Here is a 121,896-nt window from a genome sequence, read left to right as displayed (position 1 = left end):
ATCCTTTCCTCCCTGATTCAGGTTCAGACACTAGGCGCCGGTGCTCGAGGCTGGGGATGTGCCTGCCTCTGGAGATGTCTAAGCAAGGTGCGATGAACTTGGCATAGTTGGCCGGGGTGGTTCCTGGCAGTTGGAGGTGAAGGGAAAGGGCGAGGCAGGTGATGCAGGAAGGAAGTTGGAACTTGTAGATGGAATGAGGAGGACTTTTTTTTTTTTTTTTGGTGTGGCTGAGGGTAAATCAGAGGGGAGGAGGCTGAGGTAAGAAGCAGCAGAAATAGGATGAAAACTGGATACAAAACGGGGTGGAGGGAAGCGTGTGCGAAACGGGACGCTCCAGACTGAGCTCGAGGAAGGGGCTGGCTCTCCCGCTTCTTGGCTCCCCCTCTCAACCCCCACTTCTTTCCCAGCAGCCGGGCCGAGCTGCGGGCGCGCCTCCTCCCCCTGCTTGGGACTGTCCTATTCCTCGTCCCCGGGCCGCGTGCCCGTGAGTGCTCGCGCTCCGCCGTGGGTGCCTCCGCGCCGGGGCTGAGCCGCTGGGAGGCGGCTGCGGGCTGCCTGCCTGCGTGCCCCCCGCGCCCCTCGGGAGCGGAGGACGAGGACAGGGAAGAGAGGAGGAGGAGGAAGAAGAGGAGAAGGAGGAGGAGTTGGACTGGAGGAGGAGAAGAAGGAAGAGAAGGAGAAGGAGGAGGAAGGAGGGAGGAGAGCAGCAGCAGCGCCAGCGCCGGAGCGCGGAGCTTAAGCGGGAGGAGGCGGCGGAGGGAGCCGGGCGCCGGAGCCGGGCCCCGCTGCAGGGTAAGTGTCCTCCTCCTTCTTCGAAGAGCTGCGGTGGGAGGGGAGGAGAGAGGAGGCTTAGCTCCTTCCCGAGTCCGCTGGGACACTCGCCGTGGGGAAGGCTGGAGGGACTGGAAGTCGGGGAGCCTGTCTGCGGGATCGGGGGAGCTCAGGAGCGGCGGGGCCCTTCCACGCCGGGACTTAGGCGCGTGCCCCGGGTCGGGGCCCCGAGCTTCGGCCCTGTCCCGGGGAGCCGGGGCGGCGGTGGCCGCCCGGCTGAGTGCGGCCTGGTGCTGGCGGCGCTTCCGCTGTTTGTTTGGGTTTCTCCTCCTCCCTGCCGGGCTCCCTCCGAGGCCGCCCGCGAGGCTCGGCCCGCCGCCGCCTTTGTGGCCGGCGTGTGTGGGTCTGCGTGTGGCCCGCAGGCCACTAAGAGAGGCCGGGGCCTCGGTGAGGCCTCTGGGCCGGAGCGGGCAGGGAGCCCCGGGCTGCGGTGCCGGGCCCGAGCGGGTAGGCTCCGAGGAAGGAGGAGGAGGAGGAGGAGGAACAGGAACAAACTCTGGGGTTGGAGACTCACCGTGGTCTCCTGCTCCTCATCTTGTTCGTGGGGGTACACGAGCTAGAAAAGAGCTCCTGAGTGGACGGCTCAGAAGTGGACTTAGTGCAGTGAAAAACTAGGGAGGACTCCATGCACCTTCCCCCCCCCCCCCAGCTGCTCCTCAAATGTCTGCACCCCCGCCCCCCTGCTTCCCCCCCCCCCGCCTGTTACTGCACTGCTCCCCACCCCCCATCTCCCCTGTCTTCTTGGTGACCAACCACCCTCCCCCACTACATACATACTTTGTAGCCACTTTGTAGATAATGTTTAAAGTGCCCAAGTCAAACTGGCTGGGGAGGCGTCCTTGATAAAATGGAACACTTTCTTTGTAATGTAAACTGCTTCCAGTATGTGATTGGACGGGACAGGGACTAGGGTCTAGAGGTGGGTTAGTTACTAGGAGCAACACCGCTTTTCGCTATTCTGGGAACTGAGGCAGGCTTTCCTTATTAGTGGGTCTCCTGGGTGGTTGTGGAGTTCGCATCGATACCCAAAATATGTACCTGGACTCTTGAAATTTTGATGAAGGACCTGGCAACTAGTTGTATGCCAACTTAACATTTTAAGGCCTGTGTCAAATCGGTGTTCATCTCCACCCTCTGATAGGATCTAAGAAAAGAGGAAGCCCAAGTTGGAGAAGAGTGGTAAAAAAAAAAAGTTGTATGATAGTCCACCAAAGCAGAGTGTCCTACATATCCATATCCACCTATGAAATTAGGGACTTTTTTTTAAAATTTAGCTATTCTCACAAAGGGAGAATCCATTTACCTTGCTAGTTGAGTTGTATTCATCTTTTAGGGTGCTACTTCTTGGTTGTCCTAGCTTCTTTTAAAGCCATAAGTGATACTAGAACAGTACCAGTTTAAAAAAATATTTACAATTAAAAAAAAACACCAGTCTCCTAGCTTCACCTGCAGTTTTAGCTTTCAGCTACTGGTATTAGATTCAATCACATTGCCAGACCTGGCATTTTGCCTTCACTCTTTCCTATCAGTACTTCTTCCTAATCATTTCTTTGTCACTCACGCTAGAACCTCATTGTTGGACTAGTCGTCAGAGCTGGTCATGCTGGATAGTCAAAACATGTTTTGATCGTAAGGAGAGAGTTGATAAAGTTGATACATTGGTGTGATTCCTTTCCATTTAAGTGTTTATTTTTTGTTATTCATTCATAAACCATAGAACTGATAAGACATAGTTACCTATATTCCAGCATGTGTGGGAAAGGTGTCTGTCAGACAAATAAGACTTGAACAGGCTGTTAGAAGAGGTGAGTGATTCCTGGCAGATCCTATCTGTTATGATGAGCCTGAGGCAGAGGAGCTAAGGATATCTAGAAATTGCTTTCCATAGTATCAGCTGGTGTAGGGGTGAGCTTTTTCAGTCACCTGGAACTGCCCCCATGCCCAAGAAGCAAATACATAGCTAGACTGCTGTTGATTGAAACTCTAAAAGAAGTATAGGGTGCGTATTGCAGGAATCCCTAACTTTTCTGTCCTGAGGAGCAACTGAAGTCTTTAAGGAAGGAGGAATATTGATAACATAGGAGGAAGTGCTGCCTACATCTCAGTAAGTAAGGAATGAGGAAGGAAGAATAGATAGAAACTATTCTCTGTCCCTCTTGTGAGTTGATGACATTTCTGATGGCACAGTGTGCCACCAGGGTCACCCTTCCCACTGCCAGAGTTCTAGGCGGGGGTGGGAGAGGGAGTCTTACAGTACTTGCTCAAGATTGACCAAGTGGAGATAACCAGCTTTATAACTGTATGCAGGTTATTCCTCCCCCCCCCCCCATCCCCTTTTCTCTGTGCTATAAAACAGTGCTTTTAGAATTTGAGGAGATATTTTCATGAATTGGCCTTTTTAATATAACAGTGCTAAGGTGCTTGACTTACATAATGCCAGCTATGCATACATTATCTCACTGGATCCTTTTAACAGCCCTTTGAGGTAATTAGAGAGAATATTATTTCCAAGACAGACTGAAACTAAGAGGTTAGGTGGCTTATCCAAGTTGATGTGTCTAGGCAGCTGGTGGTGCAGTGTATAAGAGTTGCATCTTGCATAAGGTCTTGGAATCCTGAAGACCAGAGTTCAAATCTTGGCCTCGGACACTTACTAGGTGCATGCCCTTTTTTGTTTTTTGTTTTGTTTTTGTTTTGCAGGGCAGTGAGGGTTAAGTGACTTGCCCAGGGTCACACAGCTAGTAAGTGGGTGCATATCTTTTTGCAAAATCACTTGAACTGTCTTAGTTTCTTCAACTATAAAATAGGGATAATAATACTACCTACCTCCCAGGGTTTTTGTGAGACTCATTTTTGTTGTTTTTCAGTTCATCTTACTCTTTGTGACCCCATTTGGGATTTTCTTGGCAAAGATACTGGAGTGGTTTGTCATTTCCTTCTCATTTTATAATTAAGGAAACTGAGACAAACAGGGTTAAGTGACTTACCCAGGGTCACACAGCTAGTAAGTGTCTGAGGCTAGATTTGAACTCTAGGAAATGAGTATTCCTAATTCCAGGCCCAGCACTTATCTGGATCATATGAGGTAGCAATTATATGGCTCTTAGCACAGTATCTGGCACTTTGTAAGCACTATATAAATGCTGGCTATTATCAATAGTTGTAGTAGTACTACTACTAGTACTACTAAGTGTAAGAGTCAGGATTTGAATTGAGGTCTTATGATGACTAAATCTGGTCCTTTTTCCACTGTGCTGGGCCGCCTATGTTTTATGGAAGATTAAATTAGAACTTCAAGACTCTTCAGTAATTCTTCCTTTTCAAAATCTTCTTTTAGTATTTCCTTCCCAGAGAAAAGTAAAGTGATGTAGTACTATGCTACTTATCAGAAAACTAGTTTTTTCATAAATGTTTATATTCAAGGTGGCATGTTTGTTTTTCTCAGCTCAACTTTACTTCATCAAAGTCGTTACATGGTAAATAATACTATATACATGTAAATTCTTTGGGGAAAAAATGTTTTAGTTAGGAGTTTGGGAAAATTTTTCCTTAGTGTTCATTTAGGAACATTTTAAATTGAGATAACATTTGAAAAAAATAATTAGTATAGTGCCAGGCACAACATATGCACTTAATAAATACTGGTTCCCTTCCCTCCTTCCCATTTAGGAATTGGTAATATTCTTGCTCTATTGATCCCATTTGTAACAAGTACTTTATAAATAATAATAAGGAATGTGACTGGACTAAGTAGGCAAAGGAAGATCCACAAGCTTCACTATTTTATAACAGTGAACATTTATATAGCTTTTTTATAGTTTATAGAATGCTTTCCTCACAATGTAATACAGATCAAGGTAGCCAATTGACCTGCCACTAATTCTTTAACCTCCATTTTGCTGCCTCTGACTGGGGAGGAGAGGTTATGTGGGGCAGCTTATCTATTTCAGATTGCCCATCTCTCTCTATTCTCCTAATCCCTCCCCCATAAATACATATGTTGTTGTTCAGTCATTTCAGGTGTGTCTGACTCTTTATGACTCCATTTGGGGTTTTCTTGTCAAAGATACTGGTGTGGTTTGCCATTTCCTTCTCCAGCTCATTTATAGATGAGGAAACAGAGACAAGCAGGATTAAGTGACTTTCCCAGGATCACACAGCTAGTAAGTGTTTGAGCCCTGATTTGAACTCAGGTCTTCTTGACTCTAGGCCTTGTGCTCTATCTACTATACCACCAAACTTCCCCACATACATATATACCCCTACTCACATTTTCTGGTGGTCTTAACATCCTTTAAGCACCTCAGTGTTTCTGATGTCTGTGGACATTTTTCAGAACACACACACACATATACACATACACACATATATGTTTAAGGGGACCTAGGTTGGGTTGGCTTTTTTGCAATTAACATAAGGGACACATTCTTATATTAACAATTGATTATAGTTATTTCCTTTGAATTATAAGAGAACCAGGGATGGGTAATGTTTTGGTATGTGGTCAAAAGTGGAATTGTCATGAACAGTTTGAAGGAAGTTTATTATGGCTATTTAACACATTAGATTATTTCTGAGGACATAAAGGTCTAAAAAGACACATTTTACTTTGAACTGATTTCATGTTCTGCATTAGTGGATGAGCAAACACAAGTTGGGACAATTTTACAGTAAGTAGCTTTTATAATGAGGGTATTTGTATTCTCCAGAATTTACCTGTTAGGTATTTCATAAGACCTGAGTCTTTTTATTGTATTGTATTTCCATGTAAAATATGTTATAGATTTTCATACAGAGTTGACCTGATCAGTTTGGGTAGTTTTGATTTTGTTTATCTGAGTCTGAGTCCAGCAGAACATAAAGGGGCATATAACCTCAGTTACTTAGAACACACCCATTCTGCAGCCTATAGTATCTAGGACAGCCATGAACCCATTAACAAGAAACAAACAAAACACCCCAAAATCTTTTATAGCTACAGAAAAACAATTGACCACAGAGCTTCAAGAAAGTAGCCAAGAAAAGCCTGGAGACTGGAAATGGGCACTTTAGCTGATGGTACCAATAACAATCTGTTCTCAGAAGTCACAGGATAAGAGATAAGGAAATCAGGGAAGTCAGGATACAGCTACAAAGAGCAAGAAAGTAGTGGTAAAAGCAGCATAGGCAGCTTATAAACACGACTTTTTGGGCCATTTCCAATAGCAAAGAAGACAGCAAGTGACAAAGAAGTTAGGAGAATTCTGAGGTTTGAGGATGGAAGTTAGATTTGCCCAATATAACCTCCTGTACTTAGTCCTGAGGGCATAGCTGTCAGGCTGAAGGCAAACTAGCCTGTACAATTTAGCTATGAGAAGAGGTTTTTATTGTATACTATAATTTAGTGACAAACTCGGTAATTATCTTTTGTTTGTATTGTTTATGTTCAGTATACTATAGGAAGACAGGAAAATGTGTGATATATTTAAAAGGTTTACATTAAAAAAATTAAGAATGAATTGATTTAGACTGTACAAGATAATGCCCCAATCTACACAATTGCGCATTCCTTCATGACTTTCTAATAGGAGTATAACTAGTACCATTTTTGTATAAAGTTGAAGAACAGTTCATTTAATTATTCTAGTTTTCTCTTGATATTACCTGGACTACTTCTAGAAACTCATGATTTAGAGCAGTATTGCTTAGCTGGTGAACCAGAATTTTTACCAGTCCTTTTTTGTTATTTTTGTTTTTTGCCATCAAGGGTACTGTGCTTCTTAAAACTGCTACTCTCAGTTGATCGGAGTGCTGGAGGATAAAAAACAAACAAAAAAACCCCAACATACTTCCATATCCTTTCTTTATAGAGGGTTCAAAGTACCAGCTAGGTCTTCATTTGCTACCATCCACTCTGCTTGGTTTTGACTCCACCATCATTTTCATCATATCTCTGACAGTGGCATTGCTTCTCCCCACACCCTCAAGCTTCCTTTTATGTAGTGTCATCACCATTATATTGTAAGCTTCTTAAGGTCAGGGACTATCTTTCTTATTTGTATCCCCAGCACTTAGTACAGTGCCTGGCACATAGCAGTTACGTAATAAATATTTATCATAGGGCAGCTAGGTGGTGCATTGGATAAAGCACTGCCCCTGGATTCAGGAGGACCTGAGTTCAAATCCAGCCTCAGACACTTGACACTAGCTGTGTGACCCTGGGCAAGTCACTTAACCCTCATTGCCCTGCAAATGTGTGTGTATTTATCATATTTGTATCCCAGATTCAAGACCCTTGACCCTTCAGTAAGAGAGGAGACATGGAGTAGATAATTTTGATATTTCACCATTCTACAGTGTAATCAGGGCTGGGAAATGAATAGCACCTAACCCTGCCCTTAGTATATTTTCATTCAAGAAATGTAGAATTGCATTAAATAGTGTACATTGAAAAGAATGCTGGCTCTAGCACAAGTGTTTTAATCCTGCTTCCAACAACCTACTACCTTTGTGACTTCAAGCAAGTTATTAAATCTCTCTGGATCACAGTTCCCTCATCTGTGAAATGAGTGTGTTGACTCCAGATCTGTAATCTATATAAATGTATCTTTGATGCAGTAAATCTCAGATTATGAAGTTCTTGAAAGTATAGAATGTCTCTTGTGTGTGGTGAGGGAAGGCAACCTATCACTATAGTCCCCTAAGAGAATACTACAGTGAAGTTACATAAGAGAGTATGGACAAAGGTAGGGGTAAAATTCAGTTCTTTGGCTGAAGCATTTTAATGACAAGCTAAAAGGATATACTGCCTTTTTAGGAAGACTTCCATGAATACAGTTTCATTCATTCAGTAAGCATTGTTATAAGCACTTGCCATGGGCTAGTGCTGAGGATACAAATATAAAAGAGAAACAGCTCTTTTAAAGAGCTTATATTTTATGGGGGTAGGGGGTGGGAATGTTTAAAAAAAAAGTTGAGTCATGGTCACAGAGACTAGTCCTCAGAGATCCCCTCTTATCCATGAATTCTTAACCTGACATTCCATGAACTTACTTAATTAAAAAAAAAATTTTGATAAATGCAATTCAATATAATGGGTTTCCTTTGTAATTTTACATATTTTGTGCCTTTAAAAACATTACTTCTGAGAAAGGATCCATAAACTTCCAGATTGCCAAAGGGTTCCATGTTACAAAACAAATTAAGAAGTCCTGTTTTAGTCCATCCCCATCATTTTACAAAAGAAAATGAGTCCTAGAGAAGGGAAACCACCTGTTTAACTTAAATAGTGAATTTGTAGTAGAGGCAGGCTTAGAAGCCAATCTTTAGAATCCAGCCTTAGAACTCCTACCTTAGAACTCCCTGATTCCTAGTGTTTTCTCTACTATACTGCAATCCCTCTGCACTTATATTCTATTTTTTATTAATAATTTAATTAATTCATTAAAAAACATTTTAGTGTCTCCTGTTTGAAGAACACTTTGTCAGCTGTTTAGATTATTGAATCACAGCTTTAGAGCTGGAATGGATTGTAGATATCACCTAGTCCCCTTATTTTACATTTTAATTCTAGTAGTTGTGAGGAAGTGCAATATACTGGACTAATAATCCACCTTGAAGTGAAGACTTGGGTTCAAGTCCTACTTTTGACACATGAGCTTTGTGAGTTTGAGCAAGTCACTTAGTTTCTTGTTTTTGTACATAATTTAAGGGCTTAAATTTCAGAACAGTTGCAGATCTGCATTAGTAGGAGTTTCCTCAGGAGGAATTACCTAAAGAAGTAGTTGTCAAAGATTGGTCCTGAAACCCTGGGAGTCCCTAAAATTCTTTCAGGGGGTCCATGAGGTTGAAACTATCTTTGCCTATTAAAAAACTAAGATGTTTAATTTCTAAGGTTAAATATTAATCTTTATTAGTTTTGGGGAGAGGGTTCCTCAGTTTTTAAGAGTAGAAAGGGGTTCTGAGACCAAAAAGTTTGAAGCTGCCCTAAAGGAATGAAATTACAGGTCCAAACTACTAACCCTTAGCTGTCTGGAAAATTCATTTTCCATGGTTTTATTCTAAGAAACTTTTTTCTTTCTAATTCCTAAAGTTGTACATGTAGTTATGGTGTAATGTGCTATCAGACTACTGTAATAAAATGCTGTACAACTTCAGCATTGGGAAAGAATTTGTACACTTCCTTTAGAAGGAAAACATAATAATACTTAGAAGTTCTTGCATAATTTCCCCTTTTTATTTTTATTTTTAGTTTCCTTAACAGAGTTTTCACTCTAGGAATTCCCTGCACTGTTCAGACTATCCTTCCTAACACTTACCCCACCCCTCTGATTTATTTTTCTTAAGGCAAATTAAAGTAAGAAAGTTAACCTAAGCAACTTTGTTTTGCCTAATTCACAAGTACTGAAGACACTTCTTCCATATATCTCTGTGTATGTGGGCACACATGTGCACATGTGTATACTAGCACATAATTCTATAGGAGAATTTTGTTTTAGACCAGAAAGAATTTTATAAGATTATCTTATTTGTTAATCTGCCCCTCCTACTGACACCCCTCCCCCAAGTTTAGCCAAAAAAAAAAAAAAAAGCTTGAAAATAAAATTTAATACAGAGCTGCATAGTCTGAAAAAACAAATTTCCACATTGTTCATGGCCAAGTATATATGTCTCTTTGTATGTTGTATTTTTTTTTTTGCGGGGCAATGGGGGTTAAGTGACTTGCCCAGGGTCACACAGCTAGTAAGTGTCAAGTGTCTGAGGCTGGATTTGAACTCAGGAACTCCCGAATCCAGGGCCGGTGCTTTATCCACTGTGCCACCTAGCCGCCCCCTGTATGTTGTATTTTAAGTTCATCACTTCTCTATTAGACAGTGTTTCATTCTCATTCTTTTGAGAATTATCATTGTCAATCAGGGTTCTTAAGTCTTTTGCTTTTTTCTATACCATAATTATTGTGTAAATTATTTTCCTGGTATTGCTTACTTTGCTTTGCATCAATTCACAAGTCTTCCCAATTTTCTCTTAAACTGCCTATTTCATTATTTATTATGCTACAATAATATTTTCCCCTAGTTTGCAGTTTTGGCTACAATGAAAAGAGATGCTAGAAATACTACATTTTTGTACACATAGATCCTTTTCCTTTTTTTTTTTTTTTTGTTTGGGTGATAGGCCTAGTAGTGGTATAGCTGGATCAAAGAATATGAACATCATAGTTAATTTTTAGATATAGTTTCAGATCTCTTTCTAGAATGACTCTACCATTTCATAGCTCCACCATGACTGCATTGCTGTAACATGTTTTCTTAGAATCCCCTCAAAATTTGTAACTTTCATCTTTTGTCTTTGGCAATCTGATAGGTGTGAGGTAGAACCTCAAAGTTGTTTTAATTTCCATTTCTCTAGTAGTGATTTAGTACATTTTTTCATATGATTTTTGATAGCTTAGATTACTTCCTTTGAAAATTGTCTTTATCCCTTAGCCATTTATATTTTGGGAAATGGGGTGAGACTGAGGCACAGAGAGATTAAGTGATTTTTTTTTAAGGTCACACAACTAGCTGGGGATTGATCCAAAACTAAATTTGGATCTCTTGACTTTTAGTTGATTGCTTTTCCCTAGGTGTTTTCCTCCTTTGAATGGATGAATGAGTAAGTGAATTAAAAAGCATTTATAGAGTATTTTTTAAGGTTTATAAATGTTTTACATGTCATCTTATTTGATTCTGACAACAGTCATGTAAAGTAGGTGCTATTATTGTCCCCATTTTATATATGAGGGAACTGAGACTGAGAGGTTAAGTGATTTGCCTACGAACACACAACTAGCAGGTATCTGAGTTGGGATTTGAGCTCAGGTCTTCCTTATTCCAAATTCAACATGCTAGCCACTACACCACTTAGCTCCCTCATATTAAATGCTTATTGTGTGCCAAACATTGTGCTAAGCCCTGAGGATATAAATAGAAAAAGAAAACAGTCTCTACTCCAAGGAGCTTACATTCTAATTAGAGTTGTTGTACATATAAGAGAGTTCATCATCAGGACAAATGGAAGGCCTCCAGAGGTCCTAAGGATAGATATAAAGGGCAAATGGTAAGGAATTCTTAAGATGCATTGAGGTGCCTGCCTTACAGGAGCAGTAAGATGGTGGCCCAAGGGTTAGTGTGGAGAGGGGATTCTCTGGTTCCTCCAACCCGGATGGATGGAATTTATTACTTAAGTGGACCTGTCATCTTATCGGTATGTGTACTCCCTCTAGTGGTGAAGATCATATGTAACCCATGGAGCCTTATATTGCATGATTTTTGTCCCTGCCTTTTTTGTAGTTCTATTGATTCTTTTAATATTTTGTGACAGACTTCAACACTTAGGCAACCCTTGATTCTCTCTCTCTGTCTCTCTGTCTCTGTCTCTGTCTCTCTCTCTCTTTTTTTTTGTGGGGCAATGAGGGTTAAGTGATTTGCCCAGAGTCACATAGCTAGTAAGTGTCAAGTATCTGAGGCCAGGTTTGAACTCAGGTCCTCCTGAATCCAGGGCTGGTGCTTTATCCACTGCACCACCTAGCTGCCCCGATTCTCACTACATGATCAGATCACCTACTTTTGCAGGTCTTATGTGTCCTTAGTGATGTTTCTTAAACTATTTCTTTAGTTTATGAAGAACATGATTTGTGTCAAATATTCATAAAACTATTGGAAATTGTTGTGGTTATAATAGTACCTAGTATTTATATAAATACTTCAAGGTTTTCAAAGTGCCTTTCAGGGGGGTGGCTAGGTGGCGCAGTGGATTAAGCACCGACCCTGGATTTAGGAGTACCTGAGTTCAAATTCGGCCTCAGACACTTGACACTTACTAGCTGTGTGACCCTGGGCAAGTCGCTTAACCCCCCCATTGCCCCGCAAAAACAAACAAACAAACAAAGTGCCTTTCAAATATTATATCATTTTTATCCTTACAACAACCCTGAGAGGTAGGTATTAATATTATTCCTACATTACAGATGAAAAACCAAGATATCACATCGCACAGAGTGTTTAAGTGACTTTTCCAGAGTCTCACAGCTAGTAAATGGCTGAGACTGAATTTGAACTCAGGACTTTCTGACTCTAATTTCAACAATCCATTTTGCCACCAAGCTTTCTACTGATTATTATTATGTGATATTGTAAAAATATCACAGATAAATCTTTTTGTTACTCTAAATGTAGAAAAGCAGTCCAGCAGTTAAATTATCTGATATATCCAGTCTTAAATAAATGACGATAACTATAATGAAAGTAACCAGAAGATAAATAGGGCTAAAGAATAGAACCTATAGCCCCACTCATAATAAAAGTTGGTTTTATTTATTATTGTTATTTTTATTGTTATTCAGGTTCAGAAGACTTAACAGTTCTTTGACTAGTACAGATATACTTTCATTTACCGGTGCCAGAAAATAAGGAACTGATTAATTTGACCCCTAAGTGTGTAGCAATTTATTATTGCCGTATTTATCACTTATTAAATACAGTGTATTTGGAACATAACAATAGTCATGGATTTTACTTTTTAAAATAAAAACCTAACAATTCATAAATTTCAATTGTATACCCACAATTTACAGAAAGAATTGCAATCATTTTAGCTCTTTCAGATATCACCTTAGAAAACATAACTTTAGACTTAAGGTCTTAGAATTCTTTTGGTTAAGTTTCCCAGCCAATCTAAGAATTGTATTAACAGTATTCTTGATTAGTAGACATAACCCTTCTCATTGAGTATTTTGATAGGACCTCCCTGCCTAACTAACACTGCCTAACAAAGCAGTCAACCCCTTCCATTTTGAGCAGAATTAACAGAAAGTTTTTCTTTTATACAGAAATCTATGTTATAACTTTCTTCCAAGCAACTAACTAATTGGCACAGTGGTATAGGGGCCAAATTTTAATTGGAGAGTGTTAGTTAGGCGGCTCTCCGCAATATTGGGGCAAGGAATGAGATTAACAACTTCTTTCAAAAACAGAACAGGGTTTATTAACAAGAACAAACTTAAAAACACAGGTAAGATAAGTAGATTTAAGGGAAAGGAAAAAAAAAGGAATGGAGGAAGGGAAACAATACAACCTGAATCACACCACCGTTCAGGGCTCAGCCGAACACATGGCCGCATCCTGTCTTCTTCCAGCTCCTCGCCAGAATGGCGAAACTCCTCCCTTCTCCTTCCCAGCAGACCCCAGGCTGTCTACACACAGCCCCAAGCTAATAGGCTGGCAGCCCTGACTACCCTCACTGGGCTTCCAATCATAATTTTGCCAGGCCCATGTACGAGTCGGCAGGTGGTGATAACATGAGGTGCCAGTGCCATGGTGACGGCTACAACCAGTTAGTGGAGCACTGCGCCGTTGCAGAGGCAGTGCACATGCCGGGGTTTTTAAAATTTCAGCCAAAAGACTGGGTCTTAAAAACCTCAAATCACAATTAATTCTTTACAGTGGATAGAGTGCTGGACCTGGAGTTAGGAAGATAAGTCAAAAAAAGTTTAAAAGCGGTGTGTATTTGACTCTGGGAAAGTCACTTAATCCTGCTTGCCTCAGTTTTCTCATCTGTAAAATGAGCTAGAGAAGGAATGGCAAACTATTCCAGTATCTTTGTCAAAAAAACACCAAATAGGGTCATGAAGAGTTGAACACAACTGAAACAACAGCCCAATGAAAACTTCCTTGCATTGCAGCTAGTTGATAGGATCATTCATAGATTTAGAGCTGGAAGGGTCCTTTCAGGCAGGCCCTCAAGTTGAGGCAGGTACATAATTTTAAACATTAGAGAATTGAGGCACAGAGAGATGAAGTAATTTGACAAGGATCACAGACAGTAAGCATCTGAGGTAGGATTTAGTTCTAGGGTTTGCTGACTGGGCAAGTCCTGTGCCCTATCCACTTTGTTCTTGTGCACCCTTGGGGTTATTTGGAAATTTTTAAGGGAATCAGCAAATAGACTCAAGACACTAGCTTTAGCAAAACTGTATTCTACAAAATAAATCTTCAAAAATTAACTGAATTTCAAAAAAAAATTTACTGCATTTTTATATACTACTACTACTACTACTACTAAACTAGGCAGTAATAGAAAGGGAAATCCTATTCCAAATAATTACAAAATACATAAAGTATTTCAGGATCCATTAACCAAAGCACACAAAAGAACTGTATAGATTGAAGTACAATATGCTTCTTAAACAAAGAACAATTTAAATAGCTGAAGGAATATTCAGTGCTCATGGCTAGGCCATGCCAATATAATAACGATAATGTTACTAAAATTAATTTATGCATTTAATGCTATCCAATCAAATTGTGAAAGGAATACTATATAGAACTAGATAAAATTTAAAAAAAATTTGGAAAATTGTTATGTCTACTAATCAAGATCTAGACTATCAAGGGAAATGATGAAAAGATGTAGGGAAGAAGGATAGCTCTTTCTCACTAAAAACTATATTATGAGGCAGAACCAAGATGGCAGAGGAAAGGCAGTGGACTCACATGAACTCTCCCCAAAACCTTTCCAGATACCTTTAAATAATGCTGTAAGACAATTCCTGGAGCAGCAAAACCCATAAAACGATAAGGTGAAATAATTTTCAGGCTAAAAAAACCTTAGAAGGTCAGCAGGAAAGGTCTGTCCCACGTGCATGAGAGTGGAGCACAGTAGGCCGAGCAAGCCTTGGGAACCACTACATCAGCAGTGGTAGTAATTGCTTCTGGAACACAGCTCACAGAGATTATGGGGTTGAACAACTGGCCAGAAGGAGATTACAGAGATCGCTTTGCTAGCACTGAGGCAGGACTCTGTTGTTTTGCCCATACTCGGATTCAGGTGGCAGTCTTGGGTGGCAATCCAAGAGCTTGCAGCCACAGTAGAGCAGGAAGCTCTGCATAGTTCTAGGGAAGAAAAGTAGGCTTGTGGTTGTTTGCAGACCAGAACACAGCACTCTCTCTAAATCATACTACCTTGGAAGAACTAAAAACTTACAAATCTCTAGAAGTGTTTCTGAAAAGAGCTGCACAAACCACTTGAAACTTGGGACACCTTCTACCTTGGAAGCAGAGCCCCACTTTAACAAAGAGTTAAAAGTCAAGAAATAGTTTGGGAAAATGAGAAAACAGCAGAAAAAATTTCTGACCTTAGAAAGTTACTATGGCGACAAGGAATATCAAAATATACCCTCAGAAGAAGATAACAAAGTCAAAGCTCCTACATTCAAAGCTTCCAAGAAAAATATGACTTGGTCTCAGGCCATGGAAGGGCTCAAAAAGGACTTTGAAAATAAAGAGAGATAGAGGAAAAATGGGGAAACTGTAATATAAGGCAGCAGTAATGAAAATCATGTTTTTAGTTAAAAGACAGATAAGAGATGGGTATGGAGGGGAGATAGCATTTCTTGACTTCAAACTATATTATAAAGCCACCATAACCATTCAGTATTAGTTAAAAAATAGAGAGATCAGTGGGACAAATGAGACAAGGGAGAATCAGAAACAATGTAACTCAATAACCTAATGTTTGATAAATCAGAAAACAGAAATTACTTAGGAAAATATCATCTATTCGAGAAAAACTGGAAAGCAGTCTGGTAAAAATTAGGCATAGACCAACACCAAACACCATATTCCACAATAAATTTCAAATGGGTACATAACGTTAATATTAAAGATTATTCTGTTAAAAAATTAGAAGAGGAACAGATAACATATACCTTTCACACCTGTCAGTCAGAAATGTATTCTTTTTGCCAAGTCAGGAATAGAGGCATTCATAATTTTATCTCATTTCTCTGATAAGTGTTTGGTATTTAAGATACATAAACAACACATATATGTATGTGTGTGTGTATATACATTTATGTATGTGATCAATAGCCATACCCTAATAGATCAGTGGTCAAAAGATATGAACAAACAATTCTCCAAAGAAAGATTAAAAAGTATTAAGAACCACATGAGAGAATGCTGCAAAAATCATTATTAATAAGAGAAATTAAAATTAATCCAATTAATCTTATATCCTGTAAATTGGCAAAAATGACAAAAAAATTATAGTAGTCAATGTTGGAAGAGTTGTGCAAAGGTATACTTGGTACATTTTGGTGAAGCTGTGATTTAGGAAAACCATTTTGGAAAGCAATTTGGAATTCTGCAAATAACATGAATAAAATATCCATACTATTTGACACTACAATTACCTTATGGGGCTTAACCCAAGGAATTCATAGAACAGAAGGAAGTCCCGGATATGCACCAAAACAGTAATTGCAGCACATTTTGTGATAGCAAAGAATTAGAAAGAGAGTAAATGCCTATTGATTGGGTAATGGCTAAACAAATTCTAGGACTTGAATATAATAGTGGAATATTAAGAAATGATGAATTTGATGAATTCAGAGAAATAGGGAAAAGTATGAGACACATAGTGGGAGGTCCATAGGCAATGTACATTGCATGTTTTTAGACTTTTCAATATATCGATTGGTAGTGCTGGGTTTGTTTGGGTTTTTTAATCTTTTTCTTTTTTGTCTTCTAAAAATACTATTTGCTATTTGGGATACCTCTCTTGCAGAGAGGGGGAAAGTTTCTGGGGAAACTTACGATGAAGTAAAAAACAAAAGACCAATAAGAATGTATTAAAAAAAGTAGTGGTGAGGTTTAACAAGTGATATCTTTTTGGAGTCTGAAGACTTGGATTCAAATTTTGGTTTTACAACTTTATGGCCATGCAATCTTGGGCAGGTGATTTAAACTTGGGAGCCTCTGTTTCTTTCTCTTTAAAATAGGGACAATAATACATGCCCTGTTCTATGTCATAAGGTATCCAATATGTGAGAGAACTTAATGTGAAGAACTACATAAATGTCAGCTTTTATTATTTTAGAGGCAAATTGCTCTAGATTTTTTACTTTAAAGTGTAAACTATAGTTAAAAGTTAAGAATTTTGTTTTAATGTTTAACTTGATAGGGACTCTAGGTTGCTCAGTTTCCAAGGTATGACCCTCTATAAAAATGTGGGGAGAAGTCCAACTTTGTTTATGAGAGTGTTTAGTAAACTGTTTCTATTATTATAGGACTTCCCTCTCCTTCAAATTATCTAATTTATCTCTATTCTTCACCTTGTCTTATAGCCATTTCATTAACTTGCTGCTATACTGTAAGTAGGCAAGAACATAAATTGTCATAAGTTTTAATATTTTCTCCATCTTAAATAGCAGCTTTTTCATTGTTTCCTTTTCTCTATCCATACCATTCTTTAATACTCCAAGTGAGCTGTGATCTCGTCAATTCTTGAGTTCCTTCCAAAGATGCAGATACTGTGATACAAAGATACTGTGTTCAAGTTCTTGCTCACTTTTTTCACATATTGCAAGAGAATCACTGTAATGCTTTAGCTTTTTGTCTGTCATTCCACTTACTTTCTACTTTGTCATCTCTTCCTGGCTCCTTGAATTGTTTTTCTTTTGTAAAGAATTAATTGTTATTTGAGGTTTTTATGCCTCGGTGCACACTGGCCTGGGGCTCCGCAAACCACACGGTGCTCCGCCCACTGGTTGTAGCCATTGCCAGGGCTCTGGCACCTCATGTCATCACCACTCACTGACGCCTACATGAGCCTGGCAAAATTATGATTGGAAGCCTAGTGAGGGCAGTCATGTGACTGTCATAGCGGCCATCCCATTGGCTGGGGCTGTGTGGGGTGTTTCTAGGTTTGAGGGAGGAGAATTGGGCATTCTAGATCCACCTGAGGCCTAGCACAATTATTAGATGTCTTTGCACCACGAGATGTGGTATGGTAACCTTTCCATAACATTTTCAGGTGTCATCATGGACACATAACTAAATTTGGCCTTGATCCAGACATATAGTGGTAAAAAGTGTTAGTAATGTCATAACCATCTCAATTTTGTATTGCGTATGGATGTAAGTATCCTTCAAAGGGGGGACTCCAATATGCTGTATATATATCAAGTTTAAACTTGTTTTGTATATCTTGAAGAACTTTCATTGTTTAATTTGAACATTTTTGGACAATGCTATGCTAAAGATTAATGAAAATCCAGCAGTTCCAGAGACAACCAGAATCCAAAGACAGCTAGAATCCAGACCGGAGTCCAGTTCCGCTGATGACATCTCAACCCTCCTTCGAAGACAAGATTTTAAGGACTTTAAATGGACATTTTTGTTTTTCCTTCTGTTACTATATATATCATCTGTAATATGTATTTTCCCTTTCCTATATTGTTATTAGTATATTGTTTGTTAGCATTGGTTATGATATTCTGTTATTTTAAAAATTTTATTTATTGTTTATTTATTGTTCCATCAAGGAAACACCCCGTGTTTCTTGACGAAACAAAGGGGGGGAGTGTAAAGAATTAATTGTTATTTGAGGTTTTTATGCCTCAGCTTGCACTGGCCTGGGGCTCTGCAAACCACACGGTGCCCCACCCAGTGGTTGTAGCCGTTGCCAGGGCTCTGGCACCTCACATCATCACCACTCGCCAATGCTTACATGGGCCTGGCAAAATTATAATGATTGGAAGCCTAGTGAGGGCAGTCATGTGACTGTCAGAGCGACCATCCCATTGGCTGGGGCTGTGTGGGGTGTTTCTAGGTTTGGGGGAGGAGAATTGGGCATTCTGGGTGGAAGCTGGAAAGCAACAGGCGTTCTGCGTATTTTCAGCTGATTCCTGGGCGGTGGTATTTTTTCAGTTATTATAATTAACCTTTCCCCATCTTATTTCCTTTCCCTTGATCCTACTGATCCTGTTTGTGGTTTTTGTTTTTTTTTTTAAGTTCGTTCTTGTTAAAATAAATCTTGGGGCAGCTAGGTGGCACAGTGGATAGAGCACTGGCCCTGGATTCAGGAGTACCTGAGTTCAAATCCGGCCTCAGACACTTAACACTTACTAGCTGTGTGACCCTGGGCAAGTCACTTAACCCCAATTGTCTCACCAATCAATCAATCAATCAATAAACAAACAAACATAAAATATTTAAAAAGGGGGGGGGCAGCTAGATGGCACAGTGGTTAAAGTGCTGGCCCTGGATTCAGGAGTACCTGAGTTCAAATCCGGCCTCAGACACTTAACACTTACTAGCTGTGTGACCCTGGGCAAGTCACTTAACCCCCATTGCCCCGCAAAAAAACAAAATAATAAAATAAAATAAATCTTGTTCTGTTTAGAGGGAGGCTGCCGGTCTCCTTCCTTGCCCCCCAATATTGTGGCGAGCTGCTTAGCTAGCACTCCCCAATTAAAAATTAGTCCCCACACTTTAAACCATGTATAACACTCTTTAGTATACTGGTATATCTTATTAAAGCACACCTGCTGTAATAAAAACCTTGTTTCACAAGACAAATAAATTAGAGGATGATAATTCCACTTATAAGTGGACTTTTCACAGTATTCTTTTAACTTTCTAGTCATCTTTATAGGAATACTTATATTGTGAGACTAGGTCTAACTCTGTCAGTATTCAGTGGATCTGTGATTTATCAGTGGGTATCCTCTCTAGTAATTTATATCATATACAACTCTATCCTATGGGACTCTCATCTATGTCCTCACATAAATTTGCCATAGAGAATCTCCCCGGGGAGATTATTGCTCTGGGTATGTGATCAGCCCATCTTTTTTTATTATGTGTTTTGGGGTTGAAACTTTTTATAGCTGGCTTGGCATCTGAAAGCTTTTATCTGCCTATCTGAAAGCTATTTGCTATCCGTAAGCTTTTAGCTGCCTAAGCCAGTCTGTGAACTGACTGGCTGCAGCTTCCAATCTGTAAGGGCTTACCCCTTCCCCAACTGTTTCTCCCAGACCAACAAGAAACGAAATTTAAAAGTCTCCTTTCAATAAAAGCAAAAAACAGGGTTTATTGCTAAGAATAAACTTAAAGATAAGGACAAAGAAAAGTAGGCCATATGACCTGTCTGCGTTTAATTTTCTTGCCTGCTGCCGTGAAATCTCCTCCTTTGTCTCTTGCCCCCTCTGCTCCCTTCCTTCTACCAACCCTCCAACTGCTTTACATCTCGTCCTTAAAATACCCTTCTCTCCCAGGAAGCCCAGGGCTGAGCACCCACACTCCCCAAGCTAATTCACTGGCACCCCCAGGGGAAGTCCCCAAGGCTGGCTAGGGCATGGAGCCTCCATGCAGGCATGCCTGAGGCTTGTGTGCCCCGGGGTGGAGGGAGCTGGGCAGGATGCGCCTGAAGTTTTCTAATTTTAGCCAAAGATGGGGGGTCCCCAAATCAACTCTTACAGGGTGGAATCCTTTATTTCACTTCTCCAGATTACTTCCTTGTTTTTAATATGCTATTGTCCTTGCCAAACATGTGCCTTTTCATTGCCTTAAATTTGAAGTCTTTGAAGGTTGTAGTTTTGTATGACTAAGTTATATGACATTTCTGGAAGAGTACCATGAAGAATATTATTTGTTTCAAGGAGAAGACTGGAGTCACAAAAATTTTTTTGCAAATTTCACAAGGCAAAATTCCATTTCTTGGTTTCTTTTGGAAGAGGTATAACATTATAGAAACCCTTTGAAAATCTCATATAAAGTTTGCCTCCCTTAAATTCAGCGTTCAGGTCTGAATTCTTAATATTCTTCAATTACAAACTGTTAGAGTTGGATGGGACCTTTGAAATCATATATCTCATTTTTATGGAAGAAGAAACAAAGGCTCAAGAAAAAAAAATAAATTATTTGCCCAGCTTCACACAGGTAATTGTGAAACTAGAACTCAAAATTTCTAACTCTTAGTCAATTGCTTTTTCCTCCTGTATTGTGCTCCTTTTATAATATTTTCCTGTTATCAAACATTTTTACTCCTAGAATGTTTGGAGGGTTCTACTGCCATATTTTTAAGCACATTTTGTAGACCATCCAGCAAAATTTAAAGACCGTTTAACTTTATCACCTTTATTTAGTTTCATTATCCTTCCTTTATCTCAGCTAATTATTTATATTTTATAAATTTACGGTTCTTTAGAGTCCCCTCCTCAGTGGGGAGGACAATTTCTCCTCCTGTTGGAAGTACCTTTAATGAAAAGACTACTCAATTACCATCTTAAATCCCAATGGATGTTTTTTTGTTTTTTTGGTTTTTTTTTTTGCAGGGCAATGGGGGTTAAGTGACTTGTCCAGGGCCACACAGCTAGTAAGTGTCAAGTGTCTGAGGCTGGATTTGAACTCAGATACTCCTGAATCCAGGGCGGGTGCTTTATCCACTGCACCACCTCGCCGCCCCTCCAATGGATGGTTTTAACCAGATGTAAGATATAGAAATAGGACAGCAGGACTTATTTCTGAAAAGTGTTGTCCTTCACTAATCTGGATTGAGAATCAAGAAAATATACATAGTGAAGAACTTCTGTTTGTTAGTCACTTACAGTATGACCTTTTTTGGAGGGAATAAGGAAAAGAAAAATAATTTTCTAGAAGGACATTCATGTTGAAATGTAAATACAAAAATAAATTTACAAGTCAAGTACAAATAATTTTTAGATTATGTTACTACTCTTGTAATGGAAAGAACATTGGATTTCTTTTTTTTTTTTCAGGGTTTTTATAAGGTGAGCCTGTTGTAAAGAATATGTTTGTTCACACATTAGTAATTATGATGGTGATAATACTTATGAACTCACGTCTATTTTGCTAAAGGTTTGAAAGCCAGAGAGCTTTTAGAAACTTGCTGGTCTTTCATTCTAATGAAGTGATTAAGGTTCAAGGGAATACTTGGCTTCACTTTCTTTCCCTAGAAAAGCAAAATATCAGCAGTAATAATAGTAATAAAAACTTAACACTTTACAGTTGCAAAGCATTTTGCATGTATAATTTCATTTTATTCCTACAATTACCATCTGAAATAGGTAATAGTCATCATTATCATTTTACATATAAGAGAAATGAAACACAAAGAAGTTTAAATGATATGCTATAGTCTTAACAGCTAGTAACTCAGTTGGGCCAAGTCTTTTGACTTTATATCCCCTTCACTTAATATGTTAGGGAGGCACAGCCTCTCCACAGAGAGGTTTTATTTTGTTTTGTTTTATTTTATTTGTGAGACTGAGTCTTCCTGTCTTGCCCTGGTTGAAAGAGCACCATCTAGTCACTCTCTAATCTCACTGTTTTGACCTGTACTGTTTCCTACTGTTTCCTCTTGTGAGGGTAAAAATGATATGTAAAGTTCTTCTCAAATCTTAAAAGTGCTGTATAAATGTGAGGTATTATTCTTTTGGTTTCTAGATGTAAAGACCAAATGATCATTTTCTCAGAGAGTCAGTAAGTGCCAGGCACTGTGCAAAGCTCTGGGCAGAAAAAAAAGGCAAAAGACCTTCCCTGGTCTCAGGCATTTCAGTCTAAAGGGGGAAGATAACATATAAACAATTATGTACAAACAGTATATAAACAGGTTAAATAGGAAGTAATCAACAGAGGGAAGGCACTGGAATTAAGAGGGATTGGGAAAGGCTTCCCGTAGAAAGTAGGATCTTATCTGGGACTTTCTAGGGAATCGAGGAAGTAGAGATAAGGCAGGAGAACAGGTATGGGGGATAGCCAGTGAAAATGCCCAGAGTTGGGCAATGGAGTGTCTTATGAGGAATAGCAAGGAGGCCAGTATCACTGGATTGCAGAGTATGTGGGGGAAGAAAGGGGAAGAAATGAGGGAGGTGTAATAAGACTAGAAAGTTAGGGAAATAAGGTTATGAAGGAATTTAAATACCAAACAGAGGATTATATATTTGATTCTGGAGGTGATAAGGAGCTACTGGAATATGTTGAGTGGCACTAGTGGTTGTGGTAACATGGTCAGACTCTAGTTTTAGGATCACTTTGACACCAGACTGGATCACCTGATAAACCTGACTAGAGGATGGAATGAAGTTGGGAGAGCCTTGTGGCAAGCTGACTGACCAGCAAGCTATTTTGGTAGTCCAGGAGGTAGTGGCAGTGTCAAAAGAGAGAAGGGGGTATTTTTTAGGGAGGCAAAATTGACAGGCCTTGTTAACAGATTGTATATGGGAGGGTGAGAGAAAGTGAAGATAATAACTAGGTCGTGTTGTGTTATTTTTAGATAAAGACTTATAGTTACCTTCTTACAGATTTACAATCAGTAATTCATATTTTTATATACTTGGTTCTTTCTGAGTGCATAGGTTTTTTTTGTGTTTGTTTGTTTTTGGTGAGGCAGTTGGGGTGTTAAGTGAGTTGCCCAGTGTCACACAGCTAGTAAGTGTCAAGTGTCTGAGGTCAGATTTGAACTAAGGTCCTCCAGACTCCAGAGCTAGTGCTCTATCCACTGCGCCACAAAGCTGCTCCCATAACTAGGTTATAAACCTGGTTGACTGGCTGTATGGTGGTACTCTCAACATTAATAGAGAAGTTAGAGGGGAATATTTTTGGGGGTAAATATTGAGTTTGGTTTTGGACATGTTGAGTTTAATATGTCTACTAGACATTCACTTTGCGATGTCCAGTAGGCAGTTGTAGATCCAAGACGTGAGTTTGGTACAGAGGTTAGGACTGGATAAGTAGATCTGAGAATCATCAGTTTAGAGGAAATAATTGAATCCATGGGAGCTGATGAGATCACCAAGTAAAATAGAGGAAGAAAAGTATCCAGGACAGTGTTTTGCAGGACACATTTGGTTAGTGGCTAATACCTGGATGAAGATTCAACAAAGGAGACAGAGAAGGAGATGCCAGAAAGGTAGGAGGAGCTGAACCAGGAGAAAGTAGTGTCATGACAACCAAGGGAGAAGAGAAAATGAAGGAAAAGAGGATGATTGGCAGTGTCAAAAGCTGCAGAGAGCTCCAGAAAGATGAGGTTTGAGAAAAATGCATTAGATTGGGCAGTTTAGAGATCATTAAAGATTTTAGAGAGAGAATTTCAGTTGAATGAGGTTGATATTAATTTCTGTTCATATTAGAAATAAATTTACATTAAGGTCTTTAATGTTTCATAGCATTTTCTCATCATCACCATACTTTATTCTCTCAACAACACTGTCAAAATTGAGGCATAAATTAGGTTAAGCGACTTGGCCTAAGGTCCCAAATTACATTGAGTAGAGCTGGAACTAGAATTCATATTCTGTCTCTGGTAAAAGAAAGTTGATATATTTCAGAAATGCTGATTATCTTTACTTTTCAAAGTGAAATGGGTGCTTGACTTACTCCTGTAACATGCATGAATATATTCCATAAAAATTTTTATTCATTTTTTATCTTTTTGATCTACAACTTCTATTATTCTCTACTTGCTTTCTTTATTTCTCCACATCCATACATGCTCTATAACTTACAGGTTTAAAATGTAAAGTGGAGAGAATTAATTCCAAATTTCTCTCCAAAATGATTGGATCTTTTCACAACTCTACCAACGGTGGATTAGCTCCCAACACTAAGCCTAATCTTAACCTTATTATGACTTCTGATTCCCTTGGTATAGGGCTATTCTCCTAGTCAGTCTCCCCTATTTTGGCTTTTCTTGCCTCCATACTCAACCTTGACCCAGTGGACATTCACGTTTAATATTTCATCTTTGACCATCTGACCTGCTGCCATTCTTGACCTACTAGTTGGATGATACAACCCTCTAGTTTCTCTCTTCTTGCTACCTAGCTATGATGTCTCCTCAGTTTAAAAAAAAAAAAAAGACCTTCCTTTTACCTCTAACTACTTCCCAATCACTCTTCTGTCACTGTGATACTTCTCTGATGCCACTATTTCCTCTATTTGTTTCACAGTATTGTGATTTGTATCCCTCCTCCAAGTTTAAGAATAAAACAATTTTTGAGGTTGTCAATCACTTAACAGTTTCTAATTCAGTGGCCTTTTAAAAAGTCTTCCATATATTTGACATCTTTGTAACATTTGTACTCTCTCACTTCCTTCCCACCATATGTTATTCTCCCTTTGTTTGGAGTCGCATTCCTTTGGTTCTCTTCTTCTGACTCCTTTGCTGGCTTCTCATCTTCTTCTGACCTCCAAATGGGGATGTTCTCCCTTTTCTCTCTGTATTCTCTCCTTTGGTAATTTTTCTCACTGATTGATTCAGCTACAACCTGTATGTAGGTAAACTTCCCTAATAGATCTCCTGAGCCCCAGGATTTCTATCTATATCTTTCCCTTTTCATTTTTTTTTCCATATCACTCTTTTCACACAGCATACTTCAGGCAAACTGTATTACTTTCTGTCCCTGAACACTTTTCTGCTTCTTTGCCTGTGTTTACAGTGTTTTCCTAAGACTTATATTCTGCCCTCCCTCTGTAATGAATTAGTACTATTCTTTAAAGCCCAACTCAGATATTCCCTTTAAAAAAACTGATTTCCAATAACCTCCCTCTTTCCTCCTATCTAAACTTTGTGCTTCACAGTGTATAACTTTGTATAACAGTGCTTTGAGGACAATTGGTACTTAATACATGTTTATTGAATGAAAGAAAAAGCACTTAGGAAGTATTTACTATTTGTAAAACATGAGGATAAGCAGTAAGGATACAAAAAGAAAAAGGGGCTGGCCCCGGACCCCCCCTCCCCCACCTTGAGAATGGGGGAGAAATACAGATAGTATAACAAACATGAAATAACTGAACTAAACTAATATGCTGGAGCAGAAAGATAATGCAGTGGATAGAGTACTGGGCTTGGAGTCAGGAAGACTGAGTCAAATCTGGCCTCATACACTTACTTAGCTGGGCAAGTCACTTAACCCTGTTAGCCTCAGTTCCTCATCTGTAAAATGAGCTGAAGAAAGGAAATGGCAAACCACTCCAATATCTTTGCCAAGAAAACCCATAACGGGACTATGAAGAGTCAGACAGGACTGAAAAACAACTGAACAACTGGTGAAAAGACCAAGTATGTTATTATTTTCAGAAGAAACTGGTGAATTCTGGTTTGCTATAGAGGTATTACTTGAATTAAATTTAGAAATCAGTTCCTGACTCTTGTGCTCAAGCCATATTACACATTTTTCTTCTTGCTTTTTAATGAAAAAAATTCACAAACTGAATATCATGACTTTATATCTACTAAGAAAAAGTATCATTATTAAAGTTTATCTAAAAAACTAAAGTGGGCATGACATTTTCTTTTTTGTTATCAAATATTTTCACATTTGGGTAATGAAATGTAGAATTAGATCTGGTACTTGATATGATTCTAACAGAACTCTGAAACTTATATGAAGTATCCTACAAGTCTTAGTGCAATATATGTAATTACTGATACTACTGAAAGAAGTGTTGGGATATTAAGATGTCCCTTCAATAGCTGATTTGAATGACATTATTCCAAGTGACCAAAAGGGGTAAGAACTCTCCCCAAGGGAGGGGCCAGTTTCTTAAATCTTTGCCATTAGGATCTAGCTAGAACAGTGCCTTTCATATAATAGTCATTAAACAAATAACTATTTAATTAAACAACCATTAAATGCAAGGACCTGAGATACAGAAATGAAAAATGCACAATCCTTGATATTAAGGGAGATAGATTTTGCTTTGTTATAGATAGAGGAGTAAGAGGAATTCATTTGAAGTATGAGTTAGAAAGGAACCAAATTGTGAAGGACCTTAAATGTCAATTGAAAAAGTTGTATCTTATTTGGCAGTTAGTGGAAAGCCACTGAAGATTTCTGGTACTAAATTTTTCATACCTGTACATTAAGAATATTTGATAGTGAGCAATGTGAAGGCCAAATTGAAGAGGTGAGAGACTATTAAGAGGGAGAAGTTAGGAGGCTATTATTATAGTCATAGTGAATAGTAGTGAATGAGCACCTGAACTGGAGCATTATCAGTGGAAGTAGAAAAGAGAGGGACAGTCTATGAAGGTACAATAGATGAAAGATGAAAGGTATAAACTGTTTCAGTCTTTGTGCTAAGACCTGTGGTTGCACAGCAATATTGTACAATATTATACAATGATAACTGTGAATAAATTAGCTATACTCGGCAATACAATGATCCAAGACAATTCTGAAGGACTTATGATGAAAAATGCTACCTATCTCCAGAGAAAGAAAGAATTGAGTTTGAATGCAGAGTGAAGCCTACTTTTTTTTTTTTTTTTTGGTGAGGCAATTGGGGTTAAGTGACTTGCCCAGGGTCACACAGCTAGTAAGTATTAAGCATCTGAGGCCGGATTTGAACTCAGGCATTCCTGAATCCAGGGCTGGTGCCTTATCCACTGCGCCATCTAGCTGCCCCTGAAGCCTACTTTAAAAAAAAAAAAACATGTTATTTTTCCAGGAGGTTTTGTTTGTTTGTTTGTTTTGGTCTGCATTTTCCTTTGCAACATGGCTAATGTAGAAATGTTTTGTATGACTACACATGTATAATCTACTTCAAATTGCTTGCCTTCTCAAGGAAGAAATAGGGGAGGGTGTAAGAATTTGGGACTCAAAATATTTTTAAAATGCAAAAAAATTTGTTTACATGTAATTGAGAAAAAATAAAATAAAATAATTTTTAAAAGACCTGTGATTATAGATATAAGCAAATTATTTTCGCCAAGGAGTTTATATTCTAATAGGGGAAGACAACACATAAAGGGGAGCCAGAGTTGGAAGCAGGTCAGAGTTCAAGTTGCAGTGGGTTGGAGGAGGAGGCTGGTCAGATTACAAATAAAATGGTTTGGAAAAGGTTGGAAATGGCTTTTGTGACAGGGAGATTGGATCTGCCACCCACAGAAATATGAAGTTAGTTCTGAATGAAGGAAAATGTTAAGTTCAGTTTGAGGTGTGTTTTATTTAGAATTCGAAATGACCAGAATGCAGTTGCAAATGTGAATGGGAGGAGAGAGCTGTGAAAAGCTGTATAGAGTGGTAGTAATCACATGGAGTCTGTGATTATGAAGACTTGAATGTGGTTCTCTTTTAAACTTGGGGAGGTTTTATGTTTTAGACACTAAAATAATCTTAGGCTAGTGTAGTGTGGAACAAAGATTGAAAACAGGGTTTTTTTCAGCTTTGGAAAATTGTCCCTTTTCAGTTAGTCACAAGAAAAAGGAGTTTTGATCTTAGCCAAATTCCACATGTATTCTGGGACATACATTAAAAGCATCATACTATTAAAAGTGATTAGTAATGACTTTGAGATTACAGTTGGACTTTGGAGTATATTGCAAGCATAAATCAAGATGTTGTACAGAGATATGTCAAGAAATCTTAAGAATGATTATTCATATTATCTTTGGTTGGGTTCGGCAAAACCAAGAAAAGGAATAACCTGTGGTTTAGTATTTGACTGTGTATATGACTGAAGATGTGAAAGTATCTGGATGAAAAGTATTATAAAGTCTACTATTTTCATACTACTAAAGTCTGCATATTTGCAGAATTGAAAGGTAGCCCAGTAACCATTTGCAAAGGAATGCATAAATACATGTGTCCAAGATGATTTCTCTGAAGGAATACTCATTTTCCACCACAATATAATGATAAATGAGGAGAAACCCTATATTGTAGTACTTATCTTGAAACAAACAAACAAAAAATGGATAGAAGACTGGCCTTGGAGTCTTGAAGATATGATTTCAAATTCTGTCTCTATGACATATTAGGTATGTGATCATGTGGGCAAATCTCTTAAACTCTCTGGGCCCTAGATAACTTTCTAAAACTGTAAGTGACAGATAAACTATTGATCTATATTCCTGGAAGGTATTTTCATTTTGTTTTGTTTTTGGCAGGGCAATGAGGGTTAAGTGACTTGCCCAGGGTCACACAGCTAGTGTCAGGGTCTGAGGTTGAATTTGAACTCAGGTCCTCCTGAATCCAGGGCCTCTGCTTCATCCGCTGCTCCACCTAGCTGCCCCCTCCTGGAAGGTATTTTCATACATAGTGCCCCACATTGATGAAATCCCAGGTTTCTAACCTCTCTACTCCCTCATATACACATTCCTCATAGAAATGTCCATGTTTATTTTTCAAATATATGTATTATTTTAGTATATTTAGAATAGTTGAATTTTTTTCTATACTCTGTATAGATACACCTTTTAGCAATGGTAAATGTATTCATTTTTCTGTACAAAATTGCATTTATGTAGCATGTTATTTTTTGTAGATAACAGACATTAGGAAGTACTATAGATATTTTAGCATATTTCACATAGCAGATAAATTAATGAGGTAGAACTTAATGAAGCAGTAAGAGTCATTTCAAAAACCACACATAAAAATAAGTCTCCCAACTTTGCAGTCCTACCTGTTATGCAAACCCCTCTTTTTAAAAACATTTATTGAATATTTTCTGTGTATGTGCAAAGTACCATGTAAGGTGATGATCCTTTAAAAGACCAAAAAAAAAAAATGAGGCTTTCCTCAAGGAGCTTATATTCTTTTTTTTTTGGCAGGAGTTTATATTCTACCAGAAACAAAGGACACAATAATAACTGGTTATGGTATCTAGGCTTCTTAGTGGCCTGAAGAGTATTTTTAGCTACTTGGTAGCCAGCATTTCAGATATATCTTCCATACCACAGTGCTCCGGGGTTCAAGACATTCAGCTTCTAGACAACATTTATACCTTGCACCCCTTTTGGATTTCTCTTGCCTAAGCTTCACAACAGCAACAATAAAATAATAATGATAATAATAACAAGAACAGCAATGATGATAATGATGATAACTAGCATTTATATAGTGCTTTAAGATTTAGGAGGTGCTTTATTATCTCATTTTATCCTAATAACAATCATGGGAAGTGGGTACTGTTATTATAATATTATTATTCCCATTTTACAAATGAGAAAACTGAGGCAGACAGAGTGACTGCTTGCCTCCCAGTCACAAAGTTAGTAAATGTCTGAGGCAAGATTTGAGCTTAGGTTTTCCTCATTACAGGTCCAGCATTCAGTCCACACTGACTAGTAACACATATGTTGAATTGAATTCTCAAAAACTAAATACTCAAATTCTATCAAAGTAAGAATTTTTTGGCAATAAAAATGTGTAGATATGCATATATAAAGAGGAAGTAATCTTAAAGTTTCTTTGTTGTGCATATGCCACTTGAACCCTGTGCTTATTATATGGAAGGTACTTACCTACTATAGCTAGTCCTAATTCTACCTCCTGGGCAATATAAATTGTTACCCACACCTGTTATTCTGTAGTTTTATTGTTCTGGTAGTATAGTTATGTTAATTATCTAACCCGGATAATTCCCTTTCCTATGGTATACAACTAGTCCCTAAGCCTTCATTCAGAAGAGTCATGTTTTGTTAGTCCTTGCTCCTTCTGGAAGTCATCATTAAGCTCTTATGTACATGCTTAGGCACCCTGCTAAATTCTGTGAACACAAAGAAAGAGAATAGTCAGTCTCTGCCCTCAAGGAGCTCACTATCTCCAAACCTCATCCCCTTAAAGAAAAGTCTAATTCTATGAAAAGGAGAATGAATGAAGGAGATTGGGGTCTAGAGTAGGATTTATAGTTTAACTAAAAAATTTATTTTCTAGTATGTTTACTTTTCACTGACTTTGTATTACATAAATACAGTGAAGTTTGTTGATATTTTAAAATAAGATCTCTTTCCTTTTTAGGAATAGTAGCTATAAATTAGAGACTTATCATTTTTTTCTTCAGATGTCATGGTTTCAATATAGGAATAAATAAATTAAAATTTCTCTTGAAAAAAATCAAATAAGAAAATTTGTGCTTTGAAGAAGCATTTCCTGTCAATACTAATCAAGATAGTCATTTAAAATATACAGATGAAAACTTTTTTCATTTTAAATAAATGTAAATTCAGACTTTTATAGTTAGAAAATCATTAAAAGTCTTCTGATTACAGTGACATAAGATAGATTGTAATCCCATCAAAAAGGCTATATTTCTAGAAAAGCAAACAGAAATACAATTTAAGAATTTCCAAATAACCTTTGGGGTTTTTTTTTTGTTTTTTGTTTTGTTTTGTTTTGGTTTTGTGGGGCAATGGGAGTTAAGTGACTTGCCCAGGGTCACACAGCTAGTAAGTGTCAAGTGTCTGAGGCCAGATTTGAACTCGGGTACTACTGAATCCAGGGCTGGTGCTTTATCCACTGTGCCACTTAGCTGCCCCCCCAAATAACCTTTTGATGTTCAAAATGAGCATCAAGGAATAAAGTCTATGATGAAAGTCCTAATAGAACACTTTATCATTTCTAATGTTTTGTATTCTAGAAACAGCTCATTTTATTTCTTGATAAACATTTGCTTATTATGTATATGAATTCTGAATCAGAAAGTGAATGTAATTACTCAATAGTTGCTTAATCGGCTGTTGAATTATGAACCTTTATGTATTCTTCTCTAGCTTGATACAGAGTGCATCTGCCTAAGTTGGAGGTAGTGTAACGATTAGAATGACGCCACCTGCTGGAGACTTACTGTAGAAAAGCTCTGCCATGAGGAGAGGGCCTCTGAGGGCAGGATCATGCGGCTTTTTTGGGCATCAGGAAGTGATGTTGGCTTGTGGGAGGAAGGAGGGAGAGGCTGGCACGCTGGTTCATTCTCTTTCCTGAGGACTCTGGTGGAGAAGGGAGCGAGGAATGCTCTCTCCCTTTAATAGATAGATGAATCTAGGCCTTTCTCTCTCTCTTTACCAAATTCTTATTCTCCTTAATAAATGCTTAAAAGTCTAACTCTTGCTAAAGCTTATAATTTATTGGCGACCACTCATTAGATATTTTAGACAGTATAGCTAGAATTTTAGCCCTTACAGAAGAACTAGTTGAACCACAAGATTTGAATTACCAATGTGTAAAGATTGTTGGAGAAATAAATACACTTCAGCCATTTAGGTCATAATGAAGTTTTGTGATGGTGAATTATTATCTACAGGTTTTTTATTAGATTCATCTTTAGTTGTGCATGTAGTACCACTGCAAAAGTTTTCACTTAATCCTGGGGCTTCTTCTAGCCAAAATTGTAAAGCCCTCAAGTTTTTTATTTGTTTTAGATATACTTTTATCCCTCTGTCATTCAGTAACAAATACTTTATTGTACCTATTCTTCATTTGGAATCACCTTCCCCCATTTCCTACCTCACAGGGACTCACTGCTCACTTGCTATCCCATGTCTGCATAGGGATTTACTCTCATTGATTTACAGTAAAGAGCTTTGGATTTTGAATATGGAATCTATTCCGTATTCTGCCCCTTAGTAGTTGTATAACATTGTAGAAATTTGTCCTGATTCTTGTTTGCTGATCTTTTGAAGAAAGTGTTGGACTCTGGACTCTGACTTCTGGGGTTCCTTTTAGATTTTTTTCTTTCTATGAGTCTACCTTATACAGGTCTGTCTTTCCCACTGTTTTATGCCCTGGATCTTTTCTGTCACCATGAAAACTTAATTTGTCTCTTCTTTTCCTCACCCCCTTTTTATTTTTTGCTCCCCCCAAAATTGCCACAAGTTCTCAAACCTTTAAGGTTTTTTTCTTTTTTGTTATGAACTCCTACATGTTTCTATCAAACTAGTTCTTAGCTTTTATTCTATTTGAATAATAAGGTTAACAGTTTATTTCTGTTCCCATGAAAACTCATCTATATATCAGAATCTTAGGTGCTAGAGTTGGAAGGAACTTCAAGAGATCATCTAGTCCAGACTATGCCTTCAGGCAAGTAAGATATGATAGAAAGAGTAAAACCCATTATTAATAGGAAGAAGAGACAATGATTAATTAGTGAAAGTTATTGGAAACTTTCTGAAGGATTATAGTTATCAAAAAGTGAAATGGGGTTGCCTTTGGAGGTAAAACATTCTCCCTTCCCCCTCACATTAGAGATTTTTCAAGTGCAGTCTGGATGACCACTCCACCTGTGTTATAGTGAAGATTCTTTTTGGTTATTGGTTCATTTAGATATTGTGGAGGTCTCTTTCAATTTTGAAATTATTCTGATCTCTGAATAAACACAGAGATGTGGTGGTATGGTCTAATCAATGGATTGAGTGTGAGACTCAGGAATCAGGAAGACTCAGTGTTGAATCCTACCCTGGTCGCTTATTTGTTGAGTGACTGGACAACAAGTCACAACCTCTCAGGGTCTCTGTTTCTTCCTCTCTAAATGAGTTGGACTTGTCCGCTCCAATTCTAAATCTATGATCCTAATATAGAGAGTTCTTTGCACTCAGATTATCCTTACTTTAGTCTTGGTCCACTGTTTTAGGGCCAGGTTCTCTGCTAGGTCTAATTTGATAGAGTTTTAAGATGTTAAAGAGTGATTAATAGGTTCATATATTCCTCTTTCTGTATAATTTATTTGTCTTTAACAGGAGTCTTAATACTAAGGAAAGACTTGAAAGAAGGAATTATTGGTACCTTAGTAAGCCAATAGGCTAGTGAATTTGTGGGGCATGATGTGATTGTCTCTGTTGTTTCTTTGAAGCATAACATACAGGCTGCTTCTTATTGTGTTTGTGGACAATGCCTGCCATGAATACATCTGTGTGTGCACATATACCCACATGTACCAGTTCTTTGTCTAGCAGTAAAATATAATTTCTCCAGCATTGTGAATATGATTGGTTGATTCTTTTTAACTGCATCTTTACCTGCCATATTCCATGGTTGTAATTGCAGTGATTGACATGCTTAAGGCAGTGACTTCTAAACTATATTTAGTAATGCCTCTCCCAAACCCATTTTTTCTTAAACAAACAAAAAAATTGTCACAGGTTCCAATACCTTCTAAAAACTTTCTTTTTCATTATGAACTCCTTACATTTTCCCAGAAACAAATCTATAAAAGTAATTCTTAGCTTCTCTTTTATTTGAATAAAGTTAACAATTTATTTGAATTTTTATGGCAATCAGATTTTAAACAGTGAAAACATAAAATACACAAATAATTATTGACAAGATCCTTGGTAGTTTTTATATTTATAATTTTGAAAATATATTAATATTAATGTGATAAATGGACTTTTGGGGTAGTTTCTCAAAGAGTAGTTGTATGGGTATTACTACTTATAATTATTTTTCAGTATTTTATAATGGTTGCAGCAGAAAACCCCATTTCACACAAATAGTGTTTAAAATGGCAATAAAACTTGTATCACTTTAGCCAACACAGTGAGATTTATTTAGCTTTTAATTTTTGTTTCAACATATCTTTCACAAGGCAAGTCTATTCATTCTTCGTTTGGAATAAGAACAATGTCAATGGCAGATGAGTTCCTTATTCATTAATATTCAGAAATAAATAGGTCTTAAAAAGAAAAGATAATTGCTTCTATAGATTGGTGATTGATAAGCTAGCCTTTACTATTTTTCTATTATATTTTCAGGCTAAGCATTTTAAAAATAGAGATTTTTTAGCATTTGTAGTTCTTTTTTATAAATTTAAGTGACTGTTTTCTGGATCAGAGTGTAAATTTGAAGACATGGCATTTATTTAGAAATCTTTTATTATTCTGAACTTGCACAAAAAAAATTTACATGGTAGTTGTCTTTCTCAAAGAGTACCAAAATGACATCATTAGAGTCAAGTTATAGTGTGTCTGACTGTGACTGATCAGACCAATATGAGCTCAGAATGCTCTACTGCAGGTGGAGCCCAAATAATCCTTGTGATCATTTGGAGTGGATTCTCCAAATTTGCATTTTTCCCATTTCTTTTGAGCTACTTCAAGTCTACTTTGCTCATAGAGCACAGCACCTCCTCTCACACCATGCTGGACAGTGGTCTTCAATGTCATGCAGTCAATTTCAAATTTCTTCAAAGAGACCTACCTTGAGAGTGTCCATACATCACTTTTTCTGACCACCATCTGAGCGCTTGCCTTAGGTAAGCATGCATTTAGCATTTGAACAAAGCAACCAGCCCATTGGAGTTGTGAGGTCTACAATATGGCTGTTTAGATTGAGAGGAGAACCTCAGTGTCTGGCATCTTACCCTGCCAGGTGATCTTCAGAATCTTTCTAAGACAATTCAAATGGAAGTGGTTTAGTTTCCTGGTATGGTACAGGTATACTGTCCAGGTGTCACAGGCATACAGCATTGAGGTCAGCACAATAGCTTTTGTAGACCATCAACTTGGCAGTCAGTCTAATACCACTTCTCTCTCACATTTTCCATCAGAACCTCCCAAAAGCTGAGCTAGCTCCGGCAATGTGTGCTTCAACCTCATTATCAGTGTGTACATACCAGGAAAGTATAGTTCTAAGGTAAGTGAACTTATCCACAGTATTCAAAACTTTTCCATTTGCTATAAGCTATGACTCCATATATGGATGGTGTGGTGCTGACTGGTGGAGCACCTGTATTTTCTTGGTGTTAATTGTTAGGCCAAAATTAGTAAAAACAGCAGAGAATTGATCCATATTTTGTTGCATCTTGGCTTCAGAGGCTGCACTGTGTGCACAATCATTTACAAACAAAAATCATGCACTCACACTCTCTCCTCTTTAGCCTTGGCTTGTAGCCTTTTCAAGTTGAAGAATTTACCATCAATGCAGTGCGGTAGCTGACCTTGACAGTAGAATGCAAAATGAGAATTCTATGCTTTAAAAAAACAAAGGTCACAAATTCTACATGTTTTTTTCAAAGGTGTCTTGCTCATCTGTCTTTCCTACTTAACTTCCTTCTTTTCTTCCTATTTTAAAAAATGTTTCAGTGGTCCTCTTTGAGTTGAAATCTCTATTGCAAATCCCCTTTCTTCTCTACCTCCCTCCCACAATTAAAAACAGAAAGAAAGGCAGAAAAAGCCATGACAAGCATTCTCCTCTTCCTATTTAGAATGTTAGCACTGGATCATCACAAAGCCCCTTCCAGTTGCTCATATAAATTTACCTTTTTGGTTTCTCTTGATTGTTTATGTATTTCAGAGTTCTTACATATTTCTGGTGTTTTCATTAGCAATGCTTGAAAGTCCTCTATTTCTTTAAAAATTCACTTTCCTCCCATAGCATTATACTTAGTTTTGCAGGTAAGTTATTTTTTATTATAACCCTATATATCTCTTGCTTTGGGATATAGTGATCTCCTTTGGTGATTAGGTGGTGACAGGTTTTGTGTAATCTTTATATAGTACATTGGTGCTTGAAATACTTTCTGGATACATGTAGTAAGTTTTCTTTGTGGAAGTTCTAAATTTTGGTTTTGGCATTCTTGAGAGTTTTGCTCCCTTTGGGAAGTAATTAATTGGTGGATTCTTTCTGTCTTGTCTTGGTTCTCTGTCTCAATTTGGATAGTTTTCACTCATGATTTCTTGAAATAAAGTATCCAGACTTTTTTTTTTCTTTTAAGTCATGGTTTTCAGGGATTCCAGTGGTTAATTCTTAAAATACAGTTCTGACCTGTTTTCCAGGTCTGATTTTTGGGGTTTTTTTGTTTTTGTTTTTTTTAATATTAGCTTGCACTTCTATTTTTTCCCCTAATCTTTTGATTTTGTTATATTATTTCATACGGTGTAATGGAGTCATTGATTTCTCTTTGGTCTGTTCTAGTTTCATTTCTTGAGTAAAGCTTGCCATTTTATATTTCTTTAAATTAGTTTTTTGACATCTTTTGCTTGGGCAAATCCCCCTAGATTTTCCCCTCTTAGAGAACCAACTTATGTAATAAAGTATTTTTAAAAGAATAAGAAAGAAGGGAAAATTCAGCAAAACCAATCAGTCTGTTCAAAAAGTAAAATATGTATGGTGTTATGTACATGTCTGTGACCTTCCACCTCTGCAATGGAGTGGGAGGAGATGTCTTCTCATAGCTCCTCTTTGGGGCCATACTTCCTTGTAATTTTCCAACATCGACTTCAGCTGCTTGGTACCACTTTTTCTTTGGAGGTCCTTATGCTAATTCATTCCTCAAGAGTTTTTATTTCATTTTTCTTCTATTAATTTCTTCTATGTAGACATTGTGAAAAATCCATTTTTTTTCCTTTGAGTTTTGGCTTGTAGTTGTTACAGTTACTCATTCTTTCTTTTAGATGTCTCTAGATTTGTAATATTCGTTGATATGTCAGTATTTTCTTTCATTCATAATATTCATCTCTCCAGCTTTATTTCCTGAATAATATCAGATTCTTCCCCTTGATGTGCTTTTGGGTAAGGGGTTAGGGGGTACTCAGCCTTGTTTGGCCTCAGCCTTTGTCCCCTGAGTTCCTATGATGACCTCTTCCTTTTGTAAGATTCACATGGCTAGATTCAGTAAGCTCTAATGGCTCCCTATCACCTTCTGCAACTCTCAGGGTAATTGTGAGGATCAAATCTGATAATAGTTGTAAAGAAGTTTGAAAGTGCTATATAAAGATCATCATGATTATTATTATTTTGGTGTTGTAAGTCCTTCATAACTTGGCTCCCTCTTACATTTTCCTGGAATTCTCTTCTTCCTCTCTTGTCTCCTGGTTCCTGTGACTTCAGGTTCCAGCTAAAATCCTACCTTCTACAGTAAATCTTTCTGACACCCTTTAATGCTGGTTTGTTGCTCTCTTTTTTGATTATTTCCTATTTATCTTGTCTATAATGTGTCTGTGCATGGTTATGTGCATTTTGTCTTATGCCATCAAATTGTGAGCTCTTTTAGCAAGGACTGCCCTTTACCTTCCTTTGTATTCCCATCACTTAGCACAGTACCTGGCACATAGGAAACACTTACCAAATGTTTAGAGCAGGGCTTCTTAAACTTTTTTCGCTCACAGCCCCTTTTTTTCCAAGAAATTTTTACGTGGCCCCATGCATATAGGGATGTAAAACAGGTATACATAACTTTTACTATTGTCAAATTTTTTACAACTCCCACATTCAGTTATGCGACCCCATGTGGGGTTATAACCCACAGTTTAAGAAGCTTTGATTTAGAGTGTAGATTTTCTTTATAATTTCATATTTATCCATTGTAAAGGTATATTATCTTACTTTACAAATTAAAAACAAAATATTTAAGATAAATTTAAATTTAATTGTTGAATATTTCAAACAATTATTTATAATCATCCTTGAGTTATTTTAGCTTTTTAAAAGTTACATATTTGGTGGGCAGGATACCTGACCTATATATTATACTATATTTACCAAAATGAGTAATGTTAAATACAACAGGTATTATTATGGTTTATAAATGTCCATACAAAGATTGTTTAACTTTGAATTTACCCTTTTCATGATCAAATGCAGCAAATAGAATGATGACATATTTTTGTTAATGTTGGTAGATTACTCATGGCAAGTCAAAGTTTGACCTTGTTTGCTTATACAGTATTAAATAATTGCTATGCTGCATTTACTGGTAATTGGAATGAATTCATACAGTTAAGCTCAGTTTTCTGGACTTTCATTTGAACTTTATTTAATTAAAAAGATATATTTATAATATATGTAGGAGGTGTACTATAAAATATCTAATAATTTTGACAGAATCTACTTGAGAAAGTATTGCTCTCCCTGTGAAGAACATAATCCACAGCTTAAGTAGTTTTAGCTTAAAGACTGCTGTAAAATTCAAGTACTGTGATTTATCATTATTCAGGCCTTTATACACATTTCCTTCAACCTGTGGCATAACCTGAGAATTTGTTTTATCTTAGTGTAAGGTTTTACAGTAAACAAACATAATTTTTATTGTCTTAATTTATTGACATTCTATTTTTTTTTTTTGGTGAGGCAATTGGGGTTAAGTGACTTGCCCAGGGTCACACAGCTAGTGTCAAGTGTCTGAGGCTGGATTTGAACTCAAGTCCTCCTGAATCCAGGGCCGGTGCTCTATCTACTGCACCATCTAGCTGCCCCTATTTCATTCATTATTATTAAACTAAGCCAAAAGACAGGTATGTGTTTTCCAAAATATTATGTAAAACTGAGAAATACTAAAAGTAGCCTTTTCAGATTTAGAAAGGAATAGAACCAAAAAACTTGGGCTTAGCTATGATATACAAATTAGAAATTAAACTTGTTTTTCGGTTTGGTTCACTAGATCTATGATTTCATTGATTTAAAGATCTTCTAGATAAGAAATTTCCACTACCATTGCAAGTTTGCACCTTCTCTGCAACTTATTGACTTAAAGCACTAAATCGAGAGGCTCAGTGGCTTTCCCAGAGTCACATAGCTGGTATGTGTCAGTGGAAAGACTTGTGCCCAGGACTTCAAGGTTGGCTCTATATCTACCATGCGTAGAGGCCTTGGCTTCTGATAGAAAACTTCTTTCTTTTTCTTTTTTTTTAAAATAACTTTTATTGATATTATCTATTTTTTATATCACCATAGTATTCCATGTATCTTTCCCTTTCTTCCCAAGAACCATTCTGTGACAAATAGATGTTTTTTGGAGATGAAAGAAAAAAGTCAGCACAGTTGATCAGTACACTGAAAGAGTCTGAAAACACCTGTGTCTCACCTCCACAAAGGGGAGTTTGAGATTGTCTTCTCATATCTCATTTGAGGCCCACTTGATCTTTATAATTTTGTTACATTTACTTTTTTTTATATGCCATTCTTTCTCTTTATATTATTGGAGTCACCATAGTTGGTGTTTTTTTTCTCTGCTTACTTCATTCTGTATCAGTTCGTATACATCTTTATATACTTTTGTGTATTCATCACACAAATTGTGTAGTAATCTATTACATTCACATGCCACAATTTGTTTAGATAGTCCCCAATGGATAAGCATCTACTTTGTTTCCAATTTTTAGCTGTCACAAAAAGTTTTGCTACAAATATTTTTGGAGCACATGGGGACTTTTTTCTTATTAGTGATGTTTCCTTGGGGTATCAGTAATGGAGACTCTGGTTCAAAGGGTATGGACATTTTAGTCACTTTATTTGCATAATTCCAAGTTGCTTTCCAAAGTAGTTGTGCCGTTTCACATTTCCACCAACAATGTATTAGCATGCCTGTCTTTTCACAACTCTTCCAACATTAACTCTTGCCATTTTTTAAATTTTTGCCAATTTGCTAGGTATGAGGTGAAACCTCAGTCATTTTGATTTGCATTTCTCTTATTAGTTATTTAGAGCATTTTTATGTGGTTGTAAGTGCTTTGCAGTTCTTTTGAGAACTGTTTATTCATGTTCTTCAACCTTCTATTGGAAAATGGCTGTTAGTCTTACATATATTTATTAATTGGTTCTATATCTTGAATATTAAACTCTTGTCAGAGAAATTTGATGCAAAAAAAATCCCCCAACCCCCAATTTGATCACTCCCCTTCTATCCTAGGTGCAATAATTTTATTTGTGCAGAAGCTTTTCAGTTTTAAATTCCCCCTTCTGCTGTAAACATAGCATTATGTTCCTTCTGTTACTTTAATTTTTTTATAAGGTGGCCCTGTTCCCACTGCTTTTTTTTTCACCTGACCTCTCTCTTGTTTGGTATTTGCCCTTCCCCTATTCCCCTTCATTTACTCCTATTCTTAGTTTTTAAATTTCATTTTTGCATCCCTATCCAAAGGAATTTTTCTCACTCTCTTAATTTTCCATCTTTTCTTTGTGTTTACACCAGGCCTTCAATCTCTGATTCATGACCCCTACAATTATCTGATCTTTCTTTTCTCTGTCTTCTTCCTGCAATCAGATTTTCCAAGGATTCCATTCTAGACTCTCCCCTTGAGGCTCTTTCTGCTACTACCTTGTAAAGCTTATAACATCTATCACTCTTTTACATTGTGCCTCATTTCCAGAATAATACCAATTATTTAGGTGTCAGAGAGGACACCACCCAATGATTTATACATTCTCTTTTTGGCCTTTTAAAAATCCTCCTACACTTGCCTGAAAATCTCTCTTTATTTATGTTCTTCTACTTTTCCAGGTGCCAGTTTCCCCCAGGGGTTCAACTCTCTCCTTCTTAGGACAAGTATACTTTTTAGGCACTAAATCCCCCAGGCCTCAACAAGTGTAAGGTCCTCTCTGTTCACCAAACATCTCTCTTCACTCATAGTAGTATTCATCAGTGGAACCCCTTCCCACCTCCAGAGTAAGGCCCCTTTCCTTGTCCCTGTCTTTTCAGACTTACCCCTCCTTCTCACCCACTCCCCTGTAGGTTTGTGAGAAATGATTGTTAATAAACAATATCTTGGGGGAAATTCAGAAGCTCTTTCCTTCTAAATTCCTCATTTTAAAAAAGTCCCTTTTTCCTGGAAGACATTACTGAATGAGATTGCATTAACTCTCTTATCTTGGTCAGACCCTACCCAACATGAAAGGAATTTAATCTAGGCTAGGCAAGGTCATCATGTTCTCCTCAAGCTTAGGTGTTATCTAGATAGCCAAAGGCTTCTCTGTCCAGGGATCAATTGGGTCTTACCTATCCCCCACACTGAAGAGGGGATACATTCTTTGAATTGATATCCCAAGGCTGGGGGTGGTCTGAGTGGAGATAATTTCTCTATGCAGGGGTCAATTCTCAGCTCCATTGACCACCTACTGTTTCAAGGGTATATAAGCTCTATACCTCACCACCAGAAAGAGGGAAACTCTGGAAGAGACTGAAACTCCCCTCAGCTAGCGTTTAATCTTCCTCCCCCAAAAGGGGAGGTCCTTCAAAAACTGCCTATAGAGAGAGGTTTTCTCCTTCTGACATCAGTAGCATACATAACTTAAGGGCGGGCCAGGTGTGGCCCTCCCAATGAAACAGCCAAATTCCAATAATCTTACCACATTCCGCCTTTGTTTCTTCCAGGAACAGAGGGTGTTTGGAATTATTGTATATATTACAAGTATATCCTCAGTTATGCAACATAACATGTATTTTTACCACCATATTGTCTTTGGTGCAATTAATATGAGATTTATGAATTATGGAAACTCATCATTTCAGATACTAATTGCTATTACAATGAGCGTGATGCAGGCCCTGGAGAGAATATATGTACAACAGGAGGAGAGACAGGTACACATATGGAGGCTGAGAAAACAGCCACATTCCAATAATCTTACCACACAGCACAATAGTGGAATTTCATTTTCTATGTTTAGAAATTCTGAGCAGTTCTCTATTATTGTCTTCATTATGGTGTTAAAGTTGTTTTTTTCCCTTGTGTATTTCTGAGGAAACCTAATCCTTAGGTTGTCTCCGTGCATCCCGTCTAAAAGTTCAGTCTATTTTGTTTGCATAGTGAGCATATGTATTTTTTAAATGTTTTTTTGCTTCTCATCTTGTAGGTTTCCTTCATTTCTATGTAGTAGCATTCACAGTATTTTGTTTTCTCTTTTGTTTCTTTGGTGAGGTTTGCCAGTACAGATTCAAGGTTTTCTCTGCTGTTCCTTATCTTTGCTATGAAAGGCATAAATTCTGCTCTCATAATTCTTATTTCTCTTTGAACCACTAGGAATAGTGTGTTATGGTCACCTCAGAATTCTCAGGTTTCTTACATATTTTTATGGTAGTAGCTGCTGTAAATATGATAGGCTTGTGATCTTTTGTAATGATTTCTGCTTAAGAAATATCTGCATAATTCAAGTATTTTGCACATTTTGGAGGACAGGGTCCTCTGTCTCATCAAGTATTGGATCATTTTCATTTACTTTGCAATAATTATTAATAGATGTCTGAACTCTTTATTAGATCTAGAGGCCATATTTCCTTCTGTTGTTACAGTTTTTCCTGTTGTTTTATCTGTTTATGCAAGGTCTTTGATTTTTCTTCTTCCTGGAATCTTTGGTACTCTCAGTCTTTTACCTTCTTATTTTCCTTATCACTCACTTTGTTATTCCTGCCTATCCTCTGACAGTGTTTTCCTTAGGGGCTGGATTTCAAAGGACATTTGGACACACTGGACATTTCATGGTTTATGAGCCTAGATCTCTTCTCAGCTGACTTTGGGGTGGTCAGAACTGGCCCTAGCTGAATTCTGTGCTCTTTTCCTCAGGCTTGATGGAATGCTGTATAACTCCTCACACAAATGGAAAACCATTCTGGTGACCTGTCCCACCCCCTCTGTTACTCAGTTCTATGACCAGACACTGAAAATTCAGTTTTGCAACACTAATACTTCCACATTGTAGCTCCTAGAAGGTTTTTATCCCTCTAAGGCTATGGCCAAGATGGCAGTCAAGGCTTGAGCAAACTTCTGTAGCCTGGAGCTAGGGGCTCCACAGCACTGGAAAGATGGTAGGGAAACCAAGTTACAGGGGTGAATTTTGATGTAAGCTTGTCATATCTTTGGGCCTTCCTTGCTGCTGTTGGCATGGGAGGTGAAAGGGGTGCTGAGTGAGCTCAGGGTTAGTGAGCTTCAGCTCCTAGATTGTATTTTTGTAATACAAGGGTTGAATTCTGGTTGTCCTAGACTATGGGGTCAGATAATGTTGTTTTTTCTTTGGTGTATAATTTCTATTTTGGAGAGGTTTGAGAGATTGTGGGGATCAGACAAAATGCATAGGCCATCATCTTGTTTCTCATGGCACCTGGAAGTCCTAACAACTTATTTTCAAGGTAAAAAATAGACTCATCCCAAGCTACGTGAGACTGTAATTGCTACCATACTTCCTTTTTCCTTCACATTTTACTTACATGACTAGATGAGACTGGTTGGTTAAATAAAAGCATTGTATTCATATATTGGGATAAAGGTAGAATTATGGGAAAAAAAAGTCTTGTATAGACAATAATGCTCAGGTTTCTTACATATTTTTATGGCAATAGCTAATGTATGATAGTAAATATGATAGGCTTGTGATCCTTTGTAATGATTTCTGCTTAAGAAATATTTGCATAATTCAACTATTTTAGGCATCCCTTATCTTATCCAATTCAGTATTTTTTTTGTACCTGTATAATAGCAAGGCATAATGTTAAGTGTTGTATGTAGATTGGTTTAAGGAACCTAGAAGAGGAAATAATATGTACACACATAACTACAAGTCAGTATGTGGATAATATGATTTGAAAAGTTGAGACCAAGTTCTACAGATGTTCAAAGAAGGAAAAGAGTATTTCTGGCTAAGTTGATCTTTGCGTTTTCTTAACATCACAAGGATACCACTGATGCACAAAAGCTATCCAAATATGTCTGCCCTTTAAAAAAAAAAATCATACCTTTCTTTAATGGCATGCTTTATACCATTTCTCTCACATAATTCCTTATTTGTAATGTGTCATGGCCTGTTCATGCCCACCATCTGCTGTCCATCATCCTTGGGTCATTTTAAATTTCATTTCCTTAGAGAGTATAGTTTTCTGTGACTTGTGGCTATCCAATAGCACCAGAAATTGCATTGTTAAAAAAGGTGGGCTTTTGTTTCAGGGGGAAGCTTTGGGTCATAACAAAACTTGGCCATTCCCAAATTTAAATCCTGCCCGCTTCTTTTTTTTTTCATATTCAGTTCTAAGCTAAATTCATTGTCCATTTACAGTGCCTGATGAGCTGTGTTCTAGGACTAGCAGTTACCATATTATCTACATGAGGAAGGTCCGGAGCATCTCATCGAAATAGAATCTTTTTGACTTGAATTATATACTGGATCTATTCTATAACAGTAGTCATGTTTGGCAAACATACATCTTTGGTTTATATCTTGTTTGTTATTAATAATCACCAATAGGCTGACCAGTTGATGGTGAATTCTTTGGGTATGGCAATCCATGAAAAAAAGAAAAACAAAAAATAGCCTTAAGTCCTTTGTGGCTTCTTTCTGCTATTGCAGTGACAGTGGCAGATGGGTGGAAAGGGGGACCAGAAGGGACAGTTTTTAGATCATCTATAAATATTATAGCTGTTGGTATTGTAAATGTGAGAGAGATCCTTGTTCAAAGAGCAGCGATTGAGCAAGCTATGGGAGGAACGTAATCATAACATTCTTGACATAACTATAAATGAAATAAGAACACAAAAGGAAGATACAGGCAAATGGAAAGAAGGCTCACAGGTTCTCCTGGGACAGAGACAAAAAGAATTGGTGGACTTAGTTTTAATCATCCAAAGGCAACAAGAATGTAGTGAGGGGAGGTATTTAAGTATTTCGACTTGTAAATTTTCATGAAAAGTATTTGCATAAAGATCCACTATGGAAATACTTGCAGCTCATGCATCTGTTGCAGATGAAGAAGGGGTAGAAAAACTTAAAAAAGAATTCAAAATGACCTTCCAAATGAAATCAGTAGATACTTTGATACTTGGCAATTTTAGTGCAAAGATTGGCATGGGAAAGATGACCAAAATGTTTGAAAATATGGTTCAGGAATAAGAAATAATAAAGAAACTATATACTATACAGATAGACTACATACATGCCTATGTATCTTGAATACTTTGAGAAAAGAATTAGAAGGCTCTTGACTTTGCAAACCTTCAATAGCACCTTAGGAAACAACTCTTTACTGATGTGGTAGTTATTCCTCAGTGAGTTGTCTCCATATTTAGATTACCAACTTGTTAGAATAAAAATAAAGATAAAAACTAATAGATTTTTAAAAAAATATAGATTGAAATTAAAACAATTCCCATCTGACTTATTAAATGTTATTGAAGAAAAAAAAAGAAAGCAGCTGGATTAGACCAAGGAAGTCCATGCTAGAGAGAACAAAATTTGAAATTGTTTAGGGATTGATTCTCAAAGTAACTGAAATGTAAAGATCCCAAAGATTGGGGATGGGGAGGAGAGGATCTCTGACCATATTATACTAGAAATAATAACCAGGAGAATATCAATAATTGCCAACCCATATACCTAATTATACAACCACATATGAGAATATTGTATACAATTGAGGGCATCCTTGATAAGGATATTAGAAGGAAGTAGCCTTTAAAAAAAAACATTCAGTCAGTCACTAAGCACTTTTAAAGCACTTAAAATGTGCCAGATGCTGTACATAGTTAACCACATCTTTACTGTCATACAATTGACTGAAAGATATGGAGAATTTAGAAGATATTGCTGTGCTTATTGTAACTGTGGCACATACTAACTCTGGGAACCCTTATCTAAATTCCTACTCACATTGTTGAGTCAGCGCCTCATGGCACTCTCTCTTTAGGGCTATAGGGGTAGCTCTGAGGAGTTGAAGGTCTATTACTAATACTGTAGCTTATGAGTCTCCACAAGTATGCTGCCCCCAGGAGTATCAGTTGATTGCAGTTAGCTTTAAAATGATTATTTAATTATTTTAAAAGCTTAATTAGCTTTAAAAATGATTATTTTGCTAAAGTGAAATAGTAAGAACAGTTCATACAAAACACTCCCCCATGTCTATGCCACATTTTTCCACCACTTCATATGAAATCCATGGAAAACTAGGCTCAGGCTTAGAGAGTTCATGTGGCAAAGGATTAAATCACAGTGCCTGGTTGCTGGAAATTCTTTATTCCTCTTGGTCAGGGTACTCATGAAGTTCCCCTTAGGCATAGTATAGCTTTTCTTTGGGACTTCTCATAGAGCCTTGAATCGGTCTTTCCTCATAGCATTTAGACTTTTCAGCTTCCAAATGTAAACACTACTGCCAACTGTTGCTGTCCTGGGGACACTGCTAGCACACCAGGGGAAAAGTCCAAATCTTTTGTCCCTCTATTCTTTCAGACTGCTTGATAGAATTTTCTACAAAGGTGGAGAAGATAGGAAGGAAGAGGCAGTCAAGGCCAAAGCTCTCTTCTCTTTCCTCAAGTGGTTCCTTCTTAGGATTTTGACTGGAATATTCTGTTCCAGCTCACTGCTTGCTCAAATTCCTTATTCTACTTATCTCATTAGTTTTGTAGAAGTCCCAGAGAATGTGCCCAAGCTCCTTAGCCAATGTGTTAAGGCTATCTTCAGTCTAGTTCATTGATCAAGATGTGTTCTCATCTGATAAATATTATCAGGGCTAAGTGAGGTGGGGTGGTTTTGACCTCACACTTACGAATAATATTTTTAAAAAGCATTTAATAGAACAAAAACAAACTTTAAAGAGCCACCTAATAAGGTGACTTCTTTATGTATTCCTTATATATGTCACAATGATAAATAAAACCAGTTTGGAGGACATTTAATACCAAAGAAGTTTGAACTTTATTTGGTAGCAAATAGCCATTGAAGATTTTTAAGCAGTGGAGTGACATGACCAGATGAATAGGAAAAATAAATGGTGTCAGTATGAAATGCAGTTTAGAGGGGAAGCAAACAGAGGTAGATAGCCCTGGAAGGGATTTGAGCATGGGAGACTGAATGGTGGTACTGCTGACAGAAATAATGATGTCAAAAGGAGGAGCATGTTTTAAAATTTTCAACTGAACTTCCAGTGATAGCTCTGAGAAATTAAAAATGTTTGGAGGTCCAGAGAAAGGTTATTTAGAAAATATATTTCTTGTATTCTGAGAAAAGACCAGATAGCTATGCTGCTATAATGAGCATGATAATTGTTCCTTCTTTCTACTTGTGTACAGGCTTAATTCCTCTACTGTTAAAGTGAAAGAAGGATTAATTACATCTCAACATAGATGTTACCTTGGGAAAATGATTAGATATTATTTGCCTACTCTTTTTGTATACTTAACAATTTACTTCCTAAGTAGATTAACACCTATTTATGTCTGGACAGAGTTTTATACATTTAATCAAAGTTCTTGGTAACTGAAACTTTCAGCTTGGACTCCTTTAAGTATCCAAACTGTTTACTTCTTTTAGATGGATGTCATTATAGAAAAAGTATTATAAACTTGTCTACCCTCCTAAATGGGATACTGAACATAATTTAACCATTTCTTGATGGCTTGGGGTCATTATTGTTTACATTAGTGATTATACCTTGGTATAATATGGTGGTACTTTCAGGCTACTGTGATTCATGGTTATTACTACATCAAAACTCCTCTGATGTTATGCTTTTTGAATTTGTTGCCTAGCATAGGGAAAACCTGAATTCAAATCCAGCCATACTTAATAGCTGTGGGACCCTGGTCAGGTCATATAACATTTGTATGCCATAGTTTGCTCATCTGCAAAATGGGGACAATAGCACCCATCTCCTAAGGTTGTTATGAGGATAAGACAAGATAATATTTGTAAAGCACTTGTTGAGCCTTAAAATGCTATATGAGTGCTAGCCATTATTATTGTTAGTATTATCAAGCAAGGGAGTGATGTGATGAGTTTTGATTACTAAGAGAATGGAGGTTCTAGAAATATGAATTCAGAAGAAAGAATAGGTTTTAAGAACAAAGTGATGACTTTGATTTTGTGCATAATGTATTTGAAATGCTGATAGACATGGTCAGTGGTCAAATAGTCAGTTAGAAATGTGGCTCAGAGACAAAGTGAAGTAAGCAGAACCGGGAAAACAATTTAAACAATGACTACAATAGTGTTAATGGTAGTGCAGTGGATAAAGTGCTAGGACTGGAGTTAGAAAGACCCGAGTTCAAATTTGGCCTCAGATACTTGCTACCTGTGTGGTCCTGGATCCTCTGTCTCAGTTTCTTCAACTGTAAAATGGGGATAATAATAGTACCCATCTTCTAGAGTGATTATGAGCAGTAATGAGATCAGTAATTGTAAGGTGCTTAGTTAGCACAGTGTGTTATATAAATGCTAGCGATCATCATCATTGTTATCATTTATTAGACAAAACTGGTGTAATAATGACCAAACTGAAAAGTTAAGAAAATGTTGGGGCAGCTAGGTGGTGCAGTGGATAAAGCACTGACCCTGGATTCAGGAGGACCTGAGTTCAAACGTGGCCTCAGACACTTGACACTTACTACCTGTGTGACCCTGGGCAAGTCACTTAACTGTCATTACCCTGCAAAAAAAAAAAAAGAAAGAAAAAGAAAATGTTTCTCTCTCTCTCTCTCTCTCTCTCTCTCTCTCTCTCTCTCTCTCTCTCTCTCTCTCCTCTACTTTGCAGGGATGGGGAATTATGAGTGTGAAGTGTTACTTTATTATCATCAGACATGATGCTTGATTTGGTTATAATGCAGTCTTTTGTCCTTTGCTTTTTCATGTTTATTAGAATGGATAACTTGTTCAGTGGGGGAGGAGAGAAATATATATATGAAAATATGTGATGTAACAGTGTACAGGATCAGTTGAAAAAGAAGTGTGAGACAACTCAGAAGAGAAGTTGAGAATGGACATAAAAATTTATTTGCAGTGCCTTACCACATGTTAAACATTTAATAAATGTTAATCGAATTGAATTGGAAGTTGATAAACTCATCAAAGAAGAAAGTGTCGAGAGTAAGGAGGAGGCCAAAGACAAATCTTTAGGTTCCAGTTAAATTTAAAGAGTGAGAGGAGGAAGAGAAACCAACTGAAAAGATTCAGAAGAAATGACTAGAGAAATAGAAAGGGAATCATGAAACTATGTTGCTATTGAAACCAAGAAAGGAGAGTATGAGGGAAGAAGAGTTTAGTAGTGTATTATGATTCAGAATTGTCACTTAAGGAGAAATTGGATTGAGAAAAGGTTATTGAATTTAGTAATTAGGAAGTAATTTGTGACCTTTGAAAGGGAGAGAGATAAGAGGATCTAAATGTAATAGATTCTCTTTAGCCAGTGTTTCAAGGGTTTAGGTTGTGCAGGATTTTCAAATTATTGCAAATGGTACTTTTAAAAAATATGATTCTTGAATATCTTTTAAAGAGTCTTTATTTCCCACACACACACATATACTATATACATTATCACTTGTCTTTTATGCCATATTTTTTCCACCTTTTACATAAAATAAGTGTAGTTTTGAACTCCATACTAGGAGTACTTCAGAGTTGTGGCATTCTTTGGTCTTTTTTTTCCTATCTTCAAAAAAAAAATTTCAGTAGAATTTAGATAGGTTTTTAACTAAGATAAAATATAATTTTAGCTTTGTTTTCCCCTTTTCATTCTTGATATTACCCTTTCTTTTCTTCAAACCCCACATTATTAACCTCTCTTAAATTACAGCAGGAAACTGGAGAAGAAAGGGAATCCCTTTTTTCCCTCTAAACATCTTTTATCCCTGTTAAAAGTTCAGTGGATATAGGGCTGCCATTCAAAAGCTAAGTTTAAAGTAAATATTTCTGACTAGCTATTGATGGGTAAGAGAGAAACTGGGCAAATTAGTGGATAGAGAACTAATCTCAGATTCAGGATGTTTTAGGTTCACTTTTTGCCTCTTATACATATTAATTGTGTGACTGTGGGCAAATCAGTTAACTTCTCAATGCCCCAGACATAGCTTTGCAGAGCAGGTACCAGACTACATTGGTACAGACATTTATTGACCAGTAGCCCACTCTACCAGTAACATAACAGGTCTGTTCCAAAAAAAGATACATTAGTCAACCAACAAGAAATGGTTGGTGGCCATTGGACTAGAAAGAAGTGGATGAATGTGAGAGGTGCTGTAAAGGTAGCAATGAAAAGATTTGACAACTTTATGGATATATTGGGTGAGAGAGAGAGTGATGCAGTAAGGATGAATCTGGGTTTGAAAACCTGTGTTCACCAGAAGGATGGTGGTATCCTTGATGGGGATAGGGATATTCAGAAGAGAGATAGTTTTGGGAGGAAAGATACAGAGTTCTGTTTTAGATATGTTGAGTCTGAAATGCCAATGAGAGAAATTTAAGTTGAAATGTCCAGTAGGCAGTTGGTGATATGGGACTCCCCTTACCAGTCCATCCGTCACTCAGTTGTCAAATTAATTTTCCTGAAGCACAAGTCTGATCATGTCACCCCCACTACTAGCACTACCATTATCACATTCATTAAATTCAGTGAAACAAGTGGCTCCCTGTTACCTCTAGTTTCCAATATAAAATTCTTTTTGATTTTTTTTTTGGGGGGGAGGCAATTGGGGTTAAATGACTTGCCCAGGGTCACACAGCTAGTAAGTGTCAAGTGTCTGAAGCCGGATTTGAACTCAGGTACTCCTGAATCCAGGACTAGTGCTCTATCCACTGCGCCACCTAGTTGCCCCCTTTTTGACTTTTAAAGCCCTTCCTATCATTTCAGTCTTATCATCTTATTCCTTTCCTTATTTTCTGCAATCCATTGACCTCCTTCCTCTTCCTCACATAGGACATTTCATCTTCCATCTCTGAACATTTTCACTGGCTGTCTCCTATTCCTGAAATTCTTTCCCTCATGCCCATCTAAAGTTCCAATTCCTGCAAGAAACCTTTCCTGGATACCCTTTAATGCTAGTGCCTTCCCTTTGAGATTACCACATGTTTATGCAGTCTATTTCTTTTGTTTTCATGTTGTCTCCGTAAAGCCTAAAATTGTAGCTGTGATGTTTAAAATCTAATGTGTGGTCGCCTCACCTGACCCCAGTGTTGGGGAGAAATTAGCTAAGATTTACTGATCAATTCAGCAAGAGTTTAGGCTTTTAAATATTTATTAAAGTGTATTAGAAGGTAGTAAAGAGAGAGAGATTGAGAACAGATTCCTTATAGCATGGAAAATCCTAGTTTAAATCTATTCGGTATAGCCAGAGAGAAAAACCTTCTTTTCCTAGCAGCCCACGTGAAGTCCTACCACCGAAGTCTGGATGCAAGGTCCTCCTTCTTCGTGGCTTCTCCCAGAAGCCCTCTGTGAAACAGGTAGCAGGGCCATCCACACACACACACACAGAGTTCCAAGCTAATTGGCTGGTAGCTTTGATTGACATGACCCACAGGTGTTAGACACAACTTCCGTACACCAGTCAGACTTTCGAAACCCCAGGAAGGTCACTTCCAGACGCCAAGTCACATGGTTTCTTTTCAGGCCTGATTCTCACAATGTCCCTCTCAACAGGGGGTGTTCCAATTCTCACATCTCCCTTGCCAGATAGTGAATTTCTCAATAGCAGGGACTACTTTTGTTTTTGTTTTACCTTTGTTACCAGGGTTTAATGCAGCGCTATAGTAGTTGCTTAATAAATTCTTGTTGACTGGAGACCATGACTGTATATATATAGAGCTGGAAATCATCTTTGTACAGATAATAAATCCATTGGAGCTGTTGATGTCACCAAGAGTATATGAAGAGGAAAGGAGAGTTCTTAGGACATAGCTTTGACAAGAGGAGTAGGAGATGAGGCACAGCTAGTTACTGTCCCTTTGCCACAGTTCCCAAAATAAGCTGAGTAATTATGATAGACTGGAATAAGGGAACCCAGGAAGTCTAACTTTTGAGTTCTTCTTTACCTCTAATAATACAAAGAAAAATAGAACTAAAGAAAGGATTCTGGTCAAATTTAATTTATGAGGAAAGTGGTTGGTCCAAGTGGTCAGTCAGCAATCATTTTGTTAAGTACCTGCTATGAGCCAGGAAGTGTGGTAGTCTTTAGTGTTAGAAATATGAAAGCCCTATAGTTCCTGCCTTCAAGAGCTTACATTCTACTAGAATGGTCAAGACTAAAAAGAAACTGTACCTAGACACCTCAAACAATTATACTATTCAATTCCCACATAAATTTGCCTAGAAAAAGTTTTATAGGTGGTGAAACTACTTAATCATTTAGCTATCTCATCCCACATCAACTTAAACTTTTGTCCCTAGACTTCCCAGGTATTTCTAATACCTGGTTATGTGGCACCAACTGAACTGTCATTTGATTAAAATGACAGGGCCTACTCCTAGTCTTTGCCCTTTTTTCTGTTACCGGGATCTTGTATACAGTTAATGAAGTATTCCTCTCTACCCTTCTTGCCTGAATAAATTGTAAATGTCAAATTTTATTTTAAATGTTTTAACATACATATTCAAATAGTTATTGCTTATAATTACCAAAAGGATTTCTTCATTATGTAAATTGATAGACTTATGAAAGTATCTGCTATGTAGGATTTTTTATTCAAATAGAATCTTTTTTATCTACATCAGCAAACAGTGTATATGAGCAGTTGGCCAGGACGTGGAAAATAATAGTTGTGTCATTAGAATGGGGCGTTTATAATTGTGCTTGTTAAAATAGGATTCTACCTATTTAAGAAAATATATGAAATTAGCATAACAAAATTGGAGATTTACTTCTAGATTGAAAATCAAATTTGAAAAAAATACTCTGGTATTCACCTAAAGCACATTACTTCATGCTTCTTTTTGCATTATTTTAAGTAGTGGCTAAGATGCTTTATCTAGTGCTGTTAATAGCAACATCTGGATTTACAAACATTACATTTAAGTTGCTTAGATTTGTATACATTTTGAGAGTTTGGGATGAAAGCAGTTCAGGAAGCAAGAAAACAAAATAGTAGAACCAAGAGAAGATTGGATTAAAATGCTTATTTTATTCTGTTTACTACTGCTATTGTAAGGATGTGGGGCAGGGTAGAGCAGCTGTGATAATATGGAATTACAAACATTATCACAACTTAGAGGATACTTTAATGGAGAGATAGGAAAAAAATGTCACAATCAGTAGTAACCCATTTCCCCTATATGTTAATTGTCACCAAGGAGGTCTTGATGTCTGGGTTTGTTATAAGGCTTTGATGCAGAGAAGCTACCCCTCCCTCTCCCCCTAAAAAGTTTAATTCCATCAAACCAAACAATGCATAGTAGTACCAAATTAAAGTGTGTTAACTTTGTGAATTATGAATCATTTAAAAAGCATTAAATTTGAATTTTGTAGGTGAATTGAGAGGTGTAGCATTTTCTAAATTGTAAACATTACTACCCGTATATTAGCTGATGTATATGAGAAATAGTTTTAAGCTGTTCATTTCTTTGGAAAGAAATAGACATAATTATTGCAAGGTTAGATTTTAAGTGACTAATTCTCAGTGAACTGTGCTAAGGGAAAAGTATCTATAGGTGTTATTATGCTGGCAATTTCTTAATGCTATAATTTATCTGTTTTTTTATTTAATTGGGAGATTGAGTATTAGCTATAGCTTTAGTTTACATAAGACATTATACCAATAAAGATGGAGCCTCTCACTTTGAAAAGCTTCATTCTTACTTTTACAATATATGACTTTGACACTTAGATATTTAAATAAAGTTTAAGTAGATGCAGAACACAACCATTTTCTTACTCTTTTTGTTTTTTCTGTATCTGATAGAAATGAAAAAAAAAGTCTGCATGAGTTTAATCCTCTGATATTTTGCACTTTTTGTTATTGTTTTGAGTCATGTCTCTAGTGAGGCAGAAGTAACAACCAACAGCAACAAGGTATAGTGGATAAAAAGCTTGCCCTGGAGTCTGGAAGACAGGGTTGGTATCCTTTCTCTGACTCATGCTTACTGTATGATCTCAGAGCAAGTTACTCTAGAATAGTACTGTCAGACTCAAGTAGAAACAAATCTCTATGGGCCTCACATTGACTTAGAAAACCATAGATTAATATTATCAATGTTTTATTTTATATTTATTTTGTTAAGCATTTACCAATTACATTTTAATCTGGTTTGGGGGCTTTGAGTTTGACACTTCTGCCTTAGACTACCTTCTAAGATTAAATTCAGAGCAGGTTCCCGTCTTCATTGTTAGAGCCAGTTTTCTCATCTAGAACTCCCTATATTAGTAAATTTCAGGTTTTTTCCATTACATGTCCATAATTCTATTTAGTATTTTTTTCTTGGAAAATTGGGTATGCTTCATTTGTAATGGTAATTATGGAAGTTATAGGGGGCAGCTAGGTGGCGCAGTGGATAGAGCACCGGCCCTGGATTCAGGAGGACCTGAGTTCAAATCCGGCCTCAGACACTTAACAATTACTAGCTGTGTGACCCTAGGCAAGTCACTTAACCCCAATTGCCTCACCCAAAAAAAAAATTATGGAAGTTATCAAATACCTCTGAAAATATTTTCCAAAGCATCTTTGAACACTCAGTATGTAATGAGCTAGGTAAAACTTTGTTAAAAAATAAAAGATAATAGCCTACAATATTAAGAGCTACCTTTGTTTTGTCAGTCTTATATTCTTTTCCTTTACATTGGGTAAAAAAGAAAAAATCTTTAAGGCTCTCCCCACTCCACTTCATCCGCTACTAAACCATCAAATTGATTTTCTTAGAACTTGGGTCTGACCATGTTACCAACACTCAGTAAACTCTAGTGGTTTCCTATTATTTCTAGGTTCAAATAAAAAAATCATCCTATTGACTCTTTTTTTTGGGGGGGGGGTGAGGCAATTGGGGTTAAGTGACTTGCCCAGGGTTACACAGCTAGTAAGTATCAAGTGTCTGAAGCCGGATTTGAACTCAGGTCCTCCTGACTCCAGGGCCGGTGCTCCTAGCTGCCCCCCTATTGACTCTTAAAGACCCTTATAACCTAATTCCTTCCTACCTTTCTATTTGTTTTTATACCTTACTCTTTCCATATTCCCTTTACACTGAAGCTGGCTCCCTTGCTATTCCTCAAACACCATTTTCACTGGTTGTCCCCTAGCCCTCTAATGCTTATTCTCTTCATCTCTACCTTCTGACTTCCTTCAAGTCTCAGTTAAAATTCTGCCTAATGCAAGAATCCTTTCCTGGTCTTCCTTAACTATAGTGCTTTCTCTCTGCTGATATTCTCTAACTTATTTCTCCAATTTATGCTCTTACTTCTTGTCTACTTCTTGCCTCTTCCTGTGAATTCTGTGAGAGCAAGGACTATTTTATGTTTTTTTGTGTGTGTACCCAACATTTATGGTAGTGCTTAGCACATAGTAACATAGTAAGAACTTAATAAATGTTAGTTGACTTATTCAATTGCAACTTCCTTTCTCTTTCCAATAATTAAGTATATATTTTTTTAAAACCTTCTGGGTTTTGAATTTTTTTTACAATGTTTTCAAAATATTTGCATGCTATTCCTAACATGCAGGAATATACTACTGAATTTAATATATTGGTTATGTAACTTAATTTTTATAATAAATTTTCACAATACCCTTGATTGTGATAAATTTAAAATTTTCAAAAATGGCAAAAAAAAAATACTTTTGAGAAGCAAGCAATTCCAAATATAGAAATCACATTTGTTTTTCATGAAAATTTCTGTTCTTATTTGAGGAAACATTTTATAGTGGAAAGAGCACTAACTGGATTTAAAGAATATCAGTTCAAATCTTTTTTTTTTTAAATTCTATTGTATTTTTATTTTGTCAATTGTGTCCCAGTTACATTTTTAATTGGTTCAGGCCATTGTGAATTTTGTGGGGCCTTTTGAGACTGCAAGTTTGACACCTTTTTTGCATTTTGAAAAATACAAATAGCTTTAAACACTAAATATCATTTTTAGAGCAACTTTTAAACTAAACATCAAATTTCAAATTTATTATTTTATACCTTCTTTAGTATCTTAGCTCTCATTTTTTGGGGGGGGGATGAGGCATTTAGGGTTAAGTGACTTGCCCAAGGTCACACAGCTAGTAAGTATCAAGTGTCTGAGGCCTCCTTTGAACTCATATCCTCCTGACTTCAGGGCCAGTGCTCTATCCACTGCACCACCTAGCTGCTAAGCTCTCATTCTTTTTAGTTTCCTTTTGTCTCTATAGCTTCAAGTCAATTCAGCAAGCATTTATTAAGCACCTATTATGTTCTAGGCACTGTGCTAAGGTAGGGGATACAAAGGAAAGCAAAAAGGCAGTCTTTGCTCTCAAGGAATTTACTAGGAAAAAGCTTCTTAAACTGTGGATCACTAATCCACATGGGTCTGAATGGAGGGGGTAGCAAAAATTTGGCAGCAGTAACAGGTTATGTATACTTATTTTATATACCTATATACCAAAGGTTGAATAAAAATTTCTTGGGCAAAAAGGGGTCGCAAGGGTCTTTTCTCTGTATTGGGAAAAGATATAAAAAAAACTATGTATAAAAAAGATATGTGCAAAGAGTAAAATCCTTGGCACTTCTCCTGAGTTTAATTAAACATTTGTTAAACACATCGTTGCTGGGTACGGACAGCCTTAACACTTAACACTCCCTAGCTCTATAATAACTGCATTAGGAGTCAGTCTTGCAATGATTTCTATATCTGGCCTTTTTATTTTTTATTCTTTTTTTAAAACAAATTTATTTTATTTTCAATTCACAGAACAAAACAAACATTTTCATAACACAGTACAATTAACAACAGATGATTACACATGAAACTTTAAATCTACCTTGTACAACTTGCTATTCCCTCCAAATATGCAACAGTTATCATGTAATTTTTTTTCCTTTTTTTCTCCCCTCACCCCTCCCCTGCTACCATTAGACACAGATATATATGTAAAATTTTTCTATATATACTAATATTTATCAGTTCTTTCTTTGGATGCAGATAGCATCTTTCGTCATATGTCCTTTATTCCTAATTTGTGTATTTATTATGGTCAAAATGGCTTAGTCACTCAAAGTCATTCTTTTTAAAAAATAGTATTTTATTTTTTTACAATTACATGTAAAGAGGGCAGCTAAGTGGTGCAGTAGATAGAGCACTGGCCCTGGAGTCAGGAGGACCTGAGTTCAAATTCGGCCTCAGACACTTAACACTTACTAGCTGTGTGACCTTGGGCAAATCACTTAACCCTCATTGCCCAACCAAACAAAACAAAACAATTACATGTAAAGATAATTTTCAACATTCATTTTTTGAAAGATTTTGAATTCTAAATTTCTCTCCCTTCTCCCTTCCCCCTTCTCATGATGCAGTGTATTATAGATTATACATGTACAATAACGTAAAACATATATCCATATAAGTCATGTTGGGAAAGAAGAAACAGAACAAAAGGGAAAAACCACCAAAAAAAGACATTAAAAAAAAGTTAAAATAATGTGCTTCAAGTTTTTACTCTGAATGTGAATAGCATTTTCCATCATGAGTCTTTTGGAATTGTCTTGGATTATTGTATTGTGAGAAGAGCTAAGTCAGTCATAGTTGAATATCACACAGTATTACTGTAACTGTGTACAGTGTTGTAGTTCTGTTCAGTTCACTCAGCATCAGTTCATGTAAGTCTTTCCAAGTTTTTCTGAAATCTACCTGCTCATTATTTCTCTATTACATTTATATACTATAACTTGTTTAGCCATTCCCCAATTGATGGGCATCTCTTTAATTTCCACTTCTTTGCTACCACAAAAAGAGCTGCTATAAATATTTTTGTACATGTAAGTCCTTTTCCCATTTTTATGATCTCTTTGGGATATAGATCTAGTAGTGATATTGCTGGATCAGAGGGTCTGCAGAGGTTGATTACCCATTGGGCATAGTTCCAAATTGCTCTCCAGAATGTTTGGATCAGTTCACTCCTCCACCAACAATGCATTAGGGTTCTAATTTTCCCACATCTTCACCAAAATTTATCTTTTTCCTTTTCTGTCATATTAGCCAATCTGATAGGTATGAAGTGGTACCTCAGACTTCTTGTAATTTGCATTTCTAAAATCAATAGTGACTTAGAGCATTTTTTGTTTTCTTTTTTTGGTGAGGCAATTGGGTTTAAGTGACTTGCCCAGGGTCACACAGCTAGTAAGTGTCTGAGGCCTGATTTGAACTCAGGTCCTCCTGACTCCAGGGCTGGTGCTCTATCCACTGCGCCACCTAGCTGCTTCTAGAGTATTTTTTAATATGACTTGTTAATATGAATATATGGATCACCTGTATTTGATGGAGGTACCTTATCCAAAAATATTTTTTATGAAACCCTAGACTAATATAGGAGCAAAATGTCCTTCAGCTGAACTCCAAACTGAATCCAGATAGCTAGCAGATAAAAGACCCTACCTAGTGACTTTTCCCTCAGGATAGTAAGTCCCTATCTTATGGACATCTGGGTGTCCTCATCCTTGCCAAACCCTTTTTTTTGGAATCCTGTAATCTTATCATGATGCTTTAGTATTTCCTCCATACTTGTTACAACTGAAATTGTTAAACTGCCTTTGCTTCTGTATTATAGTATTGAAATTGACAACACCCTATAATCAGTGGACAAAAATGGGGAGTCTCTGCATGATCATATGTTATATATTTCTTCTTGGGACAAAATATTAAATTGTTATTAGGTTTTTCCTATCCATTCTCTGATCTGGTTTCTGTGAGGTACCTGCTTCTGGTAAGAGAGGCAGAAATAGCCCTCTCTAATCTGGGTGAACAAATTGTAGGAGATTTATTGATGTCTCTGACCTGTTTATTATCATGTAGGAGGATGAGTACAAAAATTATATTTAATGTTCAACAGATTTTAGATAGATTTGATTTCTTCATCTGAAAACTCCATGTTTATATCTTTTGACTATTGCTCAGTTGGGGAATGACTTGTATTCCTATAAATTTGACTCAGTTTTTAATTTAATTTTAATTTTTTTGTGGGACAGTGAGGGTTAAATGACTTGCCCAGGGTCACATAGCAAGTGGCTGGGGCTGGATTTGAACTCAGGTCCTCCTGAATCTAGGGCCAGTGCTTTATCCACTGTACCACCTAGCTGCCTCCTCAGTTTTTTATATACTTGAGAAATGAGGCCTTTATCAGAGACACTTGCTGTAAAAATTGTTCCTCAGATTTCTGCTTTCCTTCTCATATTGGTTGCATTAATTTTGTTTGCGCAAAAGCTTTTTAGTTAAACATATTCAAAATGATCCATTTTGCATTTCATAATGCTCTCTATTCAAAGTCATTCTTAAAACAATATTGTTGTTACTATATACAACATTTTCTTGGTTTTTCCTCACTTTGCTCTTCATCATTTTGATCAAGTCTTTCTATGCCTTTCTAAGAGCTCATCATTTCTTATAGCATACAACCATTCACAGCAACTTATTTACCCTCTCCTTTTATATGATCCCTATTGCCTTATCTTCTTTCTCTCCGCCGCACTCCTACTCCCCCACTTCGCCCACGCCTCCAAGTCCCCTCATCATCTCTCCCCCTGTTTCAATCTACATGTCCTCCAAAAGTCTCTCCTATCCTCTCCCCCCAGCAAATCCCAATCCACATACTCCTCTAATAGTCCCTCTACTATCCTGTCCCCCAGTTTTCTCACCTCTTCACGTGTTCCTTCCAGATGTACATGTTGTTTCCTCTTCAACCCACATGAGAGTGAGGTTCCAACATTATCAGCCCTCCACCCCAGCCTGCTTCCTCTGTATTTTTTCAAGAAAATTTCTCAGTCCAACAAAGAAAAAGAAACAGTGAAGTCTCCAAGCCGAAAGGAAATAGGTTTATTGAAAGAGGGATCCTGTCTCACAATAAATCTGGTCTCAGGTCTAGGACCCAAAGACCCTGAGCCTAAGGATCTGCAGGGTTTTATTAACCCCTACAGGTCTATAAAGTGTGTGTGTGTGTATACACACATACATACACATACTATTTTTAGATACACAACATAATCAAAATAGAGCATATCTGCAAGAAAAACCACTTAACACAATCAAAGTAGTTCACATCTAAAGAAGGAGTCACAAAACACATGCAAAGTAGTACATATTTGTGTAAGAAGAGCCACAACCAGGTGCTGCCACAATTGAGGTATGTGGTTCTGTATGTGGTCCTACCAACTTCAGTAGGTGACTATTCCTGAATCACCTGATTAGTCTGTCTGGCTTGGGAGTTAGTATTCTTGGTGGTTGACCTTTAAGCTGATGTGGATTTAACTGATAGTGTTGTGGTTGCAGAACTATTTCAATGTGTTATGTATGTGGCCCTACTAACATCTCTCTTACTTACTTCAAGGGGCAGCTAGGTGGTACAATAGATAAAGCACTGGCCTTGAATTCAGGAGGACCTGAGTTCAAATGCGGCCTCAGATACTTGACGCTTACTAGCTGTGTGACCCTGGGCAAGTCACTTAACCCCTATTGCTCCACAAAAAAAACAAAAACAAAAACAAATCAAAAAAACAATAGAAAGGGAAGTAGAGAAATCCCTAATGAAATGGGAAGAATTATCTTACTCTATTATTAATTATTATTGACTTAAGCTACTAATAAAAATATATAAAAATGTTAAATCACAATTTTTAGTCAATATACTGATTATTATCATAGTTAAATCACTTATCTAACGGGTTGGGGGAAACCTCACTCACATTTTCATTTTTATAAAATATAATTTTACATTAATATAATTTTTGAATTGTTTATAATGTAATTGTTTTCTTTTACCTTTTCAATTTTGTTTAATAGAATCATGCCATTGTAGGCAACTCAGCCCCAACCTTTCTTTTAATGATAACAGTTTTAAGAATACTGTAAGAATACTGATAATATTTTTTCATTTATAAAAAGTAAACAATTTGATCCTAATGAGTGCCTTATAGTCTTTAATGTTTTTCTTATATTTCTTCTGGATTTTTTCTATTGAATTCTGTTTTTTTTTTTATTACAAATGCCTAAAAGTCTTTAAGTTTGTCACATGTCTGGGTTTTTTTTTTTTCCATTCAGGATTATACTCAATAGCTGTTCAAATCTTGTTGATATAACCTGTGTTACCTTAGGCAAGCCTTTCTAGCTCTTGAGCTATGGTCCCTATAAAGTACTTGTTGTGGTCCTTTAAAGCCCTGTGTGAGGCAGTGGAAAGACAAAAATAAAATTAATTCATGTATATTGTAATCATACAACTTTAGAGATTTTAAAGTCATCAAATTGATTATATTATGTCAAATAAAAGTGAATTTTCTTCAACTGGAGCTCCGTTGCCTTTTGATAGACAAGCGATGGTAGTATTTCATATTTATGGAGAAAGTAGGAGGAAGAAGCATTTATTAAGTGCCTACCATGTGCCAGGTACTTTGCTAAGCACTTTACAAATGTCTCATTTGATCCCCAGAACAAGTTGGTGCTATTATTATCCTTGTTCTACAGTAGAAGAAATTGAGGCAAAGGTTAAGTGACTAGCCTAAGGTCACACAACTAGTACCTAGTTTGGACTAACAGAAACTGAATTTCAACTCAGATCTTCCTGACTCCATGCACAGAACTACTGCACCATCTAACTGCCTCATCTTAGAAAGTAATGGTACCTTTGGTCAACAGAAACACAAAATCAAGTTGATTTCAGGATGGAAGTGATGATCTAACTCAAAGTCTTATTTTCTTTGACCTCATACTATTGACAAAGACACCAATTCTATAATTTAAAAAAATTTAAATGTTCTTTTATACTTAAAAGACTTAGAATAATAAGGTGATAACTAGCATTTATATAGTGTTTTAAGGTTTGCAGAGTACTTTACATATATTAAATCATTTTAATTAATTCATAGAAGTTTCTTCTACTGAAGCAGACAAAGTTCTCCTGTGTCTTAGTAAAACGTTTACTAAGCTGCCCAGTGCTCACCCACCACCCCATGCCTGAGTTAAAAAAAAAAAAATTCTTCATCAAGTAGCTAACTCTTCTGAACGTTTTGGGCCTGGGCAACATCACAGGACCCATGATCAAAGCCTTTGTACTTTGGGTTGGAACTAAAGAAAATGTTTATGATATTTCCAATAGGAACTTCTCTAATTGGCAGAACCTTCCTTTATAGAGAAGATGGAATTTGATCTTATGGAATGGGTTTTGGGTTTACTTTTTGAGAATTAGGCAAGGATTTATGATGATTTATCTTACACACTATAGCCATGTCCCATTTCATTAAATTATTACATTTATGTTTCACAACTTAGCCATTTTCAAATCAGTAATATCAACTTTGTTCCAGCTTCTTTGTTACTACAGATAGTACTGCTATAAATATTTTGAGATATATAAGGCCATTCTTTTTGTCATTGACCTCCTTGGAGTATATGCTTAGGTATGGAATCTACATCAAAGGATATTGGCATTTTATTCATTTTCTCCACATAATTCCATTTTATAGTACATTGGCATGCCAGTCTTTCCACGGTCTCTCCAACTTTTATTTTTCCAATTCTTTTGAGAACTGTTTGGTAATATACTTTGAGCATTTATCTATTGGAGAATGGCTTTTGATGTTATATATTTCTCTTAGTTGTCTACATAACAGACCCTTATCAGATAGATCCCCAGTTCATTTTCTTCCCTTCTCCTAGTTGCATTAATTTTATTCATGTAAAACTTAGAATTTTGTGTTAAAAATACTTTTATCTTTTGTAATTGTTTCTAACCTTTGGTTAAGAATTCACCCCTTAACTCTGTAGTTCAGAAAAGCATATGATATGCTTCTCTTCTAATTTTTTTAATGGTATGATCTTTAATAGTCAAGACACAGATCCATTTTGCATTTCTTGTGGTGTGTTATTAGTTGTTAGTCCAAATATAGTTTCTGCCAGATCACTTTTCATTTTTCCCAATAATTCTTGTCAGTTTTACCCTTGAAATTCTAGACCAGAATCTAGAAATATTTTTGTTTCATTGACTCCTTTGACACTCCATTAAAGGCAATGGGTCCCCTTGTCAATATAATGTTTTTAGATAAAACAAAATATATAGACTTTTAAAGGAAACCAATTATATTGAAATAAAGTTTGGGTTTTTTTCCTACCCAGGATCATAGACCACAGGTTACAAACGCTTCTTCTAGATCTTTTATCCCTTCAAATAAATCTTATTATTTTATCTAATAATAATAGTTTTTATGTAGCACTTTAAAGTTTCCAAAATGCTATATGTATTTTATTTCATTTGAACCTCATAACTATGCTATGAGACAGGTTCCATTATTATCCTCATTTTTTAAGTTAGAAAACTGATCCTGAAAAAGGTTAAAGTGAGCCTATAGTTACAGCAGTCTGAGGTTACAAGTGTCTGAGGAAAGATTTCAGTTCCCATTGGTAGTTTCATTTACCTGCCTTCTTAAACTCTAAACTCATACAGTTATCCCTTCCATGTTGCAGGGATTAGGAGTGCAAGCGGCCCTACGATCTGGAAAATCCACATAAATCTTTTTGGGTTCCCTTCATACCAGAGAAGGTCTGAATTTTCTTTTATGGGGTGTTTACAGTACATTATTATAAAATTGTGGTTGATATTATACAATACAATACATATATCCATTTCTGAGTTTCTAAACTTTTTCTGTGTTGTCTACTGGAGTTCACAAGTTTCTGTTTTCTTCTGCAAAATTCCCCAAAAATTCCCATTTAATTTCTTATGCCAATTCATGATCTATCAAAGTCACGATGTGGAAAACCGTACTTAAATTTTAAAACTATAGGATTCAGATGTGGAAAGACATTAAAGGTCCTCTTAAACATCCCTTTTATTTTGCAAATCAGTAATATGATGGGAAATAAATGACTTATCTCCATACCTCAGTAGCAGAGCTGGGATTCAAATTCAGGTTTGCTAGTGCCGCCCCCCCTTTCTTGTGTATCTCTCTACCTGGCCTTCTTAGGTGTTTTAAATTTTTTCTCTTCATTTTCTTCAAAATCTCCTTCTTTTGACTTTCCTATCTCTATTTCTTGCCTCAACTATTGTAATAATTTCCTAATTCATTTACTTAACTCTAGTGTCCTCTTCTCTCCAATCTACTCTCCACACAGCTGCCAAATTGATACTTAAAAAAGCATCATGCTATTTCTCTATTCAAGGTTCAGTGCTTCTCTTTTGCTTCTTATATAAAATATATACTGGCATTTAGAGCCTTTCACAATCTGGCACCAAATTGATTCACTTGTTTTCCTTCTGTGTAATTCTGTCTTTTGTCTCTCCTTAGTTCAGTTAGTCAATAAGCATTTATTATACATGTACTGTGTGCCAGACTCTGTTAAGCCCTGGGGATGCAAATACAAAAAAGAAAGTCCTGGGGTTCAAGGAGTTCACAATCTAATGGGGGAAGACAACACACAAAAAGGAGGCTAAAAGGGAATGGTGGGGGAGAAATGATGGATAAGTACAAAGGAATGCAGCCAGGGTGAGGTAGCTGACCTGGACCTTCTCCTTAAATCAAAATTGTGGGAGAACCTCTTCATCCCACTCTCTATTCAGAAAAGTACCAAGGCTGATGCAACCTTGCAGGATGATGAGATTCCTGATGAAGCTCACATTCCCTTCAAGGGGCCAAAATGCCAAGAGATGTTCATTCTTTCCCCAGTTATTAATGTTCCCCTCTCGCCTAATTACTTTGTTTTGTGTCACACACCAGCACTTTATAATAATTGTTTGTAAATTGAATGGATTTTTTCCAATCAACTGAACTAGCTATATTGTTATAGTGTTGCTGGTTTTTTGTTTGTTTGTTTTGTGGGGCAGTGAGGGATAAGTGACTTGCCCAGGGTCATACAGCCAGTAAGTATCAAGTGTCTGAGGCTGGATTTGAACTCAGGTCCTCTTGAACCCAGGGCCAGTGCTTTATCCACTGTGCCACCTAGCTGCCCCCTATAGTGTTGCTGTTTGATATTTGCAGAGCACAACTATTGAGAATATTGTATTTCCATAGATGGAATAAAACATTAGTATGAATATATATGCACAGATTGACCTTAGTAAAGAAAGCACAGGAGTTATCAGTTAAGGTGAGTGATAGGGAAGAAATCTTGCATGTAAGATGATTTTCAAAATTATTAGTGTTTGGTTAGGACATATATTTTTGTTACAGAATATACCATGGGAAGAAGAAAAAAAAAGTGTCAAGTAAAAATCTTCAAAAGTAATGGCCTGATCTGCCTTGTTTCAGATTTTAAGTATAATCTGTTATAGCTGCAATTTGTAGCATGGTAAATCTAGTTCTGGAAGGGACCTCAGAGGCTGCTTATCTCATCTAGTTTGAGGGAACTGAGGTCCAGGAGGGAGGTTTTATGGGTTAGCCAAAATCCATCTGGGTATCAGTCATCAGAAGCAGGATTTTAACCCACATCCTCTGACCTAGTCCTTTCTCCAGAGTACCACACTACTTCCTGAAAGGATGGCAGATTTGGTGTATGTGCATCCTTTTAAAAAAATTAAAAAGGAAGAAAGAAAGAAGTGATTGTTATTTTTTGTTTTTAAAAAGAGATTTTGTTGTTTAAAGAAAAAAGATTTTATCTCTCAATCAGCAGGTGAATTAAGGAAGAGGAAAAAGTGTTAAAGGGCCAAATGGGTAAATACAGGATATAATTTGGAAAGGCAATTCATATATAAAGCAAATTGCATAACAATAATAGCGGATAACCCATGTTTATATAGTGCTTTAAGGTTTGCAAAGCACTTTAAACATATTATCACTTGATCCTCACAACAACCATGAAATAGGAGGTATAATAGAATTTGCTGTGTGAAATACTGTACTACAAACACACAAAGGCATCTTAGTGGGCCATTAAAAATGAGTAAATGGTGGTTAAAAAATTTGGAGTATGGCTAAATTCTGTGAAATTAACTTTCTTTTCTTTTGTATTTTATTTATAGGAAATGGCTCTGAAAGTTAAATGAAGCCAAGAAAACATATGAATAGATTGTTGTTACATATTCTGGGAAGAGCATATCAGACAATAATTGGATTTGGGTAACCAGTCATAATGAAGAAAATTAGTCTTAAGACCTTTCGGAAGTCATTTAACTTGAATAAAAGTAAGGAAGAGAATGATTTTGTGGTGGTACAACAACCATCACTAACCACTGACTTTGGAAAAGATGATTCCTTGTTTAGTAGCTGCTATGGTAAAGATTTGGCCAGCTGTGAAATCAACAGCGAAGATGAGAAAAGTGGGAAAAATAGATCCAAAAGTGAAAGTTTAATGGGTACTTTAAAAAGGAGACTTTCAGCAAAACAAAAGCAGAAAGGCAAGGGCAGCCCACCATCTGTGAACTCTGCAGATGAGGACACCTTCTCCTCTTCATCAGCTCCTATAGTTTTTAAAGATGTAAGAGCTCAAAGACCATTAAGATCAACCTCTCTTCGTAGTCATCATTATAGTCCTACTCCATGGCCTCTTCGTCCCACAAACTCAGAGGAGACCTGTATCAAAATGGAAGTAAGAGTCAAGGCTTTGGTTCACTCCTCCAATCCAAGCCCAGCACTGAATGGCGTTCGGAAAGATTTTCATGATTTGCAGTCTGACAGTGTGTTCCAAGAACAAAACAGTGCATTAAAAAGTACAGAATCTCAAAATGGAGACCTGCATCTTCACATCGATGAACATGTGCCTGTAGTTATTGGACTTATGCCTCAGGACTACATTCAGTATACTGTGCCTTTAGATGAGGGAATGTATCCTTTGGAAGGATCACGTAGTTATTGTCTGGACAGCTCCTCTCCCATGGAAGTTTCAGCTGTTCCTTCTCAGGTAGGAAGGAACTCATTCCATGAGGATGAGAGCCAGGTAGACCAGGACATAGTAGTTGCCCCAGATATCTTTGTGGATCAGGCAGTTAACGGCTTGTTGATTGGCACCACGGGAGTCATGTTGCAAAGCCCAAGAGTTAATCACAGTGATGTCCCTCCACTCTCACCATTGCTACCTCCAATGCAGAATAATCAAATCCAAAGGAACTTTAATGGACTGAATGGCACAGATACACATGTGTCTGAAAGTATGCGTTGTCATTTGAATTTTGATCCTAACACTGCTCCTGGAGTTGGAAGAGTTTATGACTCTGTACAAAATAGTGGCCCTATGGTTGTGACAAGTCTCACAGAAGAACTGAAAAAACTTGCAAAACAGGGATGGTACTGGGGACCAATTACACGCTGGGAAGCAGAAGGAAAACTGGCAAATGTGCCGGATGGTTCTTTTCTTGTTCGTGATAGTTCAGATGACCGTTACCTTTTAAGCTTGAGCTTTCGCTCCCATGGTAAAACACTTCACACTAGAATTGAACATTCAAATGGTAGGTTTAGTTTTTATGAACAACCAGATGTAGAAGGGCATACTTCTATAGTTGATCTAATTGAACATTCAATCAGGGACTCTGAAAATGGAGCTTTTTGCTATTCACGGTCTCGGTTGCCTGGATCTGCAACCTACCCTGTCAGACTGACCAATCCTGTATCACGGTTCATGCAGGTACGTTCATTGCAGTACCTGTGTCGTTTTGTTATACGTCAATACACCAGAATAGACTTGATTCAAAAACTGCCTTTGCCAAACAAAATGAAGGATTATTTACAAGAAAAGCACTACTGAAAGCTTATGGGAATCTTGCATCTTGCACTTTGGGAACAAGAAAAAGAGATTGAAATACAGTTTACAAACTTTCATTGCTATCAGAATCTTTTGCTGCCATAACTATTTCGGTTTTATGTGTAAACAAGAGTAACACATTGTTTTGTTTGGGGATGGGGAGGTGTTGGCAAGGTGTCTTAGGTTTATTTTTTGCTTTTTAAAGGAAAAATCTTGAGGTTATTAGAAGTGTGAAATCTTTCATCAATGTGCAGAATAATCACAATGTGAATTATCAGATTATACTTAGTTTTCCCCCCAAATCCTTTGCTGCTATCCACTGTGATTTTTATGCATTAAAAGCACATTTCATGTGTATTCAATCTTAAGTAAAGTTGAATGAAACTTGTTAGTCGTCTCTTCAGAAAGACCCATTTTCAAAAGATTATAATCTTCAAGAAACTAGTATAAAAAATGAAAATTGGTATTAGTCTCATCTTATGTTTTTAAAAAGTACTTTTAATTTGGAATGTATAAAATTACATAACTTTAGGTAAATGGAACAAAGATAATGCAGCATATCTTTTGAAACAGTCATTTTTTGTTATTGTTAATTATCTGAGTTTTTATTTGGTTTTTGATTCCAAGAAGTTAAATATTTCATTGCTTCCATTTTCATCTTATGGTTTGCTTGGCTGTCCCCCCCAAAAAAATGGCATTCCTTTGAAGAACCTTGAAAAATATGTACACACTAGTATAGGACATGAAGTCTCTTCTTTACTTAAACATGGACACAAATTGGCATAACATAAATTTCATCATGAAAATAGATCTATTAATTGAAGAAATCGTACATGATAATAGATCACATAGGGTATTCTTTGCCAACTTTCATTTTTGTTTACCTACCTTGCTTTCTGGCAAAAATGTTTTATATGTGATTTAATTTGACATTTTCTTTGTTAAAACTTGATTGTACAAAATTATTCTTAATTTGATTATATTTCAACTCTAACAGAAAAAAATTAAAATCTACTGTTTTGTATTTGAAGTTAGAGTGACATTTTTTTCACATGTGATTATGGAAAGGTGCTTGATTTACACAGAATTTCATTTGATGATAAACTGTATGGAGTCTATTTAAGAATTACCAAGGCCATATCAGGAGTACTGTGGTCCTAATGCCTCCCATTTGGAAAGTGGTTTGTAAATTCAGCAATCTGGGCTCAAAAGAATTCAGCATATTTCTCTTTCATGGACCCCATACTACTCTGATGTAAAATTATACATTTTGTTTAAAGAACACCAGAACCTAATATGTTTTACTTTGAGAAGTTCATCCCTTCATAGGTACTTTAATGTCCAATTCATAACAAATTAAATTATTTTTCTTAATGATGAGAAATTCTTTTTCTTCCAACCCTACTTCTCTCAGTTTGTAATGTCTATTTTATCATTATTTGGTGTTATAATGCACTGTTTTGGAATTGCATAAAATAAACTTAACTTCCTTTATCAAGAGAAAAAGCTTTAAAAGAAACAACCCATTATAAGATGAAGATTTGGAGGCTTTTCCCTTGTTATTAACAAGTTGTCGTTTTTCTTTCCATTTATTCCCACTTAATGTAGAACTTGCTGATTTGTCCGTATATGTATGTAAACTTGCATCCTGATTTTTTTCTTTGCTTTTGGAGAATAAAAACTGCCGAAATTTTATGCAGGAAAGACACCCATGAGATTTGGCTTTTACTTGGAGTGAAGGAAGGATGGTATTTCATTTTTATGGAATTGTACCTTGTTGGGAAGAAGCCTCTTTAATTTTCTTTACTTTTAAAATGTATTTCATTTAATAAAATTGAGTAGATTTTAATAATGCAAATGTTCACTATTAGCGATTTGAATTAAGAATGACAAAAAGATATTGAACTCATGTGAGATACTGTTATGGTATATTGTTTTTTCCCCAGGGGACTGATTTTAAACATTACATTAGATTGATGCAAAAGGCCTGGTGCTAAATTCCTATTGATGATGGGCATTACTAGAGAGATACTTCAAAGAAATTCTTTAGGAAAATATTGATAATACCTTCTCTTAAAGAAACATGTTTACTCATTTTACTACAAAGATGCCACTTTATTAAGCCCCTTCAGCAGAAGTGCTCAGTGACTTTTAGACTATCCTATATTTCAGTTTGGTCACATGGAATAATTTTTCCATAGTCTAAAGCCTGAATTTTGAAATGATTTCATATATTGACTGTGTTTGAGATATCATCATTGAATTCTGAATTAAGCTTGTATTTTTTTTGGCTCAGTTTACCTAAATTTTTTTATAGTCCTCTTTTATGTTTTTGGAATACAAATACTAATAGTCTTCTAATTCATATTGCTACTTGTTGATGTGCTTTCACATGTGTCCTTAATATAAAATAATATTTTAAACGAGTTTTATCCCTAAAGCTGACATAATTTGAAGTTACTATAACTTGTCCTCAAAATTAAAAAAAAAAACATGTGCCAAGAAATTAATGTGTAATCATAAACATAATGGAGATTGAAGTACATTGCAGCTATTCAGTCATAGTAGGTTCAGGTAGTACAATATAACTAGGAATTTTGTGTTTGTGATGTTAAAGGAGGCTGGTTGAAAATGGTTAATGGTTAATGCAGTTACCCAGTTATTGGGTTTGCATGATTCAGTTTGACTCGTTTGTCCTTCTCTGCCTACATTGACTGATTTTTGGAGAACTGTATCAAATGATGATGGCTTGTGTGTTACATAGGTATAGCCCAAATCTATGCTGACAAAATCTTTGCTTATGAGAAGGAAATAAATAGGAAATTTTTGTCAATTTTTGCCAATAATAATAGATGAGGAAGATGAATCTTTATAAATCATATTAAATGACAAAAGCTATTTTCACAGTTCCAATACACTACTGTGTAAAATGAATAACAATACGATTGAGAGTACTTGAAGATGTCTTAAAAAACAAACAAACCACAAAGGAAAAATAGTTCTCATCCTACTTGGTGCAATACTCTTAAAGTTTGGAAGGCAAACCCTTAAGTTACAAAGTGAGTATAGAATGAAAAACAATTTTTAAATCTAGAATTTCTGAACCAGCCATTTAGATCAGCCATCTTGCTCTTAAAGAAAACAATGTGCCAAAAGGCTAAATTATTGGAATATGATGAATACAATTAATTACACATTAAACATTACTTTATAATTGCTGAGCCAGTATTATTAAAACAGGATGGAAATTAGTAAAGTCTTAAGTAGGAAATGAATATGCAATGTCTCGATTTTGCTGGTGCCACAAAAGTCTAAATATTTTTCTTAAGATCACTGCTTTCAGAAATGCCAATTTTAAAATATTGTATATTTCATAGTTTTCATGATAAGAGATTACTTTATGACTGATTCAGAAGAATAATTTTTATTTTAATCCTAACTGCATTTCATAGTATGTGAATTATGAATTTGAAAATGGAATCACACTACCAGCAATAGATAGTATTATTGAATACACTAATAAGGAACAATCCCCTGTTCCAGGAATAACTTTTAAATCCTAAACTAAAATTATTGGTACGGTAGTAATCGCAAATTTGGTTTCTTTTAATACTTTTTTAATCCTGTAAAGAATGTTTTTTATAAACATCCTTTTTATTAATAGTTAATCATAACATGGAAAAATGTTGTGTAGTTGCTGTATCTGAAAAGTGTTCCAAACTCTACAACCACAGATCATGACAAATTCTTATAGAATTTTGTATTAAGTATACATGTTGGGTTAAAGAAATTTTATAGTGGTGATGGAGTGCCATGAAATTAATACTTGCAATCCAAATTGCTGTAGTTTACACTTTTCTGTATGTTTCAAACCAGGTGTGTACCATTTGTACTGAGCACACCACAGAATGAGAATTATCCAAAGTTCATTGATTTTAATATGTGTTTTGGTTTGTAAACAAAATTATAGTAATTTCTTGCACATTTTTGGAAAATAATTGTATAAGATCTTATGTATCTGCTTCTAGATACAATGTGTAAATAAAATTTCATTCACAAAATAATCTGCTTTAGTATTCTATATTTAATTATCTGATTGAAACAAATTTTAAATTTAATTGGTGATTATTTCTGAATACATCCTGTCCTGATCAGGAAACTTAAAGTCCATAGATTATGTTGTTTAAAATCTAAATTGTGAGTTCAAATCTGCTCCCCCCCCCTCCAGTCTTGGGGGGAAGCTGGCTAAAATCACTGAGAAATTCAGCAAGAGTTTAAGCTTTTAAAGATTTATTAAAATATACATTATAAGTTAGGAGAGAGAGAGAAAGAGAGAGAGAGAGAGAGAGAGAGAGAGAGAGAGAGAGAGAGAGAGAGAGATTGAGAACAGATTCGTTCCTTATAGCATGGAAATCCTAGCTCAGATCTAATTTAGTATAGCCAGAGAGAAAGAAAGCAAATTTCTTTCCTAGCAGCATACATGAACTATCTCACCACCAAACCAGGGTCGGAACAACTAAGAGGGCCCCCCCACCCCCTTCTCCATATGCCGCCATACTCATTTCCCAGACGAAAAGAGGCCAATCCTCAACAGCTTTTCCCAGAAACAGGAAGCAGGGCTGTCCACACACACAGCTCCAAGCTAATTGGCTGGGAGCTTTGATTGACATGACTTCTGGATGCCAAGTCACATGCTTTCTCCTCAGGGTAGAGCTCACAAGATGAAATGTAATCAACCATATATATATATATATATATTTTTTTTTTTAGTGAGGCAATTGGGGTTAAGTGACTTGCCCAAGGTCACACAGCTTGTAAGTGTTAAGTGTCTGAGGCCGTATTTGAACTCAGGTACTCCTGATTCCAGGGCCGGTGCTCTATCCACTGCGCCACCTAGCTGCCCAATCAACCATATTTTTATTTCTTATTTGTATAGAAAAGATCTAAATATATCTTCTCATTTGTAGAAAATTAGGTAAAGGAAAAATTACTTCAGTATAAGTAAGCTTATTACTGCTCTCTTCTTTAAGCTAGACTTTAAACTTCAAAACATCTTGTTACCTCTTCATTTATTGGAAAAGGAAAAATAAAACTACAATTAAAATTTTTTTAGGAAAAGAAGAATTTTATTCACTAAAAAGCATTTACCGGAGTCTTTCAGAATATTTATAAGGGTCAAAAAGAGTTGGCAACCGGCTAGACTTTCCCTTATATTTTTATGTCTTCCTCCACTGCAGCTTCATTGAGTGAGAAGTGAACATAAAAGAACAAGAGGGGTGAGCAGATAATGAATACATTTTTTAAAAACATCTATCTATATAGTGAAATCCTCACTGAGGAAAGACAGAATGGGTGCTAGTCTGAACGAGTTAAAATATGAATTACAGGAAATTCTCAAATATAACCTATTATTATCGAATACAAACATACAAACATGACAAGCAGTTGTCCTGCTTTTAATGATCTTACAACCTAAGGGTATAAGACATTAAAATAAGAATGATAGCAAAGTAGTATGTAATAAGATCAAAGAGTCAAAAGTCCTATAAAATTTGAGCAGGGGTTACTTTTAGGAGGAGAGAATCAACAGAGCTCTATGAAATAGTTAATTAGCTCTGAGAACACCAGGCAAAGCAAATTTTACATAAGAAGAATATTTTATAATAATTTTACCTCCATGTGTGGTAAATTGAGGAAATAATACTCCCATATCATAGATAAGGAAATGAAGCCTCAGAAATTAACTTGAACTTGGGGATCATATAGTAAGCAGTAAAGTTGAGACTAGAACCCAAATCATCTAACTGCAGGTCCTGTATATCTGGAATTCTTCACTTGAGGTCTGTAAACTTATTTTGATAACTTAATATAATTAATTTACTTTGTAATAATATATTTTATGCATTTAGTCAATAAGCATTTATTAAGCACCATGCATAAAGTACTAAGTCCTGTGAATACAAACAAAAGCAAAAGACAGTTTCTGCCCTTGGGGAACTCACAATGCAAGGGGGGGGGAACAACATGCAACAAATATGTATAAACAAGCAATGGGCATGATCAACAAGAGACAATTAACAGGAGGGAGGCACCAGAATTAAGAGGAATAAAGAAAGGTATCTTGCAGAAGGTGGGGGTTTTAACTTGGACTTTCAGCCAGGGAATCCAAGAGACAGAGATGAGGAAGGAGAGAGAAGCATTCCAAGCATAGGGGACAGCAACAGAAAATGCCTGGAGCTGAGAGATGGGGTGTCTTATTCAAGGACCAGCAAGAAGGCCAGTGTCACTATCTTAGAGATCCATAGCCTTCATCAAAAGTCTATAATACAAAAATGTTGGGGGCAGCTAGGTGGCACAATGGATAAAGCACTGGCCCTGGATTCAGGAGGACCTGAGTTCAAATCCAGCCTCAGACACTTGACACTTACTAGCTGTGTGACCCTGGGCAAGTCATTTAACCCTCATTGCCCTGCAAAAACAAACAAACAAACAAACAAAAAATGTTAACAAGCCATTCTCTAAATACACCATGCTGTTCTCCTAGGAGGCCTCCGAGCCCAGTGATTTCTCTGAATGAACTATGAGTACCAATATTGCATAAACCAAAAGTCTTATGGGTGAATCATCCATTTGCATGCTATAGTGAGTTTAAATTTTACTCCTTGAAGTCTGTCCATTTCTGATTCCTCTTCAGAAGCCAGGTGCCAATATGTAACTTAGGTCTACTATGTCCTACCCATAAGTTGCTGATAAATTGAGTTAAACTGATACATCACCCCTTACCCATTCTCTCTCATCAGTGGACCTCACCTATTTTGCTGTGAAGATAAAAGTCATACATTGTGAACTACATGTTAGCTTATTACACAAAATCCCTCTCCATTATTTATTCCTTGACTCCAGCCTATGGGTGGTTGCCAAAGCCAACCTCTCTGATAGTGCTCTTGATTATAGCTTAGGCTTCGTCAAACTCTGTTTTATTGGACCTTTCCCTTCTGCCTACAAACATTCCCATCACTCATCCTTAAAAACCTTCTCTTCTATAAGCTGTCATCCTGTATCTTACCCCACATTCACATCCAAATTCCTAAAAAGCAACAATTAAGCACATATTTCCTCTCCTCTTCCTCATATTATAATGCTTTTTCTGTCTTCTTACTGCCCCCCCATCCTGCCCCTCTACCAAAACTGTTCACTCCAGGTTTATTAATGACATTTAAATTGCTAAATCTTTTAGACTTATTAGTCTTTATACTCCCTGGGTACTTCAGCTTTCATGATCCTACTTCATCCTACCTCTCCTCTCCTCTTTTTTTTTTTTTTTTTTTGGCAGGGCAATGAGGGTTAAGTGACGTGCCCAGGGTTACACAGCTAGTAAGAGTCAAGTGTCTGAGGCCGGATTTGAACTCAGCTCCTCCTGAATCCAGGGCCAGTGCTCTATCCACTGCGCCACCAAGCTGCCCCCTCCCTACCTCTCCTCTTACTCCTCATCCTCCTTTCTTCGGTTATCCTCCTCCTCTGGGCTTGAGGATTGGTATCCCCCAAAGTTCTGTTCTGGGCCCTATTCTTTCAATATGCTCTTGTGTGGGGATCTCATCAGTTCCACCGATTCGATTATGTTTGTACGAATGATTTCCGAACCTGTCTAGCTCTAGTACCGGTCTTGCCTCCCCAACTTCCTGCTGGGCATCTTCACCTTGATGTCCCATAGGAAACTCAAACTCAAGCATGTACAGAGCAGAAATCATCTTCCCCCTAAATCCACCCCTTTTCCCAACTTTCCTATTTTTGTTGGAGGTACTACTATCCTTCTAGTCTCTTAATGTTCATGCCCTTGATGCCTTCCTTACACTCATGTCCCATCTCCCACATTCTAATTAGTTGCCAGCTTTCACAAATTCTCTACAACATTTCTTGCATATGTCAACTCTCCACTTATATGGTCATCACCTTATTTCAGACCCTTATCATCTCTCACCTGAACTAACTGCAACTAATTAGGATCCTGGCTTCTAGTCTCTCATGTCTCCAATCCATTTTCTACATAACAGCTTAAATATTATTCCTAAAGAACAGATCTGACCATGGTATTCCTTTTCTCAAGAATCTTCAGTACCTTTGCCTCTAGGATAGAATAACTCCTCAAAGGTTATTCAATGCTCTTTACAGTGAGGACTCCAGACTACCTTTCTAGCATATTCCACATTACTCAAAGCAAACTAAAAAATCTATTGTTGCCAGAACACAGTCTGAGGGGTAAGTCAACAGGCAGCAGTGACATTTAGACCCTGTAGTAATTAGCAGAAGAGGATGTGGTCCAATTTAAACCTCTAGGATTGCAGTAGAAAAGTACCCTGTGAGAAGGAGGGAAGTTTGGAAGAGGCAGTGGCTATGCCATCCAAGGACCATAAGGTGAGGTTACAGGAATGGTAGCAATCATGAAGGAGTTTGAGAAGTGGATGCCTCCCAATCAACATGACAACCGTAGGCAAAACCCCACCGGATTCTGTGCTAGTTATGGCTTTAAAGATGACATGGACAAGCAGCTAATAATTAAGTTTTGCTACAACATAATATTAGGAAAAAGGAATAGTATGAAATAAGGAAGGATAGGTTGAAACCACATTGTGGAATGCATTGTATGGCAGGCAAAGGAATCAACATTTTATCCTCTAGACCAAAGGTCCATACACACCTATAAGTAAAAAGATGAGCACTCATTTTTCACATTTGTGTATATATATATATATGCACACAAACATGTCTACAAACATGCATATATGTTTACACACATATGCACACAAACATGTCTACAAATATGTGTACACTTGGCTATTTTTAAAATTACACACATGTATTTAAGAGGCAGATGGGATGATAGATAGAACCAACCTTAAAGGAAGGGAGACTTACTTCAAGTTCACCTCTGATACAATATGGCTTTGTGATCCTAGACAAGTGGCAACTTCTTAGTGCTCTGGGAAATTCTAAAATTATTAGTCACAGAGAAGTTATCAATCTGCATTCATTGGTAGAGGAAATTCCTCACCCGAAAGTTTGAAAGTTTGCTTTACCAATGAAATCACAAGTAATCCCTGTTTCTATTTAAGAACTACTATACTAATAATGATATACATTATATAACCTACATAAAAAATAGAAATGAAAAAGGATGAGATAGAGATGAAATATTTGATCTTAAAGTTGATAGGGAACCCCTGGAGTTTATTGAGTAGGGGAGTTGATGAGGCTAGGACTGTGCTGTTCAGAAATTCCTTTGGCACCTATGAAGTAGATGGATTAGAGTGGGAAAAAGCTTGAGGCAGGGAGACCAATTCAAAAGGTCTTATAATAGTCCAAAGGAGAGGTGATGAAGGTCCATACTAGTGTGCTGGTTGTTTAAGTGGAAAGAAGGAAACAGGTTGGAGAAATGTAGAGATAGGAACAAGATTTGTTGTCTTGAATATGTGGGGTAAGAGTGAGGAATCGAGTATGACAGAGGTTGATTGTCAGCCTTAGGGCCTGGAATGATGGTGGTGCCCTAAACGATAATAGGAGAGTTTGGCTGAGGAGTAGGAAAAATAGACTATAATGAGATTTGCCATCTGTTGTAACCCATCTATTTTGGCTTATCCTACTCACTTTGCTCTACCCAAAATGAAGAAGGGAGAAGAGGGGACTATTTAACTCATGACCTGAAGAGCATAACCCTCACCCCTAATGGTACTTAACTATTGATTGCTATGGGGTACGTAAGTCAGGGGTGAGTTATAACTGCCCTTAGAAAGAAGGAGGTTGGTTGTTGTTGTTTGTCCTTCCTTCTTGAAGAGGACCATGACATCAGGGTGATGTTGTGACTTGCACTGAATTGGATTTAAGTGATGGAGGGCTGTGCAAGGTCACCAACCTCACTTTCTCTTCCCCATCTGGGTCCAGTGGCTAGATATATATCAGGACAATTGGAGATGGCCATGGATGTTTTTAAGGCAATTGGAGTTAAGTGACTTGCCCAGGGTCACACATGTAGTAAGTGTCTGAGGTGAGATTTGAACTCGGGTTCTCCTGACTGCAGGGCCAATGCTCTATACACTGCACCACCTAGCTACCCCTGGTGAGGCTGGTAACAGCAGAGAGGAAGAAGGGAAAGAGACACTTGGGAAATGTTGGAAAATAAGGGTAGATGTGATCGTTGGGCATACAAGCCTCATAACTGACCATTATTATGGGGAGTGCAGGAATTGCAATCCATATTTCCACTTTCTAATTGGTTGATAACACAACCCTTGTAGTCGGTTCTTGGCCTGCCCCCCCCCCGACACACCCCCCACCTTGGAGATTACTGCTCTAAACAAGGAGTCATTGAACCTTGAGCAAAGTGACTATGTCCAATTGACTCCATTTCTACCAGCTCCCAGGGTAACTATGCGACATGGTGCTGATAAGGCTCTGCTAGTTTTTTCATTGTCTTGGTAATAATGTTAAAATTCTTACAAAAATATAAAGTATTTTATCAACATCAGGTAATAAAACCTACCTTTATGTGAATCAATGAATGAATGAATGAAAAAAATAATTTAAGTGCTTATTATGGGCCAGGCCCTGCATTCAGTGCTGGGAATACAAATACAAAAGCAAATAGGGTCCCTGACCTCATGCAGCTTGTGTTCTTTAAATTTGATTTTATTTTACTTTTACAAAGATCTACTTTTCCTCCTTCCTATTTCCCCCTCCCCACTGAAGAAGAAAAAGAAACAAAACCCTTCTTAGAAATATGTATAATCAAGCAAAACAAATTTTTTCATTGGCCATGTCACTTAGTCGATAAAGATAAATTTAGTCACAAGGTAAAGAAAACACTTGATGTGGGCCTGTGACCAGGGATCTCTTTCAGAAGGTGGATTGCTTGTTTCATCAAGAATCCTCTGGAATTCTGCTTGATCAGAATTAAATCCTTTAAAAAAATTTTTTTTTAATTATTTTGTTACATTTTAAATTCCAAATTATGTCTCCCCTCCCTTCCCATCCCATACTATAGAAAGCCACCATTTGACATAGATAGACAGAAAGACAGACAGATTATATATACACACACATATATAAAACCATACTATGCATACTTCTGTTTATCAGTTCTTTCTCTGGAGGTATATAGTATCTTCCTTCATAAGTCCTTTGTAGTTGATTTGAGTATGTATAGGGCTCAGAATTAGTCATTCACAATTGTACTTCAAACAATATTGCTGTTATTGTATACACCTTTTTCTTGGTTCTGCTCATTTCACTTTTCATTATTTCATTCAAGTCTTTCCATGTTTTTCTAAAATCAACCAGCTCATCATTTTTACAGCATAGTAGTATTCCATTACAATTATATACCACAATTTGTTTATCCATTCCACAGTTGAAGGGCATCCCCTCAATTTCCAGTTCTTTGCCAAAGAGAGATGCTATACATATTTTAGAACATAGAGGTTCTTTTCCTTTTTCCCTGGTCCCCTTGGGAAACTGGTGGTTTCCCTGGGTCACTTAGGAAATTGGAAAAACGGCGGTATTGCTGGGTCAAAGTATATACACAATTTTATAAATCTTTGGGCATAATTCCATATTACTCTCTAAAATAGCTGGTTCAGTTCAAAGTTCCACCAATAGTGTATCAGTATCCCAGCAGCTTGTGTTCTCAATGCCATTTTCTACATGAGGTTTTTCCTGAATTTCCTAGGCTTCTGGTGCTTCCTCTGCCATCCCAAAGAGTATTCTGTATACACTTTGCATATATGTGGACATAATTTCCTCTCATAAGAATATAACCTCCTTGAGGACAGAAACTATTTCATTTTTATTTTTCTATCTCCAGCATCTAGCACAGTGCCTGGAACATAGTAGGTACTTAGTACATGTTTATTGATTGATGTATAAAGTTGTTTTTCTTCTCTGCCCACATCAAAAACTCACCACCATTTAGAAGATGATTTCTTATCAGTCTCCTCACACGGCCACTAATCCTTTGATCCTGTTGACCCATATGTTGGGGAATGAAGAGGTTTTCCATTCATCTAATTATAGAGCCTTGTTCTCTTCACAGGGTGAGTATTTTTTTTTTTTTGGTGGGGCAATTGGGGCTAAGTGACTTGCCCAGGGTCACACAGCTAGTAAGTGTCAAGTGTCTGAGGCTGCATTTGAACTCAGGACCTCCTGAATCCAGGGCCAGTGCTCTATTTACTGTGCCACCTAGCTGCCCCATCAGGGTGAGTATTAATGCTAGATAAGTAGCAAATCATGGTGAATACCACACTCTTAGATGTTAGAAGCCAAATTCCTTTGTGATTAATTTCAAATAGTGTATTTGTAGGGGGACATCAGAAAAGATATATATATTCTTTTGTTTTCCTGACATTTATTTATGTTTTGCTCAAAATAAGTTAAAAATTCTTTTTTGGGGGGAGGAGGTGAGGCAATTGGGGTTAAGTGACTTGCCCAGGGTCACAAAGCTATTAAGTGTCAGGTGTGTGAGGCCGGATTTGAACTCAGGTCTTCCTGACTCCAGGGCCGGTGCTCTATCCACTGCACCACCTAGCTGCCACTTCTTTGTAATATATTTTTTTAAATCCTTTATTCATGTTAACTCTGCTGTAGATGTATTGCAACATACAGGTCTTAGTAATTTTTAAGAAATGTGATTTGTGAAGAGCCAGTGATTCGAAATTCTTTTGATGAATCTTTTTTTTCCTTCCAGAATCAACTATTTCCATTGCTTGCTTGCTTTCTTCTTCTAAAGAAAATGGCCTACTTCTCATTTACCTTGAAAGCCAAGAGAATAGGATTCTACCATGATGACCTATGATCTATGAAACATGATCAGCCTGAGGACATTTTTTTCATTATAGCAAGTGACTGTTATATGGGCAAGGGTAGAACAAAGAAAAGCCTTTGAACCGCAATAGTTAGAGGGGCAAATTTAGTTATAAGATAAAGAAAACACTTATTGTGGGCCTGTGACCTGGGCTCAAAAATATTTTTATTATAATGAAGGTTTTGTTGTTACAATATTTGTTGCAATGGAATTAAACCCTTATTATAGAATACTTCTCACAGTTCTCTACTTTGTACCTTTGGTGTTTGCAGATTTTGATGAAGATTAAATTGCTCCTTAGATAAATTAGTTAACCTTAATTTCCTCTTCTGTGAAATGAAAGACTTTCATTGTATAGTTCTTTTCAGTTCTAAATTCAGTGAAGTGCTATTTGTTTTATTGCCTGTGGTTTTATTAAAGGGTGTTACACTAATTTTTTAGGAAAAAAACTACTGGTCTGATGAATAACTTTAAATTGTTTTATATGAATAAATGTCATGGTTCATGTACTGCAGGAACACCAAGATAATATAACAATTCTATGGTAAGTTGGAAATCAGGAAATCAGTTATTAAATGCCTACTTTGTGCTAGAGGCATAGGGAAGACTGGAGTCACTCAACCTTGGATCACATACAATGTGACAAGAATAATGGATCCCATCACTGGACCATAGATTGATTTAGAGCTGGAAGGGACTTTAGAGACCATCTAGTCCAATTGTCTCATTTTACAAATAAGAAAAGTGGGGCTCATAGTGGTTAAATGCCTTACCTAATGTTACATACATAGTAAGTAGCAGAACAAAGATTTAGCCCTGGATTTTCTGACTCCAAATGCTCTTTATAGGACACTTCAATGATTTGAGGTTAAGTTGAAAGGGAGTTGAGGGTACAACTGAGTGTTAAAACATTTTTGTTTCTATATTTTATTTCTTTTTTTGTTTTGTTGGTGAGGCAATTGGGGTTAAGTGACTTGCCCAGGGTCACACAGCCAGTAAGTATTAAGTGTCTGAGGCCGGATTTGAACTCAGGTCCTCCTGACTCCAGGGCCAGTGCTCTATCCACTGTGCCACCTAGCTGCCCCTTGTTTCTATATTTTCAATTTGGAATAATTACCAGAATACATTACAGAGCAAAAATGAACCAACTACTTCATTTTTTTTTGCAGGGCAATGAGGGTTAAGTGACTTGCCCAGTGTCACACAGCTAGTAAGTGTCAAGTGTCTGAGGCTGGATTTCAACTCACATCCTCCTGAATCCAGGGCCGGTGTTTTATCCACTGTGCCACTTAGCTGCCCCCAACTACTTCATTTTGAGAGCATTTGATAGAATGATCTTTAAGCCTGAATTCTCTGAGGAGGATCTATTCTGGGCCCATTGTAAGTATTCAATAAATGTTTGTTGACTTCTTTATTTTTTATTTAAATTTGAATTTATTTTATTTTAAAATTATGCAATAAAACAAGCATTTCCATGACATAGTATAATAAAAAATGATTACACATGAAACTTTAAATCTAGCATGTACAACTTGTTATTCCTTTTAAATATAGAATAGTTATCATGTAGATTTCTTTTTTTTGCTTGCTTTTTCTTTCTTCCCCCTGCCCTAAAGATGGCTACCCTTATACACAAATATATATACATATATATATATATATATACACATGTATATATATATATACATGTATACACATATATGTATGCATACAAATATACACATATATTTGTATCTAATGGTCTAATATATGTGTCTAATAAAATGTGTCATATATATGTAAATAATTCTTTACATCTATTTATCAGATCTTCTCTGGATGCAGATAGCATTTTCCTTCATAGGTCCTTTGTAGTTAATTTGGGTATTTATAATAGTCAAAATAACTTATTCGCTCCAAGTTATTCTTGAAACATTATTGCTGTTACTGTATATAATATTCTCTTGCTTCTGATCATTTGGCTCTTCATTATTTTATGCAAGCCCCTTCATGTTTTTCTAAGGTCATTGAGATAATTTCTTTTTCTTATTTTTCACTTAATAGTATTTTTTCCACAGTCACATGTAAAGATAGTTTTCAACATTCATTTTTGTAAGATTTTGAGTTCCAAATTTTTCTCCCTCCCTCCCTTTCTCGCCTCCCCACTCCTCAAAACAGCAAGCAATCTAATATAGGTTATACAGTTTAATCATATTAAACATATTTCCACATTAATCATGTTGGGAAAAAAGAATCAGAAGAAAAGGGAAATACCATGAGAAAGAAAAAACAAAAAGCAAAAAAAAAAAGTGAAGATAATATGCCTCAATCTGCATTCAACCTCCATAGTTCTTTCTGTGGATGTAGATAGCATTTTCCATCATGGAGCTCATAATTTTTTTAATTTTTTATTTATTTATTTTTTGCGGGGCTATGGTGGGTTAAGTGACTTGCCCATGGTCACACAGCCAGAAAGTGTCAAGTGTCTGAGGCCGGATTTGAACTCAGGTACTCTTGAATCCAGGGCCGGTGCTTTATCCACTGCGCCACCTACCTGCCCCCTCATCATTTCTTATAGCACAGTAGCATTCCATCACAATCATATACCACAACTTGTTTAGTCATTCCCCAATTGACAGGCATCTCTTCAATTTTCAGTTCTTTGCCACCACAAAGAGAGCTGCTATAAACATTTTAGAATATACAGGTTCTTTTCCTTTTCTCCTAATTATCTTGAGGAATAGACCTAGTAGTGGTATTGCTGGGTCAAAGGTTTATATGATTTCTTTAAACTGTAGCAAAGTAGGTGCCTTTTAATTATAACAACTGACAAATATATGAGGAAGCATAGACTTTCAAGTATGAAAGCTTTTTATGTACACACTCTTATTTGAACCTTAGAACAACCCTAGGAGTTAAGTATGACAGGTAGCCTCAGTCTGTAGTCTGTCATTTGCCTAATGGTTTCCCTTGTGGAAAGAGTACTGAAGAATTCTATTACCTTCCCCCCTTCTTCTGAAAAAGCAGTTTTACCAGTTTTGTGTCTATATACCCATATGTCAGGTGTATCCTTATATGACATGGTAAGACCTATGAAAGGATAGATGATTTTGAAAGAGAACACTGGTAAAAAGCAACGGTGGACTTGCAAGAACCAGGGGGACTTTAATAGAGGGACTTTAATAGTCAGGTTTTGCTATTTCCCTTTGGGGAAAGAGCAATAGATTTTTTTCTAGTACTAAAGGAAGGAAAGAAATAAGCACTTATTAAGCATCCATTATGTGCCAGACACTATGCTAAATGCTTTACAGATATTATCTCATCTGATCCTCACAACAGCCTTTGGAGGCTATTATTATCTCCATTTTACAGTTGAGGAAACTGAGGCTGACAGACATTAAGTGACTTCCCCAGGGTCACACAGCAAGTAACTATCTGAGACCATATTGGTCTTGGTTCTTTTTGACTCCAGGCAAAGCACTCGATTCACTCCCTCACTTTAAAATGCCTCTGAGGACAGAGATACTGACAGATGCATAAACTTGATCTCATGCAAGACAGAAAAGACATAGAGTTGGGGAGAAGTGAAACTGACCAGATTAAATTCATGTTTGTTCTCCTCCAGTTGTTCATTCAACAGACATTTATTAAATATCAATTATGTGCTGGATATTGTGCTGTTCACTGGAGATAGAAAGACAAGAATGAAACAGTCCCTGCCATGCAGGTACTTTTCCTTCTGTTGGGAAAGGTAAACACCATACACACAAATAAATGCATATAAAACATTCATGAAGTCAATACAAAGCGATTCAAAGAGTTGTAACTAAGGATCATCTAAACAGACTTTGACTGCACATTGTCATTTTGGGACTGTGTTAACAACACACTATATGTCCTATGAGATTGAGGAACTAATAAAAAAAAAGCCGTCATGAAGAAGAAGGTACTTACTCTCTGTGGATTCAATTTAAAATTTACTCCAAACAATGAAAGGTAAAAATAAATAATTCAAATGATTGAACTTTGGTGTCAAGATTTTTAAAACAATTATTTTTCTCCTCATTTGTATGATACAGTACTTATGCCCAAATGTCACAGGCACATTCCCCAAATGAATAATGAACAAAGCTGAAAATTTACATGTTTTCTCTGTTGTCTGTGGGTCTCCAGATAAATGCCTTTGCATATCCCTAAATCATTTACTAGATAGCTTTTAAAAGCTTTGACAGCTCTCTGAGCTAATAGGATGGAACTTGGCAAAGGCATCTTTTCTGGTAGGGACCCCATTCCCACATTGTGTCATAAAGATATGTTTGCAGAAGACTACAAGGATATGAAATTAAACTGTACTTTTCTATCTTTCTCTTTTGATAGTGGATAAAAGAAAAAAATATAATTCACTTGGTGAAAAGCATGTAATTTTTGGAGCCTTGAACCAAAAAGTACTCTTAAAGGCATATATATGTAGAAATTTAGACATATACATTTTGGGTCACACGATAACTACTCCTACTTCCTGACCCTTTTCACTCAGTGTTTATTATCTGCATCCTAACCAGACTTTCTCAAGTAATGATGGTTGGTACTTTTAGAAAAGTAGTTTGGTTTCCTATGTTTTTTTTTTCTACCTTCTGAGGAAATCATTTCTCATTGTTTAGATTTTTAAAACAATTGGTGGAATCCAGAAATATAGCAAATGTTAAATAGAGGGGAAAATTTGAGCTTGTTTTTTTTTTTCAGACAATTGAACCAGATATTGATATTTTCCCCCCTTTTTGGTCTTATTTACTGAGCTATGCACACACTTTTGTTGTTTCTAGTCACGCACTACATTTCAGGAGGATAATATATGTAGTCTGTTATAGCAATTCAGTATGAATTGTACATTTATTTGATTTCCCAGTCTAGAATTATGAAATCAAAGATGTGAATGAGTGCTGGGCTATTTTGTTTATAATTCAAATGTATAACCTGCATTAATATTGTTTAATTTCTTAACTCCCTCAGTATGGCACAATAGGATAAATGAAGGAAAATTGTATTTTAACTTTCATCAGTATAAACAGAAACTATTTAAGTATATTATCAAATTGAATCCAATGGAAAGGTTGGCCTTTATAAACTAAAAAGGCTACAGGAGGGTAAAAGTGCATTTCTATTGTTCTCAGAGAAAATTAAAATGCAAGATAGGCTCTAAATGCATATATAACTAAAAAATAAATTGAAAATTCTGCTAGTAAAAAAAGATAAATTCATTGTTCCTGGGTTCATTCCCATATTGGCCTTCAGCTTCGTATTCTGTCTTACTATGTCAGGTTTTTGTCACCAGGTGTACAGGTAATAGGAGTTAATAGGTTTGGGATCCAGATTTCTTCTTGGTTGAGTATATATTGAAAAGGTCCATAGGGATATTAACCCTCCCTTTCCCCCAATTGCATCACCTCCTCATCCTCTGGCTCATGACTAATTCCTTCTCAGTGTACAACTCAGATTTTAGAGAAAATTCCCTAAGGTTCTAGGACTTTGTCTGAGACGCACTCAGTGGCTACTTTGAGTATTCCAGGGAGATTCATGAAGTGTTGCCAGCATTCAATATCAAAATCCCACAGAGATGACGGAATCATTTTTTCCTTCCCTTCCAAAGGCTTGAAGTGACTGCCAGAAATCTTGCCCTGCTCTCGTCTCACAGGAATGGCTTTTGCAGGCCTCCAGGAAGGCTGGCAACAGGATGCTTGTCACTATGAGAAAGGACTGGGAAAAGCCAAGATTGTTGATTGTGGAGTAGAAGAGAGAGGAAGAAAGCCAAAACTATTGAGGGGAATTGGAGGTAACTTAACCTGGCCTGATTATAGCAATCTCTTAATAGTAGAATTTTTTTAAAGAATAAAATGGTTGTTTGGCATTCTTTTACTTTTTTTTAAGCTCTCTCTATTTCTGCAATCTATGGTGTCAATGTGGATAAATCTTTTGAACTTCAAGACTTTACTCAAATCACTTCATTTCCTTTGTGTCTTGGCTGGAGAATTAGATTAAAACCAGAACCTCAGTGGAAAGCAGATGGTGTGTTTGATCTGAGCTTTCCTGGATGAAAGAAATTAAGATTTCTCTCCTCCCACTTAGTGAACTCCACACAATGATGCCTTATGTCAGATCTATGTAAACAACTGAACACTGTGCATGGAGCAAAAACAGAACTCATCCTTGAGCACAGAACTGCCTCTTCTTTGCAAAATGAATATTTTCAGAGTATGAATTTGTTTGTGAAAAGACTAGGTAGGGCTAATGTCTTTTCTTCAACACAGCTGAATTGGGTAATAATGACTAGAGGGTTGATCTTAGAGTTATCAAGACCTAGGTTGAAATCTTGCCTGTTATATTTGCTAGCTCTCTGACCATGAATATATCATTTCACTTTTCTGATTCTCAGTATCCTCATCTATAAAATAGGTCTGATAATAAGTGTAGTGCCTATAGGGTTGTTGTGAGGCTCAAATGAGATAATATATATATATATATATATATATATATATAATGCTTCACAAACAATAAAGATATAGATATATATATATACACACACACATGTACATATCTTAATTATTAATATCATTATGGAGAGGTAGTGAGGGGAAGTGGATTGAAAGTCATCCTGGGAGTCAAAGAAACATGAGTTCAGGATCTGCTTTTGACATATACTGGCTCTGTAGCCATGGGCAAGTCATTTAACCTTTAGGTGGCCCAGGTAGCTCTCCAAGATTTTTTTGTATTAATAGAAGGAGCTTCCTCAGATTTTCCAAATCAATAAAATCACAAGTTTCAAACAAAAATTAAAAATTGTAGTATTACATTAATCTGGTTGTTTAAATATTTTAATATGTTGTAAGAATATTGGCAAAGAACCTTTACTTGAACCATACTGCCTCCCAAACACACTATACTCATTTCTGACTCTGTCTTTGTTCCTCCTTGAAATGCCTTTTTCTCCTCCTTTCTCTGCAAATTCCTATTGTTTCTTTAAGTCCACCTTAAATCATAAGTGCTATATGTTCAGTAAGGCCTTCCCTAAGCACTCCAGCCCTTGAAAATCTCCTGTGGATTCCTAGAGCACTTAATGTCTTTATCAATCATCTTGGCACTTAATCCTGTGCTCTCTCCTATTGTTATTTAGCATTTTCCTTTGGGTAAGTGTAGTTTCCCTAAGTACACTGTAAATGCCTACAGAAAAATTTTCTCCCTCCCTCTTTCTCCCACCCTATAATATAAAGCTGAACAACTTTCCCTCTGGTATAGAATAGAGCTAATCATCTGAAAAAATATTGTGTTGAATCAGTTCTTCAGTAACCCAAAAGACACGTCTTGAAATTTAGAGTTCTAAATTCATTGTCTTCTCTTAATCACCAATTTTTAATTTTGGGAGGAGCCAGAAAGACCTTTTTCAATGATTTCAAGAAACCCAAGGCTTAAAATGGGGATGAATTCTTTAGTGCCCAGGTCAGAGAGTACATGGCAGGGCAAAATTGTATCATAGATTTAGAGATGAATGGGAAATTGAGTCTCTTACATTTTATGTTTGTGGAACATAATGCACAAAGAGATTAAATGACTTGCTCAGAGTCACATAGCTAATAAGGGTTCAAGGTAGAATTCAAACTCCAGTCTTCCTGGTGCCAGGTCCAGAGCCTTATCAACTATGCCACTTACCTGCCAATTGCTTCTAATTTAGTACAAGAGTAATTCAAGGGTCAGGAATAGATAGCTCAGAGGCTTTGGACAGTTTGAAGCAGTGCTGGAAATATTAGGGAAGGGGCAGAGTGTAGGTTCATTTTTAGTGACATGTATACTCCTTCCCCACCAATATACCAATAACTTAATAGCATGAAAAAATATGAAGGACCCTTCCATGTTTGTTCTCTGTCTTTTAAATTCCCTAGGCTTTCTGGTATCATTGCACAATTTATTATATTTGATTTTGCATTGTATATATTTTATATATTCTTAGATGTGTGTGTGTATTCCTCAATAGATGTCATCTTGAAGAGAGGAACTTTTATTTTAGATTTTGTATTTCCAACACCTAACATAACACTTTGCCACATGGTAGGTGCTTAATAAATGCTTTTTGAGTGATTTTTTTTAATAGGAGAAATTATTCTGTTGTTTCCTGGTTGTGTATATGTAGTTGATGTTAGTGTTTTGGAGTGTCCCCAAAACATTTCTTCTGGTACAATTCTTTTAGCTTATTACGTTGAAGCTATATGCAATTATTTTGGAGTTTTAAGGAATAAAAACATGGATTAGGGGCATAAGGGACCTCAGAGGACATCTAGTCCAATTATTTCGTTTTATATATGAGGAAACTGAGGCCCAGAGATATGAAGTGACTTGCTCAAGAGCACCCAGATAGAGCAAGGATTTGAATCCAGTGTGTATCATCTGAAAATTTGATAAGCATGCCTCTAATGCCTTTATTTAAGCCATTGATACAAATATTCAACAGCACAAGGCCAAAATCAGCTTTTTAAAAAAATGAAATAAATGAAAAAGATTTAAGTGCCTATTATTTGTCAGGCATTATGCTAAATAGTGGACATACAAATGGAACTTTGTTGGTTTTTTTGCACTGGACTGTGGAGTTAGCCCACTGGTATTAGATCATTTTTACTCTCTCCTACTTACCTGCTGGATGGGGGTTAATGGGGGCAGGGACCCGGGATTGGGTGGGTTGAGCAGCACTGAATTCTTTCCAAGCGTTTCCTGTCTTCCCACTGTGGAGTGGGAGATTGGTTTAGGGGAAGATTTTTTTTTTCTCAAGTTGTTGACCTCTTCTCTCCAATCTCTTTCTTCTTGGAGATTTAATCAGGACACACTATTACAAGAAGTAGTTAATTTTTTTTTTCTCCTATAGGCAATATAATGGCCCTTAGGTCTATATGGTCCCTTTCTCTATTTCATAGCATTTATATCAGGTAAAAGGTATTAATAGACTCCTAATAACTCAAAGACCCTGGCTAGAAAAACTCCAAAATTCAGAAACAGGTTTGGTTCTATAATTTAAGTTTTGTTTATCTCTAGCCAAGGCCTGGCCTCTTCATGGAACAAGAAGAGAAGGAGGAGGAGGAGGAAATTTTGGGGTAAAAGAGTATTATAGTGTATGTTACTGGAAAAACATGAGAAGTTAGAAAAAAATATATATCTTATGGGGGGAATTTCCCTCAGCTTTTGAAGAAGTAAGTACAATAAAGAGCTCATCTAAGTACACTGGTCTAAGGTTTTTGTGAAGCCCCATGGCCCAACTCAGGCCCTCCCTTCTCTGGCATAGTTTTGCCTTCCTTTCAGTTTCTCCATTTAGTTTTACCTTTTTTCACTTTCTCCTTTAGCTTACTGTCCCTGTACTGCCAATTCTTTCTGGCTCAGTTCATTAAGTCATGGCCAGGTCTGGAGACACTATTTCCCAGCTGTTGCTACTACTTAGGTCTTTCAGTCCCCACTCCTACCTCTCCTAGAATAAGTTGTCCCTTAAAGAATTCCTAGATATGACTCAGGTCCAACTTTTGGTTCAAAGATTATGATAGTCCCAAATCGTTTTCAGGGCCACTTTTTTCCCTGAACTACAAAGCCTGGGATGCTAATCAGTTCTCAAATCCCTATTAAAAAAAAAAAAGACAAAAAAGTAAACTTCCATCAAGGGGCTTATTTTGTGATAAGAGAAGACAATACATATAAGGAAATGGTGGTCAGGGAGGAATGATTTCCTGAGAAGTCACTGGGGTATGAATGGAATCACAAGGAAATCAAGTGACATGTCCTTTCTAGGAATGGTCAAACTGATTCAATTATTGTTCTAATCTATCGTCTTTTTACACCAAACTCTTTCTCATGTACCTTTCAGTTCATCTCTACTGGCTTCCTTGTAGTTTCTCTCACAGCCTTGTTCCATCTCCCTTGCCTTTCCCCTGTAAGGGGCTAAAATTCTAGCTATACTATCTAAAATCTAATGAGTGGTCGCCAATAAATTATAAGCTTTAGCAAGAGTATTTAAGTGTTTAAGTATTTATTAAAGAGCATTAGGATCAGAGAGAAAGGTAAAAATCTAACTATTTCTAAGAGACCCCATCATCCGACCGGCCATGGCGAGGTCAGGAACCAAAAGAGGAAAAGTCCTCTGCGTGTCCACTTCCTACTTCATGTCCTCCTCCTAGAAATGGGAGGCTCCTCAAGTTGATTGGATGGTAGCCTTGACAGACAGTACCCACGAGCAAACGTCATTTCCTGACCCCAAGGACCTTGACCACATGGCTTGCATTCAGATGCCTTCTCATGGCGGAACTTTCCTACAGTAGCTCTCCAGCAGGTGGCGTCATTCCAATCATTACACCCCATTCCTGGAATGCTCTGCCCATCATCTCAGCTTCTTGGAGTCTCTGAATTTCTTCAAGATTTAGCTCAAATCCCACTTTCTGTTGGGGGCCTCTCCCAGTCCCTCTAACTACTAATGCCTTCCCCTCTCAAATTGCCTTCCATTTAATCTGTTTGTATGTGGTACACACTTAGATTTTTATATGTTATCTCCCCTATTAGAATGTGAGCTTCTTGAGAATAGTGACTGTTTTGATTTTTTCCATGTCCCCGGTGCTTTAGCATAGTGCCTGCACATAGTAAACATTTAACAAATACTTGTTGACTGACTGACTGACGGGAGTAGGTAGGTGGTCAAGAACATGGCAGGAAGATATTTATACAGAATAAACATGGTCTTGCCCACAAGGAGTTCACATTCTAGTGGGGGGTAAGGGGTAAAAGAGCAACATGCACATAATTATGTGCATGCAGCATACATACAATGCAAATGGAGGGAAGGCACTAGTAGGGGTATGGTGGAAGGGAAGGAAATTCCTGTAGAAGGTGGGAATTTGCTGGAGCCTTGAAGTAAGCCAGGGAAGTTGGGAGGCAGAGGTGAGGAGGGTGAGCATTTCAGGCAGAAGGATAGCCAGTACAAAGATGTGGAGCTAGAAGACAAAGTGTGGTTTCTGGGGAACAGTAAGTTGACCATGGTCTCTGGCCCATAGAGGGTATGGAGGGAAAGACACAATAATAAGACCTGAAAGATAAAAAGGGATGAGATTGTACAGGGTTTTACATGCCAAATAGAGCATTTTATATTTGATCCTGGAGGTAAGTGGTTCCAGGGAGCAACTGGAGTTCAGTAAGAGTGGGAGTGTATGTATGACTGGGTCAGATTTGGGTTTTAGATTGGGAGGATGATGGAGCCCTTGAGAATAATAGGAAAACTGGGAAGTGAGGATGGTTTGCTTAGGGAGAGAGATAATGAGTTCTGTTTTGGAGATGTTAAGTTTGATTCTATTAAGTTTTTCCACCTTGAAATCTGTCATCCTGGAGGACAGGTGTGGGAGAGAGTAACTATTGAGTTATCACATTTCAAAAAAAGCCATAGAAAAAGAAAGAATCTTGTCGCCAAGTTTTAGGATATTATACAAGAAAATTTCCCAGCTATATTAAAACCAAAGGACAGATTACAGATAAACAAGATTGTGGGCTATTTTTATTTTCCATTTATTGTTTGGAATTCTATTTTTCCCCTCTTTCATTTATTTTGCCAATGGCATGGTTATGAGGGGAGTTGGTGTCATCATGCTGGGTGGTACTACATAGTGAGTTTCCCATTCTTGGTGGTGGTGATGGTGGGGGTGGGGGCAGCACTTAAGACATTTTCCAGAGTGAATCTAGGCTTTTCATATTGTAAGGCCCTTTTAGTTAAGGATTATGGTAGAAACCCTCTTCTCTTTATTCTTCACTAATATGAAGAGGTACCTATTAGTAGTGGTGATTTATTTGTCCAGCTAGAGGCAGGGGGGGGGGATGTGAAAAATAGAGGCAAAATAGCAGCAATAGAACGAAAAGGGAAATCCCTGGATGTTACATTCCCTTTGTTGACAAAACTTAAGTCATTTGGCATTTATTGTGGGCAATTTTCAGTGGGAATTGTTTACTACAATAGTTTTTTTTTTCTTGAGAGAGCTTTTGTCTAGCTCATTTTTTTTTATTCTATTGCCAAAAGGTGTCTTCTATGAAAGTAAATTTCCTGTCAACCTCATACAACAAAAAGAATAATATACATTCTTTCTAACATTTAATTAAAAAGTTTTCAAAGCAGTAAAGCCATATATGTAAAAGAAATGTGGAAAAATAGTTGGAGAAGATGCCAGGGGAAACTACGGCCAATAGCTAGAAGAGTACATCTTGTAGTTCTCTCTGGTCAAGAACACTATTTTCTAACCTGTGTGTAGTTTTCCAAATAGTCCTAGCTCCATCTGCAGCTCTGGCCCTGTGCATACCGCTTCCAAGGTGGTTCCTGTCTATGAGCCCTGCATTCTTCCCCTTTTCCTACAACAATGTCATTCTTTCCATTCTATTGATTGAGTTCTCCTTCAAACTTATCTCCTAACATTTGTAGGTAGCTAAAGTAAACATTCTCCCTAGAGGCAGCACAGAGTAGTGTGCTTGACCTAGGTTAGGAAAGATCTGGTTTCAAATCTTGCCTCAGAGACTTTCAAGTGAACTTAGATCAATTTAACTTCTCTGGGTTTCAGTTTCTTCATGTGTAAAATGGGGGACTAGGCTGTTTCTCATCTCTATCACTGTTAGCTCTAAGTTTAAGATTTAACCCCAATTGCCTCACTAAAAAAAAAAATTTAAAAAAGATCTTATTCAGCCTCTTAAACTTTGGGTTGTGACCCCATATGGAGTCGAATAACTGAATGTGGGGATCATGAAAAATTTGCCAACAGTAAAAGGTTATGTATGCCTATTTTACATACCTATATACTCAGGGTCATATAAAAATTTCTCAGGTGAAAAAGGGTCACAAAAAGGGTCACAAGTGGAAAAAGTTTAAGAAGCCCCATCCTATAGGGCCATCCTATCATTTTATTTCTTCTTTCTTATTAGTTTCTCTCTTTTGTTTATCATACTAGTATCTTGAATTTTAAAAAGCACTTTGTAGTACTTTTTAATAATTTGTAGGATGTTATTCCTATTTTGCAGATGAAGAAAGCAGGGTTTAGGGAAGTTAATTAACTTGTCAATGAATGATAAGTGACAGGGTCAGGACAGGGACCAGGGCTTTTGATTCCATTTGGCCACTCATTTGTAAAATCATAAATCTGTAGTATGGGAATTAGTGAGACTCAGGAGATAGTATATGTAGCCATAGAGTCTTCTAAATAATCATTTGGTAGAGTACCAGACTGTGGATATTCCTTTTAACCTGAATGATACCTGTTATTCTTTTATACTAATGGAGAGATGCTCCCAGAGCCTAGCCCAGTGCCTGGTACATAGTAGGTGTTTAATAAATGCTTGCTGATTGATTGTTAATGGCTTTCAGGAAAAAAAAAATGGTAAGGACCAAATAACAGACATTTGGCTTCATCATATCCACTCACATGCTCCTTTTCTATCATCTTTTGCCCTTTCCTTTGGCCTTGTTGCCTGCTATCCAGGGCCTGGTTGAAGGGCACTGGAAAAGAGATTTTAGGAGTAGGCCCTCATAAATAGTTGACTATTTGTAGACTAATGGTGGAGAAAACTGATTCAGAGCAAACCATAACATGGAGACTATTGCATGTGGCTAACTTGACTAGTTTTTAATAGAATAAAATTCATCTTAAGGCATGTTGCTAAACCATAGATTTAATTAACTAATGTCTCTTGTATACATAGTGCTATATAATGCATCAGAATGTAGCGTGGAACCATTATAGCACTAAAACCCTGGAAAGTGAATCTTATCCTCCTTTCTTGACATAATTGTAATACAATAATAGGGGTCTATTTTATCACAATTAAGAAATGAGCCACTTTAAAATGTTGCTCACTTGTAAATTAAGAATTTATTTCTAGACTACAGCAAAATAGTTAAACAAGTATTTTTATTGCCAAAGAAAGCTTTTGGAATTTTTTTAAAAGAGCTTATTAACATTAGGTTTTGAGAACATTAGCAACAAAGGCCATAGAAACCTAAAAATGAAGGCTAATGCCTTCAATATAAGTAAAATTTACCAGTCAATGGTTATTGATCTAGTAGACTGTAAAACAAACAAATGGGAAAAAAGACTTAAATGGTACAAAGTAAGTTGACTTTTAAGAGTGATTTTAGCTACGACAATCTAAAATATATGTTTTCCTTTGCTACTTCATAATAATAATAGCAGCATACTGGAAAGGAAATTTACAGAACATACAAAGTCATTATTCTTATCTTGACCACTTTGTAATAGCTTTCTTTAAAAAAAAAAAAACATTTTAAGCAAACAGCAAATAGAATCCTGGCTATCTTTTTTTCTCGGCTTTGTAATTCCTATTTATGTTTCTAATATACAATGTAATGAAAAAACTTCCATTTGAATGACCAAAGCATTTATTAGGATCATATACTTATAGAATTAGAGCTGCAAGGGAATTTGTAGAACATCTAATTCAATACTCCCATTTTATACATATGGAGATTGAAATATTAAGTGACTTCCCCAAGGTTACAAGTAAAAGTCAGAACCAGAAATCAAACCTGAATCCTCTGACTTCAAAGCTAGCACTAAAAGATATCTAACTATATAAATGGACTAACAGTGAAACAACAAGCATACCACCCATATGGTCTATTGCTACTACAGAGATAAATGCAAAGTGTAAACAGGAACTATACCATCCGTGTGGCATTCAAAGAATACTGGTTGTAAAGTATCTACTCTTCTGTCTGGATTGATGGTCTCTCTCAAATGATCCTTACCTAAAGAATTCCTTCATGAGTGCAGGACTCATAACTTTCCTGTCTCTGGAGACACAATCCCATTGGATGGGCCAGTATTCTAGGCCAAGCTTCACAGAGGTCAATGGCTTAACAACAGTTGGCTTCACATAGGTAAGTTGTCTTAACAACTTCACCAGTCCATTGTAGAACTGAATTTTGGTAGTACTCCTGAAAACCATGGCAACATCCAATTGATGTTTTCTAACCTTTTCTAACGTATTATTGAGAGTTGTAAAGTATCCTGATTAGGGGCAACTTGTCAGGCAGTCAATTGAACTCATGATTTTTCTCTCCTAAAGAATCCATTCCTGTTCCAACATAATTAGTCTCCAAACCTTAGAATTTTGCCATATGTTCTACTACCAGGGACCAAGGGTCCATTGTGAAAAAGGAGATGGCATGTCAAATTTGGAGAACAATAAGTGGGTTACTTTGGAACACAGAGTGTGAGGGGAGTAATGTGAAATAAATCTGAAAAGATTGGTTACAATAATTCTTCAGTGAGATTTAAATGCTAAGCTGAGAAGTTTCTATGTTTTACTAGATCCAATAGGGAGCCATTAAAAATATTTGAGTAGAGGAATGATATACATTTTAGAAATATTAATTTGGCAGCTGTATGAAGGATAGATAAGGGAGGGGGGAGGCCAGAAGCTGGGAGATAAATTAAGAGGCCTTTACAATAGTCAAAAGAAAAGGTGATGAGAGTCTGAAATAGGGTAGTAGCTAAAAAAATGAAAGAAAGGAGATGGAGATGAGAGACGTGGTAGAGATTTTTTTTATTTAAATGACAACTTGGTGACTGATTGAATATGGGTGGTAAAGAAGAGAGAAAAGTCCATAATGACTACGAGGATTTGGATAAAGGTAAATAGAAAGATGGTGGTATCATCAACAAAAATAAGGAAGTTTTAAAGAAGGATTCTGTTTTGAGAAAATATAATGAATTCCTTTTTAGACATATTAAGTTTGAAATGCCAATGAAACAGCCATTGCAGGCTCTTGACAATGTGAGATTAGAGCTCAGGTGAAATATTAAGATTTTGGAGTACCAGGGGTCTATTTAGTTACAACTAAGAAATTAACCACTTTAAAATGTTTGAATATTGTTCAGTCCTAAATATTGACAGATTATATTTGAACTCAGTGGCTACATTGAGAGAATGTAGAAAGAGAAGTGGGCTTAGGATAGAACTCTGAAAGATACTGACTTTTAATGAGTCACAGTTGTATGATGATCCAGCTAAGGAGAATAAAAGAATTTTTTTAAATGAGAGAGAGAGAGAGAGAGAGAGAGAGAGAGAGAGTAAGAGAGGGAGACAGAGAAGGAGAAGGGGGGAGACAGAGACAGAGAGAAGGAAATGGGTAATATCACGGAGGAAGTAATGGTCAGCACTATTGAAAGCTAGAGATAGAAGCTTGAATAAGATCATAGATCTGGAATTGACTTTAGAAGTTATCAATTATTTATTTGACAGATGAAGAAATTGAGGCCCAGAGACATTGTGACTTTCCTAGGGTCACACAACTAGTAAGTGTCTGAGATGGAATTCAAAGTCTATCATGACTCCAGGTCCAGTACTCTAGCCACTACACTATGCTGTCTTTTAGAGTAGTTAAGTGATTTTTGGTAACCATGGTGAGAGAACTTTCAGTTGCACGGCATGATTGGGAGTCAGACTGCAAGGGGTTGAGAAGAGAGTGGGAGGTGAAGAAAAGGAAGCAATGAGTACAGATCCTTTTTAGTGGTTTGGCTGTGAAAAGGAAAAGAAATATAGTCTTGAGGCAATGGCAGGGTCAAATAAACTTTATTTTTCTTTTCTTTTTTTAGGACAGAGGAGACTTGTGTGTGCCTGTAGGCAGGAGAAGAGAAGAGCCAGTGGAAGAGAGATTGAAGATGAGAGCAAGAAAGGGAATGACTGAGGGAGAAGGCTCCCAGAGGTGAGTGGGGAGAGATGGGGTTGAAAACACAACTGAAGTCCCTTGGCTTGACAAGTAGAAAGGCTACCTCTTCCTCAAGAATGTAGTAAAGAGAAGAGAACTTGGAATTGTGGAAAGGGATTTTGAATCATCAAATGAGTGGAGGCAGCTCAAAAGAAGGCTTTATAAAGTAGGAGATGAGGTCCTGAGCTGAAATGGGAGCTATAGAGGGCTTGATGAGAAGAGAGGTTTTGAATAACCAATTGGGAGAGGGTAAGAGAGAGTCTATCATAGAATAATAAAGAGATTACCATGCAGCAGTAAGGGCCCAATTGAAATCAGATAAATGTATAGTGGACCCCGTTGTCATGGTCACACGATTTTCTCTAACAATTTCAATTTTCTTCAAAGGCAGGAGGCATTGGCAGAGAAAAGTTTGTGAAATCAGCATTCTATCCAGATCAGTCTCCTTGAGGAGGTTTGAATTTCAATACATGATCTGGATTGGCTTGCCTATAGACCAAAGGGGTGTGGCTCCTGGCAGGATTTACAGGCAGTCAAACTGGGTGGTAGATCCTTTTGTCCTCTGTGACTCTGAGTAAAGTACTGTGTACAAAGTTATACTTGTGTGTTGGTATTGGTGTAACTCAATTCCACTGAAATAAGGCAGGACAAGGAAGAGGGTGAAGTTTTTCTCATTGATTGGGGCCATGAGCCATACAAGACTAATTGGATAAATTCATACACACCACACCTCTATATTAGTGAGATAAATGCTGCCACACACAAAAGGGGCGAACTTAAATCTGAAAAGAAACTTAGAGACCAAGTAATCCAACATCCTATTTTTACAGATGAGGGACTAAAGCCCAGAATATTGAATGACTCATTCAGGTTCACACAGGTGAGTAAGTAGCAGAGTTGGCACTTGACAACTGGCAGCTCAGACAAAAATCAAGCATTCTTTCCACAGGATCAATCTTCTCGGACACAACACAGAAAGTTGCCAAAGCAAGTATAGATTATAGAGATTGCTTATAGCAACTTTCTGAGGCAACCAGGTGGTACAGTGGCTAGAGTACTGGCCCTGGATTCAGGAGGACCTGAGTTCAAATTTGGCCTTAGACACGTGACACTTAGTAGTTATGTGATCCTCAGCAAGTCACTTAACCCCGATTGCCTCAAACATTACGGGCCATTTCCAGTCGTCCTGATCTATATCTTGCCAGTGGACCCAGATGGCTCTGGAAGAGAGAGTGAGGCTGGTGGTTTTGCATAGCCCTCCCTCACTTAAATCCAATTCAGTGCAAGTCATGCCATTACCTCCAGATGTCATGGTCCTCTTTGAGGACAAAGGACAAACAACAACAGCAGCTTTACAATGAAGACATGCTGGGGTCAGTATGAAGCTTTCTGAAAAGATATCAATCAATCAAACACTAAATATTTATTAAGCACCTATTATGTACCAAGCACTGGCATAGCGCCTGACAAAAATGCTCTCTTGTGAAAAAGAGTTTCACTGTTTTAACGTCCTTTTCACTCCTTGGGGAAGAACACAACATTCAAAATAAAAGAAGAATAATAGAGAAAAGAGATGACTTGAACAAGAGTATCTCATTGTACAGATGTCAATTTACATGGAAGCCAATAGAGATAGGCACAGGAAAAATTATGAAGATTGGATTTTAATGAGAAAAGTGTCCCACCATTATGTTCCAAAATAACCTTCATGGAATTGAAACTTGCTCTCTGGAAGCAGGAAGGTTAACTCAGTCTAAAAGGGCTAGTTGTTATGAAAAACCATTGAATGAGAGAAACATTTAGCATGCTGTTTGAGCAAATCTAACCTGATTTTGTTATGGACTGAGAGAATTACCCTCAATTGTACTTCATCATACACTGGCATGACAGAAATAGGTTCCACATTAGATTTATTTACTTAGTTTGTTCCTTTAAAATGAGCAATGACAGGCATACTCACTGATTTACATTAGCTGAGTCTTTAGTTTTCAGGTGTAATGATTCATGTTCGTTCAGACTGCGCCTTCACACTATCTTGAGACCATAAAATCAGAGGAATTGATATAGTCAACATTTTGTTCCATTTAGGTGCAAAAGTCATTTGGTAGTGTGATTGATGGTGGTGCAGTGAAATATTTCATAAAAATAATGTCTTTCATCCTAGACTATATAGTGTTGAATTGAGAGAAAAACTGTGCTAAATTATTCTCTTCCCCTCACCCCAACCCTCATGTGTATGGTGAGGCAGGGGCCAATGTGTGCTGGGAATGGTGGTCAATTAATAGGGCCCTGGAGAAATTAAATCCTGGCTAAAAAAAGGTTTAAGAAATAATAGAATTATGGAATCTCAGAATTTGAGAGTTGGAAGGAACCTCAGTGGCCATCTACTTCAACCTATAAAAACAAGAATCTTCACTTAAATATATCTAGAAAGGGGTCATCCAGTCTCTCCTTAAGGAAGAGCAATGAAGCATTTCTTGAGGCAGACCATTCCATATTTGAAAAGCTCTAATTGTTAGGAAATTTTTTTGACATCAAGCTTAAACTGGCTTCTTTGCAATTTCAACCAGAATGAGTTTAATATCTCCACACAATGGCTCTTCAAATACTACTATCATGTCTAATCTGAGTCTTTTCATGTCCAGATCAAGCATGCTTATTACTTTCTTCATCTCATCTTATATGTCATGTAACATCCTGGTTGTCCTCCTCAAGACACCCTCAAGTTTATTCATGCCCTTCTTAAACTGTAGTAATTGCAGTCCCTTAGTAACATGGAACAGAGTTTTGTACCTTGGTTATGAAGAATAATTAGTTAAAATAGGAAACTACTAGATGACAGGCTGGGGTGAGCACTGTCCCTCCCTGTCCCTCTATTTTCTCCATGGAAAAGTGTCCCTCCCTCACCTTTAACTAAAATCATGCTTTGTGTTACTTCATCCAGGTATAAAAATTCCTTATTATAATTCTAGCCTCTCCTGGCTATTTCTTTTTTTTTTTTTAATAAGTGTATTTTTTTTGGTAGGACAATGAGGGTTAAGTGACTTGCCCAGGGTCACACAGCTAGTAAGTATTAAGTGTCTGAGGTCAGATTTGAACTCAGGTCCTCCTGAATCTAGGGCCTGTGCTTTATCCACTGCATGACCTAGCTGCCCCTCCTGGCTATTTCTTGACAAGAGCAATGGAGTGAATCCTAAACTCATTGTGTGGTAAAGTTAAGTTTCCATAAAATAAGTTTCCATGAAAATGTGCTTTAAGTTAAGAAAAATCCTTCTATTTAATGATGTTTCAAAATTTGTTCTTTCTCATAGTAGAAGCCTCTTTATTAGTTCTAGACATTCTCTTGATCTCTTCGAGTCAACCTTTCTTTCTTTCACATGGTGACAGCTGATTTGTAAGAATTGGTTACTTTTTAGGACTTGGCACAGGTCATCAGAGACTGAAAGCCTCTACCATCTGTTAGCTACTGGATGTGTCTGCATGAAATGGGTTGATGGGTAGGGTTGAATCTCCAGGGGGTGACTGGTACAGCACTGGTAATAGGGAGGCAAAGGAATGGAATGTTTTCAAACAATTTGAAAGTCTGCCAAAATATCTCACAGTATGTTTTAAATTTAAATATTTTAATCAAATCTTTTGAAATTAAAAGAATACAATGTGGATCTAACAATATAAATTAATTCTCCAAATACCAAATGAACTATATAATCAATGAGCCACAGATGAACAGTGCCAGGCTACACATATCTGAGCACAAAGGTGGGTGGACAATAAATTACTAAAGAAATGTTTCCTTTAAAAGGTAAAGTGCAAGTGTAATGACTAATGAAGGTTTTATAATACCTCACCTTAGCTTTTAGTACAGTGTGAGCCCTTTTACCGAAAGATCATCTTTGCTAGAGTACACTAATAAAATACTCCTAGTTAAAGCAAAGAAAGCAATTTACTATTCTGACTGTTATGTTGCTCTGGTAACCAGTAAGTTTGTTTTAAGAAAACAAAAACTTTTATTGGCTGCTAGAGTTTTTAACCTGTCACTTGAGTTTCATGGGCAGAACAAACTTTAATCTTACTCTCTTTACTCCTCAAAGATGAGTGTGTGTGTGTGTGTTTGCGCGCTTGCGCATGTGCACACACACATACATATAAATATACACAGAAGAAAAACTTTACTTTGACTTTGGTCCATTTTCCCTCCTCCCTCTCTATTCCCCAAATATCCATAGTTTCATTCGTCTATTTCTTTTTCTTTATTTTTAAACTTCCAGAATTTTTATCTGAGATAATTGTGTATCATTACAGCTCAAGTAATGATTTGTGATTTGTTTCTAAAATGTCATTTTCTGCCTGCCTTGTAATTATAAATCCAGGTGTTTTCAGTGGATTTAGGATCAATCAATTAGAAAGACAATTCACAAGTGTGTTAACCTTCAACAAGAACAGCAATTGTTTACAGTCATATGGTCCTTAAATTGATCAGTTGTAAACATTCTTCCCAGTCCCCAGAGCTTTCAACACCTATACCACACTTGCTGATAGTCTTAGAGATGAGGGACTGATGACAGTGAGCATCAGTGGGCTCCAAGAAAGATTGTAACTGTGCTGTGGGTTGTTTTTCCAATGTGAAATTACTATTCTGCCCTGAGTATTGGCTGATTTTTCAGGTGCTAGCAAGTGCCAGGGTGGTTGTGTGGTATTTCTTTATACATAAGCCCGTACTAATTTACTTGTCTGGTTAAAATGCAGGATTTATTTCTCTGAAAGGAAGGAATTAAAAGTACTTTAGCTTCCTTTCCATTACCAAACCGGTTAGTTTTCATAGCAGCAATGCATCAGAGGAGCATCAACAAAATTCTAGAAGGAAACAGGATCGATAGATTTGAGTAATACTGACTCAGGATGTTATCTTAGAAAGCAAGAGACTATGTATGTATGTATGTATGTATGATAGCTGGCAATGTGCTTTGGGCCAGTGGTTTGGGCTTCTTCCATTGTGAGTAATGACAGCTGATCCAGGAAACCTGGTGTTCTCTCTTTATTCTTCATTCTTATCTTAAAGAAGGATAGAAGAATGGAAAGTACAGCTACCTGGAGTTTCAGTAAGGAGAACTTCCTGATCTTTAATAGTGATACATTGGAGAGAGGGCCAGGAATGGAGTCAGAAAGACTTGACTTTAAATTCAACCTCAGACACTTACTAGCTGTGTGACTTCGAGCAAATTATTTTACTTCTGTTTGCCTCAGTTTTCTCATTTGTAAAATGCATAATAATAGCACCTGCCTCCCAGGGTTGTTGTGATGATCAACTGAAATAATCATAAAGTGCTTAGCACAGTGGCCGGCACATAATAAATAATATTAAATGTTTCTTCTTCTTATTGTTGTTGTTGTTATTATTATTATAAATTATTACATAAAGGATAATTTGCCATAGACTATTATTAACTAAGAAAGCATTGCTACTCTCAGGATCAGTGTGACTTTTGATGGATAATAAGTATTCAACCAACAGGCTGAACACTCAATTGATATATACAAAAGCAAAAGAAATCCAATTGGAAAGCACTTAATTAAATATTTAAACATAAGTAACAAGGAAGAAAGGAAACAAGCTTTTATTTATTAAGCACTTATTATGTGCTAAGCATTATGCTAAACTCTGGGGAAACAAATTCAAACATAAAGAAAGACTCCCTGTCTTCAAGGAGCTTACATTCTAATGAGGGAAGACAACATTTAAAGAAGGAGGAGTGTGTGTGTGTGTGTGTGTGTGTGTGTGTGTGTGTGTGTGTGTGTGTGTGTGTGATGAAAGTACCCAGCTTGAGGGCATGATTTTTGATATTCAAAATAAAATAAGGAACCAGACTGGGATGAGAATGAAGTCAAACCAGCCTCAGCTTCTCCATAAAATGGAGGCTCCAGGTAGAACTTACCAATGGCAGAAGAGGGCCATGCCTTGAATCCTTTGTAGGTTGATCTATGGTACTCGCTGTGTGTATAGTTGACAGTCCCAGGTTGAGAAGGCCCCAGGTACTGAGAGACATTCCAGGATGAGCCAGCAGCAGAGTGGGCATGGTATGCAGTCGAAAGGAAGTCAGAAATAGGGCTAGGAGGAGGATGAAGTAGTTAGGAGAAGGAAAGAAGGAAAACAAATAGTAAAATATTCTTTGCATCCATTCACAACAGGATGCAACTCTCCTATATTTCCAAGGGAGTTAGAATCTTGTTGTTATTCAGTTGTTTAAGTAGTGTCCGACTGACAAAGATACTGGAATGGTTTGCCATTTCCTTCTCCAGCTCATTATACAGATAAGGAAACTAGTAAATAGGATTAAATGACTTCCCCAGGGTCACACAGCTAGTGTTTAAAGCTGGATTTGAACTTAGGTCTTCCTGACTCCAGGTCCAGTAATCTATCTACCTATCTACTGTGTCACCTAGCTGTCCAGTTAGAATTAGAATATAATTCCCCTTTAATTTCTCTAATTTCCTAGCATAGCAGTCACTTTGTAAAACATAATCTTGGAGGTAGAAGTTTAGATTGTGGTGCTATCTACTTCATAAATTCCTTGGGACAGATTAGAGAATAATTGAAAGTTTTTGCCTTGGAACCCATGATCATGGTCAAGAGAGGTTTGGGACACCATGACTATTGATTCACATGCTTGTCTTCATTTTCTCTGCTCTGACAGCAGCTTGATAACTTGCTGTTCCCATCTGATTGCTCCCTTTGGCTCTTGAATTACTTTTAAAAAATTGTTTTCATTTCCTAGTAACTTCTCCATCCCCTCTTCCCCCTTAGTTCCCCACCAAAGAAACTTCCCTTGTAACAAAGTAGTACAGTTAATCCAAATGACTCAGCACATTGGTCTCATGTGACAAGGTAAGTAAGCATCACTCAACACCTGTAGTCTACCTCTTTTTTAAATGAAAGTCAGGAGGCACACTTTATTGTTAACCCTCTGAAGTCATAGTTGGTCACCTTTTAATCATGATTCCTTGCAGATTTTCCTCACCTATTAGAGTCCTTGCCTGGTGATAGCACTAGGCTCTGGTCTCCTTTTCTCAAGATGCTCTCTCAGCTACAAACATCGTGGAAAATGAAATCCTAAGTCATAGCTCTTACTCCAAATCCATCATGATAAACAGTTAAAGCTGAAAGTGGCCCATTTTTGGTATTTGGGAGATCAGAACTCTGTCTTCAGAGAAGACACATTTGAAAGGAATACATTATTAATGACAAGGTGCTTGGAGGCCTTAGGTAAAAGTAAAAAATAAATGAAATTTCTCTTCATTTTTTCCTGTATTCTGCTTGTCTGCCTTTCTGGAATGGCATACTTTGTTACTAGCTACTAAGTGTTAAATCTTATTTCCTCCAGATTTGCCTCTAGCTCTCTATCCCACTCCCCTCTAAGGGGACTATTTTCTCCACTAGAATGTGCTTAACCAGAGGTAATTAATTTGTCTCCGATATTAGCTATGGCTTATTACAATAGATATCATCTCTGATGCTCTGAGATTATCTCCAATTAAACATAGTTGTTGGCATGTTTTCTGCCCCATTAGATTGTGAGTTCCTTGAGAGCAGGGGCTGTTTTTTTTCTTTTGTTTTATCCCCAGTACTTATTGGCAAAAAGTAGGGGTTTAATAAATGCTTATTGATTTAGCTTGACATTTACGTTTTGATACAGAAAGTACCTTGTGCTTGCATGTTTTGGTTTAGAGCAAAGAAGCACATTTAGAACACATGAAATTGAAGCAGGGGATGTCTTATCCTGGGTTTATGTCAGGCTCTGTGCCAATCAAAGAGATACAGCAATCTTACCTCTTTCCCTCTCTCAGAATGATTTTTATAGTGAGAGTCACATAAGCAGGAAAATGGATTGTTAGGGTTTATATTTTTAAGCCCGATTCTAGCTGCCAAACCTTTAAACATATGGTTTAGGAAGTGGCTTCCAATATCTCAGAATCTGAATTATCCATCTCTTCACTGGTTATAGCATTATGATCAAGATTGTGTTTGGTGATATTGTAGAAGGATTAACTATGCTAGAATTTCTTTAATTTCTAAAGAGTGGTTTTTGTATTTCTTGTATTGGCTCCTGTGTTTATTGTTGATTTTCTGAACTTGGATCTGAGGGTGTATTGCAGCCCTTTCTCTAGTAGACACTCTATTCTTTGCTGATGTCAGTGAAGAATGTTTAAAAATTCATGAGTATAAAGCATATGTACATATAGACATATATGTTTGATTAAGTCCAAATACTTACACATATACATACACATCTGTATTTGGACTTAACCTATGAGTTCATTGGAATAGGGAACTCCTAGTAAGGAAACTCCCTCTATTAATGTAAAACAACATTTGCAACCTAATTTTAAAGAACTTCTTGGGGCAATAAGAGGTTGAGTGGATTGTCTAATATCACACATTGTATGTCAGGTAGGATTTGAAATCTTCTAAACTTCAAAATCAGTTCTCTCCCTATCATATCACACTGCCTTCCATAGTGATCTAGAAATGCTAAGTAGAATTAAAAACCAAATATCAAGGCATATTGGACTTAAATCAGTCCTACCATATTAAAATTTAAAACATAGAATCTCAAGGTTGAAATGATTCCATCAGTAATGATGTCTAGGTCGACCGCTAAGAATGACCTTTCTAACATATATGACAAATAGTTATTCTGCAGCAGGTGGCACAGTGGATAGAGTTCTGAATTTGGAGTCAGAAATACCTGGGTTTGAATCTTGTTTGAGATACTAACTGTGTGACCCTGGGCAAATCACTTAAGCCCTGTCTACCTCATTTCTTTCCTCATCTGTAAAATGGAAATAATAATAGTACCCAGCTCATAGGGTTATTGTCAAAATCAAATAAGATAATGTTTGTGAAACATTTTGTAAACCTTAAATTATCATATAAATATTGGTGCTTACTGTTGTTGTTATTGATGTTACATCTAGGGGGAGGCTCCCTATTACTTCCCAAGTTATTCCATTCCACTTTTGGATAACTCTAATACAAGTTGTTTCCCTGTATCATGTCTAAATCTCCCTTTCTGCAGCCTCTACTTATGACTCCTGGGAAGTCAAACAGAACAACTCTAATTTTTCATCTATGCGACAAATACTTGTACACAGCTGTCATGTTTCTCTTGAGTCTTCTTTTCTCGAGTCTAAACATTCCCAGTTTTTTCAACTAATCCTTGTAGGTATGAATTATAGGGTCTTCATCAACCTGTTTGCCCTGCTATGGATGTTACTGGGCTTATCAATATCCTTCTAGGCATATAGTATACAGGAGTGAACACAGTAGAAGTAGTCTCAGCTGAAACTATCACTTCCTTGTTCCTGGATACTATCTTTTTAGTAGTTCCTAAGATCACATTAGTTGTTTGTTTGTTTGTTTGTTTTTGCTACCATATCACTCTGTTGACTCATATTGGGCTGGTGATTCACTAAAACAACTAGATCTTTTTCAGATGAATTATTGTCTAATCAGACCTCCTCCATTTTGTACTTAATTTGTGTGTGTATGTGTGAGGGGGAACCAAAATGTAAGACTTTTACATTTATTTTTATTCAATTTCATCTTATTAGATTTGGCCCAATGTTCTAGATAGTCAGTAAATGCTTCTATCATGTATTTTGTTAGAAATTCCTTTAGGTAACCTACAAATTTATAAGCATGCCATCCATCTATGTCTTTATCCAAGTCATTGATAAAAATGTTAAATATTTCAGGACTAAGTACATTCTTGATGTACTCAGATAGAGAGTTCATTCCAGGCTGATATTTAACCATTAACTGCTATTAATAATCAATAGTCTTAGGGTCCAACCATTCAACCACTTCTGAATTGACCTTATTTTACTAACCTACCTTGTTCTCCATCTTGTTCATAAGAATTGCATGAGGTCTCTGGTCAAATGCTTTGCCTAAAGCAAATATTGATAAAAAGCCGTTTCCTAACATTTAGGACTATCCCAAAATAGATAGAAAAGTCATGGAAGGTAGTGAGTTCCTAAGGAACTTAGGAACTTTGTCCTTTTTGTTGATGTACTTTAGACATTTCAATCATGTCAAGGACTAGAAGTATGCAAATGGAGACTTGATGACAACTTATTGGGAGTTTGTAGCCCAGATTTATGACCTAGATTTACATTAGACTGAATGATCTACAAGGTTACTTCCAACTCTAATATTTTGTTAATTCTACACATTCCTTCCATGGCTTTTCAGTCAAAACTTACCTATTCTATTTCTCATTCCCTTGGTGTTTTGTCTTTGTTAATGTGATATTTGTTTTGAACTTTCACCTTTTAAAAACACATTATTGTTTGTTCTTTGTTTTCAAAGAGAACCAATGACATCATGGAGGTAATGTCTTGACTTGTGTGTGAATTGAATTTAAGTAAGGCAGAGCTGCACAGTTGTCAACCTCACTCTATCTTCCTAAGTTATTAAAGTCCAGTGTCAGGACAAAAATCAGGATGACTGGTGATGGCCCAGGATTCTGTATTTGGGAGCCAATGTCTTATCCCAAAGAATTGACTCTACTTTTGTAAATTTCAAGCATAATAGCAGGCATGTGAATTTGTTTCCTCCATTTCAGTCACACTAAGGAGGCAGTTGTTTTTCAACTTGGTCTGCAAGAAAGATGAGCATAGGTTGTAGAACCTGATGTCTTTCTGAGCTCTTTCAGCTTTTGGTGCTTTCTTGGCATTACATTTGTATAAGAAATTTGTGGAAAGTACTAAAGCAGATGAGAAATTCAGATTTCTTGAAATACCTCCCAGAATAAGGTTCTGTCTTCTTTGAACAGTTACCAACTATCTTAAGAGAAAAAAAATCAACAAGATCAAAGTAATCCTTTTTGATGCTAAGGTACCATGTCAGACTGATAGATATAGATACCTGATAACTTTAGAGTAGTGGTATCAAACTCAAAGGCAAGTAAAATACTGACTTAGAAAACCACAAATCATATATAAATATATGGGGGTGTATGTGTATATATGTATATGCATGTATACACACACATATATATGTAGATCTAAGCATATACACACATATATTTATGTTGTGTTATATTTTTATTTATTTTGTTTAAAATTTCCCCATTACATTTTAACCTGATTCAGACTGCACTCAGGAGTTTTGCTAGCTGTATTCAGTGGGCTACAAGTTTGATACTTTTGGTGTAGGCTCTGAGTTCAAACCTGGCTCTGTTCTTTGCCACCTACACAACTTTGGAGAGGTCACTTCACATCTGTGGGTGTGTTTTCCTTTCTGTAAAATGAGGGAGATGGACTAAAATGAGCTCAAATCCCTTTCAATCCTAAATATATTATCCTATGATTATAGAGAATCTCTTACATCTATCTCTCTCACAATTACTTGAACTGAGTTGCAGTAGAAAGCTGAATTTTTGTGCTTTGAGATGGTGGGGGAAGGAGGGAAGAAGTAACAGTGGTTTGCCACCTCCAGAGATTACATGTAGCATCGTGGCCTCCCATTGCATGTCCATGTTTTGGTCATTGGATAAGGATCTCACATTTGGAGTGCTAACAGCTAAGTTAATATTTATATTTGTTCTATAAAAGTTCTATAATTCTTAATACTTTTCTACCACTTTGGCTCCATTATTGAAGGAGGTCACATAGAACTAAGGGCCATGTTATTTTTATTGTTTTTTTTAATGGGTTGTCATAGTCAAATAATTCATGTTATAGTAGCCTGCTTTCTGTTGATGTGCCTCTGCATTTACCTGGTCGATCCTAAAAGGTACGTCTATTGCCAGGCCCATACTTGAAACCTCTCCAGGATAGTAGAACCTGCCATAGTTTGTACTCTATTGGCATAGTCCTCAAGTCATCTTCATGGAATGATGAGCCATCAGGATAGGATGCTGTGTAATGAATTTATGAAAGGACATGGCTAAGAGTCACACAGAATGGACAGACATGAATGTCATTGGAAGTAATTCCCACATCAATGAGTTTTGTTGAAATACTAGAGTACTAGAATCTTGGCCTTGAGCCTATCTTGTTTTATACCGGCTGTTGTACAACTTTGAATTCCTTGACATAAATGTATTATATTTGTAAAATTGTATCACATGGGGGAAAAACAATCTACTGAATGTCTGAAAGTTTACAAACTATCCACTTTTTCTGTACCATCTACTCTTTATTGTATCCTTGGAGTAATCAGGGCAGGCTATTTTCTCTACTATTGTCTGTAGAGAAGCCTGAATTGCATTTACATATATCTAAATTTGGTCTATTCCTGAGAATGCAAGTGATGTGGTATTTGTGGCCCATTCTTTGAGAACTATTCAAATGACTAAATTTAGGTGACTCTTAAAAGGTTCAAAGTTTAGTAATGATAAAACTGTTTCCTTGAGATGATTAGGTCTTGATATTGAACCTGCTTATCCTGAATTTACTGTGGTGCCTCTGACCAAGAGTTTTAGTTTTATGCCAAGAGTCTTAGTTTTATGGTTTACTTTTGTTTTTTCATTGCCTAGAATTCCTCCTCAATCTCTTCCCTTTTTCCTTCCAGAGAGTCATCCCTTATAAATGGGGTCTTTAAATCAGTGGACAGACTTAAAGGAGTTCATGAATGGATGGGAATAAAAATCTTAATTTTCACTAACCTAGAACTAAAATTTAACATTTCCTTCAATTATGAATGTGGGCAACAAACAACACCAGTATTGATCTCACCAGACTGCCAAAGTGTCCATGACACAAAAAGATTAAAAATTATTGCCTTATAACAAAGACTTTTTAAAAATAGAAAAAACAGAAGATATAGAATTCAGCAAGACCAATCAATATAAAGAAAAAATATATAACATTATATACAATGTTCCATACCAGTGGACCCTCATCTCCACAAAAGAGTGGTGATGGGGGTGGTGGGAGGCTGGATGGGGGTAGGGGGGAGTTGTCTTCTCATATTCCAGATTCATTTTTTAGACAGTGGTAATTGCCTTTCTACATATTATTTCTTTTCTTTTTTTCTTTATTCTTTTTCTTTTTTGTGAGGCAGTCAGGGTTAAGTCACTTGCTCAGGGTCACATAGCTAGTAAGTGTCAAGTGTCTGAGGCTGAATTTGAACTCAGGTCCTTCTGACTCTAGGACTGGTGCTCCATCCAGTGAGCATCCCCCTTTTATGTTGTTTTTCCATAACATTTTAAAGTTCTTGAAGGGAGGGACTGCTGTTCATCTTTCTTTGTATCCCAAATGTTCAGCCCAGTGTGTGATACATAGTAGGTACTTACTATTTATTGACTGACTGAGATATTCTTTACTACTTCATATACTGCCTGTGTAATGTTCTGAATGACAAAAACGTTATATTCTCCATGGCATATAGATATTGATTTTGTGAAAAAACAAGTCAAGGTGTAACAGTGAAGGTAAAAATCTTCAAGGTGACAGCAAACCACAGAAGGCACAGCCTTCAAACAACAAATGGTGCCTAGGATGGACAAATATCATTTCCTTGCTCTGCTTCAAATTGCAGATTCTACATTCTCGTGGTTCCTGTGGTTTCCTGGAGCTGGGGAATTATTAACTATCCAATATTTCCTCCTTTTGCACAAGAAAATAAAACACCTTCTCCCTTTTCCCCTCTTCTGGGAAAACTGGAAAACAGTTTGGCTGAAAATAAGGTTAGACCAACCTCTCATACCACACACCAAGATAAACTCTAAATGGATATAGGAACTAGATATAAAAGGTTACATCATAAATAAAGTAAGGAAGAAATCATCCTTTGCGTTGATGGACAGGGGAAGAGATCATGACTAAATAAGGGGGCAGAAAAGATTACCAAAGATAAATTTGATTACATAAAATTAAAAAGTTTCTGTATAATACAGCTATAGTTAATTATGAAAAAAAGTTTTTGCAGCAAGTTTCTCTGATAAAGGTCTTATTTATAAGATATATAAGGAACCAATTCAAACTTATCAGACTAAAAGCCATTTTCCAATTGACAAATGATAAAAGGATATGAACAGGTGGTTCTCAACCAAAGAAATCTGGTTTATGTATATATATATGTGTGTGTATGTATATGTATATATGTATGTATGTGTATATGCATATATGTATATACAACGCCCATATATATTTATAATAAACATTTTTATTTGAAGTTTTGAGTTTCAAATTCTATCCCTCCTTCATATTATATATATGAAAAATCTCTATAGATATATGAAAAATATGAAATTTGCAGGTAAGTACTTCTCTATGTATTTCTAGTTGACATTTCTTTTTGCAGTTGTTTCTTTTTTTTGTGTGTGGGGCAATGGGGGTTAAGTGACTTGCCTAGGGTCACACAGCCAGTAAGTGTTAAGTGTCTGAGGCCGGATTTGAACTCAGGAACTCCTGAATCCAGGGCCGGTGCTTTATCCACTGAGCCACCTAGCTGCCCCCTTGCAGTTGTTTCTAAAGTTGCTTTCCTGATTGATGATTTTCTAGTCCCCCGTTTTATGGGGGTCCTAGCCATGCTCACTTCATTCCCAACTGGACTCCTCTATACTTCTCTACCTCTTGTACTGCCTCCTCCCTACCCTAGAGAAACCTCTTCCCTGTGGCCCAGTTGTTGACTCCCTATCTTGGAGCATCATTTCATGAGGAGTCAGAGACCCTCTATATTATCTCTTTATCAGTTCCCTCTTCCTCTCATGGATACCCTCCCTACTTTCTTTCTATTCACTTTGTGGCTCTCCTTTATGAGTTATCTTCTAAAGTGTCTCCACTTTATCTCCTCTCACTCTTTTCTTAACCCCTTATAGTCTGGCTTTTGACTTTATCATTTTACCAAAATTACTCTCTCCAAATTTACCAATGATCTCTTAATTGCCAAAGCCAATGACCTTTTCACAGTCCTCATTCTCCTTGACCTCTCTGACACTTCTGATTATCTTCTCCAACTTGATACTCTTTTTCTCTCTAGGTTTTGGGGACATCACTCTCTGGTTCTCCTCCTACTCTTTCTTAGTCTCCTTTGCTAGATCCTCATCCAGATTATACCCTTTAATCATACATGTGCCACAGGGTTCTTTCCTACACCCTCTTCCTCCCCCTCCCCATACTACTTAATTTGGTGATCATATCAACCCCAATGGATTTAAGTACAATCTCTATGCTGATTATTCTCAAATCTGTCTATCTTGCCCTAACCTCTCTGCTGACTTTCAATCTCACATCTCCAATTGCCTTTCAGACATCCCAAATTGGATGTCCAGTAGACATCTTAAACTCAACATGTCCAAAACTGAACTCATTATCTTTCCCCCAGACCCTCCCCCTTCCTACCTTCCCTACTAATGTAGAGGGCAAAACCATCCTCCGAGTCTCTCAAGCTTACAACCTATGTGTCATTCTTGAGTGCTCACTATCTTTTATTCTTCCCCTCCCCCACCCTCACCCTCACCCTATATCCTATCAGTTGACAAGGTTTAGTCATTTCACCTTTGCAACAACTCTTAAAAACAGTCTCCTCTAACACTGCTACAACTCTTTTGTAGGCTTTCATGACCGTGTGCCTGGACTATTATAATAGCTGGCTGGTAGGTCTCCCTGCTTCAAGTATCTGCCCCTCTAAATCATCCTCCATTCAGCCATCACAGTGATTTCTCTAAAATGCAGGTCCAACCAAACTCTAGTGGCTCCCCTGCATCTTCAGGATCAAATACAAAATCCTCTGACCGGTATTCAAATTCATTTATAACCCAGCTCCCTTCTACCTCCAGTCTTCTTACACCATACTCCCCATGTACTCCTTAATCCAGTGGCACAGGCCTCCTTGATGTTCCACAAACCAGATATTTGATCTCTCTGGACATTTTCTCTGGCTATGCTCCCTGCCTGGAATAATCTTCATCTCTGCCTATGACTTCCTTTGGTTTCCTTTAATTCTCAACTAAAACCCCATCTTCTAGAGGAAGCCTTTGCCAACACCTCTCAATTGTAGTGCCTTCCCTCTCTTATTTCCTATTAATCCTGCATATAGCTTGTTTGTACATATTGGCTTGCTTGCTGTCACCCCCATTAAATTGTGAGCTCCTTGAGGGCAGGTACTCTCTTTTGTCTCTTTTTTAATAGCATTTAGCAAAGTGCCCTACACATAGTAGGCACTTAATAAGTGTTTGTTGACTTTTAGAATGTAAATTTCTTGAGGGAAGGGACCATTTTGTTAGCCCATGTTCTTATCTACAATGCTTAGTAGTGTTTGGTACATAGTAAGTGATTAATAAGTGCTCTATCTACCTATCTATCTGCCCAATTCATATGTGAATAACATACTTCTATTTGCCTTTCAGGTCTATCTTCTACCTTAATTGGATGCTTTTTCAATGGTGGTGCTAAATTAGTTTTTTGAAAGCTTCATCTTCAGTATGAAATACCTTGATAGTAATAATTTGTGTAACAATATACATTTATGTCAATGTTGGTAGTCTTAGGAATAGTAAGAAAATGGGAATTAGATAATAACATTCTGTAGTTCTCTCTGGGCCCCTTTTTTAAAAAAAATTAATTTTTATCAGTAACTTTGGAAACAGACTAAAGAACCTCCTTTGTAAATTTGCATTTGACATCACTCAGGCAGAAGTGGGAAATGCCATTCATCTGAACTTCAGGTTAAAATTCAAAATGATCTTGATAAATAGAGAAGTGGTCAGAAACTAGCATAATTAAGTTCAGTGGGGACAAATTCTGTGTAGTACATTTGACAGTAAGGTGGTAGGGAACAACTGTACAACATATTGGATAGAAACTGAATAAGGACTAAAGATCAAAAGAAACTTGTCATTGACTCATTGATTTAGTTGAGAAATCATAGATGTAGATGTAGCTGTAGCTGTAGCTGTATACAGAAAGAGAGAAAGAGTCAGAGAGAGAGAGGCAGAGAGCTTTATTTAGTAGTCATGCTTAACTATTTCATGGGAGGGATATTTCTTCTCTGAATTCCTGCAATAATATGACATTGGCAGCTAAATACTTGAGTATTTCACACTGCACTCTTTTAAACCTGTGTGTTAGTTTCATTTTCAATTAGAATGTAAGTTCCTCTAGCACAGGGACTATGTCTTACAATCCTGTATTTTCCCATGTCACCTACCACAGCATTATGCATATAGTAGACACTCAGAAAATACCTATTAACTGATCTTTAACAGAAAACAGAGGCCAAACACTAAGGCCTTAAATTGTACCATGAAGGATTTAGGGCAGATATCAGGAAACCTTTCCTGATGGAATCTTTCTTAAGTGACTTTTGAAAACACAAGTGTGATCACATCTGAAATGAAGATCATAGTGTTTATAAGCCCCTTGAGTAATTTCCTATTGTTAAAAATCAAATCCTTTGTTGCAACATTTAATGGCATCAGGCCCTTTAAACTCTAAGGAATCATCTCTCGGAGATACTAAAGAGAGTCCTGCAAGTTTTATCATTTAGGAGTTTTGTTAATGAGAAGACATTACCATATTTTTGTCCTGACTGCTTGAAGGGAAAAAAAGATTGTGTGTCATTTAAGGACTCACTTCTGCTTTTAATATTTTGTTTCTCTTGATAAAATGTTCTTTGTTCTAGAAATGAATCTAATTTAGGGGTTAGTTCCTCTTCAATGGAAGACTAGTGGTATTCAATTATTAGGGGTGGTATTTATTTCCTTAAACTCATCTCTGTGTCTCGTTATACTATTACAGTAAGTACTTCTTCCATATTTATTTAAAGAGTGCCCCACAGGCGCTGCTTCTACTGAAGCATATCTTCAACTTCTCCATTAGTAAATGGTATTCATCAGTTGATTAATCCGAAAAACTTTCATTACCTGGTCAGTCAGCCACAAGCTCATATTCTAATATATTTTATTCTCAAGAACTCATATTTGAACATATTCTCATATTATATTCCAGGGTCCAAAACTGAGAGCTACAGAATTTTATTATCTAATTCCCCTTTTCTTACTATCCCTACCACTATCATTTAATTAGCTATATACATATAAATAAGCAAGTGCATACAAGATATACACAGTGTAGAGGCAGCTAGGTGGCACAGTGGATAAAGCACTGGCCCTGGATTCAGGAGGACCTGAGTTCAAATCTGACCTCAGACACTTGACCCTTACTAGCTGTGTGACCCTGGGCAAGTCACTTAATCCTCATTGCCCTGCTCTCCCACAAAAAATCCAAGATATACACAGTGTAAATGGAAGATAATCTCAGAGAGAAGGTACTAACTGAGGGGCATGGTGGAGTACAGGGAAAAGCCTCCTGAAGAAAGTGAGATTTGAGCTGAGTCTTGAAGGAAACAAGGGAAGCTAAAAAGCAGATGTGAAGAGGAGGGGCATTCCAGGCTTGGAGAATAGTCAGGAAAAGAAGTGCCATTTTTGAGGAACAACATATAGGCCAGGGTAGTTAGAATTTAGAGGGTGGAGAGGGGATAGAGAGTGTAAGGAGGGGCATGAGAAGGGGGCATGTTGGGAATGACTTTAAATGCCAACCAGAAGATTTTATATTTTATCTTGGAGGTAATGGGTAGCTATTGGAGTTCACTGAATAGAGATGGGGTATGATATGATCAGATTTGTGCTTTAGGAAGATCACTTTGGCTGCTGAGTATAAGTAGTCAAAAAAGTTATTAATTTCTGTAATAGGGAGATCATATCCAGTTTAGGATGCAGACTAATTAAAAAATATTCTAGTATTCTACGTGAGAGATGATAAGGTTCTGTATTTGAGTGGTAGCTGTATGAGTGAAGAAAAACAAATTTATAGAAGATATATTATTATAACAGAAATAAGATTTGACCATATATTAAATATTGGGGGAATGAGAGGGATGAATTGAAGATGACATTGAGGTTCTGGGCATGAGTGACTAGAAGGATAATGTTGTCTTTGATAGTAATATGAAAGTTGGGAAGAGGAGAGGATTTATGGGTAAAGATAATGAACTCTTGTTTGGACATGCTGAGTTTGAGTTGCTTATGGGATATTCATTTGGAGATGTGCAAAAGGCAGTTGGTAATATTGGATTGGAGCTCAGGAGAGAGATTAGGGCTGGATGTATAAATCTTGGAAGCATCTGCATAGATATGATAATTGAACCTATGGGAGCTAATGAGTATACTTGATGTTTTATATACTTAAAGCTACCCTCTGTAAATAGGGAGGGAGGTATATTTTCTCTTCTCTTCAGGGTCATGCTTAGTCATTATGACTAAACAGTGTTCAGTATTATTTTAATTGTTGCTGCTGTTCTTTCCATTTATATTGTTGTAGTCATTTTTTTTTTCTTTTTATGGTTCTACTTACTTTTTTCTGCCTTTATTCCCAAGTGCCTTTGCATGAATCCATTGAGAAGCTTTTGAATCAGGACAAATCACCCACTGAAACTGGTTATCCTAGATTCAGGGAGAGGAGAAAAACTGGAGAAAGCCAGGGAGTAGAAGCTCAGTGACTGTGTCTCAGGCACTGTGAAGGCTGGGAGACAAAACAAAGGTCCTGGTAGGGGAGTGGAGAACAGAACAGTGGGAAAACAGGTTGCTGTAAATATGATGCTAATATACTTTTCTAAATGTACAGAAGGCGGAGTCCCTTGGGCATGCCTAAGTATTTTAAGTTTATACACATTTACTCAAAAATTTTGTTAAAAGGATTCTTTATAAGTTTTTACATTGCTTAAATAACTTAGTTCTAAGTAAAGTTTCAATCCTAACTGAAAGACCTAGATTATTAGTGTTTTGAATTATAAAAGATGACAATCTACTTTGTTACTAGTAGAACCAATGATACACACACACACACACACACACACACACACACACATTAACTTTTGGATATTACTGAATAATATATTCTAGACCTGTAGGCATAGTTTAGTATGTTAGTTGGAAGAATCCTGATACTTTGGTAAGATAAGATAAAATGACCCAAATTATCAATCATCACCTACAATCTATAGCCTAGATGGGTTTCAGCCACAGGATCTGCCCAACATAATTCATGTATAATTTGCCAACACTGTCTTGGATATGGAATCTGGCATGATCAACATAATGAGTAGAGCCTCTCTGCTGATTCCAATGTCCTTAGGTCTCCCTTGCTTCTGCTGTGGTATATTCAGCAACAAATGGATAAAGTGGGAGCAACAGTCTTCTTATTCAAAGAAATCTGACATATGCTGCTACCAAATTTAGTTCTATCTTCATGATGGCTGTGGATGGTGCCCATGGAACAAGTGTCCATAAAATGATTAATACAATGAAACAAGATTGGGGCTTCCTCTGAAGTATGTTGTAAAACACAACACCTGGCCCCAGAAATAGCTGGGCTAGTTGAATTATGGATTGTATGGACCAGTCTGACTTGATCTCTATGTTAGAGATGGAGTTTTCCCTTTGCAACTCGAGGACATAGTGGGGTGGAAAGAGTATGCATGCTCTTGTCTCCTTGGCTTCTATAGCTACAAGTACAGAATATGAAATGATTAATTTACAAATCCATGCCAGGCTCTTTGTCAGTCCTACAGCCAGAGCAAATCTCCCCAGAGTCAAAAAAGAAGAGATTTCTGGGAAATTTCTGCCTGAATCCAGCAGCCATTTATTTTTAGCATGGAATAGTGGACAGGATACACCCTTGGTAATTGTTTAACAAAAGTCTATCCAAAAAATATCCTGTACAGCTGACACACTTTTAAGTTTAATCTGCATTGTTAAAAGTTTGTCCATCATTTTGTTAAGTCTAGGAAGTCAATAAAATAATAAATAAAGCACTGATTTGTAATATATGCTGATTTCCAAGATTTAAATGCTCCTGCTGAAAATTTAACACTGGGCTCTCACAAGCCAGTTTGGGCTGGCTTTAGAACACTCCTGCAGAGCCCTGGACTTTTAATCAGGACAGATCCTAGCATATTCTTATTAGCTCTGTGACCTTGGCCAGGTCTCTATGAGTCTCAGTTACCTCATGTATAAAATGAGTGTGTTAGACCTGATGAACTTTAAGATTCCTTCCTTCTCTAAATCTGTGATCCTGTTGTAAACAGCTGGTGGTATTATGGAGCAAAGTTCGACCCAGCCTTTCCTTAAAAACCAAACAAATAAAAAACAACTTCCTCCTATAGGAATTTTTTTGGGGAAGCTGATTCCTTTCTTTTTTTTTTATTTTAATTTTTTTTTTTAGTGAGGCAATTGGGGTTAAGTGACTTGCCCAGGGTCACACAGCTAGTAAGTGTTAAGCGTCTGAGGCCTGATTTGAACTCAGGTCCTCCTGACTCCACTGGGCTACCTAGCTGCCCCAGTTGATTCCTTTCTAATCACATCTTTCTCCTCAAACTGGATGGCACAGCAGAAACACCCTTCCCTATAACTGACATCTTTCCTTTCCCCTATCCCCTATCCCCATCCCCCACTACCTTCAGGAGGCTTGCCTGAAGTACACTTTGTTTGAGCCACAAGATCTGGCTACAATAATGATTCACTTGGTTTCAGCCCAGGGAATCTCTTTTTCTTTCCTATTTCATGGAATTTATAGATAAAGGTTACTAAAAATCACTTTAAGATTCTATCACTAGGTTGAAGAAACCAAAGCTATCCATTCCCATATGAAAAAATGCTCTAAATCTCTAATGATTAGAGAGATGCAAATTAAAACAACTCTGAGGTACCACCTGACACCTATCAGATTGGATAAAATGACAAAAAAGGGAAATAATAAATGTTGGAGAAGCTGTGGGAAAATTGGAACACTAATTCATTGTTGGTGGAGATGTGAAATGATCCAACCATTCTGGAGAGCAATTTGGAATTATGCCCAAAGGGCGATAAAGCTGCGCATACCCTTTGACCCAGCAATACCACTTTTAGATCTTTTTCCCAAAGAAATCATGGAAAGGGGAAAGGGACCCACATGTACAAAAATATTTGTAGCTGCTCTTTATGTGGTGGCAAGGAATTGGAAGTTGAGGGGGTGCCCATCAATTGGGGAATGGCTGGACAAGTTGTGGTATATGAATACAGTGGAATACTATTGTGCTGTAAGAAATGATGAACAGGAGGAGTTCAGAGAAACCTGGAGGGTCTTTCGTGGGCTGATGACGATTGAGATGAGCAGAACCAGAAGAACATTGTACACAGTATCATCAACATTGAGTGTTGATCTACTGTGATGGACTATATTCTTCTCACCAATGCAATGGTACAGAAGAGTTCCAGGGAGCTCATGATAGAAGAGGATCTCCAAATCCAAGAAAAAAAAAAAAAGGGAAAGAACTGTGGAGTATAGATGCTGAATGAACCATACTATTTCTTTTGTTTTTGGTGCTGCTGTTTTTTTTTTTCTATTTTGAGGTTTTTCATCATTGCTCTGATTTTTTCTCTTATAACAGGACTAATGCAGAAATAGGATTAATGTTATTATGTGTACATATATATGTGTGTATATCTATATCTATATAGATATATAGATATAACCTATGTCAGATTACCTGCTGTCTAGGGAAGGGGAAGGGAGGGGAGGGAGGGAGAAAAATCTGAAATTGTAAAGCTTGTATAAACAAAAGTTGAGAACTATCTTTACATGTAACAGAAAAAATAAAAATAAAATACCTTATATGTAAAAAAAAAAAAAAAGATTCTATCACTAGGGGCAGCTAGGTGGCGCGGTGGATGAAGTACTGGCCCTGGATGCAAGAGGACCTGAGTTCAAGTCTGGCTTCAGACACTTGACACTTACTAGCTGTGTGACCTTGGGCAAGACACTTAACCCTTATTGCTTCACAATAAAAAACAAAACAAAAGATTTTATCACACATGTAGTTCTGGGGCCCCTAGTTAGGTGGAAGGTGCCCTAATGTATGTTTTTGTTCAGTCATTTTAGTCGTGTCTGACTCTGTGAGCCCATTTGGGGTTTTCTTGGCAAAGTTACTGGAGAGGCTTGCCATTTTCTTCTTCGACTCATTTTATAGGTGAGAAATTAAGGCAGACAGGGTTAAGTGACTTGTTCAGGGATACATAGTAAGTGTCTGAGGTCAGATTTGAACTGAGAAGATGTACCTTCCTGATTCCAGGCCCAGGGCTCTATCCACTGTGCCACTTAACTGTACTGCCCTAATGTTTAGTCTGAGATGTACATTTCTGACCTAGTTAAATTCTGTATGTTTCCAGCTAACCACTGGCATCCTCCAATTGCTCCTCCTCTGCTTAGAACAAAAAAAATAAGACTTCTAGCACAAAGCATTCATGAGTGATCATTAATAATTATATGAAATAGGGGCAGCTAGGTGGTGCAGTGGTAAAGCACTGGCTCTGGATTCAGGAGGACCTGAGTTCAAATCTGACCTCAGACACTTGACACTAGCTGTGTGACCCTGGGCAAGTCACTTAACCCTCATTGCCCTGCAAAAAACAAACAAGCAAACAAATAATAATACTTATCACCAGGATCATCATCAAATATCAGTTAAGTACCTGCTGGGTAGAGAGTACACCATGTTATGCTTTGAAGGAGGAATACAGGGATACAAAGTTTAGATAAATTTAAACTTATTCCTGACTTTAAGGAGTCTGCAATTTAGTTCAGGGGAGGACAAACATAGAGATAATATACACTGATAAATGCAAGAGTATTATAAGTACACCAGATACTTAAACAAAAGACCTATGTGAAGTCTGAGGAAGGATTTTACTAACTGGGATAAAATTGTAAAACTGGACCCTTGAGTTTTCCTCTAGAGACCTACTGGCTAAGTGGAACAAAATATATCATAGAAATAGTTATAAATTGTGGGTAGGTTCTAATACTGTGTCAAACTGTTGTTCATGAACTAGTCAGTAATAGTATGAAACTAACATGCATTCTGAGTCTTAGTCTGCTTTAGTCTTTGGAACCTTAAGGAATCTTTAGTGTAGGAGGAAAGAATGAAAAGAAGAGTTTCTTTCCTGGATGCAGGGTTGGTCTTTAAGAATGGGTTTCAGGGGGCAGAGCCAAGCTGGTGGAGGAAAGACATTAAGCACATAGAGCTCCTGATACAATTACCCCCAAAACAGCAATAAAAAACCCCTGGAGCAGAAAACCCCACAAAAATATAGGCTGAGATTATTTTCCAGCTATAGATTACAGGGGGCCGTGCTGAGCTACAAGTAAAGTCCAACCCTGTGATCATGCTGACAGAGACCCCAGGCATGCTACACCAGAGGTATTTACCCCAGAGCCTCTGAATCAGCAACAGCACCAGTGTCTTCTGGAACTGACCATGTGATCAGGTGAGAGGGCTGAACGGCTGGCTGGGGAGGGGGAAAGTACAGGGGTATCAGCGGGACCTAGGGAGGAATTTGGCTGTCCCAACCCAGTGGGGAACCAGGAAGAAATCCTGAGCAGCAAGAGGCTCAGGTGTGGGAGGGGCACAGGCTTGTTGAAGCTAAGAACCATACCACAGAAAGATTTGCTGGTTGGTTGTTTACTAAGTAGGCTTGAGGTTATCTCCGGACCAGAGAACAGGCCAGGCAAGAGCAAAACCTGCCCTCCCTCAAACCAAAAGGTACCCTCTGAAGCTGGGAACAGTAGTGTAGCCTAGAAGCAAGGCCCTCCAGTGGAGAGTTTA

The 121,896-nt window shown here is 37.1% G+C and overlaps 1 protein-coding gene across 3 annotated transcripts; it reads left to right on the top strand.

The window, feature by feature from the left end:
- Window positions 1–719: 719 nt before the first annotated feature.
- SOCS6 (suppressor of cytokine signaling 6) lies at window positions 720–71,675 on the top strand. Of its 3 annotated transcripts, XM_043976898.1 has the most exons (4): window positions 720–792; window positions 34,926–35,011; window positions 63,442–63,517; window positions 65,933–71,675. In XM_043976898.1, exon 4 carries the CDS (start codon window positions 66,043–66,045, stop codon window positions 67,648–67,650), a length of 1,608 nt encoding a protein of 535 aa, XP_043832833.1. In that variant the 5' UTR covers window positions 720–792; window positions 34,926–35,011; window positions 63,442–63,517; window positions 65,933–66,042; the 3' UTR covers window positions 67,651–71,675. The 3 variants fall into 3 exon arrangements, with proteins under 3 accessions (XP_043832833.1, XP_043832832.1, XP_043832834.1); XM_043976897.1 differs by lacking the exon at window positions 63,442–63,517; XM_043976899.1 differs by lacking the exons at window positions 34,926–35,011; window positions 63,442–63,517 and having other exon boundaries at window positions 730–792.
- Window positions 71,676–121,896: the final 50,221 nt, after the last annotated feature.

The sequence above is a fragment of the Dromiciops gliroides genome, chromosome 1 (genome assembly GCF_019393635.1).
Source record: "Dromiciops gliroides isolate mDroGli1 chromosome 1, mDroGli1.pri, whole genome shotgun sequence".
NCBI lineage: Eukaryota > Metazoa > Chordata > Mammalia > Microbiotheria > Microbiotheriidae > Dromiciops > Dromiciops gliroides.
The sequence above is the reverse complement of the archived record's forward strand: the minus strand, read 5'-3'. Positions and strand labels throughout refer to the sequence as shown.

Coding starts and splice junctions, on each gene's coding strand:
- SOCS6 (XM_043976897.1), top strand. CDS start 66,043: ATGAAGAAAATTAGTCTTAAGACCTTTCGGAAGTCATTTAACTTGAAT.